Raw genomic sequence first — 122,746 nt, 5'->3', positions numbered from 1 at the left:
GGAAGTCTTTAGAGTTTTCTATGTAGAGGATCATGTCATCTGCAAACAGCAAGAGTTTCACTTCTTCTTTTCCTATCTGGATTCCTTTTACTTCTTTTCTGCTCTGATTGCTGTGGCCACAACTTCCAAAACTATGTTGAGTAGTAGTGGTGAGAGTGGGCACCCTTGTCATGTTCCTGATTTCAGGGGGAATGCTTTCAATTTTTCACCATTGAGGGTGATGCTTGCTGTGGGTTTGTCATATATAGCTTTTATTATGTTGAGGTATGTTCCTTCTATTCCTGCTTTCTGGAGAGTTTTAATCATAAATGGCTGTTGAATTTTGTCAAAGGCTTTCTCTGCATCTATTGAGATAATCATATGGTTTTAATCTTTCAATTTGTTAATGTGGTGTATTACATTGATTGATTTGCGGATATTAAAGAATCCTTGCATTCCTGGGATAAAGCCCACTTGGTCATGATGTATGATTTTTTTAATATGTTGTTGGATTCTGTTTGCTAGAATTTTGTTAAGGATTTTTGCATCTATGTTCATCAGTGATATTGGCCTGTAGTTTTCTTTTTTTTGCGGCATCTTTGTCTGGTTTTGGAATTAGGGTGATGGTGGCCTCATAGAATGAGTTTGGAAGTTTACCTTCTTCTGCAATTTTCTGGAAGAGTTTGAGTAAGATAGGTGTTAGCTCTTCTCTAAATTTTTGGTAGAATTCAGCTGTGAAGTCATCTGGTCCTGGGCTTTTGTTTGCTGGAAGATTTCTGATTACAGTTTCGATTTCCTTGCTTGTGATGGCTCTGTTAAGATCTTCTATTTCTTCCTGGTTCAGTTTTGGAAAGTTATACTTTTCTAAGAACTTGTCCATTTCTTCCAAGTTGTCCATTTTATTGGCATAGAGCTGCTGGTAGTAGTCTCTTATGATCCTTTGTATTTCAGTGTTGTCTGTTGTGATCTCTCAATTTTCATTTCTAATTTTGTTAATCTGGTTCTTTCCCCTTTGATTCTTAATGAGTCTTGCTAATGGTTTGTCAATTTTGTGTATTTTTTCAAAAAACCAGCTTTTAGCTTTGTTGATTTTTGCTATGATCTCTTTAGTTTCTTTTGCATTTATTTCTGCCCTAAATTTTAAGATTTCTTTCCTTCTACTAACCCTGGGGTTCTTCATTTCTTCCTTTTCTAATTGCTTTAGATGTAGAGTTAGGTTTTTATTTGACTTTTTTCTTGTTTCTTGAGGTAAGCCTGTAATGCTATGAACCTTCCCCTTAGCACTGCTTTTACAGTGTCCCATAGGTTTTGGGTTGTTGTGTTTTCATTTTCATTCATTTCTATGCATATTTTTATTTCTTCTTTGATTTCTTCTATGATTTGTTGGTTATTCAGAAGCATGTTATTTAGCCTCCATATGTTTGAATTTTTAACAATTTTTTTCCTGTAATTGAGATCTAATCTTACTGCACTGTGGTCAGATGACTGGAATGATTTCAATTTTTTTGAATTTACCAAGACTAGATTTATGGGTCAGGATGCGATCTATTCTGGAGAAGGTTCCGTGTGCACTTGAGAAAAAGGTGAAGTTGATTGTTTTGGGGTGAAATGTCCTATAGATATCAATTAGGTCTAGCTGGTCCATTGTGTCATTTAAAGTTTGTGGTTCCTTGTTAATTTTCTGTTTTTTGATCTATCCATAGTTGTGAGTTGGGTATTAAAGTCTCCCACTATTATTGTGTTACTATTAATTTCCTCTTTCATACTCGTTAATGTTTGCCTTACATATTGCGGTGCTCCTATGTTGGATGCATATATATTTATAATTGTTATATCTTCTTCTTGGATTGATCCTTTGATCATTATGTAGTGTCCTTCTTTGTCTCTTTTCACATCCTTTATTTGAAAGTCTGTTTTATCTGATATGAGTATTGCGACTCCTGCTTTCTTTTGTTCTTCATTTGTGTGAAATATTTTTTTCCAGCCCTTCACTTTTAGTCTGTATATGTCTTTTGTTTTAAGGTGAGTCTCTTGTAGACAGCATATATAGGGGTCTTGTTTTTGTATCCATTCAGCCAGTTTTTGTCTTTTGGTTGGGGCATTCAACCCATTTACATTTAAGGTAATTATTGATAGGTGTGGTCCTGTTGCCATTTACTTTGTTGTTTTGGGTTCACGTTTATACAACCTTTCTGTGTTTCCTGTCTAGAGAAGATCCTTTAGCATTTGTTGAAGAGCTGGTTTGGTGGTGCTGAATTCTCTCAGCTTTTGCTTGTCTGTAAAGCTTTTGAATTCTCCTTCATATCTGAATGAGATCCTTGCTGGGTACAGTAATCTAGGTTGTAGGTTATTCTCTTTCATTACTTGAAGTATGTCCTGCCATTCCCTTCTGGCCTGGAGGGTTTCTATTGATAGATCAGCTGTTACCCTTATGGGAATCCCTTTGTATGTTATTTGTTGTTTCTCCCTTGCTGCTTTTAATATTTGTTCTTTGTGTTTGATCTTTGTTAACTTGATTAATATGTGTCTTGGGGTGTTTCGCCTTGGGTTTATCCTGTTTGGGACTCTCTGTGTTTCTTGGATCTGTGTAACTATTTCCTTCCCCATTTTAGGGAAGTTTTCAGCTATTATCTCCTTGAGTATTTTCTCATGGCCTTTCTTTTTGTCTTCTTCTTCTGGGACTCCTATGATTTGAATGTTGGGGCATTTCACATTGTCCCAGAGGTCCCTGAGGTTGTCCTCATTTCTTCTGATTCTTTTTTCTTTTTTCCTCTCTGCTTCATTTATTTCCACCATTTTATCTTCTACCTCACTTATCCTATCTTCTGTCTCCGTTATTCTACTCTTGGTTCCCTCCAGAGTGTTTTTGATCTCATTTATTGCATTATTCATTTTTAATTGACTCTTTTTTATTTCTTCTATGTCCTTATTAAACATTTCTTGCATCTTCTCAATCTTTTCCTCCAGGCTATTTATCTGTAACTCCGTTTTGTTTTCAAGATTTTGGATCATTTTTATTATCATTATTCTAAATTCTTTTTCAGGTAGATTCCCTATCTCCTCCTCTTTTGTTTGACTTGGTGGGCATTTTTCATGTTCCTTTACCTGTTGGGTATTTCTCTGCCTTTTCATCTTGTTTAGGTTGCTGTGTCTGGAGCGGGCTTTCTGTATTCTGGAGGTCTGTGGTTCCTTTTTATTGTGGAGGTTTCACCCAGTGGGTGGGTTTGGACGATTGGCTTGTCAAGGTTTCCTGGTTAGGGAAGCTTGCGTTGGTGTTCTGGTGCGTGGAACTGGGTTTCTTCTCTCTGGAGTGCAATGGAGTGCCCAGTAATGAATTTCGAGATGGGTCTATGTGTTAGGTGTGACTTTGGGCAGCCTGTATGTTGACGCTCAGGGCTATGTTCCTGCGTTGCTGGAGAATTTGCATGGTATGTCTTGCTCTGGAACTTTTTGGCTCTTGGGTGGTGGTTGGTTTCAGTGTAGGTATGGAGGCTTTTGGATGGTCTCTTATTACTTAATGTTCCATGTAGTCGGGAGTTTTCTGGCGTTCTCAGGTTTTGGGCTTAAGTCTCCTGCCTCTGGATTTCAGTTTTATTCTTCCAGTAGTCTCAAGACTTCTGCAACTATACAGCACTGATAATAAAACTTCTAGGTTAATGGTGAAAAGATTCTCCACCATGAGGGACACCCAGAGAGGTTCACAGAGTTACATGAAAAAGAGGAGAGGGAGGAGGGGGATAGAGATGAGCAGGAGGAGAAAAGGGGGGACTCAAGAGGAGAGAGACAGATCTACGCAGTTCTCTGTTCCCAAAGTGTTCTCCATAGCCCAGACACCCACAAAGATTCACAGAATTGGATTGGAAAGAGAAGGGGGAATGTAGAAATAGAGGTGCTCTGAGGTAGAAAATGGAGAGTCAAAAGTGAGAGAGAGTAGTCAACACACTCTTGAATAAAAATGGGAACTGAATATTGGATTCTTAAATGTCCAAAATTTATATCACATACTGAAAAACAAAGATTAAAAATCTAGAGAAGAGGTTAGACTCTTAAAAATACAATATTAAAAACAAAAACACAAAATATTTTAGAAATATATATGTAGTTCAGTTTAAAAATAGGGCTTCTCTTTTTTTCTTTTTTGCAAGGTTATAGTGAAATGAAAATGAAAATTAAAGAGTAATAGAGGACTTTAAAAGAAAATAAGAGAAAAAAAAGAAAAAAAAAACAAGAAAAAAAAATTTTCCCTAATTAAAAAAATCGTAAAAATATATGAAAATGAAAGTTAAGGAGTAATGGGGGAGTAATAGGGAATTTTAAAAGAAAATAAAAGAGAAAAAAGAAAAGAAAAAAATTTTAATTAAAAAAAAAAAAGGTAAAAATATATCTAGGAATTTCTCTGGAGCTGTTGCGGTCAGTGGGGGGTTCAGTTCAGTTTCAGATAGCTCCTCGTTCCAGCTTACACTTCTCGATATCTATAGGCCCCTTCCAGTGTAGTCGGTGTTACCTACAGGGATTTTAATCTGTTGCACCGGTCCCTTCTGAAGCGGTTCACTTTGTTTATTTGGCTTCTGTTTGCTGGTCTCTTCAGTGTCTAATTTCCCCCCTGACACAGGCGGGCGGAGGTGGTCTCTTGTTCAGGTTCGCTCATTCAGTCCTGCTGCGGGGAGGGAGGGGCGCTGCAGACAGATATCGCTCTGTGTGGGGAGCACTCACAGTGTTCCAGCCACACTGGGTTTGCCCCACTCACGCGTGTGTGTGCTTTCCCCGTCTACACTGCTTAGGCTCCCGGCTGCTCTATATGGAGCGGGCCCTGCGTGGTGTGCGGTTCCAGTTTTCGGGTATTCCACAAAAGCGTGGGCTCGGTTGCGCCTGCGTTTTGTGCCTTTCCTGGCCCGAGCAGCTCAGGCAGCTTGACAGCTTGACAGGCGTACTCTCCCCGGGTGCGGTGCACCTTCTCCCCTCCGCGGTCCCAGCCTCAGCCCGTGCCAGTTGGGTGCGTGCGCCTTGTGTTTAGCCACGACCCTCCCGGTGGATGTCGGCCATCCGGAATCTCAGGAAGTCTTTGGTTAGAAACTGGAAGCCTGTTTGCAGTGTGGTAGGGGATACCGTCTCTGGGGCCGAATTTGCCCCTTTCCCCTCCCCGCTGCCTCCTGCCTCCGGCGGGGCTGGGCTGGTCCACAGCCGGCTAGCTCTTCTCTGGAGTTGCTCAGCCCCTTTGTTCTGCGAACTGCCGGCAGTGTGTTCGGACCGGTTAATTTTCTCTCTCTCTCTTGCTATCCCACAGTTTAAGTTGCTATCTCATGAAAGCTCCCGCTGATTGCTTTCAGGACCTTCGGGCCCGGTCCTTACCCTAAGCAATGCCAACCGCTCCTCTCTGTTCTGCCCCCACTTGCTGGTGGCGGATGTGGGCGTCTGGGGTACTTTTCCGCTGGGAGTTGCTTTTAAGCATGTAATCTGTGGGTTTTATTTATTTTTCCTCCCAGTTAGGTTGCCCTCCGAGATTCGAAAACTTCCTCCAGACCCGCCAGTGCGAGGGTTTCCTGGTGTTTGGAGACTTCCTCTATTAAGACTCCCTTCCCGGGACGGGTCTCCATCCCTAGCTCTTTTGTCTCTCTTTTTATCTTTTATATTTTGTCCTACCTCCTTTCGAAGACAATGGGCTGCTTTTCTGGGTGCCTGATGTCCTCTGCTAGCGATCAGAAGTTGTTTTGTGAAGTTTGCTCAGAGTTCAATTGTTCTTTCAATGAATTCGTAGGGGAGAAAGTGGTCTCCCTGTCCTATTCCTCTGCCATCTTGGCTCCTCCCTCCCTTCATAAGCTTTTTCTGAATCTATTGAGATGATTATGTGACTTCATTGTATTCATGTGGTGTAACACATTGATTTATGGATATTGAATGATCTTTATATTCCTGGAATAAATTCCACTTACTCATGATGTATGATACTTTTAATGTATCATTGAATTTGGTTTGCTAATGTTTTGTTGAGGATTTTTGTGAACACGTCCATCAGTGATATTGGCCCCTGATTTTTTTTTTTGGGGGGGGGTAATGTCTCTGGTTTTGATATCAGGATAAATGCTGGCCTCGTAGAATGTGTTTGAAAGCATTCCCTCTGGAATTTCTGACAAAGGTCCATATAGTTAAAGTTCTGGTTTTTCCAGTAGTCATGTATGGATGTGAGAGTTGTGTCATAAAGAAAGCCAAAGAATTGATGCTTTTGAATTGGGCTGGAGAAGACTCTTGAGAGCCCCTTGGACAATAAGGAGATCAAACCAGTCTATACTAAAGGAAATAAGCTCTGAATATTCATTGGAAGGACTGATGCTGAAGCTGAAGCTCCAATACTTTGGCCACCAGATGTGAAAAGCCAACTCAAGAGCCTGATGCTGGGAAAGACTGAAGGGAAAAGGAGAAAAGGGTGGCAGATGATGAGGTGGTTAGATAGCATCACCACTCAATGGACATGAATTTGAGCAAATTCTGGGAGACAGAGAAGGACAGAGGAACCTGCCAAAGAGTTCCTCAAGGGATTGGAAAGAGTCAGATATGACTCAGTGACTGAACAACAGCAAATAACAATAAAGTGGCAACATAAAGGAACTTGGGGGGTAAGAAACTGTTTTATGGGCTTCCCTGGTGGCTCAGAGGTTAAAGCTTCTGCCTGCAATGCCGGAGACCCGGGTTCAATCCCTGGGTCGGGAAGATCCCCTGGAGAAGGAAATGGCAACCCACTCCAGTATTCTCGCGTGGAGAATCCCATGAATGGAGGAGCCTGGTACGCTACAGTCCACGGGGTCACAAAGAGTTGGACACGACTGAGTGACTTCACTTTCAAGGTGGTGGTACACAACTTAAAATCTGTATAACTGTGTGCCAAAATGAGTGGATGTCCTTGTATGTAAATTGTAAACTATTTACCAAGTTGTGAGTGTGCTGAGTGGGCTTCCCTGGTGGCTCAGATGGTAAAGAATCCGCCTGCAATGCAGGAGACCTGAGTTCGATCATGGGATTGGAAAGATCCCCTGGAGGAGGGCATGGCAACCCACTCCAGTATTCTTGCCTGGAGAATCTGCATGGACAGAGGAGCCTGATGGGCTACAATCCATGGGATCCAAAGAGCCAAACACAACTCAAAATCTAAAGAACCATGTGTCACAACGAGTGGATGTCATTGTATATAAATTGTAATCTATTTACCGAGTTGTGAGAAGGATCCAAAATAGAATGCAGACTATGACCAAGGATTCTAACTGTCTTACAAATAACTTACATAACCACACTGAAGGGAGTGAGAAAATAAGGAGCTAACTGAAATAACTCTGGAAAGTAGTGTTTTGATGGATTCACAAGGCTAAAGACAAAAAGAACTGTCCACAAACACTGTATTCTAGTTAGCAAATTCATCTCTCAGGGGATATGGGTTCACAATTCTTAAACTACTTCATTTGTCTACAAGAGTTGAACAAATAAGTAATCATATTGTAGAGAACAAGAATCATGCTTCTCAGTGTCTGAGAAAGAAGTTGCAAATAAGAAAAGGGGATAAAGCGGGGAATGAAACCTGTGGTGCTGGATCAGATTTGGAGTTAACAATAAAACTCCTGGATATTTAAAAAAATATGTACAAAGACAGAGTCAGACATGAATATAGGTATGTAAGTATGTACGTATGTGTGTTTGCATGAGTTCCATACATACATATAGTTCCCAGCTCTATCCATCCAGAGAGTCCAGAAGCAGTCACTTTCCAGTAGAAATGAGCATCCCTAGTACCCAGATTTGGTTTGTATCTATCATTCTTCATTACAAGGGATCAAATCTCCTTGGAGAATTGATTGATTTCCTGGAAGAAATAGAATGGAACCTCTTAAGAATCACTGGGCTAGATGCCTTCCATCAGCCAAGGGCAATCCTGAGATGAGTGCATGTATAAATTGTTAACAGCCAACATGCTCAGCAGCTGGTCACGGGGACCTGGGCAGGGTGCCAACAGCATCTGCTGCAAGTGTGTTTTGGAGATCCCAGGAAACACTGGTACAAGAGTGCTATTTACAGGACAGCTTACCCAGGGCACCAAGAGAGGAAGCATCCTCACCTTTCCCCAGCCCTTTCCAGGCAATGAGTCAACAGTGGAACAGGTGGGACCACATGGGTATCACGATATGGACATTACCAGAATCAGTAGGAAAATAAAGGAGATCAACAGTACCCAGCCTCTGAAACTGTTCATTTGTGTGCCCTAGCCAGAACTCAAATATCTTTTCTTAAGAAACATACTCAGCTTTTGATAATCAAATGCTTTTATCTTGGGCAGCCCCATTTTCCCTACAATGTGTCCCAACAAGTTGGCCCAGGCCTTCAGTGACACGTTCAAGATTTGGAGCAAAAGGAGGGTTCTCAATGGTAGGATTCTGATGACATTGGCTTCTATGGCCCCTCCTCCTCCAAGAAGTGGTTTCAATTCTTGGAAACACGTGGACTTTAAGTTTTTCTTTCCATGCTCCTCCCTTTCTTGGCATTCTCCTGGAAATACAGAAATACAAAGAAATTTATCTCTTCACTAAATTCTAATAAACGGCAGAACTTTCTGCCAACTATGAGTCTTTCGAGTTTAATTTCATTAAGGTCCACTGACCCCCCCAAATCAACAATGACCTTTTGAAAATCTGTATCCAGTTATTGTGTCTATATCTACGCAATAATTTTGAATCAAGTTTTTGGCTATTGCCGCAAAAGAATCATTTGGTTATAGCTACTAACGTTGAAATTAAGTGATGATACAAATTACTTTGAGTATGAATTCTTAGCAATCCTCTCTGGGCCCCTAAGATGTGATAGTTATAAGTTTGCTCCACAATTTATTAATTAATTCACTTGATTCAACAAATATTTATTGTTGGTCTTTTGCGTGTAGGCCACTGTGTAAGCTCTGTGGATATGTGACATACTAAACATTCTCTGACCACATGAAATTTACATTCTAAGTAGACATGCAGACAGTAAACAAAGAAAAAGGTAAAACAAGGTACAATATTTGGTGGCCAGTTCCATGAAGAAAAATCAAACAAGGAAGGATAATGAGAATTGTGAGTGTAGAAGAGTTTGAAATACTTTTAAGGGAAATCAAATTCCTTATATACAGTGGAGGTGACAAATAGATTCAAGGGATTAGGTCTGATATACAGAGTGCCTGAAGAACTATGGATGACAGTTCATAACATTGTACAGGAGTCGGTGACCAAAACCATCCCCAAGAAAAAGAAATGCAAGAAGGCAAAGTGGTTGTCTGAGGATGCCTTACAAATAGCTGAGAAAAGAAGGGACCCAAAAAGGCAAAGGAGAAAGGGAAAGATATACCCAACTGAATGCAGGGTTCCAGAGAACAGCAAGGAGAGATAAAAAAAGGTTTCTTAAGTGAACAATGCAAAGAAATAGAGGAAGACAATAGGATGGGAAAACTAGAGATCTCTTCAAGAAAACTGGAGATACCAAGGGAACATTTCATGCAAAGATAGGCATGATAAAGGACAGAAACTGCAAAGAACAGAAGCAGAAGAGATTAAGAAGAGGTGGGAAGAATACACAGAACTGTACAAAAAAGGTTTTAATGACCGGGATAACCCTGATGATGTGATCACTCACCTAGGGCCAGACATCCTACTGTGTGAAGTCAAGTGGGCCTTAGAAAGCTTTACTATGAACTAAGGTGATGAAAGTGATAGAATTCCAGTTGAGCTATTTCAAATCCTAAAGATGATGCTGTTAAAGTGCTACACTCAATATGCCAGCATATTTGGAAAATTCAGCAGTGGCCACAGGACTGGAGAAGGTCACTTTTCACTCCAATTCCAAAGAAAGGCAAGGCCAATGTTCAAATTACTGTACATTTGTACTTGTTTCACATGCTGGCCAGGTAATGCTCAAAATACTTCAAACTAGGTTTCAACAGTACATGAACTGAGAACTTCCAGATGTACAAGCAGGGTTTACATAAAGCAGAGAAACAAGAGAACAATACGCCAATGTCTGCTGGATCATAGAAAAAGCAAGAGAATTCCAGAAAAACATCTACTTCTGCTTCATTGACTATGCTAAAACCTCTGTCTGTGTGGATCACAACAAACTGTGGAAAATTCTTGAAGATATGGGAATACCAGACCACCTTACATGCCTCCTGAGAAACCTGTCTGCAGGTCAAGAAACAACAGTTAGAATCAGACATGGAACAATAGACTGGTTCCAAATTGGGAAAAGAGTATGTCAAGGTTGTATATTGTCACATTGCTTATCTAACTTCTATAAAGAGTACATCATGCAAAAGGCCAGACTGGATGAAACACAATCTGGAACCAAGATTGCCAGGAGAAATATCAATAACCTTAGATACACAGATGACACCACCTTTATGGCAGAAAATGAAGAGGAACTAAAGAGCTTCTTGATGAAGGTGAAAGAGGAGAATGAAAAAGCTGGCTTAAAATTCAGCTTTCAAAAAACGAAGCTCATGGCATCTGGTCCCACCACTTCATGGCAAATATGTGGGGAAACAATAGAAACAGTGACAGACTTTCTTTTCTTGGGCTCCCAAATCACTGCAGATGGTGACTGCAGCCATGAAATTAAAAGACATTTGTTCCTTGGAAGAAAAGTTAACAACAAACCTAGAGAGCATATTAAAAAGCAGAGACATTACTTTGCCAACAAAGATCCATATAGTCAAAGCTATGGTTTTTCCAGTAGTCATGTATGGGTGTGAGAGCTGAACCATCAAGAAAGGTGAGCACTGAGGAACTTTTGAACTGTGGTGTTGGAGAAGACTCTTGAGAGTCTCTTGGACTGCAAGGAGATCCAACCAGTCCATCCTAAAGGAAATCAGTCTTGCATATTCATTGGAAGGACTGATACTGAAGCTGAAGCTCCAATACTTTAGCCACCTGATGCAAAGAGCTGACTCATTAGAATAGACCCTGATGCTGAGAAATATTGAAGGCAGGAGGAGAAGGTGACAACAGAGGATGAGATGGTTGGATGGCATCACTGATTCAATAAACATGAGTTTGAGCAAGCTCTGGAAGATGGTGAAGGACAAGGAAGTCTGGCATGCTGCTGTACATGGGGCCACTAAGAGTCAGACATGAGTGAGCTACTGAACTGAATTGATATATATATACATATATACACTCTCCCTCTTGAGTCTCCCTCCCATCCCACCCAGCTAGGTCACCACAGAGCATCAGGTTGGGGTTCCTGTGTTAAATAGCACCTTCCCACTAGCTATCTATTTTACACATGGTAGCATATAAATGTCAAAGCTACTCTCTTAATTAACCCCCTCTCAGGACTTAATGTCAATGTCACCAGGCAGAAAATTGAAGAACCAGAGCGTGAAGACCTTATCAGTTGCTAGCAAGTCTGCAAAGAACAAAAGGAGCCAAGACCATACAGGGCAAGAAGCAAAATTTCCCAATTCAGTTAAGGACAAGAGTTGAATGTCCAGGTACAGGAAGAAGAAAAAAGGGATTTCAGAGGTAAACTTCAATTCCTCCCCACTCCTCTACAGCCCCAATACCTCAGAGGAACTCCCCGACTCCTGTGACCTAGGTTTTTCTGTCAGTTATGCCGGTTGTAATGATGGTGGTTGGTAGGTTGACTATCTGCTTGTTTGTTTAAAACAAAAGCTTATTAATTTCCTGGGAGGCAAGAAAAATCCAGCCTTGCATGACACGAAGCTTTTAACTGCTCTCTTGAGGGAGGGTGGAAGGAAAAGTACTTTTATCCTTTCAACAGAAGAAAATAATTAAGCTCTTAATCAGTTTGGAATGCTGCAATGAACAGATTTTAAATCTGATTAAATTGGCTGACCTGGAAAGATAGGGCTTGATCCTGGGCTGAAAAGTTAGCAATCCTTTTTGGTATTTAGCATCACAGCTCCCACTGTGATTCCAGTGCTGCTGATCCATGAGCCACACTTTATATAGCAAGGTGTTAAGCTGGTGTCCGGGAAGAGGGTCTATGTGCCGTGCTTGCTGTTGCGTTAGGAGGAGGATGCAGAATTGTGTTGCCAACTTTTGTAGCACTTGGTAAGCCTCTTTTTTCCTACAAAAAAGAGGCATGTTTAGCCTCACACTGGCTTGTGTGAAAACAGAGAAAGAACGAAACATATCTCTGTTAAGAGAGGTTCTCGTTGCCTGTGAGTTAGTTTTTAAAAATGGCTGAAATGTACTTTTCACAATAGCCAAGATATGGAAACAACCTAAATGCTCATCAACAGACAAATGGATGAAGATGGTGATGATGATGATCACATATATGTATACACACACAAAATGGCATACTACTCAGCCATAGAAAGGAATGAAGGAATGCCATAATCAGCAACATGGATGGACCTAGAGATTATCATACTAAGTGAAGTAGGTCAGACAGAGAAAGACAAACACCATATGAAATCACTTACATGTGGAATCTACAGTATGACACAAATGAACTAATCTACAAAACAGAAAACATTCACAGACATACAGAACAGATTTGTGGTTGCCTGAGGGAGAGAGGGTGAAGGAGGGCTGGATTGGGAGTTTGGGATTAGTAGATGCAAAGTACTACCTGTCAAATAGGTAAACAACAAGGCCCTACCGTATAGCCCAGGGAATTATATTCAATATCCTGTGATAAATCATAATGGAAAAGAATATGTAAAAGAATGTGTGTGTGTATATATGTGTGTGTGTGTGTGTGTGTGTATATATATATATGCATATAAAAAATTGACTCACTTTGCTGTACAGCAGAAATCAATACAACATTGTAAATCAACTATACTTCAATAAAATAATTTTTTTTAATTTAAATGGCTGAAATGTGATGACTGTTTCTCTTGTTCAGCTTTTTAGACTGTGCCCATAGTAACAGAAAATACATGTGGGTGAGTGAATAGCTGAACTCACTCTAAGAAAGAGGTACTCAGTAATTAGAACCACCCACCAAAGAAGCAGGTTGCTACGTAATGAGCTCTCCAACCAGGAGTTTTAACCAGAGACTTGGTGATCTGTCAAAGATGAGATAGAGCAGTACTTCTCCAGCTTTAATGTGAATAAGTGTTACCTAGGGATCTTGTGAAAATGCAGATTCTGATTTGATAGGTCTAGGATGGGCCCAGATAGCTCCCAGAGGATTCCAATGCTGCAGGTGCAGACTCTTCTACTCAAAGTGCAGACCACACTTCAAACAGGAAGGATATAGCAAGGGATCTTATAGATAGATAGAAAGGTCAACTAGGTTGTGTGCAAGTTAAGTCGCTTCAGTCATGTCCTACTCTATGATCCCATGGACTGTTGCCTGCTAGGCTCCTCTGGGCAAGAATACTGGAGTGGGTTGCCAAGCTCTCCTCCAGGAGATTTTCCCAATCCAGCAATCAAATCCATGTCTCTTATGTCTCCTGCATTGGCAGGTGGATTCTTTACCACTAGAACCACCTGGGAAGCCCTCTTCTAGGTTATTAGTTTTCAAACCTGCCTGCATGTCAAACTCACCCAGGAGGTGTACTAGAAATGAAGGTGCTTAAGCTCCAATGCCAGAGATTCAAATTCTGTACATGAGGAACAGAACCTGGACCCTTGTATTTTTAACAAGCTTTCCACTGATTCAGACACAATCTTTGGGAAACACTGAACCAGAGGCTTCCTAAATTTATTTCAAACTCTACACTTCCTTTTCTCAAGAATCTGACAAATATAAATCAGAATGGGGCAAGTGTAGGCTGACAGCAATCCTCCCGCTGTATGTGTGTGTGCTTAGTCGCTCAGTCGTATCTGACTCTTTGGGACCCAGTAGACAGTAGCCTGCCAGGCTCCTCTGTCCGTGGGGATTCTCCAGGCAAGAATGCTGGAGTGGGCTGTCATGCCCTCCTCCAGGGGATCTTCCCAACCCAGGGATCGAACCCAGGTCTCCCACACTGCAGGTGAGTTCTTTACCATCTAAGCCAACAGGGAAGCCTGTCCTCATGTATAGATGTTGTAAATAGCACAGGGTCAGAACACGTCCCTGTTATTTAGGAGTTCTAGCTTTACACTTACTCCCTCTCCTGGGAATTTGGCATTTTCCATCCTTTTGCAGAGTAGACTTTCATTGTACTCTCAAAATAGCTCGATTAGTGATTCTGTCCTTGGAAGAAGGGCTATGACAAACCTAGAAAGCATATTAAAAATCAGAGACGTTACTTTGCCACAAAGGTCCCTATAGTCAAAGCTATGGTTTTTTCAGTAGTTATGCATGAATGTGAAAGCTGGACAATAAAAAAGACTGAGCACTGAAGAATTGTTACCTTCGAAATATAATGCTGGAGAAGACTCTTGAGAGTTCCTTAGACAGCAAGGAGATCAAACCAGCCAATCCTAAAGAAAATCAACCCTGAATATTCATTGGAAGGACTGGTGCTGAAGCTGAAACTACAATATTTTGGCCACCTAATGTGAAGAACTGACTCATTAAAAGAGACCCTGATTCTGGGAAAGACTGAAGACAGGACGAGAAGAGGATGACAGGATGAGATGGTTGGATGGCGTCACTGACTCAATGGACATGAAACTGAAAGTGAAAGTCACTCAATCATGTCCTACTCTTTGTGACCCCATGGACTATACAGTCCATAGAATTCTCCAGGCCAGAATGCTGGAGTGGGTAGCCTTTCTCTTCTCCAGGGGATCTTCCCAACCCAGGGATCGAACCCAGGTCTCCCACATTGCAGGCAGATTCTTTACCAGCTGAGCCACAAGGGAAGACACAAAGAAGATGTGGTACATATATACAATGGAACACAACTCAGCCATAAAAAAAGAATGAAATAATGCCATTTGCTGCAACATGGATGGAACAAGAGATTATCATACTAAGTGAAGTAAGTTAGACAGAGAAAGACAAATATCATATGGTATTGCTTATATGTGGAATCTTCAAAAATGATACAAATGAACATATTTACAAAACAGAAACAAACTCAAAGGCTTAGAGAATTTATGGCTATGGCAGTGGGGAAGGGATAGATTCAGAGTTTGGAACTGACACATACACATTGTTATATTTAAAATAGATAACCAATAAAGATCTACTGTATAGCATAGGCAACACTACTCAGTAGTCTGTAATAACCTAAATGGGAAAAGAATTTGAAAAAGAATAGACACACATATATGGACAACAGAATCACTTTGCTGTGTACCTGAAATTAACACAAATTGTTAACCAAATATATTCCAATATAAAAATTTGTTTAAATAAATAAATAGCATTGCCCACATCCTGTTGTTCAGAGAATAGGACATTCTACAGCACCTTGAAAACTTGAATTTCTTAAGAGAAGAACAAGAAAGCAGGACCATAAAGGCTCTTTCTCTCTCTTCCCCTGGCCTCTGCCCACTTCTTAGAACTTTGAGAAGAGTGATAGGCAAATAACTACTTAGGCCTCCCCGGGTTCCCAGGAAAGCAAAACAGATTCTATTAGAGCAAGTCTACTCCAGCACCCCACCCCATTCCAGCCTCACCCCCAATCTTTCAGAGCTCATTATCTTTGCATATCCCCAAATTATCTGGGTGGAGCCCCAGGAAGAATTAGTTAGATCTCAACCATTTATGGTATATCTCAGACAGCCACCATCCAATAGTGCCAGGGCTAGTCAGCTGCTGTGTGGGGTGCCTTCTCAAGAATGTTCATGTGGAATTCCAGCCTCCATCTGGCCAAGAGACCTAAGGATAAAGCTTCACAAGACCGGGGCAGGTGGGTTCTGCTGCTTCTGAAAGATTCTTCCGTCATTTGGGAAACAGACCTTGAATTTCCACCTTCAGGCTGGAAAAGTGGCTTGAGCTACTGTTTTCAAGCAACTGTAAAAGGACCAAAATTCAAATGACGCCCATGATCTCCTGGCTCTCTGCTTTTGTGCATCCTAGGATGGGCTCTAAATAAACTTAGTGGGGCTCTAAGTTGGGGAAAATGAAAGAAAGAAGAGAAAAATCCAGAAAGGATGCCCTCTAACTATGAATAGCCATGGTGTTTTAGTGAATCCAGAAACAGCTTCCAAAAACAGCCTTAGAATCAACAGCTGAGCCCTTGGATTTGAATGACAAAGTTAAGCCGAGGTCATTCTTATACCCACGTCATCATCTTTATCCTCAAAACAAATATCATTGGTTGCCCAATACAATTCAGAGCTCTTGAGGATTTTATTATCTAATCTGGGCAACAGGAAAGATGCATAAAGAGATGATAAATAGGAAAAGCAAAAGAAAGAAAATGAGAAGCAGTATCTGGTGTTCCCTGGAGCTTGGCAGATAGGGAAGGTTCCATGGACAAGACAGGGTTGAGATACTGGTTGGACAAGAAGGGAGCCAGCCAGCCAGCCATGGAAGACAGGAGAGAGATGGTCAGAAGCAGGAGTGTGGGTTACATATTGGGGGAAAAGGAGAAGGTTAGTTTGGCTGGAATGAAGGGCTTGGGTAAAGGAATGGTGTATGAGGGACTGGGAGAGATGGGAGGTTCCAGGCTAGAACCTTGGATAAAACATGAGACTGTTCTGTGAGTAGTATGGAGCTCATGAGTGAAAACCTTGGTGTAGAGGAGAAAAGGGTGGAGAGGATTGGAGGCAGGGAGACCAGTGAGAAGGATGTGATCTTGGGACAAAACTGGGGGTAAGTCAGGGCAGAACCAGAATATGGGGAAAGGAAGGAACAGACCAGTGCAAGAGGCTTATGAAAGACAAATGGATAGGAATCAGTGACTGAGGTGTGAGATGGGAGGAAAGCAGAGGAAGAAAAAAGAAGAGAAAAAAGAGTAAAAGTCACTCAGGATGACTCCCTGGTTTCTGACTTCAGTGGCAGAGGGAATGATCATGTTCCCAACAGAATTTTCCTTCTCTTTTCTCAACAAGATTAGTCTCATTGTTTTAGTCTCCTTATCCCTCATAACTAAAGGCAACTCCATCCCAGCTGGCCCTAACAGAGACTGAAATAAGATTCTGATCCCCCTTTTGTATAAAGTGGGCCTCTTTATAGATAAACAGAGGGCTGCAGATGAAGAGTGACTTCCCCAGGGTCACATGGTCAATGGGCAGCAAGGTTAGCCTAGAACCTGGCCTCCTGAATCTTAATCCAGAGCTACTTGCATTTCTATTTGTTGCTTAGTGTTTTATCTGTGTGTGTGGTATGCACATGCTTGCTGAGTGATGGGGCATTTTATTTGAATTATATTTTCTCTGAGGATTTACCAAAAAATATACCTCACCTTACTCTTCATATAATAACAATAATAATTCAAGGTTGACTTTTGTTTAAAATCCTGAGTGTGTGGCTTATATGATAGCTAGTTTATCTCCTCATCTCTACCCCAACCACCTCTGGATCTATTTCAGGTCAAAAGGTCTTGGCTAAGCTGTAAGATGTGTCTGTAGCCTTTCCCAGTTGTACCCCTACACCATTCTGCTAAGGCAAGGAACAGATCTGACACCTTTTCATTTGAAGCCAACTTTATCAAAATGCATCATTTGTAAGCTAATTAGGAAAAAGGAGGGTTGGGATAAGAAAAGGAAAGAAAACAAGAAGCACATAATACCAGGTGCTCAATGAACATCTTAGAGGAGAGATAAGGAAGAAAGAGATCTTGTCGATATCTGACAGAAAACCACAAAATTCTGTAAACCAAATATCTTCTATTAAAAAATATATAAAGTGGCAAAAAAAGAAAGGAAGAGAAATGGAATAATGATGGAAAATAGGAGAATGGCCTTGATCAAAAACAGAATTTTAGATTAATGGAAAGAAGGGTTCATTGGTTCAAGATGGCGGAGTAGAAGAATATGTACGTGCTCATCTCCTCTTGCAAGAGCACCAAAATCACAAACAGTTATAGAACAACCATCAACAGGAGGATGCTGGAACTCAAGGGGAAAAAAGACATGCCACGTCCAGCTACAAAGGAGAAGCCACAATGAAACAGTAGGAGGGGCACAATCATGATAAAAGCAAAACCCATACTCTCCAGGTGGTTGACCTACAGATTGGAGAAAAATAATACCAAAGAAGTTGACCCACTATTGTGGAGGTTCAGAGTCCCATGTGAGGCTTCCCAGTCTGAGGATCCAGCAAAGGCATTAAGAATCCCCAGGGAACCTGACGTTGAAGGCCAGAAGGATTAGATTGCAGGACTTCCACAGGACTAGGGGAAACAGACACTCTTACTCTTGAAGGACACAGACAAAACCTTGTGTGCACCAGGACCCAGGGGAAAGGAGTAGGTTAATGGAGAGAAGGAGGAACATTCTGCCCACTCCATCAGGGAGATTCTTGGAAATTCCCTCTGCCTGCTCAACCAGAGTGGTTCCTGGAGGCTGTGAACAAGACCCAACCCACGGTTCCAACATTCTGTGGCTGATTGGAAAAACTCATTGATACTTGGTCTACCACTAAGAACCCGGATGTTATGACAGTCTCAGAAGCCAGCAAATATCCAATGACTCCTCCCACTAAAAAGTATTTAGAGAAGACAGGAGACCTCTTCTCACCTGCTGAGGAGAGCACACAAACCATTCCAGACACTTCTCTCTTCCACAAATCCCTCTTTCTCCTGAAGGGGGTTGTCTTGCAATGTTCCCATCCCTCCCAAGGGCCTATGCTGCCAGGGACACCATTCAAAGAAGCACTGTCATCTCTACACCTCTCCCAAGGCCAAGACAGCTTACTTCAGGGCACCTGGGTTCCTCCCTTCTCTGGGGTGAACAGTGGGTACATCCCAGAGAGGGGAAACATTGGCTTATGGAACCGTACTGGGGACAAGAAGTCTGTTTGTTTGGTGTTCTGAGAACCAGCAGGAGGAAATGCATTTTAGCCAGGAAAGGAAAAAAATAAAAAATAATGTGTCCAGATGTGAATGACACCCAAGCCAGCAGAAGGTGGGTGAAAATGGACAGCTGAGGAAGTGACTGGCTGGATTTCCAAGAACCTGCATCACCTGAAACAGTGGAAATGACTGAAAAGTCAGAGCCCTGTGTGAGAGCTACAATCACCTCACACACATTGGTCACTTTGTCACTCACTGACCATGAATGTCCCTTGGCCAGCATGCAATATATGCACAGCACACAGAATTGTACTTCTGGGAGTAGAAGAGGACATCCAACCATGTCTGAGGTCAGCCTCACTTATAAACTGTGAATTCTTGGAAAGTGTGCTTGTGAGTGGGTGTGTGCATGTGTGCATGCACACACTGCCGTGTGCCAGTGATGGACTTCATCTTAATTGGGTATGATATTGTGCAGGGCCCTGTGGGGCTCCTGGGCACAAGACTTTCTGTGTCCCCCATTTCTTTAATTAAAGGAAACAGCTTCATCCAGCCTGCATGATCTTCCCTGGGTTCCAAGTGGGAGATTCAAGCAGTTGTTAATTAGGAAAAAGAGGGGAAGAGATACCAGGGAGAAACAAACAGTCAGAAGCAGGCTTGGGCTAAAGTTCTCTTTCCCCATCAGTGGATACACATAACAATCTTTGACCTACTTTGCAGATACTGAAACCCCCCAAGTGGGAGAAGTTAATGATAAATGATAGTATGCTGCCCACAAGCCTGGAGACTCCAGGGCAGTTGGACCTGAAGGCTCATGATGCTGACTCCTACCTACCTCACCACCAACCCATCAGAAAAACCTCCAGGAGCTGATCATGCCCTCTTTAAACAATTACTATAAAACGTCTCACTATCTTCCCCAAGTGTGGACACACGGTTTAGAGGGCATTCGCCCACTGTGGCTCCCTTTCCCTGGCAAAGCAACAAAGCTATCCTAGTCTACTTCACCTGAACTCTGTCTCTGAGGTTTTATTTGGCACCAGTATACAGAGAAGCTGGGCTTTTGGCATCAAATTTGGCACCCAACGTGGGGCCGACTCAGGGACGGTCCTAAGGAGGGGTCCCTAGAGGCCAGATTCTCTAGAACCCTTGCTTGAAAGGCTGAGCCCTAGTCATACTGATCTGCCATCCTGGCAGCCAGAACTCCAGGGTGGAGGGACCACCCTACCAGCTGCCAAGACCCTTTCGCTTTGAGGATGTTCCTCTCTTCTCCCTGTCGGACAGCCCTGGACTTCCTGCTCAGTGGAATTGTTTTGAGAAAGCAGAAAATATAGTGTCTGACATCCGGACACCTCTACCAGAACCTGGTAAATCCCAGGAGTGCACTCCCAGGCTCCTTCAACCTTGTCCCTTTGAGGAAATTTTGGTTTTCATTTGGGATTGTTCACTTCAGAAAGGAGATCCCATCTGTAAGGCACTGCTTGGACTAAGGTCACAGGCTTAGTGGGACTTGGAAGCAGCCACTCTGAGCTTTGTGCTGTCTGTTGTTTTCTGGGATAAGGCTTCTGTCTGCTGGCAAATATTGTTTTGTTTCAGTCCACGAGTGAGGGTTTTTTTTTATCAATATGGGAAGTGCATCTTCAATCAATATGGGAAGAGCTTCAGTTTCATCTGATAGCCCCCAGGGGAAAATTTTGGCAGCTTGGATGACCTATTGTTTTAAATCTATGACCAAGGAAAAAAATTGTTTCTAAATCCAAGCTTGCTCTGCTGCCACACAACGAGCCAGTGAATCAGAGAGACAAGGTGTTGAGGCAAGGAATAAGCTTTATTCAGAAAACCAACTGACCAAGAAGGTAGCAGACTAATGTCTCAAAGTAACCACCTTGTCAGGAAAGTTCTTCTATAGAGTAGAGACAGAGAGAAGCAATGAGGAAATATAGTCAAAAGGTAGTATACAGAGGGAGAGGTTGACAGGAAGTAAAGTAAAAAGGGTCTTCAGTCTTGCAAAACATCTCTTGGAAGGGTCAGCCTCCCATGTAGTTTAGCATACCAAGTGAACTTAATTAGGTTAATATCCTTTTGGGGTGTTTCACAGGCTGTTTGAAGCATCCCAAAGTTAGCTACAGGTAATTTGGTTTGAGAAATTTTGTCAGAAGAACTTTAAAAACAAAAAAGGTTTTTTAAACACAATGGAATCATAAGTCACTGAGAAATAGTTATTTATTTAGCCAAAGTAACAACAAAAGAGTTCAAAGGCAAATACAGATCACTTAAAAGGTAAAGAAACTTAAAATCTGTTATCAAAGGCAGTTTAGCATCTTCAGAAAACTTGGCCATTTTAACAGAAAGAAAATTCAAATTTATATTTTGCACGAGCTTACTTTTAAAGCTCATTTACTCAATCAAACTTATTTTAAACTTAGTCAATCCTGACTGATCATGGAGTCCATTTTCCACAAACCTTTCATCATTTAACTTATTTTAGCATGATTTTAGCTTCTTGCAGAATATCTGGAGAGATCTTAGAACATATATTTCTAGAAGTTCACTCAAAACTCTTTTCTCATTTGTATTTTCTTTCCTTAAAGTTTCTTTATCTTATTTCATTTTCATTTCTTTAAAAGTTTCTTTACCTTGAATTGGGCCATGACTCACTTGTGGGTGCATCACTTATTTTACTGATGTGTTACAAAGAGCATATACAAAGGCTCAAGGTCTACTGCAAGTAGACTAGTCTACCATCTTGGATCTAGTTGCTTATAAACAGCCTTTGTAATATCCTTGGATTATGTCATTCTTTCAAAGGTTGTGCCCTGGCCCCTACACTCCTGTTTCATTTCTGCCTTCAGAGATTTTACTCCCATATTCTTCTGGGAGGCAGAGGAGTTATGGTCTATCTTCTGTAACTGCTTCAAGGTGAAGTAGGGGCATAGACCCAGCCTGTCAGGGAGTAAGAATCTCTGGATACCTGATCTAGGGGCCCCAGGGGCAGGACAGCTCCTTGTTTTAATCTATATAGGCTGGAATCCTAGCCCATTTTCATTTTGAAAATGAATTTTCGAAAATGAACTTTCAGAAATGAATTTTGAAAATCCTCACCCAACATCATTTTGATGTTAAACTGTTGTAACTGCTTCCATATTCTTCCTATGAATCTCCTTGATAATTAAAACCTTTTGTAACAGGATCAGAGTATGAAAGTATCTATAAATGACAAAAGAATCATGGTTAAATATCTGATTAATTGATAAAGAAATCTGGACAATATTTATTCCTTAACCAAAAAAACCAGACATCACAAAAGCAAATATAAACTACTTAAAGGCAAAGAAGCTCACATAATTTGTTATCAAAAATGCATTCCAAGAAAAATTTTCTCTGAATTGAACAGAAAGAAAAAGCCAAATCCAACTCTTAGTTAAATAATGAAAGTTTTGTGGAAAATGGACCCCAAAATGGGTTTTGTACATAGTCAGTCAGGATTGACTAAGTTCAAAATAAGTTTTACATGCTAGCAAAGTAATGCTCATTTCACATGCTAGCAAAATAATGCTCAAAATCCTTCAAGTTAGGCTTCAACAGTACATGAACCAAGAACTTCCATATGTACAAGCTAGATTTAGAAAAGGCAGAGGAACCAGAGATCAAATTACCAACATCTATTGGATCACAGAAAAAGCTAGAGAATTCCAGAAAAACATCTACTTCTGCTTCATTGATTACACTAAAGCCTTTGACTGTGTAGATCACAAGAAACTTTGGAAAATCCTGAAAGAGATGGGAATACCAGACCACCTTACACATCTTCTGAGAAACCTGTCTGCAGGTCAAGAAGCAACAGTTAGAACCGGACATGGAACAATGGACTGGTTCAAACTTGGGAAAGGAGTACATCAAGGCTGTACATTGTCACCCTGTTTATTTAACTTATATGCAGAGTACATCATGAGAGACACTGGACTGGATGAAGCACAAGCTGGAATCAAGATTGCTAGGAGAAATATCAACAACCTCAGATATACAGATGACACCACCCTTATGGCAGAAAGCGAAGAAGGACTAAAGAACCTCTTGATGAAAGTGAAAGAAGAGAGTGAAAAGTTGGCTTAAAACTCAACATTCAGAAAACTAAGGTCATGGCATCTGGTCCCATCACTTCATGGCGAATAGATGGGGAAACAATGGAAACAGTGACAGACTTTATTTTCTTGAGCTCCAAAATCGCTGTGGACAGTGACTACAGCCATGAAATTAAAAGACACTCTCTCCATGGAAGAAAAGTTATGACCAACCTAGATGGCGTATTAAAAAGCATTACTTTGCCTACAAATGTCTGTATAGTCAAAGCTTTGGTTTTTCCAGTAATCTTGTATGGATGTGAGAGTTGGACAATAAAAAAAAGGCTGAGCACTGTAGAATTTGTGCTTTTGAACTGTGGTGATGGAAAAGACTCTTGAGAGTCCCTGGGACTTCAAGGAGATCAAACCAATCAATCCTAAAGGAAATCAACCCTGAATATTCATTGGAAGGACTGATGCTGAAACTGAAACTCCAACACTTTGGCCATCTGATGTGAAGCGCCAACTCATTTGTAAAGACCCTGATGCTGGAAAAGATAGAAGGCAGGAGGCGAAGGGCTGGCAGGCTACAGTCCATGGGACCACAAAGATTTGGACTTGACTGAGCACATCTAGAAAATAGGCTGAGTTCAATTTTAGGACCACATGATCTGGGAAATATTCAGTACTGAATGGATATCTGTTATTGAAGGTGGTTTAAGATTGTTGGTTGGATTAATATAGCCATCTTTAGAGTCATCAGTGTTAAGTAATGCAAGTGAGATAAGAGCTTTTGGGTAAACACTTTGGGAATAATTGTTTTAGGAATGTGTTGTTGTTCAATCACTCAGCCATGTCCAACTCTTTGCTGCCCCATGGACTGCAGCATGCCAGGCTTCCTTGTCCTTCACCATCTACCAGAGCTTGCTCCAATTCATGTCTACTGAGTCAGTGATGCCATTCAATCATCTCATCCTCTGTCGTCCTATTCTCCTACCTCTAATTTTTCCCAGCATCAGAGTCTTTTCTAATGAGTCGACTCCATACATCAGGTGGCCAAAGTATCGGAGCTTAAACTTCAGCATCAGTCCTTCCAATAAATATTCAGGACTGATTTCCTTTAGGATGGACTGGTTGGATCTCCTTGCAGTCCAAGGGACTCTCGAGTCTTCTCCAACACCACAGTTCAAAAGCATCAATTTGTCAGTGCTCAGCCTTCTTTATGGCCCAACTCTCACATTGGTACATGACTACTAGAAAAAAAACATAGCTTTGACTGGATAGACCTTTGTCAGCAAAGTGATGTCTCTGCTTTTTAATACGTTGCCTATGTTTGTCATTGCTTTTCTTCCAAGGAGCAAGCAAATGTGCACTGAAGAATAATCTCTTTAGCTCCTTGGTAGCTTAATAATTAAAGATAAATGATGGAGGTTTATTGAATCAGTAGGTCATTTCTAAGTAAAATAAGGTGCTGAAACAGTAATTTGTGAATACTGGCTTCCCTTGGCAGAGAGAGACTAAGGTATTTAGGAAACTAAAAGTGTTTGGTGCCACACTGAGATTTTCTCCATAAGAAAGCCCATGTTTTTAAGAGTTGTGCATGATCAGGATTTTCTTCCTGTTGTTGTTCAGTCGTTAAGTTGTATCTGACTCTTTGTGAACCCATGAACTGTAGCACACCAGGCCTTCTTGTCCCTCACTATTTCCAGAGTTTGCACAAGTTCATGTCCATTGAATTGGTGATGCTACCCAACCATCTCATTCTCTGTCATCCCCTTCTCTTGCCCTCAGTCTTTCCCAGCATCAGGGTCTTTTCCAATGAGTCAGCTCTTCGCATCAGGTAGCCAAAGTATTGGAACTTCAGCTTCAACTTGACTTTTTGCCATTAGAGTGGTATCATCTGCATATCTGAGGTTATTGATATTTCTCCCAACAATCTTGATTCCAGCTTGTGCTTCATCCAGCCTGGCATTTCGCAGGATGTACTCTGCATTTATGAGTACATATGCACATATGAGTTTGAGCAAGCTCCAGGAGTTTGTGATGGACAGGGAAGCCTGGTGTGCTGTAGTCCATGAGGTTGCAAAGAGTTGGACACAACTAAGTGACTGAACTGAACTGAACTCTGCATATAAGGTAAATAAACAGGTTGACAATATATAGCCTTGTCATACTCTTTCTTAATTTGGAACCAAACCGTTGTTCCATGTAAGGTTCTACCTCTTGCTTCTTGACCTGCATACGGGTTCCTGAGGAGACAGGTAAGATGATCTGGTATTCCCATCTCTTTAAGAATTTTCCACACTTTGTTGTGATCCACACAATCAAAGGCTTTGGCAAAGTCAATGAAACAGAAGTAGATGTTTCTCTGGAATTCCCTTGCTTTCTCTATGATCCAGTGAATATTGACAATTTGATCTCTATTCCTCTGCCTTTTCTAAACAAAGCTTGTACATCTGGAAGTTCTCAAGTCAAGTATTGCTGATGCCCAGCTTGAAAGATTTTGAGAGTAACCTTACTAGCATGGGAAATGAACACAATTGTCAGATAGTTTGAAACATTCTTTACCACTGCCCTTTTTTGGAATTGGGATGAAAACTGAACTTTTCCAGTCCTGTGGCCACTCCTGGGTTTTCCAAATCTGATAACAAATTGAGTGCAGCACTTTAATAGAATCATCTTTTAGGATTTTAAATAACTCATCTGGAATTCCATTGTCTACACTAGCTTTTTTTGTAGTAATGCTTCCTAAGGCCCACTTGACTTCACACTCAGGATGTCTGGCTCTGGGTGAGTGATCACACCACTGTGGTTTTCTGGGTCATTAAGACCTTTTTTGTATAGTTCTTCTGTGTATTCTGGGCTTCCCTTGTGGCTCAGCTGGTAAAAAATCTGCCTGCAATGCAGGAGACCTGGGTTCGATCCCTGGGTCGGGAAGATCCCCTGGAGGAGGGAAAGGCTACCCACTCCAGTATTCTGGCCTGGAGAATTCCATGGACTGTATAGTCCATAGGGTCGCAAAGAGTCAGACACAACTGAGCAACCTTCCATTTCACTTTCACTTTCTGTGTATTCTTGCCACCTCTTCTTAATATCTTCTGCTTCTGTTAGGTTCTCACCATTTCTGTCCTTTATTGAGCCCTTCTTTGCATGAAATGTTCCCTTGGTATCTCCAGTTTTCTTGAAGAGCTCTCTAATCTTTCCCATTCTATCATTTTCCTCTATTTCTTTGCATTGTTCATTTAAAAAGGTCTTTTTATCTCTCCCTGCTTTTCTCTGGAACTCTGTATTCCCTTTCTCCCTTGCCTTTCACTTCTCTTCTTCTCCCAGCCGTTTGTAAGATCTCCTCAGACAATCACTTTGCCTTCTTGCATTTCTTTCCCTTTGGGATGGTTTTGGTGACTGCCTCCTATACAATGTTATGAACATCCATCCATAGTTCTTCAGGCACTCATCTATCAGATCTAATCCCTTGAATCTATTCATTACTTCCACTGTATAATCATAATGGATTTGATTTAGCTCATACCTGAATGGCCTAGTGGTTTTCCCTACTTTCTTCAATTTAAGTCTGAATTTTGCAATAAGGAATTCATGGTCTGAGCCACAGTTAGCTCCAGGTCTTCTTTTCACTGACTGTATAGAGCTTCTCCATTTTCTGTTACAAAGAATATGATCAATCTGATTTTGGCATTGACCATCTGGTGATGTCCATGTGTAGAGTTGACTCTTGTTTTGTTGGAAGAGGGTGTTTGCTATGAACCATGTGTTCTCTTGACAGCACTCTGTTAGCCTTTGGCCTGTTTCATATTGTACTTCAAGGTCAAACTTGCCTGTTACTCCAGATATCTCTTGGCTTCCTACTTTTGCATTCCAATCCCCTGTGATGAAAAGGACATCTCTTTTCTGGTGTTAATTCTAGAAGGTCTTGATTCATTGAACTGGTCAACTTCAGCATCTTCTGTATTAGTGGTTGGGGCATATATTTGGATTACTGTGAGGTTGAATGGTTTTCCTTGGAAAACCATTTCCTTGGAAATGAACCAAGATCATTCTCTCATTTTTGAGATTGTAACTAAGTACTGCATTTTGCACACTTTTGTTGACCATGAGGGCAACTCCATTTCTTTTAAGGGATTCTTGCCAACAGTAGTAGATATAATGATCATCTGAATTAAATTCACCCATTCGCTTCTTTTTTAGTTCACAGAGTCCTAAGATGTTGATGTTCATTTTTGCCATCTCCTGTTTGACCACTTCCAATTGATTTTGATTCATGGACCTAACATTTCAGGTTCCAATGGAGTATTATTTTTCATAGCATCGTACTTTACTTTCATCACCAGACACATCCACAAATGAGAGTCATTTCCTCTTCAGCCCAAATACTTCCTTCTTTCAGGAGCAATTAGTAGTTGCCCTGCACTCTTCTCCAGTAGCATATTGGACACCTCCACCTAGCGGGGCTCAGCTTCTGGCATCATATCTTTTTGCTTTTTCATATTGTTCATGGGGTTTTCATGGAAGAATACTGGAGTGGTTTGCCGTTCCCTCTTCCAGTGGACCATGTTTTGTTAGAACTCTTCACTATGACCTGTCCATCTTGGGTGGCCTTACACAGCATGGTTCATAGCTTCATTGAGTTATGCAAGCTCTTCACCATGACAAGGCTGTGATCTATGCTCTAGTAAATTGCTTTCAGTCATAATTCTCATTAGTTAAAAATGTTGCACATAACAACAATAACTCATTCTCTTTTGTCAAATTGTGACCAAATGCTTAACTGTGGCTTTTTAAGTCTTTCTATGATTTATAGACTGCTATTGTTGTATTCCGAGAAGGCAATGGCACCCCACTCCAGTACTATTGCCTGGAAAATCCCATGGATGGAGGAGCCTGGTGGGCTGCAGTCCATGGGGTCGCTAAGAGTCAGACACGACTGAGTGACTTCACTTTCATTTTTCACTTTTCACTTTCCTGCATTGGAGAAGGAAATGGCAACCCACTCCAGTGTTCTTGCCTGGAGAATCCCAGGGACAGGGGAGCCTGGTGGGCTGCAGTCTATGGGGCCGCACAGAGTCAGACATGACTGAAGTGACTTAGCAGTAACAGTAGCAGTATTGTTGTATTATTAAAAATCTCAAGTTGTGCTGGGGAATGGGTAAGGAAGAAAAAAATTTTAAGGAAAAATGTGATAATTTCATTTTTAAAAAGTAAACAAAAGGATTAAGAAGATTGGTTACTAAATAGACTAGTGAATATAGTTATAATTTTATGGATTTTGCCTGAAGGATTACTGGTTTTGGTCTGTGTTTTTCATATATAGGGGAGCCCTTCCCCTCAAGTTGGTTATGATTTACTACAATTTGATAAGCTAGGCCTCTGGGAGTAAAATTGAGATATTTTTCTTTTCTCTCTGTCTGTTCCCTTCAAAAATTAGAGATTTGTGGGTGCCGAGCAGCCTTATCAGGAGAATGAGAAAGACTATCTCCTGGTTTGTGCAGGAATCTTGATATTTGGAGGACTTCTGAAGAAAGAAATCCACCTAGGCAAAATCTGATGGCACGCCTTTTGGAAATTTAGTCTGACACTCCTTCAGAGGAATTACACCGGAGTCAATGTGGAAGAACATATGCGGTCAATGGACCAAACTTATTTTAAAAACAAATTAGTCTTGGCTGTACTTGATGAATGGCTTCCTGGGTGGCACTAGTAGTAAAGAACCTGCCTGCCAATTCCAAGAAACTTAAAAGATGCGAGTTCGATCCCTGGGTCCAGACGATCCTCTGGGGGAGGGCCTGGCAACCCACTTCAGTATTCTTGCCTTATGGACTACAGTCCATAAGGTTGCAAAGAGTCAGACACAACTGAGGCAACTTAGCACACCCACATGTACTTGATGAAAATGGGGGTAACTTTAGGAAACTAGGTTTCACTGAATTTTAAATTCTAGTTTTGTTAATAAAGCTCTGTGTTTACCAAGACCCACTTCCCAGATAGTTCCTTACTGTTATGTTATGCTATTACAAGATTTTATTAAATTGTCAGAACACTCCAAGTTCGTTTCTTAACCCTAATTTTGCAATCCATCTTTGGATAAAGATCAGATGCTGCAGGACATTAACACCAAGTTATGGTCATTTAAATTTAAAGGCTCCCTTATGCTGGGGACAATTAAATCATTGTTATTGTTCAGTCACTCAGTCAGGACCAACCCTTTGCAACCCCAGGGACTGCAGCATGCCAGGCTTCCCTGTGTTTCACCATCTCCTGGAGCTTGCTCAAACTCATGTCCATTGAGTCAGTGATGCCATCCAACCATCTCATCCTCTGTCATTCCTTTCACCTCCTGCCTTCTATCTTTCCCAGCATCAGGGTCTTTTCCAATGAATTGACTCTTCGCATCAGGTGGCCACAGTATTAGAGCTTCAATTTCAGCATCAGTCCTTCCAATGAATATTCAGGATTGGTTTCCTTTAGAATTGACTGGTTTGATCTCCTTGCCATCCAAGGGACTCTCAAGAGTCTTCTCCAACACCACAGTTCAAAAGCATCAATTCCTTGGTGCTCAGACTTCTTTATGGTCCAACTTTCACACTGATACATGACTACTAGAAAAACAAACAAACAAACATAGCTTTGACTATAGGGACCTTTGTCAGCAAAGTAATGTCTCTGCTTGTTAATACAGTGTCTAGTTTTGTCATTGCTTTTCTTCCCAGGAGCAAGCATCTTTTATTTATTTCTTTTTTCATTTATTAGTTGGAGGCTAATTTTGGATGCAAGCATCTTTTAATTTCATGGCTGCAGTCACTGTCCACAGTGATTTTGGAGCCCAAGAAAATAAAGTCTGTCACTGTTTCCATTGTTTCTCCACCTATTTGCCATGACGTGATGTGGCCTGATGCCATAATCTTTATTTTTTGAATGTAGAGTTTTTAAGCCAGTCTTTCCAGTTTCCTTTTTCACCTTCATCAAGAGATTTTTTTAATTCCTCTTGGCTTTCCGCCATAAGGGTGATGTCATCTGCTTACAAGAGGATACTGATATTTCTCCCAAAATCTTGATTCCAGCTTGTGCTTCATCCAGCCTGGCATTTCGCATGATATACTCTGCATAGAAAAGCAGAGTGGTAATATACAGCTTTGATGTACCCTTTTCCCAGTTTGGAACCAGTCTATTCTTTCATGTCAGTTACTAACTGTTGCTTCTTGACCTGCAGGCAGGTTTCTCAGGAGGCAGGGGAGGTGGTCTGGTATTCTCATCTCTTTAAGAATTTCCCAGTTTGTTGTGTTCTTCTGATAGGTCCATACCATTTCTGTCCTTTATTGTGCCCATCTTTGCATGAAATGTTCCCTTGGTATCTCTAATTTTCTTGAAGTGATCTCTAATCTTTCCCATTCTATTGTTTTCCTCTATTTTTTTTTTTTTTTTTGCATCCTTCACTTAGGAAGGTGTTCTTATCTCCCCTTGTTAATCTTTGGAACTCTGCATTCAGATGGGTGTATCTTTCCTTTGCCTTTCACTTCTCTTCTTTTCTCAGCTGTTCATAAGTCCTCCTCAGACAACTGTTTTCCCTTTCTTTTTCTTAGGGATGATTTTGATCACAGCCTCCTGTACAATGTTACAAACCTCCATCCATAGTTCATTAGGAACTCTGTCTATCAGATCTAATCCCTTGAATCTGTTTGTCACTTCCACTGTATAATTGTAAAGGATTTGATTTAGGTCATACCTGAATGGGCTAGTGGTTTTCCCTAATTCCTTCAACTTAAGTCTGAGTTTTACAATAAGGAGTTCTTATTGCAGATCTGAGTCACAGTCAGCTCCTGGTCTTGTTTTGGCTGACTGTATAGAGCTTCTCCATCTTCGGCTACAAAGAATGTAATCAGTCTGATTTTGACATTGACCATCTGGTGATGTTCATGTGTAGAGTCTTCTCTTGTGTTGTTGGAAGAGGGTGTTAGTTATGACCCGTGCATTCTCTTGGCAAAACTCTATTAGTCTTTGCCCTGCTTCATTTCGTACTCCAAGGCTAATCTTGCCTGTTACTCCAGGTATCTCTTGACTTCCTACTTTTGCATTCCAGTCCGCTATAATGAAAAAGACATCTGTTTTTGGTGTTAGTTCTAAGTCTTGTATTCACAGAACCATTCAACTTCAGTTTCTTTGGCATTAGTAGTTGGGGCATAGACTTAGATTTCTGTGATATTGAATGGTTTTCCTTGGAAATGAACCGACAGAAAAAAATCATTCTGTTGTTTTTGAGATCGAATGCAAGTACTACATTGTGGACTCTTGTTTTTGATGAAGGCACTCCATTTTTTCAAAGGGATTCTTGCCCACAGTCATAGATATAATGGTCATCTGAATTAAATTCGCCCATTCCCATCCATTTTAGTTCACTGATTCCTAAAATGTTGATGTTCACTCTTGCCATCTCCTGTTTGACCACTTCCAATTTGCCTTGATTCATGGACCTAAATTCCAGGTTCCTATGCAATATTGCTCTTTATAGTGTCGGACTTTACTTTCACCACTGGACACATCCACAACTGGGCATTCTTTCCACTTTGACTCAGCCTCTTCATTCCTTCTGGAACTATTTCTCCCCTCTTCTCCAGTAGCATATTGGGCACCTACTGACCTGGGGAATTCATGTTTCAGTATCATATCTTTTTGCCTTTTCACACTGTACATGTGGTTCTTAAGAGAAGAATGCTGAAGTGGCTTGCCACTCCCTTCTCCAGTGGACCACATTTTGTCAGAACTCTCCACCATGACCTGTCCATCTTGGGTGGCCCTACATGGCATGGCTCGTATTTTCATTGAGTTAGAAAAGACTGTGGTCCATGTGATCAGTTTGGTTAGTTTTCTGTGATTGTGGTTTTCATTCTGTCTGCCCTCTGATAGATGAGGATAGGAGACTTATGGAAGCTTCCTGATGGGAGGGACTGGCTGTGGGGAAAACTAGATCTTGCTCTAGTGGGCAAGGCCACACTCAGTAACTCTTTAGTCCAATTTTCTGCTGATGAGTGGGGCTGTGTTCCCTCTCGTAGTTTGGCCTAAGCCCAAACTGTGCTAGGGATAATGGTGACCTCCTCCAAAAGGACTTATGCCAGCATACTGCACCTTCCAGTACTGCAGTCAGTGTCCCTGACCCCATAGCAGGCCACTGTTGACCCATGCCTCTGCTGGAGACTCCCAAATACTCACAGGCAAGTCTGGCTCTTGTGGAGTCACTTCTCCTTTCTCCTGGGTCCTGGCATGCACAAGGTTTTGTGTGTGCCCTTCAAGTCCATTTCCCCAGACTTGTGGAAGTTCTGTAATCAAATCCCACTGGATTTGAAAGTCAAATTCCCTGGAGGTTCTCAGTCCCTTTCGGATTCCCAGGTTGGGAAATCCGGTGTGGGCCCGAGAACTTTCACAACAGTGCCAGAACTTCTTTGGTACAGTTGTTCTCCAGTTTGTGGCTCACCTGTTTGGTGGCTCTATACTGGGGCTAATGGTAACCTCCTCCAAGAGTGAAACAGGAATCCCAGTTCTTGTTCACAGAACTGAAGAATAGAATCCATGAACACACAAACACTCACTGTAGCAAGCCAAAAGGATTTATTAGAGGAGAGGAAAGTACAAAGATCTCTGCAAAGACACTAAGAGGGGGTAAAAAGTCCCCCAAAGGTGGAACTTACAGCCATTTTTATATCCTCAATCTATACATTTTTGGTTGGCTCCTGTCCTTAAATCTTGTTATTTCTAGCCAATCAGTTTAAAGGTCAAAATGCTTAACTTAACATCTCTGTGGCTTCTTTTGACACTTTAAGTCACCACCCATTTTCATGCCCCCTGGCCATTTTACAGTGGACCAAATGTATAGGCTTAAGATTAATGTGGATGTGAGAGTTGGACTGTGAAGAATGCCTAGCGCCAAAAAATTGATGCTTTTGAACTATGGTATTGGAGAGGCCTCTTGAGAGTCCCTTGGACTGCAAGGAGATCCAACCAGTCCATCCTAAAGGAGATCAGTTCTGGGTGTTCATTGGAAGGACTGATGCTGAAGCTGAAACTCCAATACTTTGGCCACCTCATGTGAAGAGTTGACTCATTGGAGAAGACCCTGATGCTGGGAGGGATTGGGGGCAGGAGGAGAAGGGGATGACAGAGGCTGAGATGGCTGGATGGCATCACCGACTCGATGGGCATGGGTTTGGGTAGACTCCGGGAGTTGGTGATGGACAGGGAGGCCTGGTGTGCTGAGATTCATGGGGTCGCAAAGAGTCGGAAATGACTGAGCGACTGAACTGAACTGAAGATTAATGATCACCAGTAGTTTTTTCTTTAGACATATGCAGCAAAAGTTAATTACTGCCCTTCCCTGGATCTGAATGCTGATAATTTATCAGACCAAGAACACATTCCAGGAATATGAGACAAATGATATAGTCTCAGAGTTCTACACTGACTGCCTAGCAACTTCTATTCAATCCACTCCTCTAGAGATAGAGACTCTAAGTGCCATTATGGGGAGAGAGGCAATGACTGATCTGGCTTCTTCGAGCTGTGTTGGGACATTGTTAGGGGATGGCAGTTAGGTTCTCCACCAGTGGGGGGATCCAGTGGATCTCGAAATATCATCTTAGGCTCCATTTCCATAACCATTTGAAGTTTGATAGCTTCTATGTGGGACATTACAAAGCAAGAGAGCCAATTTAGAATATAAGGGCCAAAAAGCAATAAGAGCAAAATAAGGCTTCCAATGAGGACCAGGGATTTCCACAAGATGGGGGCTGATATCCAGCTCCATAAGACAGTCCCAAAAGGAGGAGCGGAATCAGCCATCTCCTGGACTGGACTTTTCATGCCTTGAAGGAATCACACACATTTTGTGAGCAATCATGTATATATACACAACATTCTGTATGAATTATGGCACGGCTTCCTCCCTGTGCAGCCATTAATATATCTAATGCCATTCTGTTTTAGAGTGCAGCTTTGCACAGTAAAGCTTGTTCTGAATTTAAGGCAGCAATCGCCATTGTACTATCATTTAAAGCTTGTCTTGTAAAATTAGTCAAGGCTTCTACTTTGAGCACTATGTCAGTGATGCCAAGTGATGGCACAAATATTGCAGCTAGGTATTATAGTGGAACCAAGATCATGTCCAAAGGGCCCAGATAAGTAACTCTTCTAACACAACATGCTCAGACATGCACTACTCCATTTTGCTCTTCTTAATGTAATAATGACCTCTCAAATGCCTTTAGATTGGACACAGGATAATGTTTTCATTTCATGGGCATATTCTTATGAAATGTTCCAAAATTGGTCAGACTGTTGGGTCTGTGTAGCCCTATAATTATCCTCCATTCATGGACTGCCTTGGTTAGTGTCACCCTTAGATTGACCCAATTTTCAAAAGGTATGTCATTCTATTCAAGAAGATCAAACCAAAAATTTAAATGTCCGTAGCATGACTTTATTGACTTGGTATAATAATACGAATGGACTGGGACATAATTTATATTTTGATTATGATTGAACAGAAAGAGATACCTATAGCTATTATATAAAAGAAACAACAAATACTAGCCATGCCCACAGAGAAATTAAAACTTCACGATACACTGCCCAACAAATATACCAAATTTGGGACCAGGATATGTGGATAACTCCAGAAAAGGGACAATTGATAAAAACAGCTCCCATTTGTTGTGGACAAAATAATCATACCAAGTTATATCCTGACAGTATTAAACCTTTAGGATTCTTACCAAAGTCTTTATGTAATCGAGCAATAATAGCAAATCACATGAGCTCAACAGATTCAGTCATATGGCCAGGGACTGACTGGGTCACTGTAGCGGACTTATGCCACACACTGTGTCTCCCAGGACTGCTGCTGCCACAGCCCCAGTCCCTGCGGCAAACCGCTTCTAACTTGTGCCTCCACAGGAGACCCACAAACACACAAAGACAGGCCTGGCTCAGTCTCTGTTTTCCTGTTTTACAAAATTTGCTTATTGCATAAGCAAACATGTGACTGCGGTTGTGCTAGAATGATGACGTATAGTTCCATATGAGATCAGTGATTGTAATAGTGTAACACTGAGCATGGGAAGAAGGAAAGAGGGAACGTTTTCCTGGACCATAAGAGGCCAGCAAGACAGGTGGTCTGGAGCCTTTTGACAGTGTTAATGAGGCCTAGTCTAATATTAGCAGCACATTGAGTGGTCTATCAGTGAAATCTTTGCCAGACCTGGGAATAAGTGTTCTTAGCAATGTGGAAGGAGGTGAGAGAAATAAACAGTCAAGAGCAGCCTTGGGGCAAAGTCCTGTTTCCCCATCACTGGATGCACACAATATCTTTGACCTGTTTTGCAGATACTGAAACCCTCTGCAGGTAATGGCTAAAAATAGTATGCTGCCCATAGGCATGTAGACCCCAGATCAGCTGAACCTCAAGAATGACGATGTGCACTGCTACTTACCCCACTTCCAACCCATCAGAAGAATGTCCATGAACTGATCACACCCTCTTTGAACAATTACTATAAAACTTCTCACTATCTTCCCCAAGTGGGGACTCATGGTTTTGAGGGCATTAGCCCATTGTGGACCCCTTTGCTTGACAAAACAATAAAACTGTCCTTTTATGCTTCACCCCAAACTCCATCTCTGAGATTTGACTTGCCACAGGTGTACAGAGAAGCTGAGCATTTGGCATCAGATATTTCCTGATGCTGCTATTACTAAAATGCCTTGAACTCTCTGTGCTGATGTATAAGAAACTGTTGGCCTTTTAGACTGGACTACTTGTCTTCCAGTCTCTATTTCTCAGGCAAGTTCCCTAATGGGGAGGCATCTAACTGTGTTAAACAGATATAACTAGACTGAGATAAGTCCAGGAACACATGTCATCCCATGTCAGCAAAGCTCTGAAAATACAAATTAGTCACAGGACAGTTACATGTCCACTGTGAAGCCTCCAGGTCTGCTTCACACCCAGAGCAAAAGAAGGACCAGCCCAGTCTGGAGCTGACAATGCCCCATCTCTGCCCATTCCAAAAAAATTCAAACCTAAGACATATCACATCATAACATGACCAAGAGCCAGGGACAGTCAGACCTGTAACCCTGACTCCAGTAGCTCACTATATGCACATAGGAAGACAGTGTTATCCTACACAGTCTTCCAGAAGGAATTTCCAACTTGTAATTGTTCAGAACCAACTATGTCAAGATCCACCTAGAGATACATCTTCATTAACTCATAAAGCATGAAACCCAGAGGCGAGAGCCTTGAGAATCAAGCACCAGAGTTCAGGGAATGGTCAGAAAAAGAAAAACTTGGCTGAGAAGCAGAAATGTCTCTCAAAGAAAACAAGAAGAACCTGTAGTCCCTCACTTGTCTTTCCTGGACGGCTGCCTTCTTTTGAGATGCCCAGCTCATTCACCTGGATTCATCAGAAGAGAAGCAGCTTCTAACTACCTTGCATCAGCCAGAGGAAAGGAATACCACTTTTTGGAAGGTAAATTCAGGGGACTGGTTTGGGGGTGATGAGTTCCTGACCGTCCTCCAGAGTATTTCTAATGCAAAGTATAATTTTATAAAGAAGTTTACATTTTAATTTGTCTGTCTGTCAAATCCATTTTCATGAAATTTTCTATTCTTTGAACCTTCCTGTTTCCTTTTTATAATGATCTAATGAACTTGATGGTATATAACATTATAATCGGGCTTTAAATCAATAAGGTCTTGGATATTGGTGTTTTTTAATGGCTCAGCCTGTAGAAGGTATGAAGTCATAGAATCCTAGGAATCATCTAAGCCAACCACTGGTTTTGCAACTAGAGTATACAAGGAAACAGAAGGTGAAGTGATCAGTCCAGAGCCACACAGTGACAGAGACAGGAATTTAATCTACCCTTGAAAACAAGTCCAGGGCTCTTGTCACTTCTCTGGTGGCCAAAATGGAACTGTATTTTGAAATTGTGACCATCCAAAAAGTGAACATTTGAAAACTATTGTAAATCTCAGAGATGAATCTATTGGCTTCCACAATGATAGGATGAAAAGTAAAAGAATTCAAAAGGACAGTGGATAAAGGAATGGGGAAGAAGCCATTTAATTGTTCCTAATTTTAAGAGCTAAAGTGACAAGCCTGCTCAGAGACTGGAGTTTTGCCTTCCATGATGGCAGCAGGACCATGTAGTTAAGCTGGAAAATGAGAAGAGGATTTGTCTCATCCAGGGTCAGCGACAGTGTATCAGCCAATCCCTGCCACTCAGCCGTTTCCTCCTGCGTGTGCCCAGAGTCACAGGGTATTTCCTGCTGAACCTGAGTCTCCTCCAAGCCACATCCCAGCCCCTCAAAATCTCTCTTTCTGGGCCTTTCCCTGAAATTAATTCCTGATAGATGGTATAAAAGACAACCAAACCCTGCCATTCGGCAATTTCCTCATGCATCTGTCTAGTCACGGAGTGTTTCCTGCTGAACCTGAGTCTCCTGCCAGCCATATCAGCCCCTCAAAATCGGCCCTTCTGGGCCTTTCTCTGAAATTAACTCTTGATAGACGGTATAAAAGGCCAGCTCCTCCAAGCAGAGAAACTCCCCCTGGCTGCCACAGGAGGCCAAGGCACTCTATAGGTAAGACTCATTGACTTTAATTTTTCCTGGTGTCTGCAAAGTCAATGATGAAATTTCCTTAAGGCTTCTCAGAAAGCTTGGTACAGTAAGCCTCCTACATAAGAACCTTCAGGTTCTGAACTTTCAAAGATGGGAAGGTGCATGCTGTCAACGTCAGGTGTTAGTGAAAGTGCACCTTGCCCTCCGTCCCCTATTGCTGGCAATCCTTCAGCTCCACCATCTCCCACCTCCTCTCCCTCCTCCAGTCAGGAACTCTTCCTGCCTGCACAGTCCGTGCCAGCCCCTGTATGCCAGTTGTTGTACTGTCCCACTGTACTTTCCACGGTACTGTACTATAAGATCTCAAATGTTCTATTGTGTTTGCTTTTTGTGTGTGATTTGTGTGAAAAGTATTATAAACCTATGATAGTACAGTACCATGTAACCGATTGTGTTAGTTGGGTACCTAGGCTAACTTTGTGGGACTTATGAACAAATTGGACTTACAAATCTGCTCTCAGAATGGAACTCATTCATATATAGGGGGCTTACAGCACTGGATTTGCACTTGTCATCATCCAGCATTTTCTAGCGCCAGATTCAGCTGTCACCTTGGAAGGTCATCCTTGTTCAGTGTACGGGAGAATATTATTGAATTCACTGTGGGGAAAAGAGGTTTTTCTGAGTCTGAAAACAGAGTCGTAGAATCGTAAACTCTCAGGGCTTGAAGGTGCCATATTCCTCTCATCCATCCTGTCTGGGAACTAAAGCCTAACAGAGACCATGTGTCCAGGATATTCAGAAAGTTGGGGGAAAATAGTAACAGAATGATGCGCTCTATGGTGTTCTTGAGACTGATGCAATACGATATGATCTATAGTGAAAATTTTGCGGTATTTAAAGGGTTATCTATCGCAGCCAGGCACATCATATCATCTTCTTTCTATCAGTATTATCTCATGCTATCTACAGAAGACCTGGGCATCTAGTTAACCCAGAAAGTCTAGTTCTAGGTGTCTCCAATGTCCTGTGGACACTTGGTTCTTAATCAGATTTATGAATTGCAGCAATATTTAAATGGGTTTCATCCAGGGAGAATGCAGAGTGATTGAATCATATTGTTTTTTTAAGGAACTGGGTAACCCTGGACTTCCCAGGTGGCTCAGTGGTATAGAATCCACCTGCCAATGCAGGAGATGCAGGTTCGATCCCTGGGTGAGGAAGCTCCCCTGGAGTAGGAAATGGAAATCCACTCCAGTGTTCTTTCCTGGAAAATTCCCAGGACAGTGGAGCCTGGTGGCCTACAGTCCATGGGGTTGCAAGAAGTCAGACAAAAGAGAGCAACTGAGCAGGCAGGCACACAGCCCTATGGCTAAGAGAGATTTTTCCCACTGTAGAGAGCTTGATAGAGCTATCTCTTTATTTTCCTCTTGATACTAGAACTGCTCAAAAGATCAAACAGAATATTCCTGGGGGTGATGGGGAGTTTGTTGGTTTCCCTTCTGGTTCATCCCACCACCCTCAACAGAGCACTCACCATTCTTTTCTCAGGGCTTCCTGCAGCCCTTTAGGTCACTTCTCAGCAAAGTCTGAGAGCCCAACTCTGGGAGGTCATGGTTCTCAGTGTGGTCTGTAGACCAGCAGCACTGACATCACCCCCGTGCTTGTTGGAAGTGCAGGTTCTCAGGCCCCTTCTGAGTTAGAGTCTGCATTTAACAAGGTCCCCTGGTGATCAGTAGCCACATTAAGGTGGGAGAAACCTGTTAAGGGACCACCACCAGCCTCTCTCTCTGTACCATCCAGATGCTGAACTCCCCTGCCCTGGGAATTTCATTCATTCAGTGTACGCAACCCCTCTTATGTGCCAACATGAGGCTTGGGCACTGAAAAAACAGAAGATATAGTTCTTGAGGAGCTCAAGTTCTGGTAGGGGAAACACATTAAAACAGTGATATCAAATGTGAATGAAGTACTCTGGGAAGACAGCAGAAAGAATGACCTCACTTTGCCTGGAGAAATCTGGTATACTTCACAGAGAATGTGGCTTTTGGCCTGGGTTTTGAAGGATGAATAGTTTCTTTGGCCAAGAAGACTTTGCATAGGAAAGAGTGTGAGTAAAGGCAGGGGACTGTGGAAGAGCCTGGCATTTGAGAGGCAGAGGTTGTGATTTTGTCTCCAGATAATGCTTCATGTCTCAGGAAAATCTTTAAGTTCTGATGCAACCCAAAGGGCCTGGGAAATGATTTCTTCCTTGAGCATGATGATAAGAACGTGGGTAAATATCCAGATGTCCCAGAAGCCTCTTGGTTCTGGCTGCAGACACTGTTCCTCTGGGACCTTTCTGCACACCTGTTTCCCAATGGCACGACCTCGTGTTTGCTTGGCCCTGTGTTCTGTCCCTCGTGCTGCCTTCACACCCACCAGGAAAGATGATCCAGGAGTGGAAAATAGTTTAGCTTTGGCTTTGAGGTTCCCTCCCATCACTTTTCAGTGAGGGGAGTATGACGGGGGCTCCAAGGAAAGGAGAGGAGAAATGAGTCTCTGAGAACTTCTCCCTGTTCAGATTTCTCAACTTTTATTTCTTGGCCTATGATATTTTTCTTCCTCAGTCTATCTCAGCTGGTGCCCTTTTCCATAGACTAACCTTTCACTTTTTGTTTTTGATATCATGAAATACGTTAGTCATTGAAAAAATAATATAATGAATGTATGTACCTCAGCTCTCTTTAAAAATCAATGATATGGTGGCTTCCAGGGCCTGGAGAAAGGGGGAATTGTTGTTTAGTGAGTACAGAGATTCTGTTTTGCAAGATGAAATAGTTCTAAAGATCTGTTGTACAACAATGTGAATACACTTGTCACTACTGTACTGTCTGGTTAAAATGATTAAGGTGGTAGATTTTATGCTATGTGTTTTTACCACAATTTAAAATAATATCAATGATGCTTTTACTCCAAATCATGGCCTGTGTTTGCCTGAAAAGGCAGATTTTTGCTGGCTCAGTGGTGTCCCTGAATCACAAAGAGGAGGACTGCGTTTCTTCTCAACACCACAGAGGTGTAAGGACAGGGGCCCACTGAGGGGTTAAACTGTTTTTCTCTTGGGAAAAAACTGTGCCAGGGAGAATCCTGGCCAGAGAGGTATTTAGTCATCCTTTGCCCTTTCTTTTCCTACAGTTAGCTTACAAAAAGCATATCCAACAAGATAAAAATCATTCAGGGGATCATCCAAGGTCAGAGAAAAAGAGAGACAGAGTGTAATGGAGGCTGAAATTACCTGTATAGATACACAGTTCACCTTTTCTGGAGATTATCTGGAGAGTTTCTGGAAGATCGCTTGGGTGGTCTCTCAGGCAAAGCCCCAGAACCACAATTTCTCTTGGGGAGCTTTGATAGATACGGAGTGGGCAGCCGATCTGAGGTCGTTTCTGGAGTCTATCCAGTGAATGCAGACTACAGAGAGAACTTGTGCGCTCTTATGAAGCAAAGAGTCTAGATACATGATCGTTCCATCTGAACACCGTGGGTGCCTCCCAGGCTGGAGCTAGAAAACTCCTCAAAAGATACTCTGGGTCTGTTCCATCAAACCTAATGAACACTCTGAGCCCCAAAGCCCCTCATCGGCAAACAAAGCTGCCTGATTTTAATCTGATGACTTAGTTTAAATCATGAGTTCAAGTTAATGATGAAGGCATTGATCTAAGAGCAGGAATCTCTCCAGGCAACCTGGGACACAGCTGTGAGCTCTGCCACAACTTTCATTCTCACGTTCCATCAAGTCAGTTCTTGAGGGAGGGTGAAGCCCTGCCAGGTTCTGAAGGAAGGAAATGAGTGTCTGCTTCTCAGGCTCACTCCCCTGGGGCTGGGCCAGAGCAGGATGGCTTCCAGGAAGCAATACATCTTGATGTGTTTCAGGTTTGGTAACAGCATTTGTCACTGGTCACAAGACAGGTTCAGGATCTTGGGTCAGAATCAGATATCCTGGATCACCTGGTCCAACCCTCTCACTCAATCGGGCAAGGGGCCCAGAGATGTTAAGTAACCTGCCCAATATCACAGAGCTAGTTAGGGCAATGCATAACTACAACTCAGGCCCTTTCTGACCCCAAAGCCTGAGTCCTTTTCCTTCTACTACAGCCCCTTTTACCTCCTGGTACTTAGCATGTGCTGGGCTGTGCTCAGTCACTCAGTCATGTCTGACTCTTTGTGGCCCCATGGACTATAGCCCACCACACTTCTCTGTCCATGAGGATTCTCCAGGCAAGAATCCTGGAGTGCATTACCATGCCCTTCTCCAGGGGATCTCCCAACCAAGGGATCGAACCCAGGTCTCTCACATTGCAGGCAGGTTCTTTACCTTCTGAGCCATCATGGAAGCCCAAGCATGGGTCTGCACATATTGGCTTCCCAAGTGGTGCAAGTGGTAAAGAAATTGCCTGCCAGTGAAGAAGAGGCAAGAGACGAGGGTTTGATCTCTGAGTTGGGAAGATCCCCTGGAGAAGGAAATGGCAACTCACTCCAGTATTCTTGCCTGGGAAATCCCATCGACAGAGGAGCCTGGCGGGCTACATTCCATGGGGTCACAAGAGTTGGACATGACTCGTGACTAAACCACCACCAGCATGGGTCTGCACATATGGCAGACGCTTAGTTAGTTACTGTGATTTCCCCTCCTTTGCTTTTATGTTGGGGTGTCTGGTGTTCTCTCGGCTTTCCCTGCTTTCTCATCCTCTTTCTCTGAGTCAGTCCTACCCACAGGGATTCTACAAGGCTCACACCCTCATCCAGGGTCTTGTTTCAGCCATGTGGGTCTGTCTCCATCTTCCAGTCTTTTTGGCTTCCGTGACCATATTCGAGGTTGCAGCATCTGACACAAATGGTAAGTGCCACCCTGCACGGGTTTCCTGGGGCTGTGTTACAGAGGACCACAGTCTGGGTGGTTTAAGACAAGAGAATTTCATCTTCTCCAGTTCAGGAGGCTAGAAGTCCAAAATCAAGGTGTTAGTGGCCTATGCAGCTCTAAAGGCTCAAGGGGAGACTCCTTCCTTGCCTCTTCCAGCCTCTGGTGGCTCCCAGCCACCCTTGACTTATAGCTGCATCACTCCAACACAGCCTGCTTCTCTGGGGTGTCGTCCTGTGTGTCCTCACCCCTTGTGATAAAGCCACTAGTCAGTGAACCTAGAGCACCCTCTAATCCCAGGCCCATATGACTTCTTCTTAATTAAAGTCACATTCTAAGGTTCTAGTTGGACATGTATTTTGGAGGGACACTATTTAAGCCACTACACTCCCCTTGTTCTAAGACTTCACCCTGATTCCCCCACCACTCCAGACCCTGATATGAATGAAAACAAGTAAACCCACTTCTACGCTAAGTCTTCCCTTCCCTACCTCGGGATCCTGATGATCAGCTACGCCCTTTGAGGGACTTGCTTATGGGTCCACTTCACCAAGAACCAAACAAATCCCACAGCCCAGTATCCAGATCCAACCTGAGTGGTCACACACCTTCTTAACCCCATCACTGGATCCAGTCAGCCCTCTATATCTGCAGGCCTCTGCATCAGCAGATTCAATGATCAGTGGATTGAAAGCATTTTTTTTTAAGATTCCAAGGACTTCCCTGGTGATCCAGTGGCTAAGATTCCATGCTCCCAGTGCTGGGACCTGGGTTTGATCCCTGGCCAAGGAACTAGATCCCACATGCTGCAGCTAGTTCACATGCTGCAACTAAAGATGCTAACTGTTGCAACCAGCACAGTCAAATAAATAAAATTTTTTTGAAGGATTTCAGAAAGCACCACCTCAAAAAAAATGCACTCTGGCAGCTATTTACATGACATTTACATTGCATTAAGTATTATAAGTTATCTAGAGATGATTTAAAGTATATAGGATGATGTGATAGATTTAGAAGTACTATGTCATTTTATAAGAAGGACATGAGCATTCTGGGGGTTCCTGGAACAAATCCCCTGCGGATACAGAGGGATGACTGTATTCCAGTGGACTCCTAAAGAGCGACATTGATACCTTATTGAGAATCAGAGAGTATTCGTCTCATTCTTGGCTTTTCCTCCTGGGGAATGTTTCCTAATCTTGATCTCTTCCTGCTCAGATTTGAGGAGTGGGGATAATAGCAGAGAAAGAGGGAGACAGAGCAAAGGGCTCCTCCAAACAGTGGCGTCTGATACCTTGCTCCTTGTTTCCCTGCTCCAAGCACAGGCCACCAGCACGACCACCATCTCTGACGCTGTGAGTAAGGTCAAGATGCAGGTCAACAAGGCCTTCCTGGATTCCCGGACCAGGTGGGTGACACACGCACACCACACGCGTTTCTTCCTGGGCTTCCTGTTAAGGACAAGTGCGTCTAGAGCAGTCCTGACAGGCGAGTGAGCCAAAGCAATTATACAGCCTGCCCTCCCACCCCTCACCTGCAAGCAGGGGGCAAGCAGGAGTAAGAACCCACAGCTCTTAAAATCCTTAGCCTCGAAGTTTCCTCAAAGGGGATGTCTCATCTGATCCCATGAGCACTTTCTTTCCTGTAGTTGAGTGATTCCTTGGGTCATGCCTTCCAGAGTCTCAGCAAACCGGTCAGTAGTTTTTCATTCATTCAGCATGACTTAGATCAAGCCCTTAGAAACAGAAGCTAAGAGCTGCATTCACATACAGGTGACTTACCGGGGAGCACTCTCAGGAAGCTCTAGCAGAGCGAAGGAGTGAGGCCAGATGGGTAAAAAGAAGGCCGATAAGCAGGGATGCGGTTTAAGGTCCAGCCCCAGCTGACCCCCCAGGGAGATCCAGAGTGTGGGCTGTATCTCAGAGCCTGTCCTACCTCGAGCAAGGGAGCAGAGCGTTCACTTGCCAGAGGTGTCCCTGACTCAGCCAGATGTGCTGCAAGCTTGGTACTGGGGGGGGTGGGGGCGGGGTTAGAGGGTGTAGCACACTGTGTGACTCCCAGGCATTCCGGACACGCAGCTCCCCAGACTCAGAAGCCATTGCCCAAGAAAGTTAGAGGCATGAGCCATCAGCAGCTGCACCCGCAGCAGCCATGGGAGGGGCCCACAGGCACTCGGGGATCATACAGGACACCGGCAGAGTCAGCTACCTCCCAACCCTGTGGAGGGGCTGGGCTTCCTGAAATAAGCAGTGCAGCCTGCGTCCCTGCCCTCAGGAAGCACATGCTGGATCAAAGAGGCAGACAAACCACTTCACGGAGCTGAAAACCACCTTGCTCATTCCTCTCGCTGTCTCTTTACTGAACTTGGGGTTTCACTCTCCCTTGACCCTTGCATAAACTCTCAAGAGGTCCCACAACTTTTTGGCTGACTCTTAGAGGACAAGATGTGCTCTGATCTCTTCTAGTCCCAAGAACAGCATCCTTTCAGGAACTCGAGTATCAGCAGAAGAAGATGAAGCCCCGAGCCTCTCACTTTCCTTTGCTCAGAGCTGTTGTAGGCTTCAGAGAGAAGGAAGGGCCCATGGTCTGTCATCCCTCTTTCCTGGGCTTCTTGGCATCCCCGAAGCTGGTTTCTGACTCTTAGGGGTTAAGCTGAGGGGAGGTAGGAGAGATACAGGATGACAAAGCCTAAATCACTTGGATAATGTAGTGCCTGGGGGTGGGGTGGGGGGATCAGAGGTCCTTCCCTCCTTGGGCACTTTCGGCTCTCACACACTTTGCTGCCAAGTCTCTGGCCCAGAGAAGTATCTGACCAGTAGCTCACATCTCCAAACCTCAGCCCGGAGCTTGTGACTCCCAACCTCATCCCTCCGCATATTATCTTGACCCAGGTCCTCTTTAAAGAGGCTCTAGAAGACTAAACACAGTTTTTCAAGGCAGGACCCTGATGTGTCTCCCTTTGCCTGGCAAAGCAATAAAGCTATCCTTTTCTACTCCACCCATAACTGTCTCCAGGATTTGATTTGGGACCAGTGTACAGAGAGGGGCTTCCCAAGTAGCTCAGTGGTAAAGAATCTACCTGCCAATGCAAGAGACGCTGGTTCCATCCCTTGGTCAGGAAGATCCCCTGAAGGAGCAAATGGTAACCCACTCCAGTATTCCTGCCTGGAGAATCCCATGGACCAAAAAACAAACAAACACAAAAGAGCCTGGTGGGCTACAGCCCATGGGTCACAAAGAGTCAGACACGACTGAGCATGCACACACAGGTACGCGCAGAGGACTAAAAGCTTTGCCCTGCCTCTGGAGGATGTGTGGATTCAGGGCCCAGCTCCGGCCTGTCTGGCTTACTCTGCTGTTAGATGCGCAGTGCCAGCCACCTCCTCTTTTCTTGTTTTCTTTAGGCTCTTTGGGCAGGTGTCAACGACCAACCACACCTCCAGGATACAGAGCCTCACCCTCTTCTTTTTCACTTTTTTTTAAAAAATTAACTTTTTTGGGGGTATATTTGCCTTACAATGTTGTGTTACTTTCTGTACAGCACAGTGAGCCAGCTATATGTATCATGTATCCACTCCTTTCTGGATTTCCTTCCCAATTAGCTCACCACAGGTCATTGAATAGAGTTCCCTGTGCTACACACTCAGTTCTCATTAGTTACCTATTTTATACGTAAGAGTGTATATACGTCAGTCCCAATTTCCCAATTCGTAACATCCTCCCCCTTGGTATCCAGAAGTTTGTTCTCTACATCTGTGACTCTGTTTCTGCTTTGCCAATAAGCTCATCTGTACCGTTTTTCTAGATTCCACATGTAAGTGATATTATACAATATGTGTTTTTCCTCTCTCTGACTTACTTCACTCTCTATGACAAAGGTAAAAATCTGTCTCTAGGTAAAACTATGGAAGCTTTCACAAATTTGCCTGTCATCCTTGTGCAGGGGCCATGCTAATCCTTTCTGTATAGTCCCAATTTTAAGATACGAGCTGCCAAAGTAAGCACCTGTCCTCCTCATAAGGACCCTGTCACGGGACTGAGAGCAAAGAGGAAGCCCCACAGTGGTGGGAGGGAAATATCTGGTATTTCAGCCACTGTCTCCCAGTGAACCTTCTCGCTCCCTCCTAAAGTCAAACCTTTATAAAGTCAACCCTTTATAACCCAAGGTGGGGGTAGACTAAATGCCACAAAATCAGTGTTCAGCACCTCCTTTTTGAGTCATGGTGCCCAGGATGACCAGCCCTGCCTTGGAACTCATCCCCACTGGTTAGTTCCTGGATTCAGGGGCCTTGTGGAGACATAATCACATTTAAACATTTTGTTCACAAGCAAACAAACAATCCAGCGACCCACAAACTGTGATGAGGACAAAGAAGGAAATAAATAGGGCAGTGGTTGCTACTCTAGTTGCAGGAAGCAGGGAAGCCTGATGGAGGATGAGAAGGAACCAGCCAGGTAGCAAGCCAGGGCCTAGCATTACAGGGGCTGGGAGCGATGAAGGCAAAGGTTTTGAGGCAGGAAAGAGCTTCAGGTGCTCAGGCCATGGAAAGAAGGCCATGCTGGTGGTGGCGGTAGGAAAAGAGGACACACAGGTGGAGCCTGAGAGTCAGAGGGTCAGAGGCAGAGTAGCGGGTGCAAGGGGCTGGGGGAGAAGGGGAGGGATCAGGCATGACAGTTCATGGCTGTAGGGTCTCCTTTGCAGATGTTTGGGAGCTAGACAGAGGCAAAGCTTGCATAATACCATTAGCACGAACGTTATAATGTGTATAATGTTATAATGTATATAATGTATAAGGTACGCCACAGGGATGCAGGGTGAGCCAAGAAAGAGCTTAAATCAGAGCAGCCTGGTCTGCTTTTCATTTGAAAAAGCTCCCTCCTGCAGCCAGGTGGAGAATGGATGGGAGGAGGACAGGAGGGGAGGCAGTAGTCTGCTGTGGCCATCCAGATGGGGGAGGATGATGACTAGGACCAGGGGGGAGGCCTGGAGATGGAAAAAGAGTCCCTGCACACCCGGCCTGCTCCCCCGGAGCCCACGTCGGCCTGCTTGTCCATGTCACCTCTCAGGCTGCAACACCAGGCCCCTGCATGCTAGAAATAGAGTTAACGACTTGATCCACATGGACAGGCCAGGAGTTACAGCCTGTGAAGTATATCCCAAAAGCAAGGTTGTCTTCCTGAGACTTTGAACCACTTCCAAAATTTCAGAGTCTTAGAGCCGTAAAGATCATCTCACAGGACCCCACATCTCACACAGGAGTGGGGAGAGGGTTCTCATGCAGGATTTCACCCACCTCACCTTGCTTAGTAGTAGAAGTCTATTTCCTCTCTGGTTTTCCAGACTGACTACATTCTATTAACCTGTTTTCAATTTTGTTTTCTTATGTCTACCTGACTGCTGGGTCTAGCCAACAAGCTTTTTATTTCACTTAGGGTATTTTCAGTTCTATAATTTCAACTTGTTTTCTGTTTTTAATAAACTCTACTCTTTTTTTCAAACTTTAAATTTTGTATTTTATACTGGGGTATAGCCGATTAGCCATGTTGTGGTCGTTTCAGATGAACCGCGAAGGGACTCAGCCATACATAATAAATTCTACTTTTATCGAATGTTCTGGGGGTTTTTTGTTTGTTTGTTTTTCTTCATTTAAGAAAAACTTAAAATTGATTATTGAACCATTTTAAAGACAGCGGATTTTAAATCATTTTAAAACCTTTATCAGATGTCTCCAGCATCTGGTTCACACCAGTATTGGCATCAGTTGGTTGTCCCCAAGGTGCAGTAAGAGGGGGTTCCACGGTCATGGGCTCCGCAGTCCGAATCGGTACATCCGGGGACTTAGGCGTATTTAACTTTCCCCAACTGAGCGGGAAGCCGCCATTACAGCGGCAACCCTCTGATTCAGGAAGCGCTCAGGTCCACCTGCCTGCCTTCCCTCAGAGCCAGATTTAACCAAGCTTAAAGACACACTGCAGCTTCCGCTTCCCAGAGGAGGTTTTCCAGAGGCATCCGAGGAGAGCTGAGTAAAGATCCTGAGGGCACAGACGTGGGGGTCTCCTGCTTGCTGCCCACACCCCATGGCTGCCCCATTGCTCTCCACTGCAGTCTGAAGACGACCTTGAGCTCTGAGGCACCCACCACCCGACAGCTCTCAGAGTACTTCAAGCACGCCAGGGGCTGGACCCGCACGGCCATTCGCAACGGGCAGGTGTGGGAGGAGTCCTTGAAGAGGCTGAGGCAGGACACAGCCCTGACCAACGTCACAGGTACGGAAACCCACCAGCCCCCAACGGCAGGAAGGGCTCGTCTCCCTGCGGGAAAGAGCAGAAGCCATCAAGACTGCGGCTCCTGTCGGGAGCCCTCTTCTCTCTTCCTCAGAGCAAGGAGGGGCCGGGAGGGCAGCCAGGTCAGTGCCCTTTCGGCAGAGAAAGGAACTCGGGCCCAGCAAGGTCACACTGCCAACTCCAAATGAGGGGACATTCGTGCCCTTTGGCATAATACCAGCTGCAAGGCCTCTGTCCAGAGGAAGGACTAAAGTCAATAAACACGGGCTCCCTGTCTCAAACCACAGTGCCACCACTTCCGCCTGTGAAAGGGACAGTTAAGCCACCTGTGTCAGGGGAGATTTACTGGGATTATGTCACGGGTGAGGAACTGTCCCTCTCGTTCTGGGTACTGTGGAGCTGAAACAATAAGCTTGCCAATTGATCATGCACTCCTCAACCCCTCCACCCCACGCCCTGCCAAATGTCACGGTTCATGGACTGTCATGGAGGAAGGGGATGGATCTTGACGGGAGGAAGAGACTGCAGGTTCTTGCTGGGAAAACTTCAAGTGGGGGAAGTCCCTGGCCTAGGACATGGGCAAATTCCAAAGTTCCCAAAGAAGGAAGGAGGCCAGGACAAGGTAGGGAGGAGGAGGGAGTGCCTTGAACTCGATGAGACTCAAAAGGTGCTGGGCTTGAACCTTGACCCCTGCCCATTTCTGCAGATGAGCCCCCTGAAGAAGCCCCCCAGGGCTGGATCCCCCTGACGCCTTTTCCCTGCAGGTACCAGGATGGAGTACAGGCTACTCTAGGACTTGGGCGGCTCTCTCTTCTGTGCCCTCATGAAGCCCTCTGATGCCTAAAACTCCCCACTATGTTACACCCCCCAAGACCACAGTGCTCCTCACTTAAAAATGGCCTGCCCCTTCGCAATATCTTTCCCATTTAGATTCCTGTGTGCTTAGTAGTTTAGAGGTCAGTGGAACTTTTTTACTTTTTTTTTTTTTTTGCAATGCCATGTGGCATCTGGGATCTTAGTTTCCCAACCAGGGGTTGAACTCTAACCCCCTACAGTGGAAGTGTGGGGTCTAAACCACTGGACCACCAGGGACATACCCATCAGTGGAGCTTCTAGAAAAGCAATCTTATCAAACGAACTCATACTAACATGCACCTAAACTCTCAGGGGGTACTTTCATTCTAAAAGAAAACTCCATTGATTCAAATGATCTGATAGACCAAGAATTACTAACAGTTCTTGGAGAAGGAAATGGCAACCCACTCCAGTACTCTTGCCTGGAAAATGCCATGGATGGAGGAGCCTGGTAGGCTACAGTCCTCTGGGTCGCAAAGAGTGGGACACAACTGAGTGACTTCACTTTCACTTTCACTGGAGCTATTACTAATCTGTGCCGCCTTGGGCAAGTCTTGGGAACCCTGTGGTCCCAGTTTCTTCTCTGTAAAATGAGAATTAAAAGTTTTACCTTAATGAGGTGTCAGGATGAAGGGTGAAACCCCCTGAGAAACGCTCGCTTAGAATGTAAAATGTATTCTCCCAAAAATCAAGTTCAAAAGATGAACCTCCCCTCGGGGCCACGGAATGGAGGAAGAACCCAGGCCCAGGAGGGATAGAGGGTTTTCTGACACCACCTTGCCCTCTGGCGTCTCTTCTCTTTCAGACCCTAGCCTGGACCTGACTGCACTCTCCTGGGAGGTGGGCTGCGGAGCCCCCGTTCCTCTGGTGAAATGTGATGAAAACAGCCCTTATCGCACCATGACGGGAGACTGTAATAACAGGTGAGCGGCCGTGGGGGTGTGTAGCGCGCAGGTTGGCCCACCTGACCCGCGCGGCCCAGCCAGGGGCTTGGCCCCTTGAGCACGAGAGGCAGGACTCCCATGGCCTCACCATCCCGGGCCAGCGCCCGCTGGAAGCCATTCTGTTGGAACCCACCTGCCTCACTTTCCCAACTTGTCTGAAGAGACCACCGTATATACGGCCGGAAGGAGCGCCTTTCCCTGGGGCGGAGGAGCCCCGAGCCTTCGGGGATGGGAGTGGTCCAGACCACCGCACCCTTCAGAGGCACCTCCTCCGCATCCCGTCTCCCTGGGGCAGAGGCTCCCGTCCTTGCCCGGGGGAATCCCCTGGGGTGTGCGGACAAGCAGACCCAGGAGCTGGCCGGCCGAAGCTGAAGGCCAGCCTTGCCATTTCAGGAGGAGCCCCGCGCTGGGCGCCGCCAACAGGGCGCTGGCGCGCTGGCTGCCGGCGGAGTACGAGGACGGGCTCGCCCTGCCCTTCGGCTGGACGCAGAGGAAGACGCGCAACGGCTTCCGCGTCCCGCTGGTGAGCGCGGCCGCGGGGAGGGGGCGGGCTCCGAGCTGGCGCGGAGAGATGGAGTCAGAGGGGAAGGGAGGCGCTCCCCTAAGTACCCAAGGAGAGGACGCAGACACGGGCGCGAGGACAGACAGACGCGTGGCAGAGCCACACCCGGGGAGACACGGAGATGGGGACTCGCTCCCTCGTGGTGTTCCGGGAAACGCCACTAGAGGGCTGCAGATCCCGCGTCCCGAGCCCAGCCACGTGGTGGTCATGGCCCAGCCGCCTTCAAGCCAAGTATCCCGGGGTCTCCCAGGCAGATGGGTTCCCTGCACCATCCTGCTGGCGCTTGTCCTGCCGCAGCCCCTGGAGTGCATCAGCTGTTGTTTGCCTGCAGGTCCCATCTATTGGCCTTATCTGAGTTGGCAGGCCCTCCCCAGAGCCCCTCTGTTCTGTGGGGCACAGCACAGCACATGTCCTGTTTCCAGACACCTGGCACCTCTTCCGTGGCATGTACTTAAGGGACAGCCTGCCTTTTTTTCCCTCTTTGAGTGGAAAGGGCATTGGCCTTGAAACCATCAAGTCATACAGACCTGGCCCTTTGTAGCTGTAGGACGTTGGTGAGTTGCTCTCACCCCTCTTGGACTCAGAATGGGAGTAATGCCACCCACTTCAGAGCTTGTCCTGAAGATGAAGTGTACCTGTTACGTCGTGGGTGCTCAATATACTGCATTCAATCTGAATCTTCAATGCACCTTTTCTTCCCTCTCCTTCTGTCTCCATCTGTAGGCCCGTGAGGTATCCAACGAAATTGTAGGCTACCTGGACGAAGAGGGTGTTCTGGACCAAAACAGGTCCCTGCTCTTCATGCAGTGGGGTCAAATTGTGGACCACGACCTGGACTTCGCCCCGGAAACGGAACTGGGGAGCAGCGAGCACTCCAAAGCCCAGTGTGAGGAGCACTGTATCCAGGGAGACAACTGCTTCCCCATCATGGTAGGCCCCTGCAGTGGCGGGCCCCTGGCAAACTGCTTGCCTCGCTGGTGTAGCAGGTGTTCCCAGCCCATCAGCCAGGACCTCCTGGAGATCTTGAATGCTGATCTGACAGCTTCCCAAGCCTCACTCGTTCTATTCATTCATTTGCCCACTTATGTTGTAAATAGACATCCATCATCTGCCATCATCAGGCCACAACTAAGCAGTTGAGATTCAATGGTGAACGAGACAGCATCCCTTCCCTCAAGGACAGAAGACCTGTGTGGGAAATGGACAAGTAATCACTAGTGGCAAAACTGGGGAGCTCTGGGGAGGGTTTTCTTCATCCCTGGCCCAGCGGCACTGATGTCACCTGGGGTCTTATTAGAAATGTAAAATCTCAAACCGCACCCCAAACATTGGGAAGCAGAATCTACACTTTATCCAGATCCCCAGGAGAGTCATTGTATCCCCAGTAAATTTGTGGAATGCCGCCATGAGTCATCATGGAGTCCAGGAAGGCGACTCCCAGAAAGAGCTGAAACGTGATGGATGAGTCAGAACGAGCAGCAGGGACTTATGGGAATTTCCAGCAGGAAGGGAAAGGAATTTGCAGTGGCGCACCTTTCTTCTTATTCGTGGGTTTTACAGTGAGAGCATGATTTATTCACTCAAGCATATCAAGAATATGTGTTGTGGTATAAAAACATGGGCTTCCCAGGTGGCGCTAGTGGTAAAGAACCCACCTGCCAATGCAGGAGACATAAGAGACATGGATTCGCTCCCTGGATTGGGAAGATCCCCTGAAGAAGGGCATGGCAACCCACTCCAGTTTTCTTACCTGGAGAACAGAGAAGCCTGAAGGCTACTGTCCATAGGGTCGAAAAGAGTCGAACACAACTGAAGCGACCTAGCACAGAACAGCACATGAAGAACATAAGCTGTGGAGTGAGGTCAACCTAGATCTGAGTCCCACATCTTTCCCTTTCAGCTTGTAAGTTCTTGGGCAAATCACTTAACCTTTTGGAGCCTCAGTTTTCTCGCATGTAAAGTTAGACAGAATTACCTACCTTACAGGGTTTTATGAGGTAAAGTGAGATAAAGTATACACGATACCAAGCACATGGTAGGTCCAAAAGAAATAAATGGTAGCTGTTGTTGGTAGTAATTATTAACAAACTCTTTCCTGCCTCATGCCCTGCTTCCCTGTGCCGGGATCCCAGGACTCCCTTACAACCGAAAATTTGAGGCTTTTGCTGTAAAAGATGGAATGATTCCTCTCGGCCCTTTTACACAGCAGGAGGTAGTGAACTTCAGGGTCCTGGGGGCCCAGGATGTAGCGTCAGCACGAGGCCTCTGGAGCCAGTGTCTGGCACTAGGGTCCCAGGAGGGCACCATCAGCATCTTGGCCAGATGCATCCAGACCTGCCCTGGGGAGAGGCTGCCGGCTGTACCACCTCTGCAGTCACCCACCCCCATCTCTCTGCAGTTCCCGAAAAATGATCCCAAGTTGAAGACTCAAGGGAAATGCATGCCTTTCTTCCGAGCCGGGTTTGTCTGCCCCACTCCACCTTACCAGTCGTTGGCCCGAGAACAGATCAATGCTGTGACCTCCTTCCTGGACGCCAGCTTAGTGTACGGCTCTGAGCCCAGCCTGGCCAGCCGTCTCCGGAACCTCAGCAGCCCGCTGGGTCTCATGGCTGTCCACCAAGAAGCCCGGGACCACGGGCTGGCCTACCTGCCCTTTGACAACAAGAAGCCAAGCCCCTGTGAGTTCATCAACACCACTGCCCGCGTGCCCTGCTTCCTGGCGGGTGAGTCTAGGCTGGGAATAGAGGGGCCCAAGGACAAAGGGATTATCCTGGGGACTGAGAGCAGAGGGAGGCCGGAAAAGCTTCTCGAGGGTGCTCGGTGGCTTCCAAGCACTGGAAGACTGACCCTTGCTTCTTCTCATTGTCTGGAAAAAATACTGAAAGCCATCACTACTGCAGGCACTGGTCCAGGACTGGCAGAAGGGCCCAAACAGATACAGGACCTAAGAACATGTGTTCTGTGTATGTAAAAAAAAAAAAAATTATGGAAATCCAGAAAAGCACAAAAAAAATAAGAAAATCCACAAAATCCCACTACTCACAGATGATCATCCTTGACATTTTAAGGCCTATCTTTCCAGCTTTTTTCCTATCATAGATCTTGTTCTACACTGTTTTACACAATTGGGGTCATACTAGAGTGCAGCTCTGTAATCCGATGTTTTTTCTTCACCTATCACATCTTTAAATATTTTTTCTTTTATATCACGATCTTTAATGGTTACCTAGCATTCCATGGCATATGTTTATCATAATTTATTTTACCAACCCTATGTGGAGACGTTTAAGTCATTTTTAGCTTTTCTGTGATTTTGTTGCTTTTTTTTAAGGTCGTGAGCATCCTTGTTGATGCATCCTTGTGCTGAGTTTCAGTAAGTTTACTAAGATAACTTCCTAGAGGAGGAAGTTCTATATAAATCAAAAGGAATGTCTATTTTTAAGGCTTTTTATAATCTCGGCACAGAGCCCCCACTCCATGCAGCCTGTGCAACTGAAGCCCTCCAATTCTCATTCTAGGGGCTCATGCCCTCCTGGTCCTCTCTGCCTGTGGCTTCCAGAGGTCTTGTCTCTTCCAAAAATCCAGTCTTCTAGATGAAACCCACCCAGAGATGGCAGAAGGCCCAGGTCTCTTGCTAGATCTCTTGGATTCTGTGTCCACACACACATGTCACATCAGTCCAGACACAAAACCAAGCCCTTCTTGTTTTCCATAAAAATATCCACTAAGACCAAGCATTTGTGAATTTCACAGACTTTCCTGAAGATTAGAGGACACAAAGAGAAGCCCCCTGTAAAGCACCTGGTCTTTCACCATCTACATGACCTTCTCCTCCCGGCAGCCCCCATGTCTAAATTCTTCTCCCTTATTACACGGAATAATTTAACCCTTCCCAGGTTCCTACCCTCAAACTTGCATTCTTAAAACCGTCAGAGTTGCTCGGAACAATAAAAAGCCCCTCACTCATTTGAACGTCCTGTCTTAGAAGGCAATTTGGATTTAATTAGCAAAATTTTACTTCTTAATGTCATCTGTAGTCTTTACCACAGTCTAGTTGGGGGGGTCAACTTTATTATCCCCATTTTCACAGATGTGAAGACTGAGGCTTAGAAACATTAAGTAACTTGTCCAAAGTGACAGAACTAAAAGGTGTGTATGCAGATCTGGGATTCAAATCTATGAATCACAACTCAGATCTCTTTCCAGCTTCAATTAACGAGAAGGAGGGGCTTAAGAGAGCTTCCCGCTGGGGTACCATCATGTATTTCTTTGTGTAGGTTACTGGGTTCAGGGGCTGCTCAGGGTGAACCCACCTTCCTGCCTTCTGGGCTTTCAGGAGATTCCCGAGCCTCAGAGCAGATCCTGCTGGCCACTTCCCACACGCTCCTTCTCCGAGAGCACAACCGGCTGGCCAGAGAACTAAAGAAACTCAACCCTCACTGGGATGGAGAGAAGCTCTACCAGGAAGCCCGGAAAATCCTGGGAGCCTTCATACAGGTGAGAAGCCCGGGAGCACTGCCTATACACCAGCCTCGCTTGTTCACCTGGCTCTGCCTTCTGCCCGCTGCCAGACCTCCATCCCCCCTTCCTCTCCTCTCCTGCTTCTTTCCCACTGTCTCACTCTTGTAAGCCCTCCCTTCTGTTTCTTCAGCTTCTCTGCCCCAAAATGAATCCCTGGATTCAGGGTGCCAGCAGGTCATTCATATGTTGGTTTGCATAGCTATGGTACAATGTCAAAAGCTTGAAGTTAACATTGATATGAACCATAAAGTTTAATTGGATTTCACCAGTACTAAATGCAGTCTCTTCGTGTGTGGTGTGTATGTGTGTGTGTGTAGCTCCATGCAATTGTATCATGAAAATGCATAGTTTCATGTAACCACCACCACAATAAAGACACTGACCTCTTCTGTCACCACACCACTCCTTTGTGCTGCCTTTTTGCCAGCTGTAGCTCAGCAGGTAAAGAATCCACCTGCAATGCGGGAGACCTGGGTTCGATCCCTGGGTTGGGAAGATCCCCTGGAGAAGGAAAAGGTTACCCACTCCAGTATTCTGGTCTGGAGAATTCCATGGACTGTATAGTCCATGGGATCACAAAGAGTCGGACACGACTAAACGACTTTCACTTCACTCACCCTTTCTGATAGGTATGTAATGATACTGCATTGTGATTTTACTTTGCATTTACCTAATGGCTGATCACACTGAACATCTTTTCACATGCTTTTTTTTTTTGCCATCTGGATATCCTCTTCAGTAAAACTTTGGCTCATATATTTTGCCCGTTTTCTATTTTTATTATTTTTTTATTTTATATTGTTTCTTCTTTGGCTGCCTTGGGTCTTCGTTATAACACGTGAGATCTTTCACTATAGCCTGTGAGCTCAGTGGTTTGGGTGCACCGGCGTAGCTGTCCGCAGTAGGATCTCAGTGCACAGACCAGGACTGGAACCCGAGTCACCTGCATTGGAAGCACTGGAAGGTGGATTCTTAACCACTGGCCCACCGGGGAAGTCCCTATTTTGCCCATTTTCAAATTAGAGTTTGTCTTTTCATGTTGAGTTTTCAGTGTGTGTTAGTCACTCAGCTGTGTCTGACTCTTTGTGACCCCATGGACTATAACCTGCCAGGCTCCTCTGTCCATGGAAATCTCCAGGCAAGAATACTGGAGTTGGTTACCATTCCCTTCTCCAGGGGATCTTCCTTGACCCAAGGATCAAACCTGGGTCTCTTGCATTGCACGAAGATTCTTTACTATCTGAACCATCAGGGAAGCCAGTTCTTTTTACATTCTAGCTATGAGTCTTTGGTCAGATATGTGACTGTACATATTTTCTCCCAGTCTCTACCTTGTCTTTTCATTCTCTTAATAGAGTTCTTTGCAGAGTAAGGGTTTTAATTTTAATGAGGTCAAATTTATCAGTTTTTTCCTTTCACATACTGTGCTTTTGGTGTCAAGTCTCAATTCTGTCCCTAAGTCTTAGGTCCCAAAGATTTATCTCCTGGTTTTATTTTTCTCGACGTTTTATGGTTTTATCTTTTACATTTAAGTTCATGATCCATTTGAGGTTAATTTTTGTATAAAGCATAAGGTTTAGGTCAGGGTTCATTGAGGGGCAGGGTGACTATGGATTTCTGATTGCTCCAACACGACTTATAGAAAGGCTATCTTTCAGCTTTTGCTCCTTTGTCAAAAATTCTTAATATTGGGACATATTTATATCAATCTATTTCTAGATTGCCCATTCTATTCCACTGATCTATATGTCTATTCCTATTCCAGTACCAGTGTTCAATAACTGTAGTTATATGAGAGCACTTAACATTAGGAGGAATGACTCTTCTCACTTTACTCTTCTTTTTCAAAATTATTTTGGCTATCGTAGGGTCTTTACCTTTCCTTATACATTTTAAAACATGCTTATCCATGTCTACAAAGAAGTCTTGATAAGAGATTTTGATAAGAATTGCATACTATAAACAGTATGTGTGTGTGTTAGTCATGCAGTCATGTCTGACTCCGTGACCCCATGGACTGTAGCCCACCAGGCTCCTCTGTTCTTGGGGATTCTCCAGGCAAGAATACTGGACTGGGTTGGCATGCCCTCCTCCAGGGGATCTTCCCAACCCAGGGATCGAAGCCAGGTCCCCCGCATTGCAGGCAGATTCTTTACCATCAGGGAAGCCCATAAACATAGTATGTCTCTCCAAATGTTTAGATTTTCCTTGATTTATTTCATCAGCATTTTATAATTTTAATCATACAGATCCTATACATGCTTGTTACATACCTGAATATTAACTTCCTTTGGAAGAATTGTAAATGGTGTTACATCTCTTTTTTCAGTTTCCACTTATTCATTATCAGTGTGTAAAAATATAATTGATTTTTATGTGCTGATTCTGTATCCTATGACCTTGCTAAACTCAGTTCTAGGAATCTGTAGATTCCTTGGGATTTTCTACAGATAGTTGTGTCATCTATAAATAATTAGTTATGTTCCTTCTTTTCTAATTTGTGTGTTTTTCATCTCTTTATCTTGCCTTATTACAGGCAAGAAAAGTATAACTTCCAGTACTATACCGAATAAGAGTGGTGACAGCAGACATTCTCATCTTCCCAACAGTTAAAAGAAAAGCATTCAAGGTTTACCATTAAGTATGTTAATTGTGAATTTTTTGGTAAATGCTCTACATGAAGTTGAGGAAATTCTGCTCTTCTCCTAGTGTACTGAAAGTTTTTAAATGAATAGATGTGGAATTTTGTCAAGTGGTTTTTCTGCATAGATTTTTATAAGTATATGACTTTTCTTCTTTAGTCTATTCTGGTTGCTTTAGGTTTATTTTGCTCTTAGTGCTAGTTTATTGAGGTGGGACCTTAGATTATTGACTTGAGAGCTTTCTTCTTTTCTAATATAAGTATTAGAAGTGATATAAATTTCCCCCTGGCACTGTTAGATGTATCCCACAAATGCGGATACACTATGTTTTCATTTTAATTCATTATGTATGTTTTGTTGTTGTTACTTCCTTTCTCTTTGACCTGTAGGTTATTTAGAAGTAAATTATTTTATTTCCAAGTGTTCAGAGATTTCACTGCTGCCTTTCTGTTAGTGATTTCTAGTTTGATTCCATCGTTGTCAGATAATATACTCTATATGATCTCAATTCTTTCAAATTTGTTCAAGTTTACTTTATAACTCTGGTACAGCTATCTTGTTGAATGTTCCACAGATCCTTAAGAAGTGTTTGTGCATTCTGCTATTGGGTGGAATGTTACCTGTTACATTGTTCTTTCCTTTCTGAAGGTCCTAGCCTTCTTCTGTTATCATTTCTTTATATTTAAAGAGTTTTTTTAGCCATTCTCTGAAGCTAGGCCTGCTCGCAGTAAATGCTCTTCTCTTCCTTCATCTGAGAATGTCTTTATTTCCCTTTTATTCCAGAGGAATAGTTTTACCAGATACTAGATTCAAGGTTGACAGTTCTTTTCTTTCAGCACTTGAAAAATGTTGTGCTGCTTCCCTCTTGCCTCCATGGTTTCAAATGAGAAATTCACTGCTATTCAAATTGAAAGTGAAGGTCGCTCAGTCCTGTCCGACTTTTTGTGACCCCACGGACTATATAGTCCATGGAATTCTCCAGGCCAGAATACTGGAGTGGATAGCCTTTCCTTTCTCCAGGGGATCTGCCAACCCAAGGATCGAACCCAGGTCTCCCACATTGCAGGCGGATTCTTTACCAGCTGAGCCACAAGGGAAGCCCAAGAAAACTGGAGTAGGTAGCCTAGCCCCTCCAGGGGATCTTTCCGACCCAGGAATCGAACCAGTCTCCTGCATTGCAGGCGGATTCTTTACCAACTGAGCTATGAGTAAAGCTATTCAAATTGGTGTTCCTTTGTAGGTAATATATCATTTCTCCTTGGCTGTTTTTGAGAATGTTTGTGTTTAGTTTTCACAAACTTGATTATGATGTGTCTTACAGTAGATTTCTTTGGGTTTATTCTGTTTGAAATTCAACTTCTTATATATGTAGATGTATGTCTGTCACTAATTTGGGGGGGGTTTCAGACATTATTTCTTCAAATACCTTTCAGTCCCATCCAATTTCTCTTCTAAATATGGAATTCCATTAATATGAACATTAGATTCTTTTGTTATTGTGCCACAGAACATGGAGGCTCTGGTTTGTTTGACTTTTTTTTTTTAAGTCTATTTTCTGTCTGTTTTTCAGATTGACTAATTTCTGTTGATCTGTTCTCAATTCTATCCTGCCATGTCCACCTTACTACTGGGTCTAGTCAACAAATTTTTATTTCAGTTAGGGTATTCTCAGTTATATAGTTTCAATTTGTTCCTTTTTTATATAAATTCTACTTCTTTTATTGGAGAAGGAAATGGAAACCCACTCCAGTATTCTTGCCTGGAGAATCCCATGGACAAAGCAGCCTGGCAGGCTACAGTCCTTGGGGTCGCAAAGAGTTGGACACGACTGAAGCGATTTAGCACTTCATTTATGGAATGTTCTGTTCTTCATTTGTTTTAAGACAACTTAAAATTCATGATCTGAGCCACAGTCAGCTCCAGGTCTTGTTTTTGCTGACTGTATAGAACTGCTCCATCTTTGGCTGCAAAGAATATAATCAGTCTGATTTTGGCTTTGGCCATCTGGTGATGTCCATGTGTAGAGTCTTCTCTTGTGTTGTTGGAAGAGGGTGTTTGCTATGACCAGTGCGTTCTCTTGGCAAAACTCTATCAGCCTTTGCCCTGCTTCATTCTGTACTCCAAGGCCAAATTTGCCTGTTACTCCAGGTGTTTCTTGACTTCCTACTTTTGCATTCCAAACCCCTATAATGAAAAGGACATCTTTTTGGGGTGTTAGTTCTAAAAAGTCTTGTAGGTCTTCATAGAACCATTCAACTTCGGCGTCTTCAGCGTTACCGGTTGGGGCATAGGCTTGGATTACCGTGATATTGAATGGTTTGCCTTGGAAACGAACAGAGATCATTCTGTCGTTTTTGAGATTGCATCCAAGTACTGCATTTCGGACTCTTTTGTTGACTATGATGGCTACTCCATTTCTTCTAAGGGATTCCTGCCCACAGTAGTAGATATAATGGTCATCTGAGTTAAATTCACCCATTCCAGTCCATTTTAGTTCACTGATTCCTAGAATGTCTACGTTCACTCTTGCCATCTCCTGTTTGACCACTTCCAATTTGCCTTGATTCATGGACCTAACATTCCAGATTCCTATGCAATATTTCTCTTTACAGCATCAGACCTTGCTTCTATCACCAGTCCCATCCACAACTGGGTACTGTTTTTGCTTTGGCTCTATCCCTTCATTCTTTCTGGAGCTATTTCTCCACTGATCTCCAGTAGCATATTGGGCACCTACCGACCTGGGGAGTTTCTCTTTCAGTATCCTATCATTTTGCCTTCTCATACTGTTCATGGGGTTCTCAAGGCAAGAATACTGAAGTGGTTTGCCATTCCCTTCTCCAGTGGACCACATCCTGTCAGACGTAGGGATAGCCACTAGACCATTCAGGTATGACCTAAATCAAATCCCTTATGAATATTCAGTGGAAGTGAGAAATAGATTTAAGGGACTAGATCTGATAGACAGAGAGCCTGATGAACTATGGACATTGTACAGAGGACAGGGATCAAGACCATCCCCGTGGAAAAGAAATGCAAAAAAGACAAAATGGTTGTCTGAGGAGGCCTTACAAATAGCTGTGAAAAGAAGAGAAGCAAAAAGCAAAGGAGAAGAGGAAAGATATTCCCGTTTGAATACAGAGTTCCAAAGAATAGCCAGGAGAGATAAGAAAGCCTTCCTCAGTGATCAATGCAAAGAAATAGAGGAAAACAACAGAATGGGAAAGACTAGAGATCTCTTCAAGAAAATTAGAGATATCAAGGAAACATTTCAGGCAAAGATGGGTTCGATAAAGGACAGAAATGGTATGGACCTAACAGAAGCAGAAGATATTAAGAAGAGGTGGCAAGAATACACAGAAGAACTGTACAAAAAAGACCTTCACGAGCCAGATAATCACAATGGTGTGATCACTGACCTAGAGCCAGACATCCTGGAATGTGAAATCAAGTGGGACTTAGAAAGCATCACTACAAACAAAGCTAATGGATGTGATGGAATTCCAGTAGAACTATGTCAAATCTTAAAAGATGATGCTGTGAAAGTGCTGCACTCAATGTGCCAGCAAATTTGGAAAACTCAGCAGTGGCCACAGGACTGGAAAAGGTCAGTCTTCATTCCAATCCCTAAGAAAGGCAATCCCAAAGAATGCTCAAACTACCGCACAATTGCACTCATCTCACCTGCTAGTAAAGTAATGCTCAAAATTCTCCAAGCCAGACTTCAGCAATACGTGAACCATGAACTTCCAGATGTTCAAGCTGGTTTTAGAAAAGGCAGAGGAACCAGAAATCAAATTGACAATATCTGCTGGATTATCGGAAAAGCAAGAGAGTTCCAGAAAAACATCTATTTCTGGTTTATTGACTATGCCAAAGCCTTTGACTGTGTGAATCACAATAAACTGTGGAAAATTCTGAAAGAGATGGGAATACCAGACCACCTGACCTGCTTCTTGTGAAAGCTGTATGCAGGTCAGGAAGCAACAGTTAGAACTGGACATAGAACAACAGACTGGTTCCAAATAGGAAAAGGAGTACGTCAAGGCTGTGTATTGTCACCCTGCTTATTTAACTTCTATGCAGAGTACATCATGAGAAACGCTGGGCTGGAAGAAGCACAAGCTGGAGTCAAGATTGCCGGGAGAAATGTCAATAACCTCAGATATGCAGATGACACCACCCTTATGGCAGAAAGTGAAGAGGAACTAAAAAGCCTCTTGATGAAAGGGAAAGAGGAGAGTGGAAAAGTTGGCTTAAAGCTCAACATTCAGAAAACTAAGATCATGCCATCTGGTCCCATCACCTCATGGGAAATAGATGGGGAGACAGTGGAAACAGTGTCAGACTTTATTTTTTTGGGCTCCAAAATCACTGCAGATAGTGACTGCAGCCATGAAATTAAAAGACGTTTACTCCTTGGAAGGAAAATTTATGACCAACCTAGATAGCATATTAAAAAGCAGAGACATTACTTTGCCAACAAAGGTCAGTCTAGTCAAGGCTATGGTTTTTCCAGTGATCATGTATGGATGTGAAAATTGGACTGTGAAGAAAGCTGAGCACTGAAAAATTCATGCTTGTGAACTGTGGTGTTGTAGAAGACTCTTGAGAGTCCCTTGGACTGCAAGGAGATCCAACCAGTCCATCCTGAAGGAGATAAGTCCTGGGTGTTCATTAGAAGGACTGATGCTGAAGCTGAAACTCCAGTACTTCGGCCACCTCATGCGAAGAGTTGACTCATTGGAAAGGACCCTCATGCTGGGAGGTATTGGGGGCAGGAGGTGAAGGGGACGACAGAGGATGAGATGGCTGGATGGCATCACTGACTCGATGGGCATGAGTTTGAGTAAACTCTGGGAGTTTGTGATGGACAGGGAGGCCTGGAGTGCTGCGATTCATGGGGTGGCAAAGAGTCAGACACAACTGAGTGACTGAACTGAACTGAACTGAACTTAAAATGGATTATTGCAGCATTTTAATGACAGCTGCTTGAAAATCTTTATCAGATGATTCCAATAACTGATTCATGCCAGTATTGGCATCAGTTTATTATCTTTTCTCATTTAACTTGTGGCTTTCTTGGTTCTTGGTATTATGGGTGATTTTCAATTTTATCCTGGACATTTTAGTTACTATGTTAGGAGACTCCTGATCCTATTTAAATCTTCTATTTAGGCATGTATTGTTCAATAATAAGTTACCCTGTGTAGGTTTGGTTGTAGGTTCTGGCATGCTTTTGCAAGCTTTAGTTCCAATGACAGTTTAGCTTTCTGAGCCCTTGCAATGCTATTCTGGTCTGTTTCATTCTTCTTTGTTCTTCTTGGGTCCCCACCCAATCCCTGCTGACTCTGTCTGCAGGGCAGGAAGGTACTTTACTGGCTGCCTTCTGTTGCTGAGTAACGTTCTAGAGTTATGGGTTAACCTTCTAGAGTTGTAGAAGCCACTGTGCCTGAGTCTCTATGCCACTGGGTGAAGAACAGAGACAGGGGGCCTCACTGCTGCAGGCAGATCGTGGGTTGGGTTGTGGACCAAGAGTTGAGATGGCTAATGGCTTGAACTGTGAAGCAGATTTGGGGACTCTTTACTAGGTTTTTGCTGAACTTCCCCCTAGCCAGGTCCTCTGTAGAATGAGAGAGAAGGTTTTTCTTAACTGCTTTTGTCTATTTCTGTTGGAGGTTGAAGACTACCATCCTCTCATGGACCTAGTCTGGGGCATGTAGGGACTCACCATTTTGTCATTCCTTGACAAGGTCTTTAGCCAGTCCATCTTTCCAGCTTTCAGAGCCTATTTAGTGCTGTCTGTTGGATAATTTGCAGGGCATTTAGTTCTGTTTAGTGGAGAATACATTTAGGTTTATTTAGTTACATTCAGTAAGGAAAACTGAGTGACCTCCATCTTGTTTTGGAACCAAAAGCCCCATGCACATATTTTTAACCATCAAGGAGAACTATTTCCATTCATTTCTTAGCAAAATCTCTACAGTTCAATACTTTTTTTTTTTTTTAATGTAGACCCATAAATCTTGCTGCTGGAGATGTGTATAGGAAATCAAAGGATAAAAAATATCTACCTGAAGGCTGTCTGAGTTGAGGCTTTTATTAGTTTGTTGGGCTGCCATAACAGAGTAATGCAGACTGCGTGGCTTACACAACAGAGCGGTGTTTTCTCAGAGTTCTGGAGGCTGGAAATCCAAGATTAAAGGAGTTAGCAGCTTTGATTTCTCCTGAAGCCTTTCTCCTTTGCTTGGCCACCTTCGCTCTACGTTTTTCTCAAGTGGTACCCCACCCCCACCCCCCGTGTGCATTGCTCTCTTATAAGGACACTAGTCTTACTGGATTAGGGCTCCACCCTTATGACATCATTTAACCTTAATTACCGCTTTACAGGCCCTATCTCCAAATACAGTCACCTGAGAGAGTTAGAGCTTCAGCATAGGGTTTCTTGGACTACAAGAAAAAGAAACCCACTCAGGATAATTGAGATGTTCAGTGTCCGTTCACCCTACACATAAATCAAATGGGAGCTCCTAAGGGTTTCTCCTGGAACCTCAGGGCAGTGAGTGTAGTGTAGTCAGGCCTCAGCAAGGGTGAGAGCCAGAGACTGGAAATCATTTGGAATTAAGGCAAGTCACTCTCACTGTCTCTCCCTCCCCTCTTCTCCTGTCCTCACATCTCTCTTTCTCTGCAGACGGGTTTTCTCTGCGTTTCTGCTCACGGTAGAAAATGACAACCCGTATCACTCCATCACTCAATCGAGCACCATCAGAAACAGTCTAGGATAGCTGCATCTGAAATCTAAATTCCCTGAGCAAGAGAATCTGACTAACCAGCTTAGTCTGGGGCCCCAGTCAGGCCAGGCCACTGTGGCCAGGGGCAGGGTTCTGTCTCCTGCTGCCTCCCAGAGCTTGAGGAGCAGGCGGCCTGCCCCAAGGATGGTGTCCCCAGAGTCTATGCTGCTGAGGGAATGGGAAGGACCCATGAGGGCAAGAGAATATTATACACGTTCAATGACATAATAATCGTGAGCTAGGTAGAAACATTCGAGATGTTAGGTAAAAAAGCAGAATGCATTTCACATAAATGTTTTCTAGGATTACGACCAAGTTCAAATATGTATACTATAAAGATTAGAAAGAATAAACAGTTAATATAATTATTGTGTTGTGGGATGGCATGACTCTTTATTTTTTCAAAATTTTCTCAGTTTGTGTTAGTTCACTCTTCTGAGCAAAACAAAACAAGAAACTGACCTCTCTATGGAGCAGCACTTCTTTCAGAATGGGGGATTGAATGAACTCCCCTTGGTTACCCTGTGACACATTCCTGTGGTTCTCCATTCCTCTTGCCCTGGCCTTTGGGAAAAAAGTTTAATAATATAATTTTATGTTAAAGTGATACACAGAGACTGTGATGTTAGCTTCATCATAAATTTAGAGATGGCCAAGAGAGTACATTTCAAACGTCAAATTCAAGTGACTGATCAGTAGAGCCTATGTTGAGCCAGATCACGGAAGATCAGCAGAAAGTATGTCATGATGAATTAGTAGTGTCTGCTAGGGTTATGGGAAGGAGAATTGGACACATGCAGTCCGTAGGACACACATGCAGTCCCTTTGCCATCCTTGATTTTTGACCACTCATCCTTGGCTCCGACCTCACTCCACAAAGCTTTAAGTCTTCTCACATCCTTTTTTTCATGACTTGTTTTTCCTTGCAGATTGTCACCTTTAGGGACTACCTGCCCATTGTGCTAGGTAGTGAGATGCAGAAGTGGGTCCCGCCATACCAAGGCTATAACAACTCTGTGGATCCCCGAATTTCCAATGTCTTCACCTTTGCCTTCCGCTTTGGCCACTTAGAGGTTCCCCCCACTGTGTCCCGCCTGGATGAGAATTACCAGCCATGGGGTCCGGAAGCGGAGCTCCCACTGCACACCCTCTTCTTCAACACCTGGAGGATAATCAAAGACGGTATGTCCTTTCGGGGACACAGTATCACCTGGCTGCCTCACTCTGCAGCCTGCTTCTAGAAAAACCTGGGGTGTAAGTCAGGCTTCTGCCACTTCCTATGCGGCCTTGGGCAAGCAACTTCACCTCACTGAGCCTCAGTTTCTTCGTTTGTAAAACGGGGACACTAATAACGCCTGTCTCACTAGGATACTAGTGAAATGAAATACATATATATACAGCGCCCTACGGTGGCTCCTGACACACAGGAGGTGGTCACTAAGTATTAGTTATTATTCTTTCTTTCCTGCACTGGCCTTTAAGGTGCCAAGTTTTCCCTGCTTCCTTTCCCTCCCTCAGGCTTCCCTGACCCTTGCAGAAAGAATTCCTGTGTCCAATAAATAAATAGGGCTTCCCCGGGCAGCGCAAATGGTAAAGACTCTGCCTGCTGTGCAGGAGACCTGGGTTTGATCCCTGGGTCGGGAAGATCCCCTGGAGAAGGGCAATGGCGCCCCACTCCAGTATTCTTGCCTGGAGAATCCCATGGACAGAGGAGTCTGGCGGGCTACAGTCCATGGGGTCACAAAGAGCCAGACACGACTGAGCAGCTGACACACACGCACAGTAAATAAATTGCTCTCTTCTGCTCTTCTCTATAGCTTTCCACCTCCATTAAGTGCCAAAGTTTGGACCCCACACCCCTTTATCCTGGGCTGGGCTGTGTTGAAACAGGCTTTTACTTAAGGCCTGACAAGTCAGGGCATTTCTAGAGATGTCTGCCATCTCTTCTCATGGTGCACAGTTTCTTGGGGGACCATATGGAGGAGAAGGAGCCAAGTCTCTGAACGGGGGCTTGGAAGAAACCCTGAAGCTTATGCTCACGCATCACCGCAGCATGGCAGGCGGTGTGGACGGGCCTCCAACCCCCACACACCCTGTGGGCCGCACTGGGCTCCTCTTTCCCCAGTTCCAGCCCCAGAGGGCCAGTTAGCCCGTCTTTCACCTGAGAGAGTGAAACTGTCAAGAGGAGGGTGTGCCCGGCAATGGAAGATATCCCCACCTGCCCCACCCCCAGCATGGCGTCTGGGTCTCCCTTGCAGGTGGAATTGACCCTCTGGTGCGGGGTCTGCTGGCCAAGAAGTCCAAGCTGATGAATCAGGATAAAATGCTGACGAGTGAGCTGCGCAACAAGCTTTTCCAGCCCACTCACAAGATCCACGGCTTTGACCTGGCTGCTATCAACTTACAGCGTTGCCGGGACCATGGGATGCCTGGTGAGTGGGCCCAGGGTCCAGCCAGGCCTAGGGAATGTTTTGCTACTTCTGGGGTTCCCAGGGACTCTCCTCTATAGCCCTGAGGAGCTGATCAGTTCTAAAACAGAAGGCAGAGATGCCTGTTTTAAAAAGTCACCTGTGAAATGGCATCTTCCAGTGTCCCTAAGACAGAGGCCAGAGAACATATCTGGTACTATTCCCGGGCTCCTCAAATGAAAGAGATCAACCACTGACTTGTGAAAGCAGTTTAAAAGTCCAGAAAATATTAAGAAAAGAGGGAAAGCGATGACTACTGGACCTTCCTAAATGTAGAACTTTAAGAGCCAGACTGCCTGGTTTCAAATTCTACCTGTGTGACGTCAGACAGGTGACTTAGCATCTCTGTTCTTCAGTTTACATATGGGTACAGGGCTTAGAGCAGGCCTGGACCCACAGTAAGCACCACATATCCTGCTGGCTCCCTTGAAGCCCGAGTGCCACAGGATAAACAATGGCTCACTACCTGTCTGTTCCCAGAGGTTGTGAACGCAGACTCTCTGGGGCTGATGGAGCTGGAGTGGGCATGTCCTCAAAGGGCATTAGACAGCTTCCACCGCTCTGCCCTAGGGTACAACTCCTGGAGGGGCTTCTGTGGCCTCTCACAGCCCAAGACGCTGAAGGGGCTGCAGGCCGTGCTGAAGAATGAGATACTGGCTAAGAAGTTACTGGATCTCTACAAGACCCCCGACAACATTGACATCTGGATCGGGGGCAACGCCGAGCCCATGGTAGACAGGGGCCGGGTGGGGCCTCTCCTGGCCTGCCTCCTAGGGAGGCAATTCCAGCAGATCCGTGATGGGGACAGGTGAGTGAGACCTCAGCAGGGAGGGCGGGGAGGGAGGCCCTTCTCGGGGGTGGGCATTGGGTTGGGCGTCCTGCAGAACCGACGCCAGACCTTGGCATGTTCCCAGGGACCTCCTCCCTTCCCCTTTGGCAGAGTGGGAAGGGGCCAGCAGCTGGGCTGCGTGGAGACCCTGCTTGTGTCTCTGCAGGTTCTGGTGGGAGAACCCCGGGGTCTTCACTGAGAAGCAGCGGGACTCTCTCCAGAAAGTGTCCTTCTCGCGCCTCGTCTGTGACAACACCCACATCACCAAGGTCCCACTGCACGCCTTCCAGGCCAACAACTACCCACATGACTTTGTGGATTGCTCAGCCGTTGATAAGCTGGATCTCTCACCCTGGGCCTCCAGGGAGAATTAGGGGCCCGGACTCCACAGCCTCCCACACTGTGCAGTAGAGCTGTCCTTGGCCATGATGCCATTTCAAGTAGACTCAGTGACCTGGCCCCTTCAGGCTCCCTACCCCGTCCCAGGCCTTCTTCCCAGCTGAGTCTCTTTACACGCCCCCCACACACACCTTGCTCAAGCCCAAGGCAGCTGCCTTGCCTCTCCAGCTCTTCCTCTTGAGTCCCACCGCTCCACCCGCATTCTCTCCATCTTCGGAAACCCTCCTTCTGTCAAGACTTACACCCTCCAAGATGCCTTCCGATCTTGCTTGCCAGATGTCACCCATCCTTTCCCCAAAAAGTCTTGGCTGAGGCTGTAGCCTTGACACACGTATCTCTCCTCCCCTTGAACTAGATTGTAAACTTCTTGAGCTCGGCCTTCAGCCTGCTTCCACGCGTGTCCTGGGGCCCCCAGCATAGTGCTTGGCACACAGTGAGTGTTCAATAAACACCTGATGATTGACTACAGATGCTGGCGATGACCTTGTTCCCCTCTGGAAGGCAGGCCTTGGAATCACTGCCAAATGAGTAACGGTGTTTACAGTTCGGACATGTCTCACCACAAAGAGGTCACATGCATGAGTCTAGGGAGTGAGAGGGCCCGGTTTGGTCCCCTCAGCTTCAAAACGCTCTCAAAGAAAAGGAGGAAGGAAGGGGCTCCTGCGAAAAGAAGGCGTGGCCATGGGGTGGCAGGAGAGCTTTCAGGGCATCGCCACAGGGGCAGAGAAATCCAAGGCTGGATTTCCCCCAGAGCTAGTTTGGGGAAATTCCCTGGCAATCCAGTGATTTAGGACTCCACACTTCCACTGCAGGGGACACAGTTTCAATCCCTGGTCAGGGAACTAAGATTCCCACCTACCATGATGTGCAGTTTAAAAAAAAAAAGTTAATTTCTTTTCCAGGGGTCCTTCAGGGAAATACCCTCTTCTTCTAGGTGAGTCCTGGGAGCCTATGAGGCCTCTGACTGGCAGCTCCAGAATATTCCTAGTTTGCCACCCAATACACACTCATGAGTTCTTTCTCAAAGACCCTCCTGGGTAAGGTCAGCCCACTGGGGATCCCCAGGCTCCCCGACTGGCAGGGCGGGGGTGGGAGGCCTGCAGCCATCCTACAGGAGAGCCGGGGAGCTGGAAGACCTGGGCGGCCCTGGCTCTGGGACCCACTTCTTGGAGGTCTCATGAGTCCCTTAACCCCATGGGGTCCCTTCCTGTCCTCAGTGAGAGGGGGCTGAGCAGGGTTTCTCCCGCTTGGGGGAGGTGCTAATGTCCGAATCGCCCATGGGCACGCCAGCTTCACGTCCTTTCAGGCCCCAGCTGTGGGTGCCCCCCTCCCCAAATGTGGGAAGAAGGCAGAGAATGGGATGGGGCGGGAGGGGCAGCGGGGAATCCACCAGGCAGGCAGAGGGATTGAGTTCCAGGCACACTCATCAGGGGAGTCTGCTCCTTCCCCTCCCTCAGCCCTGCCTGCTGTCCTGGTCTGGGCACCCGGCCACGCGAAAGCAAGACTGAGAAGGCGTCTACCATCCTGGAGCCTCTGACCCCCCGGGCCAGCTGACGGGGTCCCCAAGTGTCTTGCCACCTGGAGAGGGAACCACCTTCCCATCAACCTCCTGCTCTTGCCTCTCCTGAGTGCCCCCTGTTTCCCAGCACTTGGCACAGGCCTGATGCAGAGCGAGCATGTAGCGAGCATGTAGCAAGCGTGATACTTCCCGGGGCAGCGCACCAACAGAAGGGCTTGGTGCCCACGGTTCCCGTTCTCTGGGGAAGGTGAGGGAAGAGGGTCTGCTCAGTTTGGCCTGGCTCCTAGGCGTCCAAGGACTGACAGCCTTCCCTGTATGAATCAGCCCAAGGAGAACGCCTGGCCGTCCTCACCCCCAGTTTAGAAAGGGCCCAGACCACTCTGGTTCAAGTTCAGAGCCCAGAGCAAGCCTCTTGCTGAGGGTCCAGCCCCACTGCAGACACAGAACAAAGATCCTCATCTGCGGTGCTTTATTATCATAGTCATCAGGTATAAACAAGTGGTATAAAGCTGCTCTCCAGGCAGCTCCTGTGAATAAGTAAGAGAACAGGGTAAGGAAGAAAAAGGGGAGCCGTGAATGAACCTGGCGAGCCTGGGCCCATAACTCAGCCTATGGACAGCCCAACTGCTAATAGCCACTCCTCCGGGGTCGTCACTCCTCCAGGGTCGCTGCTTCACCTCTGTTAACAGGACACAGTCAAGGTGTAAGCTCCACGAGGGCAGAAATGGTGTCTGACTCTTTCTGTGTGTTTCCCATGCCTGCCATAGTGCCTGGCAGGTAATAAGTGCTCAATAAACCCAATACTAGAGGATGCAAGCGGACCCTCTAAGGAGCCATGACAGCAGTTATTTACAAAGGAAAATCAGGCTTAGCAAGGTTGAGGAACTTGTTCAAGGTCACACAGCTGGTAGGCTGCGGGATCTGAACCCAAGCAGTCTGGCTCCTTAGCCTGTGCGTCTCACCAATCCACTCTGCTGCCTTCCACACACCTAGTATCAGCAAATACACACTCATGTACACACAGCACACAAAACTACCCATGTTCACATGCAACACACACAAAATGCAATTTCGATTCACTGTGCACATACACACACGTGAATGTCTAGTTGTTAGTGGTGTCTTTGGCTGGCACCCAGAACAGGGAGGACTCACCTAGAGAAGGAAGAGCTCTGTGGGCCCAACCGGCCAGCCCAGAGGTGCCCAGCCTTCACTTCCCCGCTGCCCCCTTACCCTGCCTCTAGTTCTTTTCCCTCCAGGGAGCCAAGTCCAATGCCGGGAGCCTACTGCAGCGGACAAAGTCCCGAGGGAATCTGTTGGACATGAAGATGTTGTTCTTGGACACGACAGTGATGCCTGTGTTGTCACAGATGATGCGGGGCAAGGAGATCCTGGACAGGGCCTGCTGCTGCCGCTTGCTGAACACGCCGTTGTTCTGCCACCAGAACCTGCACGGGAACACCCACGGCCACTGTGCCTGAGGCCCTCCTGGGCTGGGAAGACACCCACTGGCTGGAGCTGTTCCTGGGTGACACAGGACCACGGCGGACAGCGACCATGGCACAGGAGAGCTCCAGGCCCTCAGGCAGCCCGGGGCAGGGAGGGGGGGATTCAAACAAATAGAGCCCCACTCACAGCTGCCCGGGTGCCCCCCCAAACCCACTCCCATCCCAGCAGCCTCCAGGCATCTCTAATGACAGACGGGCCCACTCCCCCATGAGACCCTGCGCCCTGGACAGGGCTACAGCCAGGCGGGCAGACGGGATCTAGGGAGTGGTGTCTCCTTTGTCCACCCAGAGAGGGACACCTTGTTAAAAAGTTTCCCCAAGGCACAGTTCAGGCCAGGTGAGAACTGGGTGTGACAGAGGACAGGCCCACGGTGGAATGAAAACAGGAGCAGTGGCCGGGTGAAGCAAAGATGGGACCTTCCAGTGGAGACTGGTGGCCCCGTGACTGCACCCGGGACCCGGAGAAACAGTGACTAAGGGTGGCATTTTCTCTCCCCGCTCCTTGACAACCACAGGTCCAGATAACTCCTTTTTGTACCCTCAACTGCTTCAGGGTACATCAGTGATGACCTTAAGGCTCCCCAGAACACACTGGAAAATCACGGACTCTTTCCAGCAGGAGGAAGCTGGGGGTCCCCCTGAGGGTCAGGGGCAGGCCCAGAGCTGCGGGGCCTCCGTCCTCACCGGTCACCGTCGCGGAGCTTCCTGAACTGGGTCCCAATGAGGCAGGCGAGCAGTGGGCCCACACGGCCTTTTTTGTTCAATGGCTCAGCCACGCCGCCTATCCAGATATCAATGTTGTTGGGCGTCTGGTACAGGGCCATCAGCCTCCTCGCCAGGTTCAGGTTCCTCAGGACTGTGCCCAGCTCACCCACCGTGTTGGGCACTGGGAGCCCACAGAAGCGCCTCCAGGCATTGTACCCTGTATGGGAGGTGCGGAGGGTGGTTGTGGGTGGGTCCCAGAAAGGCCACCCTCCCACATACAGAGTCCATGCGGGAAAGGAGGACACAAAGTGGCTGCTACCCATCTATAAACCCCCAGGGAATCCTCTGGCCTCCCCGGGAGCCTGGGCGCAGTTGGGTCTCTCCAGGAGCCTCTCTGTCTTCCCCTACCCTTCCCACTCTAAGGTAAATCCTAAATGATCATCACTCCTGCTGAGTCCAGGAACAGGAGCATCTCCTTGCCCCTGTGGAGATCTCAGACCCGCGATGGGTGCGGTGTGTCTGGAAGGATCAGCCCCATACCAGCTGTCCCACAGCACAGGCATCAGCAGGATGGTAGGCTGATCTGGGCTCCCATTCCAGCTCTGTCCCTGACTCGGCTGGAGAAGCCGGGCAGGTTCAGAATTTCTCCAAGTCTTAGCTTCCTCATCAGTAAAATGGTGGTGGTTTAGTCACTAAGTCGCATCCGACTCTTGCAACCCCATGGACTGTAGCCCGCCAGGCTCCTCTGTCCATGGGATTCTCCAGGTGAGAATACTGGAGTGGGTTGCCATTTCCTTCTCCACACCAGTATAATGGAAATGATAATAATCTCTTCCCCTCAGAATCCACATAAAATGAAGCAAAATGGAATAGAATGGAGACAGGTTTTCAGGGCAGTAGGGGCTTGTTGTTATTATGGTGATGCCCTAAGTTGGGGGGTTCCAGCAACACAACGGAGATGGAAGGTGCTGGAAATGGGGCAGAGGGGCCCAGGGAGAGGTAGGGGCCTGACCTCAGGCCGCATCCTAAGAGCGAGGTTCTGAGGGTTGGAGGGGGCGGTGCCCTGGTAACTGGGGGCACTGGAGAGGACAGGCCATGGACTGGGAAGTGGGTGGGCCCTGGGGTCCCAGGCAGCTCCCTCACCAGGGAGGCCATGGTCGCGGCTGCGCTGCATGTTGAGCGCGGGCAGGTCCAGTCCAATCCTCATGACCTGCTCAAACAGCCGCTCCCGGATCTCATCCACCGCGATTTGGTTCTGGCGGTTCAGCTTCGCAGGGGTGGCCATGAGGCCGCGCAGGATGGGGTCGATGCCACCTGGAGCAAGAGGAGCACGCCGGGGTAAGGGTCCGGCTCGGTATCGGAGCTCAGACTGCGGCGAGCCGGACCCGGGGGCAGCGGCGGACAGCGCTGAGCACACGTGGCCCCTGGCACCAAGGTCCCCCGGTGGGCAGATCCTCACTGAGGCTCTGCGGTTTCGGGGATAAAGCCATTCAAACTCGTCAGGCTCAGATGCTCCCAGCCCCTGGCCTCCTGGGTCCCTGAGGATCACAACGCACAGGAAGGAGCCAGCTCCCTGTAAGCCATCTTGCCCCACTCTCTGTTGTTCCATGTGCAAGCAGGCCGGAAATCAGATGCCCCGAGAACGGAAGGAAAGAAGATTTATTCCACCCTAGCTCCCTGGGACCAAGTCCACACCCGCCCCACCCTCGGCTGCCAGTTCACTCCCTCACTCCCGGCCGAGGTCTTGCTCACCTTCGAACACAACCCTCCAGCTGGCAAAAAAGACCCTGCTGAGCGGTACGCGGGGGTTGGGCTGCATGGGTTGGTATCGGCTGTTCAGGCGGAACATGAAGGGTTGGATGAGGGTGTGGCCGTAGCGGAAGGCATTGGTGAAGACGTTGGAAATGCGCGGGTCCACCGAGTCGTTGTAGCCGCGGTACGGGGGCAGGTACTTCCGCATGGCCTCCCGCCCCAGCACCAGGGGCAGGTAATCCCTGTAAGTGATGATCTAAAGGAAAGTCACTCAGAGTGGCCTCTCCGCCCACCCTCCCTGCGGATCTTCACTTTCTCCTGACTCGGGGGGATCCCTCCCTCGTCTGCTGCTGCTGCTGCTAAGTCACTTCAGTCGTGTCCGACTCTGTGTGATCCATAGACAGCAGCCCACCAGGCTCCCCCCGTCCCTGGGATTCTCCAGGCAAGAACTTTGGAGTGGGTTGCCATTTCCTTCTCCAATGTGTGAAAGTGAAAAGTGAAAGTGAAGTCGCTCAGTCTGTCCAACTCTTAGCGGCCCCATGGACCGCAGCCTACCAGGCTCCTCCATCCATGGCATTTTCCAGGCAAGAGTACTAGAGAGGGGTACCATTGCCTTCTCCCCTCCCTCGTCTAAGGCCAAGGATTTGCCTCCCACAGTACTGGACCTGGGTCCCACAGAGTGGGACCAAGTGGCATAAACAGGGCTCGAGTGCTTGCCTGCTGTGTGACCTTAGGCCGGTTATTAACCTCTCTGAGCCCCAGATCCTCAAATGTAAATTACAGGTAATTATGCTGCACTCTGCCTTAGAGAATTAAATAAAAGTCTTTGTGAGTCCTTTCATAGCTCTGTTGCCCTTGAGTTATTCCTGTCTGGTTTCTCTTATGTGGAGAAGGCAATGGCAACCCACTCCAGTACTCTTGCCTGGAGAATACCATGGACGGAGGAGCCTTGTGGGCTGCAGTCCATGGGGTCGCTGGGTGTTGGACACGACTGAAGTGACTTAGCAGCAGCAGCAGCAGCATTTCTCTTAACTAGCATACCAGCTCCTTGAGGGCAAGGGTTGGATCTCATTTCTCTTGAAATTACTCAGTTAGGCAACGAAATGCCTGGCTCACAGGAGGGTTCAATCTGCTGTCTGTAGACGGAGGGGAGGCAAAACGGAAAAGGGCCGCCCCAGGTGATTTCTCACAGTGAAAAGAGAGGAGAGGGAACAGACACACTCTACATTCTAGACTCTGGAATCTCCTCTCAGAGTTAAACAAATCTCATTTAAGTTCTTAGTGCCAATGGAAAACTGGCCACCCTAGCACCAGCAACTCTCTCCACTCCAAAGTTAAGGAGTATTAACAAGCAGTGTGTGTGTGTGTGTGTGTGTGTGTGTGTGTGTGTGTGTGTGTGTGTGGAGGGTGCACTCGAGTGCATGTTCATGACCTGGGAGAGGATGAGGATGCTGGAGCATCAAAACTTGGGAGAAAGGAAATCCCCTGGCAGTCCAGTGGTTTGGACTCTGTGTTTCCACTGCAGGGGGTACAGGTTCAATCCCTGGTTGGGGGACTAAGATCCCAAAAGCTAAGTAGCGCAGCCAATAAATAAATAAAGCATTTAAATATTTCCCCCTAAATTGGGAGAACACCCCTCAGGGATAAGCGAGGATAAGGAGAGTGGGTGAGCTGTGATAGAGCCGTAAAGAAGAGGGAGTGTGTAAAGGAGCCAAGAGTGACAATGTGATGAAGGAAAGGAGAAGAATTTACTGAATACCTACTGTATGCCTGGTGGGTCAGCTGCTAAAGAATCCGCCTGCAGTACGGGAAACCTGGGTTCGATCCCTGGGTTGGGAAGATCCCCTGGAGAATCGAAAGGCTACCCACTCCAGTATTCTGGCCTGGAGAATTCCATGGACTGTGTAGTTCATGGGGTCGCAAAGAGTCGGACACGACTGAGCAACTTCCACTTTCACTGCGCCAAGCATTTTAGACCCACCTGTTTAAACCTGTCAGTATCATTCCTGGTAGACAGGAGAAAGGAGAGTAAGAGAGACAGTAGAAAGGAGAGCAAGCCTGGGAAAGAGGGGATGAAGGCGAGTGACCCTTATCAGGCACTTAGTATCTGCCAGGTGTTTTCATATAGCTCGTGAGGGTTAATTTGCACAGCTAAGATTCAGTAGAGGCACTTTGGCATCCCAAGTCTGCCTACCTGTATTATCACAGATGCCCAGGACTGCCTACCTGGACCATGGCTCCCACGATCTTTCGGGCTTCCTGATAGAGCCTCTCTCCGTTCCAGTGGGGGTTCAGGCGCCTGAGCTTTGTGGCCAGCCGGTTGTGCTCCCGCACAAAGAGCGTGTGCATGGAGGTGAGCTCAGGCATCTCACTCGCACGGGAGTCCCCTTGGGGAAGCAAAAGCTACTGTCATTCCTAAGACCTCCTTCCCAGAAAGGACTTGCTCTGCTGAAACTCCCTCCGGGGCCAAGGCCTCAAACGCTGCTTATTGCCACTCAACTTTTCACCCTATGCTCAGTCTGCACCCCATCCAGGAGGCCTCCCTTGATTGCCTGGTCCACAATAACAGCTCTTCAGCACTGGCCGGAGATGCTCATTTACTAAACATCAGATCTGACACAAGACTTGCCACCTCCCCATACCTGAGACTGCTAGCACCTAGAAGACAAGGACCATGGTTTGTGCCTTTCTGCATCTGACCCTCCCACCCAACATGCACACAAATACATGGGCTTTAACACAGTGCCTGGGACAAAACACGAGATCCATGAGCACTGCTTCATTGACATTTTCTTGATTCAGGGAAGGCCAAAAAGAGCATGCATGTTGGCTCTCCCTGTTTGCCCACCATGTCAGACACAGCACATGATCACAGCCTTTACTTGTGATAAAATTAGACGCAGACTTCCCTGGTGGTCCAGTGGTTAAGAGTCTGCCTGCCAATGCAGGGGACATGGGTGTGATCTCTGGCCTGGGAAGATCCCACATGCCATGGAGCAACAAAGCCAGTGTGCCACAGCTGCTGAAGTCTGCGTGCCCTAGAGCCTGAACTTCACAACAAAAGAAGCTGCCACAGGGAGACGCCCACACTGTGACTGGGGAGTAGTTCCCACTCACCACAACTAGAGAAAGCCTGAGCCTGGCAATGAAGCACTGAAGACCCAGTGAGGCAAAAATAAAAATTAATATAAAAAAAGAAATTTGATGCAACCTCAGAATCCTTCTTAACACAGGACTCTAGAAAGCCACTACCACCTGCTCAGAGCGGCCATTCCCACCTTTCTACATGCTAACTCTGCAGCCTGCTTGGCACAGGGCGTCAGGGCACAGGATGTTTGAAGGCCACACCTGAGACTGTTCAAAAGAACCAAGAGTGACCCTCTGATCCCTCTAGTCCTCCCCTAACCCTGCTCTGGGCGATCAGGACCAGGCCCATTTCTGCAAGACACTGGGTTCAGTCCTCCCCAGCTCTAAAAGTCAGTGGCAAGGAAATTCCCTGAGAGTAGCTTTTCCTTCTCATTACTTGACAAGAGGTCAACACCATCCGGGCCAGGGACAGGTGACTCAACACCATGTGGAGGCAGAAGACTACTGCTCCTTCCCCTCTAGCCCAGAAAAGTCCACAGTGGGGCTGACCTTGATTCTCCTCTCCAGGGCCCAGCCAGCAGCAGCCATCATGAGGAGAGGCTGAGAGGCCAGAGAGAAGGGCCTCAGACCCGCTGCTGGGTTCATAGTTAAAAACACTGTATCAAGTAAAATTTCTGGGCACAGCCACCATCACTGCCCCAACCTTATCCTCAGGACTGCCAGTTGTCTAAATCGAAAATCCCACCCTCTTTTATTACAGGGAATCGAGGTGGGTAGGTGGTGATGTTCTGGAGCAGCTTTGTCCCACAGAAATTCTGCACTGATGAAAACATTCTACCTTTGAGCTGTCCTCTATAGAAGCCACTAGCCTGTGGGGCTACTGAACACTCGAAATGAGCACTTGAAAGGTAGCTAGCACAGTGGAGCAAGCTTGTGTTTAATTTAAGCTAAATCACATATAAATGAAAATAGCCACGTGTGCCCAGTGTCTGCCATATTGGGTACTGTTGTTCTAGAGGGTGAGGGCGCCATCCTGCTCTCTGTCCCTTTGGTTTCCTGTCCCTTGAGGATTCAGCTTTCCCCCCTTGCAGAGCCCAGATGGAAAGGGAGCAACAGAAAAAGGGCTAGATAGATGGAGCCAGGCGCCTTGGCCATCCCTGAGTCTCCTTCTTAGGTTTGAGGTTTTTTGTTCTTGTCGTTTTGGGGGTTTGTTTTTGTTTTGCCTTTCAGACTCCTTCCAACTTGTTACCAAGGCAACTGGATTCACATCTTGTGAGTTGGTGAGGGGAGCCTCTCTGAATGGCAGTCCCACAAGGGGCTCTGCAATAGGCTCGCCATGGCTCCAGTAGGGGGCGCCCTGCCGGTGACTGACCTCCCAGGAAGCAGGGGATGTTCGCTGAGCGATTAGTGAGGAGGCAGGGGTCATGGTGCAGGGTGTCGAAGGGCAGCAGGGCCCGGCCGTTGTCCTGGAAGCGAGTGTTGACGGCCAGCAACCCCAGCTGGTTGGTCAGGTTGCGCAGCCTCGTGGCCAAGGGGTCCTCGCTGCCGTAGACCATGCTGGCGTCCACGAAGGACGTGAGCGCGTTGATCTGGTTGCGGATGGTGATGTTGCTCTGGGTGCAGGCCGGACAGGAGCGGAAGAAAGGGATGCAGTCCTGCTGGTTCTTGATGCGGGGGTCATTGGGTGGGATCTGAGGTGCAGAGAGAGGCCCCGCGGGCTCGCCGCGGCCAGGAACAGAGGTCAGGAGTGGTCCACTCTCTCTGGTCCACCCACCTTTTTAGGCCCTGAATTCCCGCCGGGGAAGCAGTCTGGAACCCAGGACCAGAGCGGGTCACCCGGACAGTAAACAGCGCCCCTCGGGCCCCCTCAGCTGGCAGGAAGGCCTCTCAAGGCCCCCAGGGATGAGCCTAAGGTCCCACCGGCAGAGCGCCTCTGAGCTGGAGGGGCGGTGACTGGAGGGCATGCATGGGGGACCTGGACCCCCTGGAGGCTCGCTGACCAGTCCTCCGACCCTCCCCCTCAGCCTCCTTTGTCTCCTCTCCTCTGACTCTGTTCCTCTCTCCTCGGGTCTCTGGCGCTCTGTCTGCTGTCTCCTGTGGCCTCTTCTTTTCCTTCCCCCTTTTGTCTCTCTCTCACTCCAGTCCCTGTCTGCCTCTGTCCGCCTCTCTCTGGGACCCTCCTTCCTTCCTCCTCTCCCCTGCTACCTTCTCTGCACGTGTCCACTCTCAGGCCCGCTCCAATCCCACTACCAGGCTCTGTGTGATGTGGGCTGGGGGTGGGGGGCCCCCCGAGTGGGGAGTGAAGACGGCTGAGCCCCCCCAAGGCTTGCACACAGAAGTTTGAGGGACAGTGGGAAGGTCATCAGCCCAGGGAGGGTGGGAGATGCTGGGGGTGGTGGTCAGGGCCAAGCTTGCTGGGACCCGGGGAAGGAAAGCTGGGCAGGAAGGGAGGGGGGGCGCCCTTAGGGAATGATGCCCCCCCTCCCCGACCCGGCGGGCTGCAGGGTGGGTCCGGAGGAAGCACCTTGAGCGGGAAGCACGGCGGCTGCTGCAGGCAGCTGATCTCGCAGTTGATGCCGGTGAGGAAGGAGGCGCGGGCAGCTGGTTCAGGGGTGAAGTCAAGGTCATGGTCAAGCAGCTGGCCCCACTGCATGAACATGAGTGAGCGCTCCTGGTCCGGAGTCAGCTTCTCCGTGGGGAAGCGCACGATCTCGTTGGACACGGCGCGAGCCTGTGGGCCATGGGATGTCAGGGGCTGCGGTCTCAGCCAGGCTCCTCCCCCTCCGCCCGGCCGTGGCTCACCAGGGGCACTGGGAAGCCGTTGCGCTTGACCCCGGGCGTCCAGCCGAAGGGCAGCGAGAAGCCGTCCTCGTACTCCGCCGGCAGCCAGCGTACAAAGGCGCGGTTGGAAGCCCCCAGCGTGGGGCTGCGCCTGCAGGGGCGGAAATACAGGGTGCTGACTCCAGTAGTTAGGGTCCCCAGACTCCAGCCACCGCCCATCGAGGACCAGCCCCCAGCGGCCGCACCTGTTGTTGCATTGCCCGGTGATGGTTCGGTACTTGTCCTTCTCCGGGCAGGTCACCCCCAGGTCCTGGTGGGCGCAGCCGCTAGTCTTGGACAGCAGGTTCAGCTGGGCCGGGGTCAGCACGTCTGTGGACCGGGCAACGTAGGAGGCAAGTGGGTGCTGAGCCTCTGTTTTCTACCCACAGCTGGGGAGCCTTGCTTGGGGGATGTGGTCTGAGGAAATAGTGTGGGGATGCTAGAATACCCCCCGGAAGGAGGGGTTGGGAGAACCATAGGGATCGACTGAGGCGCTGGCGTAGTAGCGGGAACTGTACCTGTGACGTTGAAGCGGCCTGGCCACAGGGCCCTCAGCTTCCTCTCCAGCAGGCCGAGGGCCACGTGCAGGTAGTCAGCTGCCCTCACAGCAGTCCTGGTGGCTGCCACCGGCTGCTTGAAGTAGGACAGGAGTTCCATGGGGCTGGCCGAGCCGCTGCGAAGCCGCTGCTTGATGCTGCTTGGGGGAGGGAAGGGTGAGCCCAGAGAACAGAGCGGGAGACGTTCTGCAGGGCCCCAGCCCAGAGCTGTGGGCTCGAAGGACCCAGAGCCGGGAAGCAGGTTTGTCTTTGTAAACACAGTTTGGAGCTGGGAGTCCAAAGACAAGGCCATGGGAGGCATGGTCTTGAAGATGTTTTCACACCCAAAGATAGAAAGACCGACCGGCAAGACTGACTGGCAGAAGGCCCCACCTCCAGCCACGCGTTCCCTGCTGCCTGTTCCTTCTCTGAAAGGCAGGGGACAGCCTCACCCAGAAGCCCCACCTTTCCCGCCGCTCCTTATAGGCTTTGTCCACTATCCGCTTGGCCTCCTCCATGCAGGTCAGCACCACCGAGGTCTCCACTTCCCCCCGGCCAGCTGCCCAGACCAGAGGTCAGGAGGTCAGGAATGGACCCAAAGCCCCCTTCGGGCCCCAGAGCCTGGGTGGCTTACAAGGAGGCAAGGATTCCCAGGGACTCAGAACTACCCTCAACATGCCACCTTTTCCCTTCTCTCTGAAGCGTTACCTGGAGGGGCACCCTCCGAGGGCTGGAGCATGATCAGAACCGCCAGGAGTCCCACCGGGCCCAGGAGCAGCTTCATCCCTGCAACAAGACCCCGTGCCCACAAAGTGTGCAAAGCCCACAGTGCACTGGGGAGATGAGCGCCCCACAGCCGCTCCGTCCCAGGCCCCTCGCCCCCTCCTTCTCACCCAGTCCCCCCACAGTGGGTTCTGCCTACAGACAGAGTCTAGGATCCCACCTCTGAAGTTCCAGGGCTCCACCTGGCTTTGGCATCACCTCTTAGCTGAATCTGGGCTTTTATGTCCTCCAGGCTGGAGGAGGGACAGGGCAGGTGGGTCCCGCCCCTGGAGACGAAAGTCTCTCTCCTCCCCCACTGGGGCCAGGGAGCACAGAAACAGCCCCCTCATAAGGGAGAAACAGGCAGTGGAGGAGGGACGAAAACCGTCTCCAAACTTTGAGCTTAGCACACCTCAGGAGAATCTCAGCTCCCCATGTGCTGTCCCCTGGGGGTGCAAAATTGTATCCCCCTCTCCAAAATTCTGGTTCACCTGAGTATCTAGGGTTCCTTTGCAAGGGATGAAAGTTAGGAACCGACAGCCCAAGGAATAATGGGAAACAGAAATTGGGGTGATGATGGTCAGATATGCCTCTGGACACCGTTCCCCCACGCTCAACAGTAACCAGGCCCCTGTGGCCAACCGTGGTGGGCAGCCCCCCATTCTTGGAGCAGGCTAAGGGGACAGGAAATCTGACTGGAGACCGTTGAGCTTCACAAGAAAGAGGAGTGTGAGGGCTACGGGCTGAGGACCAAGGGAACTTCCTCTGTCCCTCTCCTCATCGCCTTTCCTCTTGGCTCTTGGTAGGGGACTGTCTCCATCACCCCCACCCTCTGCTCCCAGATTTCAGGAACCAGCAGAGAACAGAGCTGGCTGTGGTTAGTGGTCAGCTGGGTGACGCAGCCCAGACCCATAGGAAGGCTGGCAAAGGGAGTGCCAGCAGGAAAGGTGCCCTACGACTCATGACGCTGTTCATACGCCTTCCTGTGCCCTCATCAGGCTGGGCACATGCCCACCGTGGCCCCCGTGTCCTGTTCGGTCTACCCCCACCTCCTACCTCCAGACACCCTCCTGCACTCACTCTTGCCATCTATCCCCAGACCACCTCTTGGCCCAGGAACAAGGGACCGCGACATCTTCCTGGTGTACCTTCCCACCTGCCAGGAAGCCCCATGAGAAAGGGGGCCATTCTTCCAGCCTTGTTCTTCCAGGGCTTGCTATGTGTGAATTTGGACAAGTGGCTCTCTGTGAATCAGGTTCTAGAATTTTATAGGCTTTTGAAAAATACTTTTTTTTTCAAATCCTGTAATGTATTTCCATTCATGAAATGTTATAGAATAAATAAATTATTTACAAACAGGTGAGATTATGGGTAATTTTTCTTCTTTCCAGCTTTTTCATCTTTCACATAAATAAGAAACAGGAAGGAAAATAATTTCCCATATTCCTAGCACTGACTAATCATCCCATCTCATAATTTGATATGTAGATGTAGATATAATATGTATTTTATTTATTTATTATTTCATGTTGGCTGCCCTGGGTCTTTGCTGCTGATTGTGGGCTTTCTCTGCCTGCGACAAACAGGGGCTACTCTCCAGTTGCGTCACACAGGCTTCTAATTGCAGTGGCTTCTCTTGCAAAGCATGGGTTCTAGGCATGCAGGCTTCAGTAGTTGCAGCATGCGGGCTTAGTAGTTGTGGAACACAGGCTCTAGAGCTCAGGCTTAGTAATTATGGCTTTTGGGCTTTGTTGCCCCTTGGCATGTGAAATCTTCCCAAACCAGGGGTGGAGCCCGTGTCTCCTGCATTGGCAGGTAGATTCTTAACCAATGGACCACAGGGAAGTCCAATGTGTATTTCAAACAGTGACAAGAACATACTTATCCCTGATGGCCCAGTGGTTATCACTTGGCATTTTTCACTGCCGTGCTGTGGGTTCAACCCCTGGTCAGGGAACTAAGATTCTGCAAGATGCAAGGTATGATCAAAAAAAAAAAAAAAAAGAACATACCTTAAATATTATTTTATAATCTGACTTTTAATACTTAATTTAGCCTGGACATCTGTGTCAATAAACAGATTTATTTCATTCTTATGTCTGCATAATATTTTGTATGAGATGCTATGTTTTATTCACTAATCCTCTCTTGTTCAGATACTTGGGTCATTTCCTATTTTCACTGTTAGAAGCAGTACTAGGACCATTGTCCATGTAAATCTCCAGTCACCTCTTCGATTATTTCCTTAGGTGAAAAGTCATGAAAGTAAAATTGCTGCATATCTGGGTATCCACATTTTTAAAGCATTCACCCTCCCAGCCGTGCGTGGAAACACCCCATCACCCTCATTAGCTCTGACAGTTAGTGGCCCTTTACTCTTTTAAGGGAATGGTCAGAGCCCAAGAGGGACGAGACATTTAATACGAGCTCCTCTTAGCACAGAAGAGAAAGATGGAGGTCCGGGAAGGAAATGACTTTGCCTATAGCAGCAGTGTGACACAGCTCAAAATAATCTACTGGCCAGATCTCTTGACTTACAAACAAGTGCTCTTTACCCAATGGCCTCTGAAAGTTTGTTCCTGACCTTTCACCCAGAATTGTTCAACGAGTAATTGCCAAGCCGCTGCACATGCCAGGGGCCGTGCCCTCTAGTGAGCAAAGATCCTGACCTCAACGGGCACAGGAGGGTGCGGACCAACAGCACCCCAACAACCTTGGGCAGACTTCTTCAGGAGCATCAAAGAAGGCCTTTTTGAGGAATTAGCATTTGAGATTGTCTTGAAGAGTGTTTAGAAGTTGGACCCAGGAAGGACGAGCGCTCTGGCCCCTAAGAATGACACAGCAAAGCTTTGGCACTGGGGGGCTTCATCCACACAGTTCCAACATGGGGGAGAGGTTGTGGCAGGCCCGAGGTCTAGGACACAACACTCTTGCTGACCTCCTGAGAAGTCCTTGTTCTGAAGGCTCCAGGGAGCCATGGAGGCCCTGAAGTGCATGGTCAGAGTTCATTTTAGAAAGCTCACAGGGGAACTTCGGGGACCGTCACAGAGCCCCAGGGCCAGGCATGAGGCATCACAATGATTCATAGGCATCAAGAGACCTGGCCTGATTTCTCACACACACGTGGCATGAAGCAGTGAATTCTGAAAAACTGAAGCATTTTCACAGAATGATGCTAAGATGCCCTAAATTCTCTGTGTGGGTGGGGGAGGATTCTCAAGATGGACCATCCCAAACCACCTGCCTTTGGCCCACGGTGGGGGCTGTGGGCCTGCATTTTTGTGCAGAGGTTTGAGATGCTCTGCGACGATGTGAGATGCTCTTTATGGTGTTTGCAACTAATTAATAATGGGCCAAGTGACATCATTGCAAGGCTGACCAGTCTGTATCATTGTTGATTCCTCATCTCAGCCCTGTTTGTCTGAATGCATGCAGGCTAGGTTGCTTCAGTCATGTCCAACCCTTTGCGGCCCTATGGACTGTAACCCTCCAGGTTCCTCTATCCATGGGATTCTCCAGGCAAGAATACTGGAGTGGGTTGCCATGCCCTCCTCCAGGGGTTCTTCCCGAGCCAGGGATCGAACCCTCATCTCTTACATCTCCTGCATTGGCAGGCGGTTTCTTTACCACTGGCGCCACCTGGAAAGCCCAGGTGTGACTGAGGCTCAGAGGGCTTCTCCGCGTGCAGAGTAACCAGGAGAATGTGTCTGCCAGAAGAGATGTTTCTGACAAACCTCATGGCCCAGATTACTCCTAGCGTCCCATCCTGGGGTAACCTCTGGAGGGCGCTGCTGAGACTGCTACATTTTAAGACTATAGTCCTTTGCTGGAGACCCCCTCCACCCACACACACTGCCCTCCTTCTCCCCACTTTACCTTCCCAAACATCCCCACTCCTAGGGTGAAGTCCAGCTGTCTGTGGGGTAACAGGCTCTCTCTGCTACTGCTTGCAAAAAAGTTTACCTGTCTGTGGGATAACGGGCTCTCTCTGCTACTGCTTGCGAAACAGTTTATTCTTTCTTAATACTATTTAGGAAACAGTTCAGTTGGGATTACAGTCAGATTTCCTGTGTGTGTTTATGGCTGGAGTGAAGGAGGTTATGGAAGCTGGGGAGGGGTAAGGACAGTGACCCCTCAAATACCCGAATTGCACCCAGTCCAAAGTCTTTGCTTTCTTTCTCCTTCAAGTTTTAAAAAAATTATTATAGATGTATGCAAGTAATTAATACCTGGGTATGTTTTGAATAAAATTAAAATATTACAGGTCAGTTTCTGGATTAGGTTATTATATCATTTTCAATTATAGTCCTTTCCCCCCACTCTTGAGACATAAATACTATTGTCATTTCTGTGTTTGTCCTTCCAAATCTTTTTACCTTACATTCATTTATGCGGGTAGATCTGTGGGAAATATTCTTGTTTGTTTATTTTTCCATAAATGATATCACATTATACATACTGTTCAGCACCATGCTTCTTCTCACTCAACAATACCTCTTGCAGATCTGTAATCATGTGTTACTTACAAAACTGTCTCACTTTAGACTCAAGAGACACAGGTTTGATCCCTGAATTGGGAAGATCGCCTGGAGTAGGAAATGTCAACCTGCCCCAATATTCTTGCCTAGAAAATCCCATGGACAGAGGAGCCTGCCAGGCTACAGTCCAGGGGGTTGCAGAGTCAGACATTCCTGAGCAATTGAGCATGCACACACAGTATTCTTTAGATGATATACCACTACTATGCAACTCTCATCTTTGTTGGAAGCTGATACTTTTCCATTTTTCACTATTAAAAACAACGCAGCAAGAGCCTCTTTGTGCGCACACGTGTTCTCCAGATTGAGAAGTAGGTCATATGCCTTTTAAATGTTTAATAGATATTTCCAAAAAAGTAAAATTCTTGTAGGCAAAGATTAGAATCACATTACTGGTTCAGTTTTTACTTCTTTGATTAATAGTTTGTGCGTCATTTTAGTTGTATTTAGTTCTGTAAATTTCCTGTGTTTGGTGTTGTCCATTTTCCTATTGATTATCACTCTTTTTATTGAAGTGCAAAGTTATTATATACTATGGATAAACAGTAATCTGTCACCTGTCTTGTGTGTTGCTAATATTTTTTTTCCAGTCTTGTCACTTTTCATTAAATTTTTGTAGGGTCTCAATTTTGAGGCGGTCTGATTTATCAATCGTTTCCTCTATGGATTTTCTTTTCAGACTTAAGAGGATCTACCCTTTCTCAAAAATCATAAACATATATATCCTCCTGTATATTTTTCTAAAAGCTTTGTTGTTGTTGTTGTTCAGTCTCTTAGATTGTGTCTGACTCTTCATGACCCCGTGGACTGCAGCACGTCAGGCTTCTCTGTCCTTCACTATCTCCGGGAGTTTGCTCAAACTCATGTTCAGTAAGTCGGTAATGCCATCCAACCGTCTCATCCTCTGTCGTCCCCTTCTCCTCCTGCCCTCAATCTTTCCCAGCATCAGTCTTTTCCAATGAGTCAGTTCTTTGCATCAGGTGATGAAACTTTTGGAGCTTAGATTGCTAAATCATCTGGAATTTTTGTGTGTGAATAGTTTAAGGGAGAGAGCTACCTTCATTTCTTTCCAAATGGAAAACCAGTTGTCCCAATGCCTTTAACTGAATAATCTGTTATTTCTCCACTGAACTGAGATGCTACTTTTATCATTTACCATAAGTGTGTGTGTTTCTAGATTATTCTGTTCTATTGATCTACTAGGCTATTTATATGTTTCTATCTTAATACCTAATCATTGCAGTTGCCATAACTTTCTAATATGTTTTGATTTCTTATAAGATAAATTCTCCTTCCTCATTCTTCTTTTTCAAAAGAATCCTCAACATTCTAACATATTTACTCCCTCTTTTGAGAATTTTTGAGTGTCTAGTTCCCTGAGAAATCCAATAGAATTTTATTAATATTGCATTCAATTTATGCATAAATTTGGTGACATTTGGCATCTTATGATATTATATCTTTCCATCCATGCACATTCATCCATTTAACATGTATTTACTTAGCATGCCTGTGCCAGCCCTATTCTTGGCACTGGGGAGTAACTAACAGATTACTTGCTCTCATGGAGTTTACATTCTTAAGAAATAGAGTACACCGTTTTATTTGTCTATTTTATAGTCTTCATTGAAGTGTTATTGTTTTACCCTCTTGTTAGGTTTATTCCTAAATGCTTTCTTTTTGAAAAATGTATATAAATTTGGTCTTTGAGTTTCTGCATAAAATGTATAAAATCTATCATAATAAATATTCTCTTTCCCTTCAAAGCTTTCAGTGTAAGTATTTTTAAAGAAAAGAATTTAGCATACTTCTTTTGGTTTTCTTTAGAAGGTAGATTCATAGAGCTGAAAAGCATTGGACAATTTCAACCCTCTATTCTAGAAAGGTTGCACTTCCTACTTCATGAACAGGAGTAAAAATTTTTAAAGAGTGAGCATTCAGACTTTTGTTAGTTTCAAATAATGACTTTCAAATTTGTGTAGGAGAGTCTAGTAAAAGTAAAGACAGGTTAACCTACATGACCACGTAAATATTTAATGGTTATTCAGTTAATTCCTTTTATACCTGTGGTTTTTGGTGGGGGGGAGGGCAGAGGGCTGGGATGGGTGGTAAGCTACCATGAGACAAAGTTCTAAAAAGTGACACTAAAAATAAGAAGCACAAAACTCAAAGTAAAATAATTCAACAGCATCTTTATCAGTCAGACACACTAGTTAAAATTTAAAAGAATGGATAAAGCCAGTGCCAGATAACATGTGAAAAAATAAGTGTAAATTGGCTCTGTGCCATGGGAAGGCAGTTTGGCACAATCAGTCACAATCCAAACACTTGCTCTGACTCAACATTCCTACTTCCAGAAAGGAATTTATTTTTCAGATGCATTCTTAGGAAAACAGAAAGATACCTGCACAAGAGTGTTCATTTCAGCCTCATTTGCAACAATCAAGAAGACTATAAACAAGCCAAATGTCCTCAACAAATTTTTGCCATATTGTGGTACTGTTAGGGGAAGCACACTGATTGAAACCGCCCACCCTGGCCAGGCACCATAGTAATCATTTGCATGAGTTGTTTTATGACAGGAGATCCTGATAAGGAATACGGAACTAATAAGCCACCACCAACCGGAAGAGTTCAGGAAAGGTCAAAAGGAAACACCGCGTGTCTGTCCACTTCCCAGAATCCCTCTTGCTAGCATCCATCTTGGCTGAGCGATGCGTGCGCCACCAGGAAAGACTCTGAATTAAAATGATTGGCCAAAGACTACCCGGAAACAAATCCCATCACCATAAAACCCAAGACTGCGAGCCACGTGGCAGAGCAGTTCTCCTGGGTTCCCTTACCTACTGCTCTCCACCCGGGTGCCCTTTCCCAATAAAATCTCTTGCTTTGTCAGCATGTGTCTCCTCGGACAATTCATTTCCGAGTGTTAGACAAGAGCCCAGTACATCTACATAAATGCAGCCTTTCAGACTAACGAGGGAGGTCTATATGTAGCAATAAAGCTACGTTGGGACTTCCTGGTGATCTAGTGGTTGAGAATCCACCTTTCAGTTCAGAGGATGCAGGTTCGATCCCTGGTCCAGAAACTAAGGTCCCACTTGCCTCGAAGCAACTCAGCCCACCTGCTGTGACTACTGGGGCCCGCAGCACAACTAGAGACTCTGCATTGCAATGAAAGATCCAGCTTGCTGCTCCTAAGACCCAACACAGAAAAGTAAATAAATAATTTTTAAAAAGAAAAAGCTCGTTTTAAAAAGAAAGATATGCTGCTGAAAGGAAAGAACTAGTTATAAAACATTGGTTTACTTGCTAAGTCGTGTCCAACTCTTGCAACCCCTTGGACTGTAGCCCACCAGGCTCCTCTGTCCATGGGATTCTCCAGGCAAGAGTACTGGAGTGGGTTGCCATTTCCTCCTCCAGGGGTTCTTCCCAACCCAGGAATCAAACCTGGGTCTCCTGCATTGTAGGCAGGTTCTTTACCAACTGAGCTACAAAGGAAGCCCTATAAAATGTTATATATAGCATAATGCAATTCATACAAAGTGCACACACTCACGTGCCATTTTTATGCACACACATATTTTAAATATGTATAGAACATTCTAGAAGCAGACACAGAAGCCTATTAGCTATGGTTACCTGTGGGGAATTGCCGGGGTCCAGCCTCGGCAGGATCCAGGGGATACCCTCAGGATGAACGGTGTCGTGAGACCAGCCTTGATAGGGCCAAGTCTGCGAGGGAGAGAGAGAGAAAGAGAGAGAGTGACCAGACGGGGGTGTTTGCAGGGTCTGGCAGAGTCTGGCAATGCTTTATTTTTTACCGTGGCTTTTATACCCTAAATTAGTACATTTCTAAGGGGAAGATAGTTTAACATTACATCAGCTTGTTCTTCACGAAACCAGGGTGTTTTCTGCACGCTTCTTTGTTTATGAGGGTCTTAAACATTATCTTCTGGCCTTGGGGCCTATTGACATTTTATGACCTAGGTGAATGCAAAGCTGTTTTCAGTAATCTATTCTTTAATGAACATAAAGTTCAGTCCTTTTGCAGAAGTTATCAGTTAAATTTATCTAAAAGGTTTACCACACAAAGACTCTGCAGCTCCAGTGAGGCAACGCCTGTTTAGCATTCCTGGTTAAAATTAACAATTCTAAACTCTTATTTTTCTAAATCTTTAACTATAACCACTTTGAGAATAATATTTTATGTTCTCTAATAGGGCTTCCTCACCCCCGAAGGGCTCTGTGCCTATTAGGGCCTTTTGTGTGATCAGGTTCTTTATGCTGTTTATGGTTAAGGTGTTGTGAGCAGTCATGTGCATTAGTACGCATTTGCCAAGCAGGCTAGAATGCCAGCAAAGGGGTCTAAATTGAAACACTCCTTTCATCCTGGATAATCTTACAGGATACCACCGTCCGGCAGACATATTAAAGTTCTAAGTTGATTCTGTTTGGAAAGAGATCGGGGAAGGCCTTCTACCCGTGTCACAGAAATTAGGGAGTAGTCTAATATAGCAAGCATCAGAAAGACAGAGATCATCTTTAAGGTGAGCGCCGGGGCAGCTTTTCGAAATCTCTAAAGTCCTGATCTGCCTTGCTTGTCAGGTCTCCTCCTCACAACCTTGTCATGGGTGGGATCTTGTGTGCTGGCTCCCGGCAGGGAATGGGACTGAAAAGGCTGAGGCAGTGGAAGCTTTACTTTAAAGTCAATACCCCTCTGAGAGTTTTATCAGGAAAAATATAATAATTTTACCACAAATGATTAATAATCTCTCTTTCCCCCTCAACTTCCCCCCAAAGTAGCAAACTTTGATTTGTTGTACATAATCTGTAGTTTTGGATTACTTTTACTTTGATTTCTTAAAATGAAGTCAAATGTTATCAAAGATTGAAATGATAGCCTTGGCACACATGGCATTTAGGATTAAAGGCTTCCCATGTGGGAGACTTCAGTAGCGTGACTGATAATTTGTCTAAGTATAGAATTCAAGTCCAAGTTTCTTTCTATTCAATATTTGGAAGATTTGTTGTTGCTCAGTCACTATGCTGTGCCTGACTCTTTGCCATCCCATGGACTGCAGCACACCAATACTTGGTAGATACAGCTCTTTTATCTTTATGCATCTAATACTGCAGTTAAGTTCTCTGTCACAAGTAGACTTCCAGCTCCTGAAATTCTGCTAACCTTGATTTCAGGCAAAGCAGAATTAACGTGGGTTACAGGATCCATCAGCCAAACTTGACCGTGGAGATGTCATGGAAGTGAAGTTGTTGTAGAGCAAGAAAATAACAAGAGCTGTGGGAAACTCCCAGGGAGACAGAAGGATCCTGGAACCTGGTGGGGAAGGCAGAGAGCAGATGAGGCCAGGACCAGGCGTGTCCAGCAGGGGGTGGGACTAAGGAGAACTTTCTAGTTATGTCCTCCTCTCTGCAGGCAAGAAAAAGCCCCTCGTGGCCAACAGAAGTGTGTGAGAGAGGGCATTACACAGTGATGATGGATCCTGGTTACATTCAGAAACAAGAGGTCCTTTCCTCTGCCCTGAGGATCAGAGTTCTATGACCCAAGGGGAGGTTCTTACCTTAACAGAGAAACGGAGACTCCTTAATGGGTAAGGACCCATGGCTGAGGGCAGGTAGGAAACAGAGAATGGATGAGCCCAGATGTTAACACCAGAATCTCTCTTGGGCGTGAGTCTCCCACCATTGCCACTTCTCTTTACCCAGTACACATTCCTCAATTCAGCATAAGGGGCTCAGCCTAGAGAGTAGGCTTTCATCCTCCTCCCAGCTCATGACCATGTAGAATTTATCCCAGGAAAAGTAAAGTTGGTTTAGCACTTCAAAATCAATCAGTGAGATTTGCCACAACTAAGAAAAATGGTGCAATCTCTCATTAGATGCCAAAAGAGTGCCTGACAAAATCCAACATCCATTAGTGATCGTTTAAAAGCAAAACTTCTCTGCAGATGTGAGAAAAGAGAACTGTCCTACACACTGCTGGGGAGTGGAGGGGAGGGTGAATGTAAATTGGTGCCACCACGATAGAAAACAGTATAGAGGTTCCTTAAGAAACTAAAATAAATAGGAAATTCCCTGGCCATCCAGCAGTTAGGACTTGGTGTTTTCACTGTCTGGCCTGGTTCAGTCCCTGGTGGGGGGACGGAGTCCAGCAAGCTGCATGGCCTGGCCAAAAGAAACCTAAAAATAGAGTTGCCATATGATCTAGTAATACCTAGGCATACATCCAGAGAAAACTATGATTCAAAAAGATACATGCAGGACTTCCCTGGTGGTCCAGGGGTTAAGAATCTGCCTGCCAGTGGGGTTCAACCCCTGGCCCAGGAAGATTCCACAGGTATAGATCAACTAAGTCCATGCACTGAAGCCCACAATCTCTAGAGCCTGTGCTCCACAACAGGACACGCCACGGCAATGAGAAGCCTGTGCACTAAAATGAAGAGTAACCCCTTGCTTGTCACAACTAGAGAAAGCCCGTGTGCAGCAACAAAGACCCAGCACAACCAAAAATAAATAAATTAAAAAAAGAAAAGTAGAATAATAAAAAATTGGAACAAATAAAATTTTAAAAAGATATGTGCACCCCAATGTTTATAGCAGCACTTTTTACGATAGTCAAGACAAAAAACAACTTAAATGTCCATAGACAAGTGAATGGATAAAGATATGATATGTATACAGAATGGAATATTACTCAGCCATGAAAAAGGAATGAATTAATGTCACTTGCAGCAACCTGGGTAGACCAAGAGATTATTATGCAAAGCTTGAAGTAAGTCAGACAGAGACAGACAAGAATATAATATCACTTGCATGTGGAATGTAAAATATGATACAAATGAATTTATTTGCAAAACAGAAACAGACTCACAGACAGAAAACAAACTCATGGTTACCAGAGGGGAGAATATGAGGAGGGAAAAATTATGAGTTTGGGATTAGGAAATGCAAGCTACTATATACAAAATAGATAAACAACAAGCTCTTACCATGTAGTACAGGGAACTGTATTCAATATCTTCTAATAAGCCATTATGGAAAAGAACTTGAAAATATATATGTATATTAAACAATAAAAATAAATTAAGACTGATTCTCTCCATTCTTAATTAATTAATTTTTGAAGTATAGCAGGTTTACAATGCTGTGTTAGTTTCTGGTGTACAACACAGTGATTCAGTTATATATCTTTTTTTCAGATTCTCTTCCCTTATAGGTTATTACAAAATATTGGGTGTAGTTTCCTTTGCTATACAGTAGGTCATTATTGGTTATCTATTTCATATGTAATAGTGTGTATATGTTAATCCCAAACTCCTACTTTATGCCTCCCCTTGGGCTTCCCTCGTATCTCAGTTCGTAAAGAATCTGCCTGCAGTGCAGGAGACCCGGGTTCGATCCCTGGGTCGGGAAGATCCCCTGGAGAAGGAAATGGCAACCCACTCTAGTATTCTTGCCTGGAGAATCCTCATAGGCTAAAGTCCATGGGGTCGCAAGAGTCAGACACAACTTAGTGACTAAACCACCACCACCCACTTCCCCTTTGGTGACCACAGCTTTTTTTCTGTTTGAGTCTGTTTCTATTTTGCAGGTAAGTTCATTTGTATCATTTTTTAAATTCCAAATATAAGTGATATAATATGTATTTGCCTTTTCCTGGCTGGCTTACTTCACTTAATGTGATAATCTCTAGGCCCATCCATGTTGCTGCAAATGGCATTATTTCATTCTTTTTTATGGCTGAGTAATATTCCTCTGTGTATGTGTGTGTGTGTGTGTGTGTGTGTGTGTGTGTGTGTATACATTTTCTTTATACTTTTCTCTGTCGATAGGCATTTAGGATGCTTCTATGTCTTGGCTCTTGTAAATAGTGCTGAAATGAACATTGGGGTGCATGTATCTTTTTGAATTATGGTTTTCTTTGGATCTATGCCCCAGGAATGGGATTGCAGAATTATACGGCAAGTGGGCCTACTCTTTGTGGTGGCGTGTGGGCTTCTCATTGCGGAGGCTTTTCTTGTCCTGGGGCACGAGCTCTGGAGCTTGCAGGCTTCGGTAGTTGTTATGCATAGGCTTAGTTGCTCCATGTCATGTGGAATCTTCCAGGGCCAAGGATCGAATCCTTGTCCCCTGCACTGGCAGGCGGATTCTTAACCACTGGACCACCAGGGTAGTCCTATTTTCCGTTTTTTAAGGAACCTCCTCCATACTGTTCTCCATAGTGACTGCACCAATTTACATTCCCACCAACGATGTAGGAGGGTTCCTTTTTCTCCATTCCCTCTCCAGCATTGATCATTTGTAGATTTTTTGATGATGGCCATTCTAATGGGTGTGGGGTGATACTTCATTGCAGTTGTGATTTAATGCAGATTCTCTTTAAAATAAAACAAAAAACACTTCTCTGCAAATGAGGGATAGAAGAGAACTTCCTCAAACCAGACAAAGGGCATCTACCAAAAAACCCTATCGCTAACATCATAATGGTGAAAGACTGAAGGCTTTCTCCTAAGACCAGAAACAAAGGAAGTGTGTCCTCTTCCTGTATTTCTATTAAGCGTTGTACTATCAGTGCAGTGAGGCAAGCAAAAGAAATTAGATGCATCAACATTTGAAAGGGAGAAGTGAAACTGTCTTTGTGCACATACAAGTATGATCACATGTGTAGAGGATTCTAAGGAATCTATAAAACAACTGCTAGAACTAATAAGTGGGTTTAGTAAGGTTGCAGCATGCAAGCCCAAAACACAAAAACCACTTGTGTTTCTGTTTTCTAACAACAAAGCATCAGAAATTGGAATTTAAAGTAATAGTACCATTTATAATTGTATTGAAAATATCAAATAATTATGGATAAATCTGACAAAGATGTACACAGTCTGTACTGAAAACTACAAAACATGGCCAAGAGACATTAAAGACATATGTAAACAGAGAGATAGGCTTTGTTCATAGGTTCACATGATTCAAATGTCAGTTCTTCCCAAATTGATCTCTGTGTTGTCTCGTGCCCTTGCCTTAGTAGCTGAGAGTCCCTGTGAAACATCTCGGTGGGTACTGTTGCTGACTTGGAGGGTTTCAGTGAGAGAGGGAGGTGGGAACACTGTGCTTACGTTGGTGGCGCCTTCCCTGGGCAGTGATGCTTCTGGTTTCTGCCAGGGTTCTGCCAGCCATTTACCATCTGGTCTCTGGTCCAAACTGCCACTCCCACTGTTTTCATCTAAAGGCAGCCATCCTCACCTTTGCCCCTTGGCCCATGGAGAGGAGAATGTGCAGTCATCGGCCTGGAGGCTCCCCACGTGGAATCCCAGCTAATCATGCTGTCACGGCCCCTGTGGTCCTTTGGCTGTTGGTGCCTCCTCTAGGCGCAGAGCTGTGCAGAAGTCTCCCGAGCTCTGCTTTGAGATTTCTGAATGTGATTTCTCATCTGTTTTCTTTTCTTCTTGTAAGACTGGGTGATTGATTTAGCTGTGCCCAGTCTTGGTTGTGGCATGCGGGATCTTGTTCTCTGACCAGGGATCAAACCCAGGCCCCCTGCATTGGGAGCTTGGAGTCTTAGCCACTGGACCACCAGGGAAGTCCTCTCATCTGCTTTCTGTCTTTTCTGAAATCCTACTGTTTCTCATCTAGTGGGAGTCCCCCTTCTTCAAATGGAGCTATGTATGTTGTTTATTTGGGTGTTTGGCTGGGTTTTATTACCTCTGTTATTCCTATGAATTTGGTCCAGGAGAACCAAGATTGTGGTATGCAATCAGTGCAGTCCACCACCTTGAAACTGGTGCCTTCTCTCCTCCTGTCTCTGCACCCGCTTCCCAGGTCTCTTTCTTCCTCCAGGATCCTGACCCAAGTCTCAACACCTGACCCGGTGATCAGGAAGTCTGGAAGCCCCCAAACCTTTCTGAGAAAACAATTCCAGAGCTGCTTGATCTTCTTGGTGTTCATTAGTTTTACCCCTGGTCACCCTCAGATGTTAACTTTTGGATTCTAAAGTGAAGTCCAAAGTCCACCATGGCCCACCCCTCAGGAGTCCTTCATCCCAGGTAGAGCCCAGCATGGGTTTTGTGAAAATAGACTTTATTATAATAAAATGTCTTTTTAAACAAATACCCCCACCATTCCACACCCCTGGAGACCAAGGTGGGGGTGGGAGTTCAAACAACCTCCCACCACAGCAATGGAAACATGCAGAGCCGCTCACCCAGCTGGAGTGTGAGGAGAGGGGTGCTAAGGGGAGGGGGGACGAACCCCCACCCCACTCTGAATAGGGAATGTATGAAAATAGTTGCATAAATCTGTCCTCTCCCCCAGCCCCCAGACTCCAACAGGGGCCAGAGGAAAATGATGCAAAAGAGAAGTTGAATCCGATGAGCAAAATAAGGCAAACCCAACTCCTGCTTTCTGCCCACCGCCCCGGGGTCTCGGCCAGGAGGGCGGCTGGCAGGGGGGTGCGGAGGGGCGCTATGGGGTGGGGTCAGGCCCGCTTTGGCTTGGCCTTTCTCCTTCCCGGGCCTGTGCGGTGGAAGCGAGAGGGAGGAAGCTGGGCTGAGGCACTGAGTATGTACATCTATATACACAGCTCCGCCCCCGGGCTGGGGGGCTTGGCAGAATCCAGTGCAAACTTTCCTTCAGGGAGGGAAGACATGAAGAGGATGGCCAGCGCCGTCGGAGGGAACAGCATCTCCCCGAGCCAGGCATGTGGAGGCCAAGAGGGGACTAGCACAGCGTGGTGGACACCAGGAGCAGATGGGTGAACCAGGAGGGACAAGTCCATGTCCCTGGCCGGCTCTGTGACCAGGTGCTCAACCCCTGGACTTGTCCCCGTGCAGGGGCTCAGGGTCCCCGCCTGTAAGAAGACGATGCCCATCCAGAGGACCAGCCGCTCCTCTAGCTCTGACCTTCACTGAGTCTGAGTCCTGTCCCAGCGCCACGGTGCTCACTCGGGAGTACCAGAGTCCAGGGCCTTCCCCACGCAGCTGGGGCCTTGGGGACCACAGCATCACTCTTTCTTCCCTGAGCCCAGTTTCCTGAGGAGTTGCTTCCCCTTGGAGAGGAGAACCCACACCTTCCTGCTCGGGCCCTGTGGCAACCCCGGTTCAGCCTCAGGGAAGCAGCGAGGGCCAGGAGCACAGGGCCAGCCTGGGGGTGCTGGGGGCCCCTGGGTTGAGCTGACCCAGTCCTAGAAAGTGAGAAAAAAGGGGCAAGGTCAAGGCCTGACCCCCACCTCACCCTGCCTCCTTTATCGCACAACCTTAGGAGCCCGCAGCCCCCAGGTCATCACAGAAACATGGGTGTGAACCAGAATCCATGGTCCGGCCGCCGCCCCATAGAGCACCAGGAGGGCATGATGATGGAGGGGCACGGAGCTGGGAGTCAGAAGGCACAGACAAGGAGGCTCAGTTCTGCTTTGGTTCTTGGAGGGAGGCGAGCCCCTCCCCTCCTCTGGGTCTCTCTGCAGGATGCTGGGCTGATGGAGCTCAAGAGCCCTTGGACTTGATCCTTGGGATGGGTGCTCCAACACCTCCCCACCCCATCATCCCCTCCCAGCCAACAGGATAGCAAGGACAGGGATGCTGGAAGGAGCCAGACACTCCAGGGAAGGTGGCTCCTGCACCACCGCACAGACAAGCAGCAGGCCCACGTGGTGAGCGAGGGCCTTCCGGGAGGGGAGAAGTGCCCACTCCATGGGGGGAAGATGGAGACTCTTCCTTGGATGGCCCCGGAGAGGGCTGCAGGGAGGCAGGGCCAGAGGCACTCACACTCACCACGAGCTCTCTCCAGAGAGAGCTGCTCCCCGCCCAACCTGCCCGCCCCGCCCTGCCCTTAGCACAACCCCTCTGCAGAATCTCCTTGTTCTCTGAGCCACCACGAGTGGCTCCCTCTGCCACAAGCCCACCCAGACTGTGCTGTCAGTGGCCTAAAAACAGGGACAGGACAAACAAGAGAGCCACAAGGAAGCCTCCCCCCACCCGCTGAATCCCCACGTCCCCTCTGTGACCTCCTGGGCCTGGTACAGCCCTCAGGCCCTGCCAGTTCTCCGCCCCCGCCCCCTACTCCCTTCCTCAAACCCCTGCTTCCACCAGGGCCTGGCGGTCTACTGGCAGAACCAATCACAGAACTCAGGTGCCGGGTGTCCAGCCTGGGGCCCGCCTCCACCTAAGGCCCTGGTGATCTGGCAGGGCTGCCCACAAAGAGGTCTGCTGGCACCCAGAGGGGGCTTCCCAGGTGGTGCAAGGGCTAAAGAACCTGCCTGCCAACGCAGGAGATATGAGACGTGGATTCGATCCCTGGGGTCGGGAAGATCTCCTGGAGGAGGGCAGCACCCAGAGGTCAAAGAGTCTCTTTCCAACTAGCCAGGGCTGATGGCTGGCCGGGGTGGGGAGGAGATCGGAGGCCCTTACCACTCCCGCCCAGGGGTCCCAGGAGACACATGGGAGAGGCCCCAGAAATGAATGATTTGAGGTTATACATGGACTCCGACTGTTTAAGCTTCCCCTTTAATACCCGCCCCCCAGCAAGAAAATGGAAAGTTGGACATAAAATCATGCCTCTGGTACCCCTAAGAGGTCATGATACAGAGGATAAGGGTGGAGAGATGGAGACTATTATTACTGGTGGCATTAGTATCACTCTTGTGTCACCAATAATAATCACAATATTATAATACCATAGTCATATAGTATCATAATACACCGATGAGCCACAATATGGATGTCACACAACATTCTATGAGCCGCATGTGCTATAGAACATGAAGGGTCAGCTAACATGGGACAGTACATAAGGCAGCTGGCACCGCCTTGAATAAGGTAAGGGGAGGGGCTGATCCGAGTTCCAAAGTGGGCTCGTGGCCAAAGCTCCCTCCCCTGTTCCTTGGAAGAAGGTGGACAAGCCAGTGGGGCTCCCGTGCCTGAGACAAGGAGCACTATCTGATTATGGTGAGATGAGGAACGGGGCGACCTGGACCCAGGGGGTCAGCCCCCACTTACATGTCGCTCTCTCTACATATATCTATCTCCATCTAGCACTGGACTCTTCTCCTCCTCGTTCTCTGAAGAACAGGGAACAAAGAGAGGAGATGGGTTACCGGCAGACCACGAGCCCTCCACCCAGTCTCCAGGTCACCCGGGTCCCTAGGTCCTGCTTGCACAGCCCCTGACTCTGGAACTAGCGCAGATGGAGGCCCAGGGCTTTCTGGTCGGGGCCCGGCCCCCTCACCCTCTTCTTGCCCTGGGAGCCTGTAAGTGTACTCTGTACTCCACCCACCCAGGACTTAGGTCCTTGCTGGGCGTCTGGCTTTAAAAAGCGCCTGGGAGCCGGGGAACTGCAGCAGGGGAGCAGGGAGGGTCCCTGTGATGGGGGCTGTGATGGCGAGAGGTGTGGGAGACTCGAGGGTCCTTTTCCAGGGGGCCCTCCCCTGCCCTGGCCGGGGGTGTGGACGGCCGGGTCAGATGAGACCGGGATCAAGGTCTCGGCCTCGCCCCACCACGCAGAGGGGCACATGCTGTGGGGGTGGGGGGAGCCACCCTGGCTGGGTTCCCTCTGGCCATGGCTCACAACCCCCGCCTCGGCACCATGGGCACCTAGACCGCTGCACGCGGCTGCATCCCTCCCACGCCGCCGCGTAGAGACCCGACTGCTGAGCCCGGAGCCCAGGTCCTCACTGACCTGGCCCTCGGACGGGGCTGCCCCAGGCTCCCTGTCTGAGCCGCCTGCCTCAGGCCCAGGGCCCTCCAGGAAGTTGGATGGAACCAGGCCCCGCTGTCCATTCAGCTCCCCCTGGGGAGGAGATGCGGGTGAGACAGACCAGGAGGGGCCTCAACAGCACCCCCTGGACGCTGAAGCCCCGGGGCGGGGGATGGCCTGGGGTCCATGTCACCATCGAGCGAGGCGACTGGCCCGTCCCTCTGGGCTTCCATCAGGAACCTGGTTCCCCACCCCCATGGTTCCAGGAGACCCCCCTTGGGCACACCCCCACCCCCACGTCCTCACATAGTAGAAACCATCATCGTCCATGGCCCCGAACACAGTGATGACGTCCCCCGCCCGGAAGGGCAGCTCTGCCTACAGAGAGACCACAATGCAGGCGTCAGGCCGGGGCAGGCACGGTCTCCACCCCGCCTTGGCTGGGCTCAGGGAGGGGCTCACCTCCACGTCCATGTTGGGAGAGCTCTCCCGGGGGTTGTAGTCAAACGCGGCCACCATGGAATGGGGAGCTTTCAGGCCAGCAGAGGAGGCTAGCTGGGGGGGCCCTGGATGGGGAGGAGAAGGCGACTTGGGACTCTTTCTAGGCACTCCCACCCGCCTCCTGTCCTCAGCGCTGGAGACCTGCCGACCCGAGTCGGAGTCGCCGCCTCCCCAGCAGCTGTGGCTCCAGGGGAGGCTGGAGGCGCAGGGAAGCCCCTCACCTCCATGGGGCTGGGCAGGCCCTTCCCAGTCAGCTGCGGAGAGAAGAGGCCTGTGAGCCCTGCTCCTCCGGCCCTCCCCTCGGGGGGCAGGGGAAGGTGGGGGGGGGCTGGTGCGGGGCAGGCAGGATGCTCAGCCTCACACAGGGAGAGATGCAGGAGAAGGACCATCAGCCGAGAGCAGACCCCCGCTGTGGGCTTCACAGTGAACTAAGGGCCAGATAGGGTCGGTCACTTGCTCCAGGTGGCACAGAATCTATAGTCAGGTTCCTTCTGGAACAGGGCTTCCCGGGCGGCGCTAGGGGTTAAGAGCCCGCGTGCCAATGCAGGAGACATAAGAGACAAGGACCCTTTATAGAACAAAGGTTCTAGCAAACCACTGCCCATCCCCATTAGAGTGAAGCTCCCCATGGGACGCATGGCTGTGGGTGAAGATGGGGCCGGTTCCCTCCACCTGCTCAAGACAGACCTGTGTTTCCCCAGAGAGCCAGGCAGTGCCCCTGGCCACCTCCCTCCTCATCCTCAGGGGCCCTGGAGAAGAAGAGGATCACACCCACCTTTCTTGGAGCGGCGGGGCTTGGGGGGAGGCCCGGCGGTGCGGGCTGCAGAGTAGACGAAGGGGCCGTTCCCTGCTCCAGACAGCAAGCAGACATTAGAGGGAAACCGAGGTAGGGAGCGAGACGGACAGTGACTCTGGTCTCCTCTCAGGGCTGTGCTGGGATTCCTGCACTCAAGTCTCTAAGGCCACTCTTCCCCTCCCATCCCCGACCTCCAGGATCCAAAACACACGGCCAGTCCCCCTGCAGCAGCCCCCATTCCGCGTGGCAAGCCCACTACTGCGGCCAAGAGGGCCCGAGTCTCTGACGGTCCCAGTGACTCTGCCCCTCTCTGGATCAACCAGGTACCCTGGCCACTCCCGATGTCCAAGTTACTTGGGGTTGGGGGGTGTTGAGTTGCAACTGGGGTGGGGGGCGGTGGGCGAGGGGCAGGAGCAGGTCATACCTGAGCCCTCAGCGAGAACCTCTGGGGACAAATAGCCCCGCTGGAGCAGCTGCTGTGTCCCCGCAGAGCTGTCCACGGCCACTTCAGCCACCATGTTGCAGGGAATGTAGCCCCACCGGCCCCCACCCTCACCCCGGTAGAAGCCGTCTGCGTCTTTGTCCCCAAACACCTGGAGGCAGAACAGACAAGCTGTGTCAGCAGGCCACTTCCACCTGCTCCTTGCTCCCTGAGCCCACAGCGCCCCCAACTCAGGACTGCAGAAGAATGCTCTACCTTTTATGGAATCGGAAATAGGGGGAAATAGCCAAGAAGAATCAGAGGGATGACAGAAAACAGCCCTATCCAAACGATCATCATTCACTGTCTGCACGTCCATTCCCCCAGTCCACCCTAGACTGGATCTCCCTGATCTCAGAGTTTTAGCCCAAAGCCTTCAGGAAATCCTTGGAGGCTCAGTAGATGTCGTCACACTAACAGCAGCAGTATCACGCTGAGCCACGTGCCAGGCCATTTCAGTGCTCTGTGGGTACTGAATCCTCTAATCCCCAAACAAGCCTGTGAGGCAGACACTCACATGATCCCCACTTTACCCATGAGGCCCGAAGGAAAGAGTCTACTCCTGGTTTCACGGCTCGACGTGGCAGTCATGACCCCACTCCACATCACCTGGCTCTAGAAGCTGCGTTCCCCCGCCCCGGGTGAGGCTATGATCCCTCCCGGACACGGCAGGAAAGGAGGGAGGAAGCAGGACCAGACTGTGAGTCAGTCACCTTCAGGATCTGGCCCTCCCGGAACGGGAGCTCCTCTTCCCCAGCATCAGGGTTGGGTGACATTGACACGGGGTCGTAGTCAAACAGAGCCACAAAGACCCTGACAGGGAGGTCCCGGAGGGCCAGGGCTTCTTCTGGAGGGCTCCTCGCGGGGTCTGCGGGGGAGAAACGGCAATCAACTCTGGCCAAGGAGGCAGGAGAAGCCCCTCGGCCTGGCCCAACCCCGCAGAGGCTCACCCAGCTCCATGGAGCCTGGCCTGGGGGCCCAGCCCCCTCTCCGCTGGGAGCCGCTCTGCCCGGGGCTGTCCAGCCCTCTGGGCTCCCCAGACTCTGCTGCCTGCAAAAAGAGGGCAACAGACAGCAGGAGTGACGCACCACCCCTCTGCTGGGCGCCTCAGTAGCGGCAGGACCCCACGAGCGCTCCCCCCAGCTCTGCCCCGTCGGCGGAAGCGGCACAGCTGAGCAGGGACACACATTCCTCTCCTGGAGCCGTGGCCCAAGCTCACTGGAGCCATCAGACACCCCCAGGGGGGAGGAAGGGCAGCAGGGGAGGCTCCGGCTCCGGCCACCTTAGCAGATGAGTGCAGTAGAGGGACTAAGGTTTAGATCTGAGAGCTGGCCGAGGCGCGTGTGAGAGGAGGGCCTCTTCTCCGTGTCGGGGCTGGGCGATGCTGGACATCGCAGGCTGGGTCCTGAAGCTGTCACTAGCTAAGCGGAGGAAAGGGCCACCTGCCCCAAAGGCAGGGGGCCTGCTGGCAGCAATGGGCGACTTATGGCCACAGAACATCAGCGCATCCCAGTTCCGATGGACGGCAGAAGCAGCAAAGCAGTGGAATGTGGGTGGGAGGAGGCAGGTGAGGGAGCCCCGAGGCCCCACCCCACCTCTGCTGATGGAGGCGGCAGCGTGGAATGGGAGCGGCCGGTGGGCAGCAAGCAGGGCCACCGGGCAGCAGCAGGCAGGGGGCTGCCTGGGCGGGAGAGGGCACGGACCCGGGGGGGCGGCTCCTTGGCTCTGCCGGTCGCACTGCGGCCTCTCCGCTCCGGCTCCCCCTTCTCCCAGGCCGCGGAGCATGGGTAGGGGTGGGGGCCTGAACCGGCCTTCGGAGGTGCCCGGGGCCTTCCCACGGGGGCTGCACCCCAGGCCTCCCCGTCTCCGAGGCAGCCGGAGCTGGTGATGCTCATGTCCCCGCCGCCCATCTCTTGCTCGTCCTCAGAGTCATATTCGATGCTGATTTCCAAGCACTTGGGGGAGAGGCAGCTGGCCAGGCCCGGTTCCGGGGCCCGGCCCCGGGGGCACTTCCTGGAAGGGGCGGGCCGCGCCCTCCCGCCGGCGTCCGGCGCAGCCCTGGCGCCCTCTGGCGCAGAGGGGCCGCCCCTCTCGCGCGCAGGGCCCGTTGCTCGGCCGGGCGCCTGGGACCCGCCGCCGCCGTTGCTGAGAAGCCGGCTGCAGTGCTCCCGGTGATCCGGAGACCGCCTGCGGCCAGGGGGCTTTTCGGGGGAGCCACTTCCTTTCCTCCAGCTGCCGCCACCGACCAGTCCCAGCGGGTCCTCCGGGCGGTCCCCAACCCTGCAGGGGCTGCAGGATGAAGCGCAGAGGCCAGGTCCGCGGGGCCGCGCGCCGTCGCAGCCCAGCCCCGGAGGCAGGGGTGCAGGCGGGCCGGGGTCTCTGGATGCAGAGCCTGCCCCTGGCCCCTTCTCCTCCTGCGCGGCCTCCCCATCCTCCTCTCCGTCCTCCTCCTCTTCCTCCTCCTCCTCGGGGATGCTAAACAGCTTCTTGCTGCGGAAGTGCTGGAGGGGCGGCTCCAGGATCTGTTCCAAGATCTCCTCGTCGCTGTCGGTCTCACACAAGGGGTCGGGCTGGGGCTGGGGCTGGGGCTGGGGGGCGGGCGGGGCAGCGGGGAAGAGAGGTCCGTGGGAAAAGGACAGAGCTGTGACCTTTGCCCTCAAAGGAGGGCAGGGGTTTCAGGTAACCCAAGGCCCGCCCCCCCCAACCCCCTGTTGCCTCCCTCCAAGAAGGAAGACCAGAGAGAGAGAGTCTGGCCCAGAGCCACACAGCGTGTCCAGGGCAGGGCCCCCGGGAGCACTGAGGAGCCCGCCCAAGAACAGGATGCACAGAGGGGCTGAGTGTCGGGGAGCAGGCCAAAGGGGCCTCCCAGTCCCTCCTCGGAAGCTCCCAGCAACGCGAGGCTCTCAGAGGGCGCTGCATCGAGCGGGCTTGAGTGGGAGAAGTTACAGAACGGGGCGCCTCGGTCCCCCCCTCCTTTTCAGGAGGGTCGAAGCCGGGCCTGAGCTACTTCCTAGCGGCCGCCCCGCAGAGGGCCCAGGCCGCACACCAAGAATGCTGCCGGCACACCAGAGCAGCTGCTGACTCGGGGGGCAGAGGCCGCAGGAACCTGAAGGGCCCCCCAGCCCCTCCTCACCCCGATACCTTGGCCCCCTGCCCCCTGATGCTGTGGCCAGCCACCTGCTTCAGGAAGGAGCAGGTCCTGACACCCAGCTCCTCTTCCTCCTCCTCCTCCTCCTCTTGGATGTCTGACAGGTCTGAAGTGCGGCCCTGGTCCACAAGGGAGTTCCCCGGACGGACCCCCGGCTCGGCCGCTTCCTCCTGCAAGAGGCCAGACATGGGAGGACAGCGGGGAGGTGAGCGAGGGCACGTGGGGACCTTCTGACAGGGTCAGCCCCAGCCAGGATGAATGGGGCGGTCCCCCGGCAGGAGAGAGGGGCATGCCCCCAAATCGGGGCATAGGCACTGTGCGGGGCGGGGAAAGAAACCTGGAAGACAAAGCGGCAAATGCAAACAGCCAGACACACAGTGCAGGGCAGAGCGAGAGCGGGGCGGAGAACGGGCAGAGTGGACAACCAGCTCTGGGCTGGCAGAGGCAGGGAGGGGGCCCCCGACTCCTCGCGGTGGCCCGGGGTGCCCCCAGCCCCGTACCTCAGCCCGGGGCCTCAGCCCAGCCCCTGGGTCTCCTCCACGGCAGGCCTGGGCACCGGGCAGCCTCTGGGCCAGTGCTCCCTGGGTGGCGCCGGGTGCCAGGCGGGCCTCTCCCGCGGTCTGCTCAGCGTCCTCCTTGGCCACACAGGAGGTGGCAGGGCCAGGAACGCAGTCTCCCAAGGTGGGCTCGCTGGCCTTCCCGTCCCCAGGGGCACCCAGCACAGCTGCCCCAGCCGGCTCCTGGAACGGCAGGCACTGAGGAAGGGCCCCCCAGCCCGAGCCCGGACCCTCCTCCCAGCCTCCGCCGGCCACCCTCCTCCCAGCCGGGTACCTGCGAGACAGGCACTGGGGGCTCCTCTGAGGATCGTTCTGCCGTCTCTCTGGGAGGGCTGGCTGGGGGGGCGCCCGGGGGCTCTTGAGCTCCACGGGGGTCGGGGCACCGGAGAGGAGAGCTGGGGTCCCCCAGCCCCAGGGAGGCTGGAGCAAGGGGCGGCCTGGCCTCCGGGCCCGGTCGTGGGGAGGCGCAGGGGACCCTGGCCGGCCTGGAGGCCTCGGCCAGGGCAGGGGCGACGAGAGCGGGGAGGGAGTCCGCCGACTCGCCGTGGGGCGACATGGTGCGCACGGCCACCGCGCGGCACGCCTGCAGCAGCTGCAGCTGCGACAGCTCCACCAGCACGCTGCCCGCCGTGGGCGAGGCCACCTCCATGATCTGCGGGTGGGGGCCACAGCGCGGGAAAGGGGGGCTGCAGTGACACACACAGGCGCCCACAGCACCACAGCCGCTGGCGCTGAGCCTCCTGGCCACGGGGCCCCAGGGCTGGAGTCCTAGTCCGTGGGCTCCCAAAGCCCATGCTCTTAACCAACCTGCTACCTAGGGCCCAGATGCCCGGAGCGGGCAGCTCCATGCCAGGCCGGGGAGACGAGGCCTCTCAGCACAAAGAGGGGAGAGACCCATGCCCCGCTCCCAGGATACAGGAGAGGGCAGAGACCCACGCCCCACTCCCAGGGTACGGGAGAGGGCAGCCCCGGGCTGTACCTTCTGCCCATCAGCATAAACGGCGTAGCCTGTGACCCGGACGCCGTTGGAGGTCCCGGCCGCATCAATTGTCACCGGGAGCCAGCTGATGATCAGGATCCCAGGGGAGGGCCCTGGCTCGACCTGCACATCCAGGGGGGCATCAGGTGGGCCTAGGGGAGGGGGCACAAGACCCAGGATTGGAGCACACCCACCAGAGAGAACAGCCCACTCTGCCACTTCCCTAAGATGCAAGTAGCAGCCAGTCTCCCCTGGGGTCACCCTCCCGGGCCTGACCTCCCCAGGGGTTACACACACCAGGCGCCCGAGCCCGCCTACCTGCTGGCAGTGTGGTGAACTGCAGGGTGGCAGCCCGTGGCTCTGGCCTCTCCCCGCCTGGTTCCCAGGACCCTCGAGGCGGGAGCTGAGCCTCCACTCGGGCCTGATAGAGGGTACCAGGCCGCAGGTGGCAGAAGGTGGCCCAGTAGGTGCTGGGGCGGGCTGGGGGGCATTCCTCCCCGTTGAGGTAGACGGCGTGGGCCAAGCTGCTGTTGCTGGGCACCCAGGCGATCTCGGCAGATGTGGCGGTCAGCCGATGGACCCGCAGCTGGCTAGGAGCCACGCGGGCCCGGGCTCCCAGCAGCAAGCAGCAGCGCAGCGGGTCGGAGCCGCCCCGGCTGGTCAGGGCCTGCACAGAGACCCGGAGGGGCCCGGTCTGCAGGTCCAAGTTCTCCAGCACAGCCGTGGGGGGTGCCCCGGACCCCAGGGCCTGCCGCAGCTCCCCGTTCACACAGACGTGGTAGCCGCGCAGCTCCACACACTCAGGAGGCGGCTCCCAGGCCAGCACCACGCTGTGGGCCAGCTGCTTCAGGATGGCCAGACGGCGGGGGTAAGGCACGGCAGGGAGCTCCCCCAGGCCCTCAGGCGGGGGGCTCGGGCTGGGTGCCTCCCCGGCCGCCTCGTCCTCCGGTCGGGGCTGGCTGCATCCCCCGCTGCTCTGGCCCCCACTACTGCTGCCGCCTCCGCCGCTGCTCAGAAAACTGAGCTCGGGGCCTGAGCTGTGGGACAAGTCAGCCAGCTCTGGAGGCAGCGAGGCCAGCAGGTCGTCGTCAGACACACGCTCAACAAAATTGGAAGGGACCAGGCCCCTCCGGCCGTCCATGAGCTCTCCTGGGGAGGGGAAGACAAGAAAGGAGGCGGAGAAAAACACAGCCCGATCAATGCATTGTAGCGAAGCTTGGTGAGTGATCTGAGGCATATGATTCACCTGTTAGCACTTTTAAAAGAGCAATCACGATGTGGACTGGGAAATTATTGTTAATTTTCAGTGGTGTGATAACCGTACTGTAGTTCTATGGGGAGGGCTTTTTAAATTTTAATGTGCAGATGAATCACCTGGAGATTTCTTAAAATACAGATTATAACTCAGTTGGGTCTGAACAGTGCTGAGATTCTGCACTTTGAACAAGCTCCCAGGTGATGCTGCAGGGATGAAGGATGTCCAGATGCACACGGAAGTATGTCTAGGTAAGATATCGTGTGTCGGACTCCTCTGGTGGTACAGTGGTTAAGAATCTGCCTGCCAATGCAGGAAACATGGGTTCGATCCCTGGGCCAGAAAGATTCCACACGCCTCGGAACAACCAAGCCCATGCGCCACAGCTACTGAAGCCCATATGCCTGGAGCCCGTACTCTGCAACAAGACAAGCCCTCTCTCCTCAACTAGAGAAAGCCCATGCACTGCAACGAAGACCCAGTGCAGCCAAAATTAATCCACTCACTTAAAAAGAAATAAAATATCATCTGTCAACACCTTGCTTTTCAATCCTATTTTTAACCCACATGGGAAAAACCCAATTATGACAAAATATTAATAATTGTTGAATCCAGGTGGTGAGTACACAGGTGTTCATTTTACGATTTAACTTTTCTGTTTGAAAACTGTCATATTACATGGGTCTGAGGAGTGAGGGCAAGGGCACACCTCAACCTTCCTGTGTGGAAAGCAGACACCCTCAAAGGGAGAGGGAGGTCCTGTCTGGCTAGCAGAAAGGCAGGAATCTTTAGAGACAAAAGACACATGTGCCAGAGGAAAGAGCCCCCTGTGGGTTCTCGAAGGCACTGAGATCCACAGCAGGACTGGGTCTAGGAGCATGACTGGCAGTCAGTTCTTTGGTTAATATTTATTTATTTGTCCACGTCAGTTACAGCATGCAGGATACTTGTGTCACACAGACTCCCTACTTATAGCGTGCAGGCTTAGTTGATCCGAGGCATGTGGGGTTTTAGTTCCCTGACCAGGGATCGAACCCACATCCGCTGCCCTGCAAGGCAGATTCTTAACCGCTGGACCACAGGGAGGTTCCTCTCAGTCAGTTCTGACAGCGATTGCAGCAAAGTTCTGCTACCTTGGACCAGCTCCCCTGAACACTTTCAACAGAACATTATAAAACATTTCGTATTGTTTGTTTGTGGGATGTCAAGGATCAAAAAACCTGGACAAACGGCCTGTCACATCACAGCTAATTTGGGAAAAGGAAAAAGAGTCCCAGGGCACAGAGGAGCTGGCGGCTGCTGGGCCTTCTTGGGAGAAAAGGGGAACAAGGGCCAGGTTTAGGGCAGGGGGTGGGTGTAGGCGGTCCCGAGCAGCAGGAGGACGTGGAAGCTTCCCCAACACCATCTCTCTCTACTTAGGCTAGGGGGGTGGGGGCGGGGGAGTAAGAAAATGAAGAGAAACAAAAGAGACTTTCAAAAAACTGATAACAGAGCGTAAGTAGTGGGTTGAAAGGTAGCCTTCCCAAAATATGTCCACATCCTAAACCCTGAGCCCTGTAAATATGGCAAAAGTGTCTTCGCAGATGCAATTAAGGAGCTTGAGATAAAGATCGTCCTGGATTATCTGGGTGGGCCCTAAACCCAATGACAAGTGTCCTTTTAAGAGGACACACAAGGAGAGGCACTGAGAGAAAAGGAGGAGGCAACGTGACTGCAGATGCAGGGACCAGAGGGATGCAGCCGCAAGCAGGGAACTGGACCCCCAGAAACTGCACGGGACAAGGAGCGGAATCTCCGCCAGGGCCTCCGGGGGCACCCTGCCAGCACCTTGCTTTCAGGCTTCTGGCCTCCAGAACTGTGAGGGAACACATTTCTGTTGCTTTAAGCCACCACCCAGTTGGTGGAAATTTTTTACAGCAGCGCTAAGAAATTCATACAGGCAACACTGTGGGGTGTGATGCTAACGGGAGGAACCATCACACTAAGCAGGTCCACAGCCCTGCAAGGCTGGTTCAGGAGCCGGGGCCACAGTCGGGCTCACGGTCTGGAAGCCCCTGTCGCTGAAAGCAGCCCAGCTGTGGGATCAGACACAGCTGAAGCCACCAAAGTAAGATGAGGAATAGGGAGTCCGACCCCCACGTGTCTACATGCCTTTCCAGCTACCCTAGATTGCACAGTTCAAATTCTAGTAACTTGTGGTTAGCTAATATTTATGTTCTTGCTGGTGGTGATGGTGGTGGTTTAGTCGCTAAGTTGTGTTTGACTCTTACGACCCCATGGACTGTAGCCTGCCATGCCCCTCCGTCCATGGGATTGGACAGAGTTGGTGTTTCGATTTTTTTTCCTCATTAAAAAGGCCGTTTTTCTGGGAGCGATTTAATCCTTCTCTCCATCGTCCATCCCTAGAGAGAGTTTAGTTGTTTTCCATCATTCCCAGCACCTGCTCAGATAACAGGCACGGGGCCCCAGGAGGAGAGGCTGAGCAGGCCCCACAAACCCCAAGCTGTGGCTGATAGAGGCGCAGACCTGAGCACTTTGCTGATCCCCACACACTGCTGCAGCTCTCACCTGCCCTGTCCACCCCGCATCCTGGGCTCCACACCACACTGTCCTCCATGCTGTGAAAGGATGCAGCCTGGCACCCAGCCAGGGCACCCCAAGGAGTCTGCCAGGCCCTGCCATATTGCCCAGTCAGTAACATGGTGTCTGCTTCAGTGAGCTGATCGCCCCACGGGCACCACAGAAGCGCCCTGGGCACTGCAGAACCGCCCTGGAGCGCAGCCCTGCCTGGGCCCTGGCAACTGCTGACCACTTGCTGACACCCTCTCCTGGGCCCTGGACCCCTGATCCCTCCTCCCCACACTCACTGGGTTCAGCATCAGATCTATGCACCACGTGCCCGATCTCGAGGTCACTAGTGTTGGGCGCTGCCATGCCCCACCTGCCAGCAGAAAATCAAATTTAGCCAAAATTCCCTGTGACACTCGGTACGCCCTCTGGACTGTGTTGGGCCCTCTGTCCTGCACGGGGCAGGCATGGAGTCAGACCAGCTGCTCCCGGACCCCTTTCTCTCCCTTTCCCCACGGGCCGCCGGGTCTCTCCTTGCCTTTCAGCCAAGTCTGAGAAGTGACGGCGGGCTCAGAGGGTGCGCATGGGTGGAGGGCTTTGGGAAGAGAAGCTTCAAAGCAAACGAATGGATGGGATGGTCCCCGCTCCCTCCTACCTTCAAAGAAGCCATCCTCGTCCATGCTGCCGTAGATGTAGATGTACTCGCCGGCGGTCAGCGGCAGCTCTGCCTCTGGGTTCTCGTTGGGGCCCTCGAAGGGGTTGTAGCTGCGGGGAGGCCCGGAGGAGGAGGGGGACGGTGACCGACATCCTGTCTCCTCCCCGCCCATCGCCCGGCCTTGGGGACACTTTGTTGTCCACCGTTAATCACAGGGAGCGCCCACTGCACCCACCCCAGCCCAACGAGGCGAAGATGACCTGTCCCGCCGTGACCCCTGCCACGCCCCCACCGTCTTGTGCCCCCCATGCACCCCAAATGCTGGAGGGCCAGGGCGCAGGGGTCAGGGCCCACCTATAGCGAGCTAGGAAGACCTGGACCCTGGCTCCGCCCCGGCCGCCCTCTGCCACTGCCGGGAGCAGCGAGATGCTGTCCGCCTCCAGTTCCTCCACCTCACTGGCCGTGTCCACCTGGGGGGCCAACAGAAAAGGGCCAGTCCTCTCCAGGACCCAGGGGCCGACCGCAAACCCGGCAGGGGAGGCCCCACTGTCCTGAGACGAGAAACGGGGCAGATGCTGGACGAGGCCAGCGGCAGTGAGCTCCGCCGATGCGTTCTAAACCAGAACGTCAGCCCTCGGGGCCTGGTGGAGTCCAGAGGGGCCTGGTGGAGCCCAGACGCCCTGTGTCAATGGAGAGGGGTTAACGGTGACCCCTCCCTGAGCCCTGGCCTCCGCTGCACCAGCTCAGTAAATAAGACCACCATCCCCAGCGTAGAGGGGGCAGACACTCTGGCGGCAGGGGGCAAGGGGGCGCCCTACGACAGTCTGTGTCCTTAAGGTTATAAAACTGCAATAAAGCACTCTAGCTGGAAGCAAAGGGGGAGAAGGGGCTGAGAAGTCCCTGGGACAGAGGTACTGCCAGGGTAAGCGGGGGCACCCAAAGCCAGCACCTCCACTCCTGCCCACAAGGGGACGGTAGAGGCCGCGGCTGGGCTCACCACTTCCCACACCCGAGGCTGCAGCGCTGCTCCGGACGCCCCCATTCTGCCCGCCCCCCCCCCCGCACTTTCTCGGGTTTGGGCGGGAGAGAGAGGGAGGGCTGCGGTTGTGAGTGATACCAAAGAACTTGGCAGATACCAGCTGCCATATGTTAAGCATCTACTGTGTGCCCCACACGGCGGGAGGCACCGTCCTTGTATTGTTTTCACATCATCCTCCCCACAACCTCACGGGGCAGGCTTGTTAGTTCAAAACTCAAATGACAGTGGAACCCAAGCCCAAAGAGGGTCAGCGACCTGCTGGAGACACAGCTGGGACCTCAATCCCAGACCTGTTGCCCCTTCTCACAGCATCACCGGCTTCTGCCATGGACACTCTCACCACCAGCCTCGTTGTGTGGGTCCTGGCCCCAGAGGGTCTCCCTCCCTGCAGCCCAAGACTCTCTGGCCTTGCTGGGCCCCAGAGGGGCGGGCTGGGCAGCCCCTGAGGAGGGACGGCAGGCAGGACAGGCCGCATCGGAGCTCCCCACCCGCCAGGAGGAATCCACAGGCCCCTCTCCTCCAGGGCCTGGTTAGACCCCCGACACGGGCCAGCAGCCCCCCAGCTCCTGGGCCACCACCTGCCCAAGGCAGAGCTGGAGCCCAGGCCCCTCCCCAGCACTGACCTCGGGGGTCGGGCAGGACTTGGGGCTGTTGTGGATGGACTCGGAGCGAGAGGAGTTGGACAGGGACTCTGCCCTCTTGGCCGGCGTCCTCCGGGAGACCCCGGCAAGGGTGGCAGCGGCAGGCTCGGAAGACTTTGGGGTGCAGCGCCCCGGGGACGCTGGTGGGAGGTCGAGGTCTACAGGAAAGATGACATGTGGCCTTGGGGGTCGGTGTCCCGAGGAGCGACCAGTGACCACGCGTCCTCTTGGAGCTAGAGATCAGGCCCTCTGTGGCCAAGTTCCCTTACAAGAAGGGAAATCCTGGGGGAGTGTACTAAGCGGAGATGGAGGAGACTTACACATATTATTTCACAGCATCCTCAGAGCAACTTGATGAGGTGCAGTGGATGCCCCTGTCTCAGAGCCTAGGACACACAGAGCCTAGGCCCACAGAGCTTGAGCAGGGTCACTCTCTGAGTGAGCGGAGCCGGGACCACCCGATCTGACCGATGCCCAGCTGGCTCTTCACCAGCCCACACTGCCTACCACTGACTCCTGGTGCCGACCTCCCAGCCAGGACCGCAGAGGAGCAGGAGGAGCAGCTCCCTGAGATTCTCCAGTGGGCTCAGCTGTTCCCTGCCCGCCCCAGGAGAGGGAGTCTGACTCAAGCCAGAACCGGCTCTAACTTGCTGTGTGACTTTGGGTGAGCTGCTAGCCTTCTCTGACCCTGAACTCCGCTCAGGACAAAAGCACCACGCTGATGGCGCTGGGGGTCTACCTCACCTTTGGGGCCGGATCCGCGGCAGGGCTGCGGGGTGGAGCAGCAGCAGGGGGGTGGCGGGCGGTCCCCCGGGGCACCGCAGCCCAGGGCGGAGGTGAGCAGGTCCAGGGGGCCGGGGTGCAGGCGGAAGGCCTGGAGCTCCCGTGCCAGCAGGCTGAAGCGCTCGGTCTGGCTGCGGCACTGCTCCTCCAGCTCCCGGACCCGGACCTGGGCCGAGACGCAGGATGAGCCGCCGGGCCATGGGGCTGCCTGGGCCGGGCCCATGCCATCTCCACGCAGCCCCGCTTCAGATCGCACCTGCCCAGGCCCCGGGGCAGGGCACGAACCCTCAGCCTGGCTGCCCGGCTGCCCCCACATCGGGCGGCTGAGGGTCGAGACCTGGGCACCGTGGGACAGCGTCACTCCCAACCCCGCCCCCAGCTCAGCCGCGTGCCCCAGCACTTGCTGCGTGTTGACCCCAAAAGGGGTCACCCCACCCCATCACCACCACGGTATCAATTCAGGGGTTCTCTCCACTCCGTGGCTTGTCACCCTTCCACAGCCAGTGACCCACATCCCTGCCCTCAGAGACGTCCGCAGAGGCTCGGGACATCATTGGGACAGGAGTGAGCCAACACCCAGGAGTTTTTCTCAAGGATCAGGAGAGTCCCCATCAAGGGGGTCGTGGGTCAGACTGGCTGGCTTGAACCCCTCCTGGTCTCAGGGGCTGGGCTTCAGAGATGGGCAGGGCCTGTGTGTGCCAGGCACAGTGGCAGGTCTGGGGCTGGGGCTGGGGGGGTGGGCACATGCCCTGTGAGAATCCCAGCTCATCTACAGAGTCTCAGCCTGTGACCAGTCACACCCCTGTCGTTGGACAGCAGGGCTGGAACTGCTTGGGCCTGAGGGAGGAGACTCAGCTCAGCCAGCCTGGAAGGGTGTTGGGGAGAGCCCCCCGCCCCCACTCCCCAGGGAGATGGGGGATCAGGAGGCTGTACCTGCATGGAATCCAGGGTAGACTGTGGCAGGAAAGGAAAGCCCAGAGGAGAGTTAGAACTCTTACGGGGGCGGGGGGTGGGGGGGATTACCCGGAGAGGGAGGGAGGGAGGGGCCCAAATAGACAAGGCTCAGTCAGCTCCCTAAACCGACTAAGCAAGTGCTAAGTGGAAGGATATTTCAGGGCCAAAGGTGGAGGGGATCTCCCCAGCGCCCAGAGCATCTAGGGACCCTTCCTGCAAGCGCACATCCCCACCCACATCCAGGCAGCCCCCTGCAGCACTCTCCGAACCGCCCCAGCCTTCCCCCCAGCTAGCAGCACAGGTGGCCACCTCCGGGGACCCTACCTCCAGCAGCTGCACAGCGCCTTCATGCTCTCTCTGGGCTTCCGCCTGGGCCTACAGGTGGGAGGAGGCAAATGCTGGAGGAGAGGGGTGAGGACTGGGGTGGGATCGAGGGAGGAGGGTAGGCAGGACGAAGGAGAGAGGAGAGGGAAGGGGGCTGGGAAGGGGCTGTGGGTGGACTCCCTCCGGTTCCCACTCTGAACCGCACCTTGAGTCCAAAGGCGAAGGGGTGGAGAAGAGGGGCCTGGGACTGCTTCCTGCTGCCCAGACCCTCCCCCTCAGGGTTTTTTCCTCTTCCTGTCTCTCTTGATGCTCTCTGCCTGCTCGTCTTTTGCCCCTTCTGAGTGTCAGGGTCCCACAGGGCACAGTGCTGGGCCCGTGGTCACTCTCTCTCTAGACTCCCATCTAGTCACAGGACCAGATGCACTGAATACTCCGAAACCTGTCTCCAAGACCGACTTCCCTAGGACCCAAGGCTCACAAGTCCAGCTGTCTGTGGGCCTCTCCACTAGGGTGGTTAACACACAACCCAAACTTGGCCGAAACGGAACTCAGAACTCGGGATGCCTGACCTCTCAAACCTGCTGCCTGTCATCCCTCAGTCCTGGGGGGTGAAAGGCCCAACCATCCATGTAGTCAGCACTTGGGTGAAGGCGCAGGGCATTCAATCAGAATCCCACAGTGAGTCCTGTCAATTCTCTGTCCACAATGTACTTCGAATCTGCCCACTTGTTTCCCGCCGTGGGTTATACTCTCACCCAGGCAGACATCATCTCCCACCTGGACCCCTGCGGCCACCCGCCACCTCAATGCCTTGCTTCTGTGCCCACACCCCTGTCCACCATCCACAGTGCTGCCGAAGCGACCCTCTAAATGACGAATCAGACCATGCCACTCCGCTGCTCGGGATCTTTCAACGGCTTCAAAAGACTCAGAAAGCAGAATACCCAAACTTCTCCCCTGACTTGAAGGTCTGATGCGATCTGGCTCTTGCCTACTCCTGCCGTTCCATCCATCCTACCACGTGCTAGCCACACTGGTCTGTGCCCTTCAAGCTTCTCCCCCCCACAGGGCATCAGCATGACTATTCCCCCTCCCCAGAGTGCTCATCAGCTGGCTCCTTCTGACCCTCGAGGTATGAGAGGGCTTCCTTGCCAAGCTTGCTGAAGAGACCCCTCACCCCATCCCCACCACCCTATGTCACATCACCCCGGTGACTTCCCCCACTGTTCCTGTCAATGTCTGCAATCAGCTCACGCATGGATCTGTTTATGTGCGGCTCGATCAGGGACCTGGCCTTTGCCCCTCACAGTCCCTCCAGGGCCTGGCACAGTGCCTGGTACACAGTGTGTTAGTTAGATAGTGTTAGTTGCTCAGTGGTGTCCAACTCTTTGTGATTCCACCTACTGTAGCCCCCCAGGCTCCTTTGTCCATGGGATCCTCCAGGAAAGGATACTGGAGAGGGTTGCCATGCCCTCCTCCAGGGGATCTTCCCCACCCAGGGATGGAACCTGGGTCTCCTGCATTGCAGGCAGATTCTTGACTGTCTGAGCCACCAGGGGTTCAGTCCATATTGGATGAGGGTCTGGAAGCTACAGCTGGGGTCTGGCAGCCCCCCCGCCCTTCCGCCCCTCCAGACGCCGCCCCCACCTGCTGCAGCCTCCGGACCTCCTCCCGCTTCTCCTGCAGGCTGAGCCGAGCCTGCTCGTGTTCCACCTCCAGCTGCTGCCGCCGCTGGGCCACCTCCCGCATGTGCTGAAACGCAAGAGCCTGCGTCAAGGCCCGAGCCCTGCTCTACTGTCTCTACGGAAGATCTAAGATGAGGGCGCCTCAGACACCATGTGTTCCAGACACTCTGTTAAAAAGGAAACTGCGGCTAGAGAAGGAAAGGGCCGCGGGCACCAGGACTCAGCCCTACACCCCCGCACCCCACGCAGGGCACATGCTTTACCATCCCTCTTTCACCCCGTGCCACCCTCCTGCCACCTGCCCAGTGCCCTCACCTTCAGCACCTGCTCCAGGCTCTCCAGCTTGCTCTGCAGGCCTTGGCTCTTGAGAAGGGCCGAGTCCCTCTCCTGCGTCACCCCCAGGAGCTGGCCCCTCAGCTCTGCATTCTCCCACTCCACCTGGACAGGGGGGAGCGCAGAGAGCTGAGAGTGTGAGCCTTGACCCTCAGCACCCCCGCCCCCAGGGGCCTCAGGATGCTCTCCCCAACTGGGGAGTTGGTAGAGGCAGCGCCTTGCCCAGGGACGGGACCCCGGCAGGACCTGGGCAGAGCCGCTACCTGCTCCTTTTCCGTGGCTCTCCCACTGAGCCGAGAGTTCTCCTCCACAAGGCGGGCATTCTCATTCTGGGCTGCCCTGAGCTGCAGTTCCTGCAAGACCAGAGAGGAGGTCCAGGGAGGGTCCCAGCGCCCACCTCCTCCTCTCCCCCCACACACACACGGGACCCTGCCGGCCCCCTCCTGGGACCTGCCTCAGCCAGCAAAGGGAAGCCCCACTGAACAGAAGGGAAAGCATGCTTTCGGGCCAGGAGAGAAGGAATTGGCACTCCGGGGGAGCCCTCCACCTGATGGGCCTGAGAGACCCGAGGAGCCGGCCTTCTAAGACCCCACAGTGCTCACCAGCTCCTCGCATCGCCTCTGCTTTTTCCGGGCTTCCTGCTCCAGGCTCTCGCATTTCTTCCGCTTCTTGCTGAGTTCCGATTCCTGCAGGATCAGAAAGGAGCTCCTCACACGGGAAGACAGATCCACCCATAAAGGGTCTCCTCCAGCTCCTTAACCCGGGTCTTACCAGTTGCTGCACCCTCTGCTGCTTCTCGGGCTCCCCTAGGACCACAGCCGGGTTTTCCACATCCTCCTGGGGTATGGCCTGGAAATGGCCAGGGGCAGTGGGCTGGTACCTGAGGGCAAGGCCTCAGGGCAGCCTGCCCCCAGCCCAGCCTGTCCGAGGGGGTTTCCCACCCCACCTCACAGTCAGCAAAGAGATCCCTGCTCAGGAAGGGGAAGGGGTGCTGTCTGCCCCCGCTCCCCCATCTCCAGTTGATCCTGAGTGCTTTGAGATCCAGAGACCCATGATTGCCCGGGGAGATGGGTCCTCTATCCAGGCCAAAGCTTTCCCTTTTTAGCTTGCAGCCCTGCTCTGCACTCAATAACTGTCCTGGGCGTCCTTCAGTGACTGGCAGAGAACTAGGAGGCTGCCTGGGCCCCCAGGGAGGTGATGTCCCCAGACCTAGGGGTTATGGATCCAAAGAGTCTTGGCCTAGCGCCTACAGACCTGTCAGACCCTCCTCCCAGCTTCCCTGAGCCCACCCTACGGGCATGTCCGGTTATCCATCCGTGCAAACTCTGGAGGACAGATCTTTAGTGATGCTCCCTCCCTGGACCAGGAAGAGAGGCCAAATCCCTTCTCCCTCCCCTCTTCCCGGAAGGAGGGGGACCCAGGTGCCGCCGAGGACGGAGGATGGAGAGGAGCCAGACCTCTAAGTTACGGAGGTCCGAAGCGGGGTCCCCAGCTTTCGGGCCAGGGGCCGCCTAAGCCCGACGCCCGGTGAGGGTCGCCCGTACCTGGAGCCGGGGAGGACACCGCGCCGCCCCAGGGGAGCCGGGCCGGGTCTGACGGACCAGGCGGGCGCTGAAGGGGGCGTCCCCGCGCTGTGGCTGCGGCGGGAGGCAGCGGCGCGGGCTGGGCCCCGGGCGGCTGCCAGGGCAACCGGGGATTTGCGGCCGGGCCGTACCACTGCCGGCTCGGCAGGGGCGGCGGGGCGGGCCGCCGGCCTCAGGCCTGCGGAGAGGGGGGCCCGAGTCCCCGGGGGCGCGCGCGGCGCAGGTACGAGCCCTGGGAAGCCGGGCCGAGGACCTGGCCCGGGCAGTGCCCGCGCCGCCACCTCCTCGTCGGGGCTCTGAGCGCGGTGCACGGGGAGGGGGGAGATCCCGGAGCCGCTCCCACCCGGTTCTCCGCACACCTACACACCTGCCCTGGCGCCGGCGCTCACCTCTCCCGGGGCCCCCGGGGCGGGCGCCCCTGCTTTGGCCGGGTCAGAGGGGTCCGGGGGCCGGGGCGGCGAGGGCGGCTCCCGCTGGTTGCGCAGGGCGATCTGCCTCTGCAGCCGCAGCACCTCCCGCTGGGACTCGCGCAGCAGCCGGTCGAAGTCCCGCACGTGGAGCCACTGGGGGCCCTCCTGGAGTCGGGGGACCGGGAACCGAGTCGGGCCTAACCCCGACCCGCCCGCGCAGTCCCCAGCTGAGCCCGCCCTCCGCTGGACTGCAGGGGCCCTCGGGCGGGGGCAGGTGCGCACCCTCCCCATGCATCTATGCCCGGTCGCGGAGATGCATGCCTACACAGCCCCATGCTTCCGCTCGCCGGTGTGCAAACATTCCCGGGAGCGCGTTTACTGGGCACTCGCGGTGTGCCCGGCGCTGTGCTCAATGCCTTGCGAACATTACTGCACCCCAGTCTGAGGTTGTGCGTGAGGTCGTACAGCCAGGCCCAGTGGCTTGCAGCCCGAAACCTGGAGCCCAGAAATTCCCAGGTCTGGGACTCACGGCTCCACCCCCTTCGGTTCAGGCGCCCGGTCCCGCTCCCACCTGGGCCGTTGCCAGGGGAACCTACTCCCAGCAGCCTCCACCTGCTCGCTTCATTTGCATCTCATTAACATCTCAGTCCGCATCCCACACCGCCAGGCCGGCGGCCCTAGGTAGGGCTGAGCCGGCAGGGGTGACCGGGGCCTCCACGCACCTTGCCCGCCAGGGTGAGCCTGGCCTGCAGCTCCCTGCACTCCCGCTGCAAGGCAGCGATCTGCTTGTCCTTGGCCAACAGGGCGCTGGCCGTCTCACTGAGGTCCCGGGCTCGTTGGCGGGCCAGGGCCTTCCGGCACAACTCCAAGCTGGCCCCTGGACTGGGCATGGGAGCACTCACCTGGCCAGGGGAGGAGCAAGGCCAATGGTCATCTGAGGGCTGGGCCACTTCTCCCACTTCTCAGCTCCTCCCAAAGGAGGGGTTAGGATGAACACCTTTGAAATGTGGCCTTCACCTGCTTCTATCCTGGGTCGGGGAGGGGGGTGGGGGTCTACCCTGGGCCAACCCTCAGCCTCGCTTGACCCCTTCCCTGCAATCCTCAAGCGGGAGTGAAAGAGTTAACTCCACCTCCTAGCTTAGGCCCAAAGTATGCTGCTAATTGAGGGCTGCCACTGTGATGGGTCTTGTCCCTGCTAGCTCTGCACCCAGAGATGAGCGCAGCGGGAGGTGGCCGCCAGCGCCAGCACTGGCAATCCAGAATTCTGCTCTCCCTGCCCGGGACACCCCCCACACCCCCACCCAGCCCTTCTCTCCCTCCGTGGCTCCAGAAGCCCCCAGCCCCCTAGCCTGGCTGGCACTGGCCCTTTCTACACCTCAGCTGCTGGGTTCCTGCGTCCCTGGGTACTAAGGGTCCATGATGCCCAAGCCCCACTGCCCTGGCACCCCTTTGCCCTGGCCGCCCAGCCTCCATCCAGTGGCCTCCCATCCTCACCACCCTCAGGTTAGTCTCCTGCAGCTTTCGGGCCCTCTCCTCCAGGCGCTTGGCAATGACCGCCAGCTCGGCATTCTTCCGCTTCAGCCTCCGCACCTTCTCCTCCGTCTCGGGGAAGCTGCTCTTCCTCTGACAAGGGGTCAGCCAGAATTGGGGCATGTGGGGAGAAGGCCGGCCCCCACCCCAGACCCAATCGTAACAGCCTGGGCCTTGGGCTAGACTCTTGGGCTCACAGGGGGGCTCCTTGGCAACTCTAGGTAGGGGTTCACCCTCTCTGGGTCTTGGGGTCATGTCAGCTCCATGTAGCTCCGGCTTGGAGGGATGTTCATGGGATGAGAAGGATGTTGAAGCAGAGAGCCGGGGTGTCTGAGTCTGCCTCCCCCCCAGGACCCAGGACTTGCTTTCCAAGCCTCACCAGCATCTGGTTCTCCTCCTTAAGGATGGCACAGCGCTGCTGCAGCTCCCCCACAGCCCTCAGCAGCTCCAGATTGGGCCTGTCCCCGAAGACCATTTTCAGCTTGCCCTGGCATGGGAAAGGATGGGGCGCAGCCCCTCAGGAATTACCCTGCCTACGGAAATCAGAGCCCTCCATATGGACGCGTTTCCCCTCCACAGTCCAAGGAAACATGGAGACAAGAAGGTTCTCCCCCATATCCCAGGCCTTCAGAGTGGGGCACAGGAGGGGCTGTTCGGTACACTAGTGACTCCAAACCCTGGGACCCTCTCTGCCAGTCCCCAATTCTTCCCACCTCTGCCCAGCATCCTCTTTTGGGAAAGGCCAGCCTGAGCTCCCACCCCCACTCGTCCAGGCTCCCCCAGATCCTGAGTCCCCCAAAGTCCAGGTCCCTCCATCGTCTACAGGAGACGACTCACACCCACCCCAAGCCTTGTCCTCTCTGGCTTGGCCCAGCACTGAGCCCCCCTCCACTGAGTCGCTTCCTCCAGACTCTGATTCCATCACACACTCCCCCACACACACTCCTCCAGTATCCCCCAGTCCCCAAAGACAGAGAGGTGCAGAGAAGAGAGACAGACAGACACAGACAGACTGTCAGAGAGAGACTCACAGAGGGAGGGGGAAATGGAGGGTTCAAGGCAGACAGACAGGCCTAGTCAGAAGGACAGACAGATGGTGAAAAACAGAACCACTGAGATTTCTGCCCAAAGAAGGGAGGACAGACGGTCACAGAGACGGACCCCCAGACAGAGATAGGCCCGGAAGAGACAGGGGGCAGTGAAGTCCCAGACCATGCCCAGGCCGGCAGGCAGGATGAGAGCCCCAGCCTCGCAGACCCCGGCTGTCCTAGCTCCCTTACCTTAGAGAAAGCCTCTGCCTCCGGGTCCTCCAGCCTCTGACAGCCAGGTCTGGAGCTCAAGGCTCCCTGCGCAGGGCTGGGCAGCCCAGTTGCTGTTCTTCCAGGCTCAATGCCCCCCACAGGCCCCGGGCTTCGGGCTCCCTCAGGCTCGGAGCTCTCCTCAGGCCTCAGTTCTCCAACACGCAGATCTGTGGGGGCACCAACCATGCTTGGGGATGCGCCTCCAGCATCACCCCCTGGGCCTGGAGTCCAGCTCTGCCAGGTGGGCAGTGCCCACGGCTCCATGTTTCCGGGGTCCCCCAGCCGCGGGAGGGATGTCAGTTGCTCCATGGTTCTGCCAAGGGTCCCCAGGACCCGGGCCCGGGGACATCACCCAGCCCGCTGGAGGGGCCGGCGAGGGTCACGCCAGGCCAGACCCTCTCCTCTCTGAGCGCTGGGCTTCACTGCAATTCCATCCAAGGTTAGCCGGGTGCTTCCTCCCCACAAAGGAGGCTGCGGGAGCCGGGGCTGCCGAAGGAGCTGCAGCGAGGGGTGTGCGTGTGAGCTGTCTGCTCGTGGCTGTGTGCGCGAGCCTGTGGAGGAGCACGGGTGTCCCCGCGGGGGTGGGGAGCGTGTGCCAAGGCCACCGACAGCCGCGCCGGCTGAGGGTGTGCGCGTGTCTCCAGGTCGGCCTGTACCGGTCAGCACAGCCGTGTGTGTGTGTGTGTGTGTGTGTGTGTGTGTGTGTGTGTGTGCTGGGGGGCTGTGGTTTTGTGTGTCACTGCCTGTGCCTGTATCAGAGTCACCAGCTGTTTCTGCGTGTGTGGGTGTCTACTGCAGGGCTGTGGCCGTGTGTGATGCTGTCACTGGTTGTATCTGAGCGTCTCAGGGCTGTGTACTGCTGTGTGTGCCTGGCTGTCATTGTGTGTCCGTTTCAGCCTCTGTGAACCTGACCATCCATCACGATCCCTCAGCCCGGCTAGGGTCCACAGGAGCTGCTGGGGGTGATCCCCAAAGGTCCGCTGGAGTCCTTTATCTCCCGCTCCTCTCTCCGCCGCTGCTGGGCGGTTGGGCTGGTCCTAAGGAGGCCTGGGTCGGTGGGCTGCTTGCCTCATAGTCTCTCTCCCTGCTGACCTCAGCTCTGGGGACTGAAGGGGTCCCTTGTAGTCCCAGAGCCCCGAGATGGTGGGCGCCGAGGAGGGCCGAGCCTCAGAACCCGGGGGGTGAGCGAGAGAGAGCCAGCCCTTCCCGCCCCCTCCCCCTCCCTTCCCGCCCACCAATAGGAAGTCGGCTGCTGGTTTCCATGGGGATGGCGCTGGACTGGTGGGCTGGACCGGCAGGCAGGGTTGGGACAGAGGGAAGAACAGGTTCCTTAGGATGTCGACCCAGTACCCACAGCGTGTGAGCGCCCACCCTTCCCACACACACACCCCACATCTTCCGGGGTACGGTGTCAGGGGGGCTGCAGACCGCTGTCTCCATAGCTGTCCCAGTCCAAGCCGGGTAGAGACAGAGACGGGGTTGGCACGACAGATCCAGCCACGGAGAAAGGCAGGAACAGAAAAGACGGAATTTACGATGAAACAAAGAGAAAGACAGGGAAATCAAGATAATGAAAACAAGAAGAGAGAAACAAGGAGACAGAG

At 49.4% G+C, this 122,746-nt stretch overlaps 3 protein-coding genes and 1 non-coding gene across 15 annotated transcripts; 1 reads left to right on the top strand and 3 right to left on the bottom strand.

Annotated features, from left to right (window-relative positions):
• Positions 1-42,295: 42,295 nt before the first annotated feature.
• Positions 42,296-69,151, top strand: LPO (lactoperoxidase). The gene is made up of 12 exons (XM_043483125.1): positions 42,296-42,371; positions 43,713-43,800; positions 48,499-48,659; positions 50,338-50,455; positions 50,870-50,999; positions 51,762-51,968; positions 53,437-53,761; positions 55,375-55,535; positions 65,922-66,174; positions 67,251-67,424; positions 68,031-68,268; positions 68,456-69,151. Exons 1-12 carry the CDS (start codon positions 42,296-42,298, stop codon positions 68,661-68,663), a joined length of 2,139 nt encoding a protein of 712 aa, XP_043339060.1. The 3' UTR covers positions 68,664-69,151.
• On the bottom strand, positions 46,291-46,397 carry LOC122425173. The gene has a single exon (XR_006264731.1). It is a non-coding gene; the product is annotated as a U6 spliceosomal RNA (small nuclear RNA).
• Positions 69,152-70,667: 1,516 nt separating the features above from the next.
• On the bottom strand, positions 70,668-91,694 carry MPO (myeloperoxidase). Of its 3 annotated transcripts, XM_043481783.1 has the most exons (15): positions 91,639-91,694; positions 91,498-91,541; positions 81,324-81,401; positions 81,081-81,174; positions 80,598-80,773; positions 80,286-80,409; positions 80,062-80,191; positions 79,784-79,990; positions 78,632-78,950; positions 76,399-76,559; positions 74,173-74,428; positions 73,564-73,734; positions 72,400-72,637; positions 71,441-71,655; positions 70,668-70,886 (listed from the first exon to the last, which is right to left on the bottom strand). In XM_043481783.1, the coding sequence occupies exons 3-14, from the start codon at positions 81,397-81,399 to the stop codon at positions 71,448-71,450; spliced, it is 2,160 nt and encodes a 719-aa protein (XP_043337718.1). In that variant the 5' UTR covers positions 81,400-81,401; positions 91,498-91,541; positions 91,639-91,694; the 3' UTR covers positions 70,668-70,886; positions 71,441-71,447. The 3 variants fall into 3 exon arrangements, with proteins under 3 accessions (XP_043337718.1, XP_043337633.1, XP_043337798.1); XM_043481698.1 differs by having other exon boundaries at positions 91,498-91,686; XM_043481863.1 differs by lacking the exon at positions 81,081-81,174 and having other exon boundaries at positions 91,498-91,686.
• Positions 91,695-95,993: 4,299 nt separating this feature from the next.
• Positions 95,994-122,272, bottom strand: TSPOAP1 (TSPO associated protein 1). Of its 10 annotated transcripts, XM_043483086.1 has the most exons (32): positions 121,122-122,265; positions 120,221-120,328; positions 119,806-119,934; positions 119,034-119,213; positions 118,291-118,476; positions 117,090-117,167; positions 116,921-117,004; positions 116,582-116,671; positions 116,301-116,423; positions 115,948-116,052; positions 114,301-114,351; positions 113,956-113,976; positions 112,984-113,188; positions 112,222-112,397; positions 110,914-111,029; positions 110,560-110,669; positions 106,400-107,230; positions 106,082-106,233; positions 105,377-105,754; positions 105,046-105,285; positions 104,539-104,715; positions 103,101-103,985; positions 102,348-102,447; positions 102,111-102,265; positions 101,341-101,509; positions 100,896-100,967; positions 100,342-100,374; positions 100,082-100,185; positions 99,926-99,997; positions 99,602-99,712; positions 98,923-98,984; positions 96,974-97,112 (listed from the first exon to the last, which is right to left on the bottom strand). In XM_043483086.1, exons 1-31 carry the CDS (start codon positions 121,449-121,451, stop codon positions 98,955-98,957), a joined length of 5,601 nt encoding a protein of 1,866 aa, XP_043339021.1. In that variant the 5' UTR covers positions 121,452-122,265; the 3' UTR covers positions 96,974-97,112; positions 98,923-98,954. The 10 variants fall into 10 exon arrangements, with proteins under 10 accessions (XP_043339011.1, XP_043339021.1, XP_043339030.1 ...); XM_043483076.1 differs by lacking the exon at positions 98,923-98,984 and having other exon boundaries at positions 95,994-97,112; positions 121,122-122,264; XM_043483095.1 differs by lacking the exon at positions 96,974-97,112 and having other exon boundaries at positions 98,413-98,984.
• Between the last annotated feature and the right edge of the window lie 474 nt (positions 122,273-122,746).

This window comes from Cervus canadensis, chromosome 1 (genome assembly GCF_019320065.1).
Source record: "Cervus canadensis isolate Bull #8, Minnesota chromosome 1, ASM1932006v1, whole genome shotgun sequence".
Classification (NCBI taxonomy): Eukaryota; Metazoa; Chordata; class Mammalia; order Artiodactyla; family Cervidae; genus Cervus; species Cervus canadensis.
The sequence above is the reverse complement of the archived record's forward strand: the minus strand, read 5'-3'. Positions and strand labels throughout refer to the sequence as shown.

What these genes read in the sequence shown, in the direction of transcription:
- LPO (XM_043483125.1), top strand. Translation starts at nt 42,296, where the DNA reads ATGTGGGTCTGTCTCCATCTTCCAGTCTTTTTGGCTTCCGTGACCATA. An exon ending in ACGGGAGACTGTAATAACAG is followed by an intron (nt 50,456 to 50,869) that starts GTGAGCGGCCGT and finishes TTGCCATTTCAG; the next exon opens with GAGGAGCCCCGCGCTGGGCG. An exon ending in CTGGAGGATAATCAAAGACG is followed by an intron (nt 66,175 to 67,250) that starts GTATGTCCTTTC and finishes TCTCCCTTGCAG; the next exon opens with GTGGAATTGACCCTCTGGTG.
- MPO (XM_043481783.1), bottom strand. Translation starts at nt 81,399, where the DNA reads ATGAAGCTGCTCCTGGGCCCGGTGGGACTCCTGGCGGTTCTGATCATG. An exon ending in ACGGCTTCCCAGTGCCCCTG is followed by an intron (nt 79,991 to 80,061) that starts GTGAGCCACGGC and finishes CATGGCCCACAG; the next exon opens with GCTCGCGCCGTGTCCAACGA. An exon ending in CATCCCCTGCTTCCTGGGAG is followed by an intron (nt 76,560 to 78,631) that starts GTCAGTCACCGG and finishes TGCTTCCCCAAG; the next exon opens with GGGACTCCCGTGCGAGTGAG.
- TSPOAP1 (XM_043483034.1), bottom strand. Translation starts at nt 121,451, where the DNA reads ATGGAGCAACTGACATCCCTCCCGCGGCTGGGGGACCCCGGAAACATG. An exon ending in AGGAGACTAACCTGAGGGTG is followed by an intron (nt 119,214 to 119,805) that starts GTGAGGATGGGA and finishes TCCCCTGGCCAG; the next exon opens with GTGAGTGCTCCCATGCCCAG. An exon ending in CTACCCTGGATTCCATGCAG is followed by an intron (nt 113,189 to 113,955) that starts GTACAGCCTCCT and finishes GTCTCGGCCCAG; the next exon opens with GTCCGGGTCCGGGAGCTGGA.